At 43.6% G+C, this 112262-nt stretch overlaps 6 protein-coding genes and 1 pseudogene across 11 annotated transcripts; 3 read left to right on the top strand and 4 right to left on the bottom strand.

The window, feature by feature from the left end:
* Positions 1 to 9935: 9935 nt before the first annotated feature.
* On the top strand, positions 9936 to 11275 carry LOC150014729 (nucleolar and spindle-associated protein 1 pseudogene; annotated as a pseudogene).
* A 15123-nt stretch (positions 11276 to 26398) lies between these two features.
* On the bottom strand, positions 26399 to 33843 carry ZNF691 (zinc finger protein 691). The gene is made up of 2 exons (XM_090271586.1): positions 33787 to 33843; positions 26399 to 29355 (listed from the first exon to the last, which is right to left on the bottom strand). Exon 2 carries the CDS (start codon positions 29344 to 29346, stop codon positions 28492 to 28494), a length of 855 nt encoding a protein of 284 aa, XP_090127712.1. The 5' UTR covers positions 29347 to 29355; positions 33787 to 33843; the 3' UTR covers positions 26399 to 28491.
* Positions 33844 to 38474: 4631 nt separating this feature from the next.
* ERMAP (erythroblast membrane associated protein (Scianna blood group)) lies at positions 38475 to 52660 on the bottom strand. 2 transcript variants are annotated; one of them, XM_090269250.1, is made up of 12 exons: positions 52480 to 52660; positions 49520 to 49609; positions 48964 to 49302; positions 48421 to 48702; positions 46398 to 46514; positions 45814 to 45846; positions 44757 to 44789; positions 42445 to 42465; positions 41624 to 41644; positions 41499 to 41525; positions 41383 to 41409; positions 38475 to 39858 (listed from the first exon to the last, which is right to left on the bottom strand). In XM_090269250.1, the coding sequence occupies exons 2-12, from the start codon at positions 49602 to 49604 to the stop codon at positions 39134 to 39136; spliced, it is 1710 nt and encodes a 569-aa protein (XP_090125376.1). In that variant the 5' UTR covers positions 49605 to 49609; positions 52480 to 52660; the 3' UTR covers positions 38475 to 39133. The 2 variants fall into 2 exon arrangements, with proteins under 2 accessions (XP_090125376.1, XP_090125377.1); XM_090269251.1 differs by having other exon boundaries at positions 52483 to 52660.
* Positions 52661 to 61150: 8490 nt separating this feature from the next.
* On the top strand, positions 61151 to 67177 carry SVBP (small vasohibin binding protein). Of its 4 annotated transcripts, none has more exons than XM_090271583.1 (3): positions 61151 to 61225; positions 61993 to 62137; positions 66799 to 67177. In XM_090271583.1, exons 2-3 carry the CDS (start codon positions 62024 to 62026, stop codon positions 66883 to 66885), a joined length of 201 nt encoding a protein of 66 aa, XP_090127709.1. In that variant the 5' UTR covers positions 61151 to 61225; positions 61993 to 62023; the 3' UTR covers positions 66886 to 67177. The 4 variants fall into 4 exon arrangements, with proteins under 4 accessions (XP_090127709.1, XP_090127711.1, XP_090127710.1 ...); XM_090271585.1 differs by lacking the exon at positions 61151 to 61225 and adding an exon at positions 61233 to 61297; XM_090271584.1 differs by lacking the exon at positions 61151 to 61225 and adding an exon at positions 61430 to 61489.
* Positions 67178 to 68315: 1138 nt separating this feature from the next.
* TMEM269 (transmembrane protein 269) lies at positions 68316 to 76797 on the bottom strand. The gene is made up of 5 exons (XM_090271581.1): positions 76742 to 76797; positions 71210 to 71307; positions 70402 to 70545; positions 69566 to 69769; positions 68316 to 69481 (listed from the first exon to the last, which is right to left on the bottom strand). Exons 1-5 carry the CDS (start codon positions 76780 to 76782, stop codon positions 69345 to 69347), a joined length of 624 nt encoding a protein of 207 aa, XP_090127707.1. The 5' UTR covers positions 76783 to 76797; the 3' UTR covers positions 68316 to 69344.
* Positions 76798 to 85753: 8956 nt separating this feature from the next.
* CUNH1orf50 (chromosome unknown C1orf50 homolog) lies at positions 85754 to 91917 on the bottom strand. Its single transcript, XM_090269249.1, has 5 exons — positions 91786 to 91917; positions 91552 to 91667; positions 87388 to 87474; positions 86750 to 86881; positions 85754 to 86421 (listed from the first exon to the last, which is right to left on the bottom strand). The coding sequence occupies exons 1-5, from the start codon at positions 91859 to 91861 to the stop codon at positions 86236 to 86238; spliced, it is 597 nt and encodes a 198-aa protein (XP_090125375.1). The 5' UTR covers positions 91862 to 91917; the 3' UTR covers positions 85754 to 86235.
* A 188-nt stretch (positions 91918 to 92105) lies between these two features.
* Positions 92106 to 110847, top strand: P3H1 (prolyl 3-hydroxylase 1). 2 transcript variants are annotated; one of them, XM_090269247.1, is made up of 15 exons: positions 92106 to 92617; positions 95363 to 95515; positions 99091 to 99280; positions 99505 to 99636; positions 101138 to 101277; positions 104371 to 104460; positions 104794 to 104846; positions 105019 to 105140; positions 107271 to 107398; positions 107532 to 107627; positions 108092 to 108242; positions 108892 to 109009; positions 109439 to 109514; positions 109792 to 109932; positions 110355 to 110847. In XM_090269247.1, exons 1-15 carry the CDS (start codon positions 92153 to 92155, stop codon positions 110508 to 110510), a joined length of 2211 nt encoding a protein of 736 aa, XP_090125373.1. In that variant the 5' UTR covers positions 92106 to 92152; the 3' UTR covers positions 110511 to 110847. The 2 variants fall into 2 exon arrangements, with proteins under 2 accessions (XP_090125373.1, XP_090125374.1); XM_090269248.1 differs by having other exon boundaries at positions 109755 to 109932; positions 110355 to 110418.
* The last annotated feature ends 1415 nt before the right edge of the window (positions 110848 to 112262 follow it).

The raw sequence follows: 112262 nt of genomic DNA, 5'->3' as shown, positions 1-112262 counted from the left end.
CCCCTTCTATCCATGGCAATCGTTGGCCCTACTGCGTGCCACTCATCATCTCTTCCCGAGTCACTGAATCACCGCCTCGCTGTTCTCTCCGCTTCCTGTCTGTTCCCCCACATTCTCCATGCTTCAATTTTGATGATCTTTGTAAAATGCAAATGTAGTCAGGCATCTCTCCTTAAAACCTTCCATGGGTCCCCAGTTCCCTCAGAATAATATCCAGATTCCTTGACCTGGAACTTCAAGGCCATTCATGATCAATTTCTAGCTCTCAGATGCAGCCTCATCTCTAACCAGTGCCCCCCACTCCACCCCACCCATCCTCCAGGCATTGATCACTCTGTCCTCTGACCTGTACATACGCTTTCCCCTACTGGCCTTTGGGGTTCCTTCCACACAGATTGCCCTCCCACCTACTCATATTGTCCACCAGGTGATCATATCCTCTCAAAGCTCCATTTGTTGGGTGGGGAAGCTGCTACTTGGAGCTCCGGCTCAACGGTTTCTTGGGACATTGCTGCCTGCTAGTGGCTGGTGTGTGAACATTTAGGTCAGGGCTGGTTTTAACTTCAACCTCTCTTGGATTCAGAGAGAGATTGCTTTGGAGATAACCCTTCACTGCGGCTTTTACAATAAACCCATTTGGTAGCCCTGCACTCCAGAATGACTTTCCTAAATCAAAGTCTGACCATATTATTCTACCGCTTAATGCTCCCCATTGCCTTATGGTGAAGCCCAAATTCCTTCATCTAGCAGACAAGATCTTTTACATTCTGGTCCTCCGCAACCTTATCTCCTAATACATACACTCTTTCAACACCCTAAGATCCAGCCAAGCTGATGTACTCTGTGTTCCCTGGACAGCTCCTAACCAACTAACCCTAAAACTTTTTGTTCAAGCTCCTTCTTTCTCCTGCCTTTGGTCTCTCGAAAAACAAAAACAAAATAAATTAACTCTCGTTTTCTCTATAATAAATGTTTGTTTATTCCTTCTACTACTTCATCATAACCAAACATACATTCTTTGTCAAGCTTTCTCCTGAGCTACGTGGTGTTGGAAAAACGTGGTTTCTAGAGTCAGGTAGAGCTGATTTCAGATTCCTGCTCTGCTACTTGTGATATTAAGATGAAATATGATCATGTATTTGTAATGCATGTGTCAGCTGGAGTTATTCCATATTCTCCCTTCCCCCCCTTTCAGAAAGTCTGGTCTTTACCACCAAGATTTCTGTGAAGTCCCAGGGATCTCTTCCATTTTCTTTTCTTCTTCAACAATATATCTTCGACATCTTTCCAGGTGGACTTGTTTAGGTTAAATGAGTATAAAGCTCCAACTTGCTCAACTAGAAAATGAAAATCTTATCTATTGTATTTACTTATGTAATAAACTGGTTTATTGTGTAGGAAAATAATACAATCCAGATGGAATAGCTATTAGCTGTCTCAATATCTGCTATTCCTTATTTATGTGCTATATTTTGCATAAAATAAGTACGGGGTGTATTCCATGTAAGGGCTCTAATCAAATCTGTCTGAATCATTGTATCTTGTCTTCTCTTCGCCCTACTATATGTAAATAAAAGTACATAAAAGTTATTGTGTATTTGTTACAAACTTACACACCAGCTATCTTGTGCTGAGAGAGATGTCTAAAGGCTTTAATTCTACAGGAGGCAGATACAAGTCAAATACCTAAGGCCAAGGGCTAGAAAGTGGTTTTTTTAAAGTATATTTTATTGATTACACTGTTACAGTAGTTCCAATTTTTTTTCCCTTTGCTTCCCTCTGCCCAGTACCCCCCTTTCCTCCAGCAATCCCACCACTCTTAGTTCATGTCCATGGGTCTTGCATATAAGTTCTTTGGCTTCACCCTTTCCTATATTATTCTTAACATCCCCTTGTCTATATTGTACCAACTGATTATGCTTCTTAATCCCTGCACCATTTCCCCATTTCTCCCCCCTCCCAGCTGATAACCCTCCAAATGATCCGCATACCTCTGATTCTGTTCCTATTCTTGTTTGCTTAGTTGGATTTTGTTTCTATTTTTTAGATTCAGTTGTTGATAGTTGTGAGTTTGTTGTCATTTTAGTGTTCATTGTTTTGATCTTCTTATTCTTAAGTAAGTCCCTTTGATATTTCATATAATAATGACTTGGTGATGATGAACTCCTTTAGCTTTACCTTGTCTGGGAAGCACTTCATCTGCCCTTCCATTCCAAATGGTAGCTTTGCTGGATAGAGTAATCCTGGTTGTCGGTTGCCTTTCATCACATTGAATACTACTGCTTGCCTGTCCCTTCCTGCCTGCAAAGTGTCGTCTGAGAAATCAGCTGATAGTCCTATAGGCACCCCTCTGTAGGCAACTCTCCGCCTCTCTCTTTCTTTCCCCAGGACTCTGTCTTTATCTTTCACCTTTGGCATATCAATCATGATTTGTCCTGGTGTGGTCCCCTCTGGGTCCAGCTTGCCCGGGACCCTCCGTGCTTACCGAACCTGTATGTCCATCTCCTTTGTAAAATTTGGGAAGTTTTCCTCATTTTTTTCAATTCTTGCTTCTTCATTCTGCAATGGTTGACTGTTTTTTTCTTCCTTATGTTCCAAATCATTGATTTGAACCCTGGTTTTCTTCCCTTCACCATTGGTTTTGTGTGGATATTCCTTTGTTTCACTTCTTCTGTTATTCATTTGCTGTACTCAAGCATATCTCTCAAGCCTGTGAGCATCTTTATCACCAGTATTTTGAATTCTGTGTCTGTTAGGTTGTCTATCTCCTCATCGCTTAGTTTTCCCACTGGAACCTGGATCCATTTCCCCTTTTGGGCCACACTTCTCTGTCTCCTCATTCTAATAGACCCCTGTGTTTGTTTGCCTCTGCGTCCCAGGTGGAGCTGTCGCTCCTGTTACATTGTAAAGGGCAGAGCCTTAGGGATTCGTCAGTGCAGGGCAACCTGTTTCACCACACTGTGGTGCTGTATGTGGGGGAGGGGTCTAAGAGGGAACAATGGTGCCAACCCAGCACTTGCCCCTTTTCCAGGCACCTCTCCCACTTCCACACTGGACTGGTGCCCCTCTAGCTGCTGCCCTGGCCATCGTTCCCAGAGTAGGTGGGTATGCAGGCATTCTAGGACCGTGGGGGCTCTTTAAATAAGCAAACTGTGCTGAGAGACCAGCAGTTTTTGCCTCCGCCCCAACCCCCACTGCTCTGCAGAGTTAGAAGCAATGAAGCTTGATTTTCCTTGGTGCTGGGACCGTGTACTACGAAGTTCAGTGAGGAGCTGGGAATGCTCCCCAGGTGTGCCTCCTGGCTCTTTAAAACACGTGAATGTGCTTTCTGCCAGCCTGCTGCTTTTGCCATCGCTGCTGCCACCACCACATCGTGTCCTCTCCACCCCAGCTCCGCCCCTCTTACCCGTCTGGATGAGTATTTCTTCTTTATATCTTTGTTTACTGGACTTCCATGTAGTTTGATTTTCTGGAACTTCTGGCTGTTTCTAGTTTTGAGGTCGTTGTATTCCTTCTTAGTTGTGGAGGGAGATGCACTGTGTCTGTCTACACTTCCATCTTGGCCAGAAGTCTGGAAAGTTTTGAGATTTCCCAACTCATCCCTTGTTATCTTTCTTAGGGTCATATATTTTTTTAATCTCCTCAATTTTATTTATTCATTTTTCTCCCCTAAGGAGAGAGAGAGAGAGAGACATTGATTTGCTGTTTCACTTATTTATGCATTCATTGGTTGATTCTTGTATGTTCCCTGACCAGAGATCAAATCTGCAACCTTGGCATATTGGGACAACACTTTAACCAATTGAGCTACCTGGCCAGGGCTCCTAGAGCCATATTTTCAAAGTACTTTATAAGTTATTTTTTTGCCAAAATAACAAAGTAAAACTATACTAAGAATCATGTACACCCTTTTAAAACTTAGTTGGATTTCTAAAATAGAGAAGTAGATGGATTTCCAAAAAGAAATATAACTGCATTGCTACCTACCTAGGCTCTTATTTTTTCTTTAATTTAGGTCTTGTGTCTCTGTGTTTTGCTTTTCCTCCTCTCTTGCCTTGACTCTGGCTAATATAATAATTACATTTCTAATGTAATATACCAAACAGAAGACAAAGATGGATCTTCCATTTCAAAGCTCATCTCTGGCTCTGATATTTGGTATCTCCTGAACTACCTGGTGCAGGTTTCCCAGTGGTACTCTGATCTTTTCATTGCTGGGGATGCAGCAGTCAAAAAAGATTTTCCTTCATGGAGCTCACACTCTGGTGGGGAAAACCCAGTAAGCAATCAACAAATGTATGATAAAGCACCAGTGGTTTGTGTTATGGGAGAAAAGGGACAAAATAAAGGACAGAGGATGATGCTTTGTAAGGGCAGGGATGGGTCGGTTTTAGGTGAGATCATTTGAAGACCTTCCTAAAAGAGTGATATTTGAACACATACTTGAATGAAGTAAGGGAGCAAATCATACACATATCTGGGGGAAAGGCATTTCTAAGCCAACAGAACCAATAAGTTCCAATGTGCAAAGAAAAGACTATGTTTGTTGTGTTGGAGGACCAGCAAGGAGGCCAGGGCAGCTGAACCAGGTGACAGGTAGATGAGATCAGAGAGATGGCAGGATGCTAGACCATGTAGGGCCTTAGAGATCACATGAGGTCTTTGATTTTTATTTTTTAATGTTAAGAAGACACTTCACAGTTTTGAAATTTAATTTGTGCTCATTACAAGTATAAAAAATGGTTATGCTCAGCAGGTTAGTTATCAGAGGGTTAATGAGAAAATTCAATCTCCTATGGTATCTTTTACAACTTTGAGAGGACCAACATAATTCCCACATTGCAACACATACAGTTTTCTATAATAAAAATATAACTGTAAGGTTATAACAACCCATAGAAGAAAATTATAAAAATAAGCTTCTAGTACTTCCGGCCAAGATGGAAGTCTACACAGACATGCTGCATCTCCCTCCACAACTAAGAAGCAATACAACTACCTCAAAACTAGAGACAACCAGAAATTCCAGAAAAATCTAGCTGCATGGAAGTCCAACAAGCAAAAATATAAAGAAGAAATACTCATCCAGACAGGTAGGAGGGCCAGAAAGGATGCGGTGTAGTGGCAGTGGCAGCAGTGGCAGGTTGGCAGAAAGTGCAGTCAAACATTTAAAAAAGTTGAGAGGGACCCCGGGGAGCACTCCCAGCACCAGACCAGATTGCATAGCTCACAGTTCCAACACCAGGGACAATAAAGTCTCATTGCTTCTGACTGTGCAAACCAGTGGGGGTTGGGGCGGAGGCAGATACTGCTGGTCTCTCAGCAGAGTTCACTTGGTTAAAGGACCCCCATGGCCCTAGAATGTTCACAGACACACCCACTCTGGGAACAACAGCTAGAAGGGCACCAGTCCCATACGGAAATGGGAGAAGTGCCTGGAAAAGGGGCTAGTGCTGAGCAAGTGGCATTGTTCCCTCTCAGACCCCTCCCACACACACAGCACCACAATGTGGTGAAATGAGTTGTCCTGTACTGACGAATCCCTAAGGCTCTGCCCCTTACAACATTACAGGAGCGACAGCTCTACCTAAGACACAGGCAAACAAACACAGGAGCCTGTCAAGGTGAGAAGACAGAAAAGTATGGCCCAAAAGAGGGAATGGATCAAGGTTCCAGGGGGAGAACTAGTGATGAGGAGATAGCCAATCTAACAAACAAGGAGATAGCCAACCTAACAGATGCAGAGTTCAAAACACTGGTGATATAGATGCTCACAGACTTGACAGATATGCTTAAGTATGGAAAACAAATAAGGAAAGAAATTAAGTCTATGCTGAATGAAAGGAAGGAAAATCCACATAAAACCAATGGTGGAAGGAAGAAAACTGGGGTTCAAATCAATGATTTGGAATATAAGGAAGAAAAAAAACAGTCAACCAGTACAAAATGAAGAAACAAGAATTGAAGAAAATGAAGAGAGGCTCAAGAACTTCTGGGACAACTTTAAACGTGCCAACATCTGAGTCATAGGGGTGCCAGAAGGAGAAGAGGAAGAGCAAAACACTGAAAGCTTATGTGAAAAAATAATAAAGGAAAACTTCCCATATTTGGTGGAGGAAATAGACATACAAGTCCAGGAAGCACAGAGAGTCCCAAGGAAACTAGACCCAAAGAGTACCACACCAAGACACAGCATAATTAAATGCCAAAAGTTCAAGATAAAGAGAAAATCTTAAAAGCAGCAAGAGAAAAGCAGAGAGTTACTTACAAAGGGGTACCTATAAAACTATCAGCTGATTTCTCAAAAGAAACTTTACAGACAAGAAGAGACTGGCAAGAAATATTCAATGTGATGAAAAGCAAGGAACTACAACCAAGACTACTCTATCCAGCAAAGCTATCATTTAAAATGGAATGGCAGATGAAGTGCTTCCCAGACAAGGTAAAGCTAAAGGGGTTCATCATCACCAAGCCATTATTATATGAAATGTTAAAGGGACTTATTTAAGAAAAAGAAGATCAACACTATGAACATAAAAATGACAACAAACTCACAACTATCAACAACTGAATCTAAAGAATAAAAACTAAAACAAACTAATCAAACAACCAGAACAGGAACAGAATCACAGGTGTAGGGATCATTTGGAGGGTTATCAGCTGGGAGGCAGGAGGGGGAGAAATGAGGAAATGGTGCAGGGATTAAGAAGCATAATCAGTTGGTACTAAATAGACAGGGGGAAGTTAAGAATAATATAGGAAAGGGTGAAGCCAAAGAACTTATATGCAAGACCCATGGACTTGAACTAAGGGGGGTGGGATTGCTGGAGGGAAGAGGGTTACTGGGAAGAAGAGAGCAAAGGGAAAAAATTGGGACTACTGTAACAACATAATCAATAAAATACACTAAAAAATAAGCTCCTAACTCTTAGAGGAATTTTGTTGTCTTTCCTAAATGTAAAGGAGTCTTAGAAATTCAATTATTCTCTAAGCTAGAAATAAGTAGACTGTAAAGAATAAGCATAGATTTAACCTAAACTTTATACAAACTGGTAGGTAAATTTTCTCACCTTTTTTCTTTCTAATCAAAGGATACAAGATCTCCTGGTGTTTTATATTTTCAAAAGCACTTGTGCCAACAGGCTTTACTCAGAATTTCTCACAAAGTACCACTGATACTTGTGGCCTAGGAATTATTCATTTTAGCTCTTTCCTCTTTTCTAATATATGCATTTGATGATAAAAATTTCCCTCAAAACATCTCACAAATTTTGACTCATTGTGTTTTCATTTTAATTTACTTCAAAATATTTTAAAATTTCTCATGAGATTTCTTCTTTGACCCACGTGTTGTTTAGAAGTTTTGTAGTATTTAAAGTTCATTTACTACTTTAATCTGCATGTATTTTGGAATTATCCAGCTAACTTTCTGACATTGAGTTTCAGTTTAATTCCATGTGATCTGAGAGCATACGTTGTGTGATTTCTATTTCACCCCTGAGTGCACCGAGCGGTGTCAGCTTGGGAGAAGGGGTATTGTAGATGAAATGAAATGGCTCCTCTTACCTGTTTCAATGCAGTTGTTCTGGGCTTTTAGCTTGCCTGAGAACTAACTGTGACTTCTCAGCTCATTTCTGGAATTCTTTTAAAGGCTTTTTGGACTGTATATTGTTGTTAAGTTGGTGTCTCTGTGGGGGAAGAGAGTCTAGGCCTTCCAATTCCACTGTCTTGCTGACATCACACCTCTCAGGCAGATTAATTTTTTGTAAAGAGTACGTGCGGAAGCTGAGGATTTTTACATTGATTCCTTTTATGCTAACTTTGCCCACATACCCCTTGGAAAGTTTTTGTGAACCCCCAGGAGTATGCATACCCAGTGAGACCACTTTTCTGGAGGGTCCAGATTAGTATCCCCCTGGCTCCCCTTGACGTTTTGGTTTTCAACTCTGCCCCTGATATGCTGTCAAGGTGCCAGCTCCCTATACTGAGTCTCTTCCAGTCCCAGTCAATGGTTCTTTCTGCAGCTCTGCTCCTATTTTCCCACACTTCCTAAGGAAACCTTAGCTTCTGAATGACCACAGTCAGGTTCTCAGAATGGGTGCGGTTTTTTAGATGTTCTTCCTCTGAACTGCCACAGTGAAAAGTGTGAGCAATTCTGTTTCACAGAGGCTCAAGCCCAGGCTCCCCTCACACCTTCCCTATGGAACCGAGCAGTACCCCTTCATGTCTGTGGACACAATGTCTCTGGGACAGTGCTGCATTTCATTGGGTGTCTGGCAGCATGGGTGTCTGCTTTGTCCTGGTCTGCCCCGCTATGTCTGTGGTTTGGTAGGCATCTGGGTCTGTTTGTGGCTACGTTCTTCACACTGTTAAAAAGAGTATGAGTCTAACCATGAACCAGGACCTGGGCCCATTCTGGGAGCCTGCTGATCTGCCTATCCCCATACTCCAGGCCTTGGCTATCAGGAACTTGATGGGGGTATTCTATAAATGGAAACCAAAAGCCTTAAACACAACCACCATTACACATGACAACCCAAACCCTCTCCAGGACTCAATTCATTACCAAGAACTCTCGTGGCCCATTCCAACCTGGACCTGAGCCAAAACCAAATCACAGTAACCAATACCTTCTATCCGTCACTTCCTCTAGACTGGTTGCTCCTTGAAGGTCACTGAAACACTGTCCCCAATAGGTATCACCCTAGCAAAGAAGTTATCAGTATGTATTTGGTGCATTTGACTTTCCCTCCTTACACAACAAAGCTACCATGCACAAAACCATAAAAAATTTTCATCTTCATTTTCCTTTATTTCTCTTTTGAGGTAGCAACTCCAGGCTCCTGTAATCTGGGTTTCATTCATTCAAACAAGTCCCTGGACAGCTTCTATGCTGACCACTGAAGAAAGGCAAGACAGATATCTCTGCCCTCAAACTGAACTAATGGAAAGAATAAAAGCTACACAATTAAGTTATAGTGTATTGTGATTCTTGGCAAAAAGGAGGAATATATGTCAGCAACAAACATGAATGATACAGTGAGGTACACCCAAGAACTTCAGGGAGGAGAGAGGTAAGTTTGCTCACTATAGTGGACATCTGTTTTTGCTGCTTGTCACCCAAGCAATCTTCTCAAGGAGGACTTCTCCTTACCTACTCAGCCCACATGTTTGTGGTGGAGTTGATTTCACCTTGAACTCTGGGGGTCAATCCGTGGCCCTAGGCATGGCCAATTAAAACATCACATTCATCCAGTCACAGTGGTCGGTTCCAGAATAGACCCATGAGTTAATCAGATCGATGAGTTGCAGTGATTTTTGTGGGGACAATTGGGAGAGAGGCAGCCACATATTTTAGCTGCACTTGAGCCCAGAGAGAAAGTTGCAGTCATCTTGCACCACAAAGGAAAAGACAGTCTGTGTCAGTGGAGCCAACACGGACAGATGGACAGAGAGAAACAGGATTTGAGTCCAGCAACCCTGACTGCAGCCAGACTTTTTCATTACATGAGCCACTCAAGTCTCTCTCCCTGAGCCAAAATGGACTGCTTAGCTATAAAATCAATGTATACTACATATTGGCTTCCACTGAGTAAGTCACTTCAAAGCATTCCATTTGATTGTTCTGAAGTCACTTGACTTTTCAGGACGTTGGTCCCACGGGGAAGCCACATGCATCCTGGCTAAGAAGAACACAGGCTTTAGAGCCAGACACTTGGAATTAATTCCTGGTTTCCTAACCTTTCTGAGCTTCAGTTTATTCATCCATTAAATGTACATATTAATAATGTCCATGTGATTTTTTTCTTATCTGGGAGCAGATTTTGTGAGCACTAAAGACTATGCTATCTTACACTTATAGTGGCGCCAGAGTTCTGAACGGTGCAGCGGAGGTCTGAGGATACCCAGTGTGGTTACCTATGTTGCAGATCGCAATGACTGTCCCCTCACTGGAAGAGCTGGACTCCTTCAAGTACAGTGACCTGCAGAACTTGGCCAAGAGTCTAGGCCTCCGGGCTAACTTGAGGGCAGACAAGTTGCTAAAAGCTTTGAAAGCCCACCTGAAACAGCAAGTAAAAAAAGAAAATGAAAATCAGGATGAAAGGCCTCTGCATCCTCTTGTGATGAGACCGAGGTACAGATTACCAGCCAGGAACAAGCTGAGAGGGAAGCATCTGGCCATGTCACCAAAACAAGGAGAAGGTGCAGAACTGTCCACAACAGCCCTGACTCCCAACAGGATCATTCAGAGATAAAAACAAGTGATCCCACTGAGTTCCAGAATCAAGAAAAGCTGGAAAACCAGGTTCTCAGAACTGCTGCAGAAGTTCCTTCTCCCCCAGTTGAGAGCCATGGAGTTGAGAACACAGTGTCCTCAGGAAAAAGTGAAATAAATGGTAATGAAGATTCAATGGTACCTTCAGAAAGAAAGAAGTCTATCTACACAGATGGGTTTTCCAAATCTGGAAAAAATAAAAAAATTGCAAACACTACTCCAAACTTTAAGAAGCTTCATGAGGCTCATTTTAAGGAAACGGAGTCCATTGATCAATACATTAAGAGAAAAAAGAAACGTTTCAAACAACACAATTTACTCAATGAACTGAAGAAGCAGCCCGTCACTAAGGAGGTGGTGGCAACTCCGGTTGGTCTCCAAGGAAGACTCTCTATGGCTTGTACTCCTGCAAGCCAGAGGCATTCACAAGGCCAGGCCCAGGGCGCTGCAGATCAGAGAACCTTATGTGTGAAGGGGTCAGTCAGGCGGTCCACTCTCTTGGCAACTAAAATGAATGTCAGGTTTTCAGCTGCTACTAAAGATACTGAGTACAAGCGTTCACTGACCAAGACTCCAGCCAGAAAGTCTCCACATGTGACCATATCTGGGAATACCCCAAAAAGCCCGGCTGTGCTTGAGACAAACAAGTTAAAGACCATAAAAAGGGATTCTACTACAGTTGTCACCCCATTCAAGTTGTCAGCTGGCGCAGCACAGACTCCAGTCTCCAATAGGAAGCCAGTATTTGATCTCAAAGCAAGTTTGTCTCGTCCCCTCAACTATGAGCCACACAAAGGAAAACTTAAACCATGGGGACAATCTAAAGAAAATAGGTGTCTGAATGAGCGTGTAAACAGAGTTAGCTTCCACAAGAAAACTTACAAACAACCTCGTCTCCAGACCAGGGAGGAGAAACGGAAGAAACATGAGCAAGAACGAAAGGAGAAGAAAGCAAAAGTTTTGGGAACTCGAAGGGGTCTCATGTCTGCAGATAAATAGTTTAATATTCTATAAATATTCCTTTATTCTGAAACTTTTTTTATAAATATTTTTATACTGTTTTTCCCTCTTTACTCAAAAGATCTTTTTCTGCTCTTAACCTTGTTCATGATATATAGTGTCTGTGGGTTCTTCACGTGCTACAATCTCTGAAAAGATGTTACTACCTTAAAACTCAAAAATTCTTCAAAATGGTTTTAACCTGAGTCTCTGTACAACTCAGTTTTCTAATGAGACCCATCTGATAGATTTTTTTTAAATTCCATCCTATAGATTCTTATTCCCTCTGCTGGCTCTAGTATTAACAGAATTGCAATCCTCTTCTGGTCACAAGGACTTACCTGACAGGAGCTAGTTATACTGCAAGCTTTAGTAGAAAGTGAACAGTAGTACCTTATGAATAGGCCAAGCTGGGAAAAGTCACCCCTTTATCCTCTAGAGAATCTAATTGTCTTAATGGAACTGTGGGCCATACAGGTTGGTTATGGCATCAATATTTTACCCATGTGAAGTGGGTTTTTTCAAACTTATGCACCTTTGTTTAGATCACTTCGTGTAATTGCCATCTCACTTGATATATTCTTTAAAACAAAAAACTATAGCTCATTCTAGCCTTGCTTATTTAACAATATACAGAGCCATACTGAAATTTGAGGATTACTGCTTGAAGGATTACTGTGCTGTCAAACTTAAATCTTATTCAATTTATGGAAAGACTAGAGTTACTTAGCATCATATCCATGTCTGTTGTACCTAAGTGGAGTTTCTGAGTTTTGTACTGCCTCAGATTTTCATAAATAAAATTTTTTCTCATGGTGGTAGATTCAAAAAGAAAAAAAGAAAAAGACTGTGCTATCTTGGGTTTTAAATTAATATTAAATCTTTCATCTACACACTCAAAACCTTGGTTTTATTCAAGTACACTATTCTACTTCTGAATTGTTTATTTTACATAAAAATAATAATTAGGTTTAAGAGGATCTTTCATTATTGTTCAAGTAGTAATTCAGGTAGGACAATCTAAACTCTGTTAAACAATTAATCACATTTTGAAACATATAAAATGTAATTCTATTAAGTATTTTAAACCGAACTTATAAATTTCATAATTCTCTTTTTATTTTACACCCTTCGTATGCCTGATCAATAAACTTTTATCCCAAATGAACAAATCCTTTCCAAATACTTAACAAAAATTTGTCATATATATAAAACATATAAATCTAGCAGATCTAGTTGTCAAATATGCTAATACTGTTTACAAACTTAATTAAGTTTTCTTACACTTCATGGGTCTAGCCTATCAAATTAGGCTAATCTAGCAAATTCTTCAATAATTATGTTATTTCAAAAATTACACTTTAAGTACCACACACACACTTACTTTAAATCCAAAAGTATTAATATGATAGGTTTGATTTCTTTACCACCTCTATATTTAATTTTAAGCCTTTTTAGGTTCGAAAGGCCATTTACTCAATGAGAAAGAAGTTCTAGCATCTCCCAGGAGTTCAGATTACTGGGTCAGCAATTCACAACCATGATAAAGTTACCATCTAGGGTGGCCACGTTGAGGTGACTGGCTCAACAATTCATGGCTGTGATATATAGTTACCTGCTTAGGAAGCCTGAGGGTTGACATCTTCAAAAAGTGGAGGCTATTGGGTTGACAATTTATTAACCAATAAGGTCATTATCAATCAGAGATTTGACACTGCGGTACAGGAACTAAATTTGCGGACTTCCAGGATGATTCTACCTGATCCACATGAGGAGACAGTAAGCCCTTGTTATAGTCACCAGAACAGCAGGGGACTGCTAGTCTATCCTTCTCCTGGGTTCAAATTACACCCTTCTGTAATTCATCTGATCAAAGCCTGCAAGCTCACCCAGGGTGCAAGAAAGGAAATTTCTATCACACAATTTGAGTGGATTCTTAAGATCTTTTAAGATATTTTAATTATGCTTTTATTCTTTTTATTTTTAAAATTTTATTGTTCCATTACAGTTGTCCCAATTTTCCTCTGCTGCTCTCCCCTGCCCCGCCCAAGCCAACCCACCCCCCTGCTCCCAAAGTCAGTCCCCACCCTGATATCCATGTCCATGGCTCCTTTGTACTTGTTCCTTGACTAGACCCTTCCTCCTATTTCCCCTCTTATTCCCCTTCCCCCTCCCCTCTGGTTGCTGTCAGTTTGTTCCTTATTTCCGTGTCTCTTGTTCTATTTTGCTCATTTGTTTATTTTGTTCATTAGGTTCCACTTACAAGTGAGATCATATGGTATTTTTCTTTCACCACCTGGCTTATTTCACTTAGCGTAATACTCTCCAGTTCCAACCACTCTGTCACTAAAGATAGGGATTCCTTCTTTCTTTCTGCTGCGTAGTACTCCATTGTGTAAATGTACCATAGTTTTTTGATCCACTCATTTACTGGTGGTACTTAGGCTGTTGCCAGCACTTGGCTATTATAAATAACACTGCTATAAACATAGGGGTGCATAGGTTCTTCTGAATTGGTGTATCAGGATTCTTAGGAGTATGAAATTTCCTTAAAAAACTGAAAGTGGAACTGCCTTTTAATTGTCCTTTTAAAACTACTGAAAGCTATTCACCCTTCTCCTGAGATTCTGATGCAATTGGTATGGGTGCAACATGGGCATCAGGATTTTTCAAAGCTCCCCAAATAATTCTGATATGCAGCCAAGTTGAGAACAACTGTTATGCCTTCTTCTCTAGCTCTAAAGACATATTAATTTCCTTCCTTTTAGTTTGTTTGTTTTTGACCAAATTAAGAAATATTTTCCTATCTTGCAGTCACAAAGGTAATCTTCCATATTGTCTTTTCTATTACTTTCTATTCATATTAAGGTCTTTAATACTCTAGCAATAGACTGGTACATCGTAAGATTAGGATCCAATTTTGTTTTCTCCCTAATAGATAATCAATTGTCCAAATACCATTTATTTTAGAAAGTCTGTGTCTTTTTCTTTTTAATTTTGAAATAATTTTAGATTCATGGGCAGTTGCAAAGATGGTACGTAAGTCCTGTATACTCTTCACCCAGTTTCTCCCAGTGGTTATTGAGTTAGAAAGTCTCAGTTTTCCTCCTGTGTTTCTTCTTTACTCTCACACCACTACCACACTCAGCCTTCTGACACCAGATGTGTGTGGCTTTTCCCCTGCTGCAAGCAGTGCACTGCAACACCAGCTGGGTGTTCTACCATTTAATTCAATTCTGACACAATCTACCTGGAGATAGCACCAGATCCCACAGGTGAAGGGCTCAGTCCCACAAGACTATGCCCCACTGTCCCTTCAGATGTCAATCACAAGTGGCAGGTTCCCAGGCTAGGTATAACTTCTGTCTAACCTGGCTACAAATCAGCTTTTCCCATGACTTCCTCACCTTTGGATTCAATCATTTGCTAGAGTGGCTCACAGAACTCAGGAAAATGCTTCCTTACATTACCAGTTTACAAAAGGATACGATCAAGGATACAGATGTTCCGCCAGATAAATATGTGCATAGGACCAGGTTTGGGAGGGTCCTAAGCACAGGAGCTTCAGTCCCGTGGAGTTGGGGTGCATCACCCTCCTGGTAGGTAGATGTGTTCAACTATCTGGAAGCTCCATGAGCCCCAGACTACTGGGATTTTATGCAGGACTTCTTCATGTAGGGATGGTCAATCCTTAACTCCATTTCAAGCCTCTCTCTCCTCTCTAGAAAGTGGGGGAGGGGGATTGAAAATCCCAAACTTCTAATTATGGCTTGGTCATTCTGGTGACCAGACCCCATCCAGAGGTCTTTCAGGAGCCCATCCAGAGTCACCTCATTAGAGCAAAAGACACTTCTATCACCCAGGAAATTCCAAAGGATTTAGTATACTATGTCAGGAACGAAGGTCAAAGACAAAATATTAGAAGAAAAGATGCTCCCAGTGCTCTTATCACTTAGGAAATTATAAGAGTTTTAGGAGTTCTGAGTCAGAAACCAGGGGCAGAGACTAATATTTATTTTTCTATTATCTTACAGTTATAGCTTACATAATCATGATACACTATCAAAATCAGGAATATGACATTGGTATGCTGTATGTGTATAATTCTGTGTTATTTTATCACACGTGCATATTTGTGTAACCATCCACCAAAATCAAGACACAGAACTATTCTGTCACTACTTTTTTTTTCCCAGAGAGAGAGGAAGAGAGGGAGAAAGAGAGGGAGAGAAATGTCAATGTGCAAGAACAACATGGATCAGTTGCCTCTTGCACACCCTCAACTGGAGACCTGGCCCACAACACAGGCATATGCCCTGACAGGGAATTGAACCAGCGACCTTTCAGTTTGCTGGTGTTCTACCCACTGAGCCACACCAACCAGGGCCTTCATGCTACTCATCGTCACAGCCAACCCTCTCGTCTTTTCATTCTCTTAACAGTGTCTTTCAAGGGTCAGAAGTTTTGAGTTGAAAAAGAAAACAAACAACCCAACAAAAAGTGGGCAAATAATTGAACAGACACTTCACTGAAGATGATATAGGGATGCCAAAGAAGCTCATAAAAAGATTTTCAATATCATTAGTCGTTGTGAAAATGAAAATTAAAACTGCAATGGTACTCTTTTGTAAAATAGATGAGCAGTTTTTTTAAAGGGTAAACATATACCTATGGTGTGATCCAGCCATTCCTGGCTTTTTACCCAAGAGAAATAAAAGTATGTAACCATACAAAGACTTTTATAGGAATATTCATAACAGCTTTATTTGTAATAGCCACAAACTGGAAACAATCAAATTCTCCACCAACAGATAAATGGATAAACATATAAATGTATAACCATACAATGGAATAAACTCAACAATGAAAATGGATGAAATGTTTATGAATACTACAGCATGCATGAATCTCAAAATAATTATGCTGAGTGAAAAAACAAACAAGAGTACATACTGTATGATTCCATTTATATAAAACTCCAGAAAATGCAAGCGAATTTACAGTTTCCAAAGCAGATTCAGTGGTCACTAGGAACCAAGCAGAGGATGAAGAGAGGGAGGGATCCCAAAAGGCATGAGGAAATTTGGGGGATGATGGATGTGTTCATTATATTGATTGTGGTGATGGTCTTGTAGGTGTATACTTGTGATAAAACTTAGTAAATTAAGTTTAAATATGGGTAGTTTATTGTCTGCCAATTATACCTCCAATGAAACTGCCAAAAACAAACAACCCATTAAAGATTTATTTCTTGCTCATGCTCCGTGCACATCAAAAATTAGCTAGTAGTATTTTCATCCTCCTCACTCTGGGACCCAGGGTGATGGAGAAGGCACTGCCTAGACAGTCCTGACAGAGAGATACAAGAGCATGTGGCAAAACACACACTGGTTCTCGCCCAGAGGTAACAAGACCACACCTAACTTCTGAGGCTTTATTAGGTGCTCATAGCTTCAGGATTATTATATATTCCTGATTAGTTGTAACTCATCATTATATGGCCCTTTCTAATCCTAGTAACATTTTCCCCTTATTATCTGTGATTTCTCATATAAACATGGCTACACACAGCTTTCTTTGGCTAATTGCCTAGCTTTTTAAATCCTTTTGCTTTCAATCTTTCTGTGCCTGTACATTTCGTTCATTCATTATTTAATTATGTATCATGGTAACAATACTTAACATGAGATTACCCTCTTCAGAAATTTTAAGTGCATAAACAGTATTGTTACTACAGGCACTATATTCTCTCTAGAACTTATTCATCTTGCATGACTAAAACTTCAAACCCATTGAACAACACCTTCCTACTTCTCTGGAACCTGGTAACAAATGTTTTACTCTCTACTTCTGTGAGCTTGATCATTTTAGGTAAGTGGAAACATGTGGTATCTATCTTACTGGGACTGAATTATTTCACTTAGCATCCTGTCCTCAAGGTCCATCCATATTGCTGCACATGGCAGGATTGCCTTTTTTCTAAAGGCTGATTAATATTTCATTTTATGTATATGCCATATTTTCTTTATTGATTCTACATTAACGGACATTTAGATGGTTTCCACATCTTGGCTATTGTGGATAATGCTGCAATGAACATGGGAGTATAGATATCTCTTTGAGAACCTTTCAGTTCTTCCAAATACACACCCAGAAATGGAATTGCTGGGTCATATAATAGTTCAATTTCTAGCTTAATGCAAAATTTAATGCAGATTCATTGCTCTACTCAGTCATTTTGAATGAGACAGCCACACAGTACACATGCTCACTCAATGGCGTCTACCATTCCCCACTGACTAGTACTGTAAAGTCATAGCTGTTCACACACGCACATTCCAGTCAACTCTCCTTGGCTGCCAGGTTACACTGATGTTGCACAAACTGTTCTTGTTTTATTAACAATGGCTGGACTTTTTCCAGACCTCGTGTATTTATAATTGTTATATCTTCCTGGTGAATTGACCCTTTCATCATTATATAATGTGCTTCTTTGTATCTTATGAAAGTTTTTGACTTAAAGTCTATTTTGTCTGATATGAATATGGCCACTTCTACTCTCTTTTGGTTACTATTTGCGTGGAATCTTTTCCCTTCTTTTTACTTTTAGTCTATGTCTGTCTTTACATTTAAGGTGAAACTCTTGTAGACAGCATATACTTGGGTATAGTGTGTTTTTAATCTATTCAGCCACTCTATGTCTTTTGATTGAGGAGCTTATCCGTTTACATCTATAGTAATTATTGAAAGGGAAGGACTCACTATTGCCATTTTGTTCATTGTTTTCTGTCTGTCTTATAGCTACTTTGTCCTCTTTTCCTCTCTTTCTGCTTTTCTTTTTGTGTGTTGATTTGATTTTTTTTTTTTTTTGATTGACATGCTTTGATTCCTTTCTCATTTTCTTTTGTGTATCTTCTACACATATTTCACCCCCTGTGGTTACCATAAGGCTTACACAAAACATCTTATAGTTATAATCATGGACCTTAAGCCAATAACAGCCTAACTTCAATTGTATACAAAAACCTTATGGTTTTGCATCTCCCCACTTCACTTTATGTAATTGACATCACAAATTACATCTTTATATAATTGTATCCATTAAAATAGTTTTATAGTTATATTTATTTTTATGCTTTTGTCTTTTTAATTTTACACTAAAATTAAGAGTGCTTTTTGCAACACCATTACAGTATTACAGTACAGTCATGTGCCACGCTTCAATGTTTTGGTCAACAATGACCACATATATAGTGGTGGTCCCATAAGATTATAGTGGAGCTAGAAAATTCCTATCACTTAGTGACATCATAGCCATGATAACATCATAGTACGAATCATTACTAATGTGTTTGTGGTGATGCTGGTGCACTGCTAGTCATATGAAAATATAGCATGGACAATTATCAAGTACCCAATACTTGATAATATAATAAACAACTGTGTTACTAGTTTATGCATTTGCTATACTATACTTCTTAATCATTTTAGAATGTACCTTCTCTACTTATTAAAAAGTTTGCTGTAAAGCAGTGTGCCATGTTACATTGGCAGCAGCCTCATACATCTCGTGTTTACCAAGTCTCTTGATTACATCATTTCCTCTGTGCTTGATTTAATCTCATGTTGTTTTCTACATTAACATGCTGAGCAGGCTTGTAGCCTAGGAGAAATAGGCTACATCATATAGCCTAGCTGTGTAATTGCCTATACATTTAGGTTTGTGTATTTTATGATTGTACAATGACAAAGTCACGTAATTGTGCATTTCTCAAAACATAGCCCTGTCATTAGGCAGTGCGTGACTCTAGCCTCCATTTGTCTATATTTTTACCTTTATCAACAAGTTGTATATTTTCATATGCTTTCATGTTTTTGTCCAGCCTTCTTTTGTTTCAACTTGCGTACTCACTTTCGCATGTCTTGTAATGCGGGTCTAGTGGTAATGAATTGCCTTGGCTTTTGATTATCTGGGAAAGTATCTCTCCTTCATTTGGAAAGGCAGCTTTTCTAGTATTATTGGTTGGCAAGTTTCTTTTTCTCTTTCAGCATCTTGGATATATCACCTCACTTGCTTCTGGGCTGAGATTTCTTCTGAGAATACATTGCTAATATGAGTTCTCCCTTGTATATAGCAAGTTGTTTCCCTCTTGCTGCTTTCAAGATTCTCTTTGTCTTCCACTTTTGACAGGTCAATTGTAATATGCCTTGGTGTGGGCCCCTTGGGAGTCATTATACTTGGAGCCATTGAGTGTCTTGAATATGAATGTCCATTTCTTTCCTTGGTTTCGGGGGTGTTTTGGCCATTATTTCTGCAAATAATCCCTTTCCCTTTCTTGCTTTTGTTTTTCTTCTAGAGCTCTGATAATGCATATACAGGCATACCTTGTTTTATTGTACTTTACTTCATTGCATTTCACAGATGTTGCATTTTTTACAAATGGAAGGCCAGACACTCCACCAGAGAAAAAGATTGACTCACTTTATTGCTGTAGTCTGGAACCAAACCCACAATATCTCTGAGGTATGCCTATTTTGGTCTTTTTTATGGTATCCCATAAGTCCCTTAGGCTTTCTTCACTTTTTTTGTTGTTTGTTTGTTTTTGTTCCTCTGACTCAATGACATCAAATGATCTGTCTTTGAGTTCACTGACTCTGTTTGATAACATGTACTGTTGAACCCCTCGAATGAATTTTTCAGTTCAGTTATTGTATTCTTCAGCTCCAGGATTTCTCTTTGGTTCTTTTTTTATAGCTTCTATCTCTTTGTTGATGTCCTCGTTTTGTTCATGCATCATTTTTCTGATTTTTTAATACACTGGCTTCAGGCAGGGAAAGACCTTTAATAATCAGTCTGGCTAGAGATTCTGGGGACCTTGCAACGTGTTTTTGGTGCCTGTGACTTCTCCCAGCTTGTGAGGCTCCTTTCCCAAACAGAGATTGTAGCTTTCTTTTACAGATTTCTTTTTCATAGCTCTTGCTCCCTCTGGTGTCTGATTGTGGTACTGCAGACTTTCTGGTGTTAACAGCCCCAAGCAATTCCACTCAGCAGCGTCCAAAAGTAGTATGCTGTGCTCAGTCAGTGGTATCCTGAGTATTTTGGCTCCCTATCAGTACCCCGAATCAGGTAAAACAGAAACCAATCTCTCAAGCAACCTTCTGAAAAGCCAGAAGGTTAGACACATGTTCCACCCCTACCCCCACCCATGCCACCAGCTCAAGAACAACCTGAGTTGAGCTGTGCTGGCTTGTGGATCTGTGGAATTCTCACAAAGGTATTTTAGTCCACATATTGTTGTTGTCGGTGTCTCTGTTGCAGAGTGAAGGCTGGGATTTCCTATTCTGCCATTTTGTTGAGATCACTGCCTCATCTTGTAATGTGATATTTCATTATATCTAGAACAGCATCGATTGTCCTGACCTGTGTGGTTCAGTTGGTTGGGCATCGTTCTAGGAAGCAAAAGCTTGCCAGTTCAATTGCCAGTCAAGGCACATGCCTGGGTTGCAGGTTCTGCCCCCTGTAGGGTCACCTATGAGAGGCAACCAATCAATGTTTCTCGCTCACATTGATGTTTTTCTCCCTCAAATAAATAAATAAGCATCAATTATTGAATACATTCCAGTTTGGGGTATGTTAAAATGTGGGGGAATATGACGAATGCACTGGTGTGGCTCAGTGGATTGAGCACCTGCCTGTGAATCAAAGGGTTGCTGGTTTGATTCCCACTCAGGGCACATGCCTGGGTTGTGGGCCAGGTCCCCAGTTGGGGAAGCGTGAGAGGCAACCACACACTGATGTTTCCCTCTCTTTCTCCCTTCTTCCTCATTCCTTCCTCTCTCTCTCTAAAAATAAATTATTTAAAATATATATATGGCCTATGGCAAGAGTCGTCGGCAGCCGTCCGTCTCGAGAGACGATGGTGTAGCTTCTTAAGAGTCTATCTGCACCGCCGAGAATGGCTGTGCAGTCCAACTCGGGAGTGACACGGTATCTGTCTCCTCCCGTGTTGAATCGACATCTTGCGATGACGCTGGAGTGTCCTCTCCAGTGAAGCTGAAGCTACAGAGCCTGGGCAGGGTGATATGGAGGGTCTGCTGTTGCCCATGCAGCAGACCCCCCCTCTCTTCGCAGCTGAAGGGTCCAAGGGAAAGACGGAGTCAATACAGCTTGGTTTCAGGTGCGCCGCAGGAGTTGCCGGTGTTGACTACAACGTCAAACCGCCTTAGGGACTCCGGCTCCGGATTTTCTGTCGGGGTTTACTCCCTTAGCCTTTCCCCTGAAGAGGTATGCCGCAAGGCAGCGGAGGTTTTTTGGAATCAGAGTTTTCCTTCTCTGATACAAAACCATAACACAATGTTTATTGCTTAAGAAATTATTTTTTCATATCTATATTCAAATTTTGCTAATTGTCCCAAAATATTATTTATAGTTGGTTTGTTTAACTCAGGATTATGCATTGTAATTAAAATTTTTATTTATGGGTTGATTTTATAATTATTTATTTATTTTAGAGACAGGGGAAGGGAGGGAGAAAGAGAGGGAGAGAAACATTGATTAGTTATCTTTTGAACATGCCCTGACCAGGGACGGAACACACAACCCAGGCATGTGCCGTGACTGGGAATCGACCTGGCAACCATTTGCTTTGCAGAACGATGCCCAACCAACTGAACCACATCAGTCAGGGGTGTTTATTCATTTGAGGGAAAGAGAGAGAAACAGAGAGAATGTGCCCTGATTGGAGATCAAACTCGCAACTCACCCTGGGCAAGGCACAATTTTTAGTATGCCTCCTAAATATTTAAATCTAAAACAATCTCTAATCCATTCCCTGTGCCTCTTTTTATCATGCTTTGACTATCAAAGAGGTTAGGGCAGTGTCATATGGGATGTCAACATTCTGGTATTGTGACTTACCGGTTTAAAGCACCCCTCATGCTTGTATGTGGATAATAGACTGTAAAAGGCCAAGGATGGAAATCAAAAGACCAGTTAGAGGACATTATAATGTTGACATAAGAAACATCCAAACCTGAAGAGAACTTTTATAAGCGCTTATCTGGGCCAAACTAATGACATATGCCAGGGAGAAAGATCTCATACTCCAGATAATAACAATTTTGCAGCTTCTCCTCTGCATTTGAAACTAGGAGGGAATTCAAGGAAGATTGCATCAGGGTGGGAGAAAGCAAGGCAAAGATTGGATTAGAACATAGTTGAAATTATATGCTCTCTTGGAAAATCATTAAGGTTTATTTCTAAGGTGTGTTAACCTAGATACATAGAAACAATGGACAGTTTACTAAAAAGTTTACTGACCTGTCCAGTTAGAAATTTAAGGTCAGATCTTGCTATAAGGTTACTCTCCATAGAATCCCCCCCACCACCACCTTTTTTTGTTTATAGTAATAAGAACAAATTCTAAGTCCACAAAGACAAGAGTACAGGAATGGAAACAATAGGGAAAAAGACTTGTTGTCATGTGGAGAGAATGTAGAGCTGATAGAGGAATCTTGACTGTCTTATCAGAGTAGAAGAAGCCAGTTCACCCTGCAGAAACCCAAAAAGGCTGGGTAACTGGGGGCACCAGGTAACGCAGAGGGTGAATAGGAGGCCCAAAACAGGAGACTTAGTTGATAATCACACTTAGGGGTTTCTTCCCCCCAATACTCCCCCTGCCCTGTCTCCTTTGGTGACAGCCCTCTCTGAATACAGACTTCCATAAAGCTTTTCAGTGATTCATTCTTTAATAAGAATAGACAAAGTTACCAGTTAGTTGAGGAAAGCCTTCAACATTAAAGACAGAATAGAACAAACACAAAAATAGAAACTTGGTGAAAACAAGGACAATGGAGAGAACAATAAAATTTACAAATAAAAAAGGCCCACTCACACTTAATATCCTCAGAAGAGTAAGAGAAGGTAGTGTGAATGTGTAAAAGGAATCCAATGACATAAAAACAACAGAGAACAAGGCAGAGCTTTGAGAAATCAGAAATATGGGAGCTAGAATAAAAATAATTTGAATAGAAGGGTTGAAAGATATAGTGTAGGATATTAGTCCAAAAGTAAATTTAAAAAATTAAGGCAGAAAACAGAAGAAAATTTAATTAAGGGATCAATCCAAGAAAGTCTAAAAGACAGTGAATCTGAGTTTCAGAAAGAAAGAACAGAGAAATGGAGGGGAGAAAATTAAGAAAGAAATATTACATAGAAATTTCCCTTGCAGTTTGGACATTCATGGCCTTCAGTTCTGAGAAATTTCTATGTCAAGAGTAAGACACCATATATAGTAAGATGTGCCATGGTCTTATTGTGACAGAAACTCACTTCTAAGTATTAGTTAGGGTGAAAGGTCAGGGTACTGTAAAAAAAGAAACCCAACAAATCAGTGGCTGGAATACAAACAGAAGTATAATTCTCTGTCACTAACAGTTGTGAGGTGAGCATCCAAGTGAGTGGGGTAGAGTTGCTACATGCTAAATTCAAGAACACAGTTCCTTTTATCCTACTGCTCTGCTGTACACTAGAATGCAATATCTGTGACATACTTGTACTAAAAATGATTCACTGTTTACCTGAAATTCAAATTTAACTGGGTGTCTTGTATTTTATCTGGCAAGTGTACAGGATATTGTCTAGTCTGTGACAATCAAAGCTGGGTTCCTGCAGATTACAGCAGGTGAAAGGAGAAATAAAATGAGGTGAAGACATACTTGCTTTCCTGAGGTTGAGGTCCAGAAATATCACATACTGTTTCTGCTCATTTTCCATTGGCAAGAACTTAAATCATATGATTATATCTACCTGCAAAAGAGACTGGGAAATATTGGTTAGTTTAGTGCCCCCCTAAAAAAATGGGTGAACAGATTTTAGAGGACAATCAGCAGTCTTCATCATAAGAACCTCCTGGATTGATCTTCTATGTCCTTTATTTCTTCTTTTCACATCTTTGTGTTTTTGCTGTACATTTTAGGAACTTAAGACTACTGTCCTAAACCTTTAATATTATATGCTTTGCAAATCTCCAAGAATATTTGTTTATTTTTGCAACTGCTTAATGGGGTTGGGGCCTGCTGCTAAACAGTGAGGACTTTGTTCCACTGAGCTTCTTGATGTGTTTGCATATGCAAATTGGCACCAGGGGCTGAGGAAAGCTGAATAGCTTTTTATGATAGAGTAAAACAACCCGGAGTTTCCAGGACAATCTGGGAGAAAGCGGGTAAGGCAGTGGTGGGAGGAAAGAGCAGAGCACATTAGTGACATGCCATGATGCAAACCCTGCCCCAAGATTCCCAATCTCTCAAAGGGATTCTAAACTTACAGAACGTTTGGGATGACAGAATTTCTCAGGGACGTTGACAAAGGTTCTTAGTTCTGTGATAGGGCTAAGGGGAACAAAACAGAGAAGGCTGGTAGACCACAGGAACCTTTGGCAAGAGGAGACCATAAAAGCATAAACCCCAGGAACCTGCAGAAATTGCGTGGAGGGTCTGATCTTCCCCATTCTGTGGGACTGGCAGGGCTCTGAGACAGAAACACAGAGCACTCTGTGGGTGAGGGGAGCCCCAACTGGCGCCTGCTAACCTGACCTTCTTAAGTTTATCCTCCACACTAACCTGAGTGTTCTTCCTAAAGGGTGATGTGGTCATGACATTCCCCTGCTTTAAATTATTGTCCACAGTTCTAAATTTTTCATCCTGTCATCCAACACCATTATCTGGCCTCCATCTACCTTATCAGCTCTATCCGCTCCTCACAGGACACTCAACTACATCAAACATCTCACCATTCCCTAAAACACTACGCCTTCCCTTCCTCTTCTTTACCTAGTAAACACCTACTCCTTCTTCAAGACCAAATTCAATCATCATCTCAGCTTTCTGCCCTACAAAGAGTTAGCCACACCTTGTACAGACAGAAGTTTCTCTTCTCCTGAATTCTTGGAAGGAAGAACAATGGACTATGTATTAACTTCTGGGCCCAAATACCCAATACAGGCCAAGTTCAGGCCCTCCCCGGGCTCCTACAGAACCCTGGGAACAACTGTAATGACAGCTATTATCCTGCATTGGAACTCTGGGTTGATGTGCCAATCTCCTGCACTCAGGGAACACAGGAGCTATGTCTTCTTCGTTGTCAGTACTCTCAGTAGCTAGAAGAGGGAGGGAGAGCAGGAAGGGAGGGAGAGGAGGAAGGGAGGAAAGAAAAGAAGGAGGGAGAAGGGGAAGAAGAAAAGAGAATAAAGGAGAAAATAAAGGAAATTAACAAAAAAAGCAAGTCAGAGAGGGAATAAATTATTAAGACTCAAAAGTCTGGATAACACAGAAATCCTAGCCCGTGAACTTGGTCAAAAAAGCGAAAATAAACCCTGGCAGGTGTGGCTCAGTGAGTTGAGCACCAACCTGTGAACTGAAAGGTCCCAATTCCCAGTCAGGGCACATGCCCGGGTTGCGGCCACGTCCCTGGTTGGGGGAGTGTGAGAGACAACCAATCACTGTTTCTCTCGCACATTGATGTTTCTCTCCTCCTCTTTCTCCCTCCTTTCCCCTCTAAAAATAATAAATAAAATCTTTCAAGATTTTATTTATTTTCAGAGAAGGGGAGGGAGGGATCAAGAAACATCAATGATCAAGAGAAACATCAACTGGTTGCCTCTCACGATGGCCTGCAACCCAGGCATGTGCTATGACTGGGAATCAAACTGGTGACCTCCTGGTTCCCCAGCTGGCACTCAATCCACTGAGCCACACCAGCCAGGGCAATAAGTGAAATCTTTTTTTTTTTTTTTTTTTTTTTTAAAGGGGGGAAATGAGATTGGTCAACAAGTTATGTCCCATGATCAAAGTAGATGCCTTGTATGTTGGTCCTGGGTCTTACTAGCAGCAGACTCCCAAAAACTCAGAAGTTGTCACTAAAGCTCTAGGTTGGAAGGATAATGATGCCAAGCTTCCCAGATTGAGAGGAGACAAACAGGCCTAGCTTGGTCATGGGTCTAATGAAGAGCCTAGCCTCGGAATCAGACATACCTGATTTGAATCCCAGCTCAGTCATTAGGTCAGGTAATTTAACCTCTCAGAATTTTTTTTATCTTGAAAATGTGGATACTGCTACAGTCTGCACACTTTTTTAAAAAGATTATTTATTTATTTTTAGAGAAAAGAGGAGAAAGAGAGGGAGAGAAGCATCAATGTGTGGTTGCCTCATGTGCCCCCGACTGGGGACCTGGCATGCAACCCAGGCATGTGCCCTCACTGGGAATTGAACCAGCGACCCTTTGGTTCACAGGTTGGTGCTCAATCCACTGAGTCACACCAGCCAGGGTGGATACTGCTACCTTGCAGGATAGTTATGGAAATCAAAGTTTCAATAACTGGTGCTCAGCAGATGTTTGATAGATGGTGACGTATTATTCACGAGTGTGGGAATTCAATACATACAAGCTTGTGTGACTCTATGTTTAACATATTTGTATGGAGATTTTCAATAAGCAGGAAAATGTGTATAAAATAAAAGTGCTTTGCAAACTGTAAAGTGTCATACAAATGTCAGGGAATCATTGGGAAGTCTACTTTTACAGCTGGAAAAAACATACAGGTTTTAGATTTAGGCAGAAGTAGGTTCAGTTCCTGACCCTGCCATTTACTTGCCATATAATCTTAGATGAGTCATTTTCTGTCAGCTTGTTTCTGCAAATGTCAAATGTACATAATTCTAACTTCACAGGATTGTTGTGAGAAATCAATAGGATGAAGTATGTCAAGTCCTGGTGCCACAGTTACATTCTGTCAATTGGCTACAAATGAAGAGGGCCCTTCATGCCGGAGGAGCAGGACCCCAGATTGGCAAGAAGTAGTGAGGGGTCTTTTGCACTTATTGGAGGAAATCTTCTATGTAGAAAACACTGAAGTCTGCACTGTGAAACCAGGCCTAAACAGGGCAAGAGGCTGGGAATGATCCCTGCTAAGTTGTCCCAGACTTGGGCACTAAATTATGGCTACTAAAGGCAAAGACTCATTATGGGTTCAACTTATCCAACCCCTGACACCCTACTCCCTGCCACTGTCATTTTCCCTAGATACAAAATAAGTGCTCAATCAATAATCTAAAGTTTAAAAGTTGGCAAACAGTCCAGGGCCCCATTAAGAGGCCATACAGGCTCCCACCTCCAGGCAGTCACTTCATCCCAGGTAAGCCCCCTAAGTGGCTGCTTCTTCACAGCCAGCAAGGTGAATTAGTGAAGAATATCATCAGAATCAAGGGAGGTCCAAGTGCACACTCTGATTCTACCACACAAGTCATTTCACCTTTCCTCACTTCTGTTTCCTCACCTTATTCCCTGGAGGGTTGCTGTGACAACTAAGTGAAATAAAGACCATAAATGTGACCGGTACAATCTATGGCATATAGTAGATGCTCAATTAATGTTACTTCCTTCTCTTTCTCTTTCCTCCTCAAAGACCCTGGGACTCAGCCTGCCTTCCTTTGCTTTTCAGAGCACGACCCATTGTGTCTTTCCTGAAATTCAATTCTCTTCCAGAGTAGCTGCAGAGATCACATCCCCAGTGCCCCAAATAAGTTCACAGGTCCTTTGCATTGAAGGTTTTAGGCTCATCACTCGGGGAACAGATGCAGGTTGGGGTGGGGATAACAAGTCACACACAGGGGACAGTGTGAAGGTCCCTGGACCATGGCTCCCTGAGGGCTTCCCTTTCATTTCTAAGACAGGACCTCAGACCTCTTCTACAGGCCAAGGAGGCCCCTTCCACTGGGAAGACTGCTCATCCCAGCCCAGCTGGGACACAACAGACAGGAACTTGCGGGCCACTGCAATGTGCCCTAAGCAGTCTGTAGACTGCTTGGAGGATCTTTAGACAGTGATACCCATTGCATAAATACTTCCTCAAAGGCCAGGGATGGTTGCTCTAATGAAATGAGCATGTACTAAACCTATCCTATTGCTCTTTCACCCCCAAGGAGATGAAGCCAAGACCAGATACTCTGACTTTCCAAGGCAAGAAATTGGCTTGGAAAGGGGCAAGGGTTGTTACTCCGAGTCCCTTCTCAAGGTATTCTGGAGATCCTGGCTTCAGAGGCAACAGGAAACTGTTCTCCAAAGTGGGGTGAAGGGGCTGAGGTCCAGGAGGCAGCAGCAGATCCTAAAGATCTTTCAATACTAGGTGGGGGTCTCTTGCTCTCTCTCCTTCACTCTCTTTCAGCTGGAATCTTTCCCAGCCTGCTCTCCCATGTGTGTTTTCTGGTGGCGGATGAGATTTGAGCTCCGCGAGAAGTGTTTCCCACACAGAGTGCACCGGTAGGGCTTCTCCCCTCTGTGGGTCCTCTGGTGGGCTCCAAAGTTGGAGATATCGCTGAAGGTCCGCCCACACTCGGCGCACTCATAAGGCCTCTCGCCTGTGTGGGTGCGGTGGTGCACCCCAAAGCTGGAGCTGTTGCTGAAGCTCTTCCCACACTCACAGCAGATGTAGGGCGCAGGCTCGAGGTGGGTCCGGTGATGCACAGCCAGCGTGGCACTCTGGCTGAAGCTCTTGCCACAGATGTCACAGCGGTATGGCCGCTTGCCCAGGTGATCTTGCTGGTGCGTGGTGAGATCTGAGCGCCGCCGAAAGCTCTCCTGACACTTGGGACATTTGTAGTGCTTCTCTTCCAGGTGGATCCGCGCGTGCCGGATGCGGTTGGAGCTTCTCGAGAAGCTCTTGCCACATTCAGAACATTTGTAAGGTTTCTCACCTGTGTGGATCCGCTGGTGTGTTCTCAGGTTGGAGGTTTTATTGAAGGTTTTGCCACACTGGGCACATAAAAACGGCTTCTCGTCGGCCTCAGGCCTTGGATGAGCAATAGAGTCCCCTGGCTCTCCAGTGGGGACAGTGACTTTCTGCCATGGCTTTTTTGGATGGATCCCTTGTGGGCCTTCAGACTGGCTCTCTTGCCTATGCTCTTTCTTCCCAGCTGGGATCCAAAAGTCCTTTGAGTCATCCACTCTCCAAGGCTTACCATGCTCCCCTTCCTCAGGCAGGTGCTGTTCTGGATCCTGCTCCTTCTCACTGCCCATCTCCAGACCCTGAGAATGAACACAAACAGCCAGCACCTTTATTCCTTGGGTCAGGCCAGGTCACAGGGAATGGAATCATTTGTTCTGTTTGAAGAGATATACACCTTCCCCATGGAACCAGCCATCAGAGAATGCCTTTATTTACTAACTTCCAAGTGAACAAATTTCCAGGCATTTAAAGCTACCAAACCAGAACAGAAAGAAGGCACTGCTTTGTCCACCATCACCAAGAAATATTTGTGCAATTTGAATATCATTTTTCTTAATACCACTAAATGATATTGGTCTAGACTACAATTTATGTGTAAGGAAAGGCGCTTCCATTTTAGAATGAGTTCAGTTTTTCTGCCCAACAGTAAGTTAACTGAAACTCCTTTTAATCTTTTTTTAAAAGCCTTCCTTAACAGTAGTCATCTATTTGCCTGCTTTCAAAATGAACATAACAGCACCTCTGATTCTTGAGGCTCTCCTGTTTACAAGGCCCAGCTTTGAATCCTTGTAAATGTTCTACCACCCTTTCCTTTCATTCCCTCCCATCCCCTTCCCTCCCCTCCCCTCCTGTTCTCTTCCCCAGACCTAAATCCAGCAACTAAAGAGTTAACATCTGAGACCTCCAAGACCAACTGCAGGGCACTCAGGCTACTGAGTGATCAGTAAGAATTTCAGCTCTCAAACACCATATATAGCCACAGGCACACACACACATACTCCCAGCCCATGCACAGCCACCTTCAACAGCAGATGCACTCAGCCACATTCTCATACCACATGTACAGACCACACTCAGTCACACATACACAGCTACACACACACAGCCACACACTCCTACCACACTTTCCCACAGCACACATAGCCACATATATGCATATCAAATATACCATACAAAGCCCTCCCACACATACAGTCACATACATGGCTACACAATCACATACCATACACACACAGCTATACTCACGCCACACACAATCACACACACACACAGCCACACACTCACATGCCACACACACAGCCACACACTCACATGCCACACACACAGTGCCTAGCACAGGGCCTACTTAAGCAAACATAGGTAAAGGCTGGCTGAGCTGCACACATTCCTTTGAGGTCCTATAGCCAAGGATGGGGAATGAAGGGAAGACAAAAGTACTTCTGAGAGGAGGAGAGGGTGGTCTTTCCTCTGGGCCCTGAAGAAGTAACATTCCAAAAGGCAGAGTGGCCTGCAGAAGATACTGTACAGAGTGACATGAACAAAGGGAGGGAGGGAAGCACAGACTACGATAGGACACTGATGATAGAAAATGAAAGACTGATACTTCCCTCAAGTCAGCAAGTATTTTGGGAAAACAGCAACATAAAGTAATGGAAGGGGCACTGACTACATTTAGGGTTGGATCCCAGTGCTGACACGTACTATCTTGATAATGCTGTAAATTAGTCAGTCACTCTGGGCCTCAACTCCCACGTCACTGAAACTGTGATAACCTACCTAGACTGCAGGACTTTGTATTAGAGAAAATGCCTATAATATGCTCAGTGCAGTGTGAGGCACATGCTAGTCACTCAGCAAATGACAGCTGCTATTACAATTGATGAAGAGACTATATCCTAGACCTGTGGAGAATATAAGAATGAAAAAGATCCCTTAAGTGATCTTGTTATGAAAAAGTTTTTTTTAATTAAAAAATGGTATAAGACCATACGTAGTCGAAATTGTGAAATATGGACACAGCCTCAAGTCTTTAAGAAGTGCGGTCAAAAAACTTTCTGTAAAGGGCCAGAGTAAATATTTAGTAAATATTTGGGGCCACAGGATCTCTTTTGCAGTTATTCAACTCTGCTGTTGTACTATCATAGTCTGCTTCCCTCCCTCCCTTTGTAGTTACTCAACTCTGCTGTTGTGATATGGATTAATACATAAACGAATGAGGCTGTGTCCCAATAAAACTTTATTTAAAACAAAAAGAGGGAAGCTATAGTTTACCAATCTCTGTTAGAAAGTGTTTCTTGAGGAATCTAGCTAAGCAATGTTTAAAATAGGTTTGCTTCACTTTCAAATATGCAGCTAAACATCAGAAAGTTTATTCCTTGACATTTATCCACTGTTTCCTGACCATCCTTTTAAAAATTACAAGCCCCACCCCTAAAACTCTCAGTCCTCCTACCCCACAGCATTTCTCACCTTCTAACATTGTATTTATTTATTTATATGTCTCTCATTTATTCTGTCTCCCCCGACGAGGGCCAGGGTCTTTGCTTTTTATTCGCTAATGTATCTTCAACTCCTAGAGTAGTGGCAATCAGTTACAGCAGATCCTTAATAAATATTTGTTGAGTGAGCTGAATAAATGAAGGTCAGACCTGTTTCCAGAACCCATCTCATGCCTGTGTCTGTTCTCAGCCACCATTCCTCAGCGATCTCTTGATTCCTGCCCACTTCCTCCCTCATGCCCCCACAGAATCTTGTACTAGCTTTTACTGTGATTTGCAATGATCCATTTACATGTCTGTTTCCACTAGTAGTTTATAAGCAACCAGAAAGTAGGGATTGGGTCATTTTGGTAATCTCTCCCCAGCACAAGGCCCAGCGCTCAAATGTTTTTAAATGTATGAGTGAATATGATCTTAATTCATTCCCTGCCCTGTGTACCCCACCTAGAGCTCCATGCAATGAGCTACACAGCCTTCACTCATTTCCAATCCCACTACTCTGAGAACCTTACTTTACCAAGCTCTGACTCTACCTAGGTCTGAGTGCTGGGTTAAAGTTAAGAGCAAAAAGATTTAGGATTGTGGTTCTACCCTCAAACAGTTTATGGTACAGTACAGTGAAACAGGCTGTGAACTCCAGAAACTCTTGTACAATACAAGGTTAAGTTCCAGGGCACAGGCACTGGGCATTAGTCACTTTTGTACCTGCTCTTCAGTGCCTCATACAACAGCTGGCACACCATACAGGAACCAATAATAATAGTTAACATTTTAAAGCGCATACCAAGCACTAGATCCTGGAATAAGCACTATATATGAATCATCTCATTTCATTCTTACAACTTATGTTAGAAATGAGGAAACTGAGGCTCGGAGTAATTGTAACTTGCCCAAGGGGGCACAGCAAATGAACGGCAGAACTGGGACCTATGTCCATTACTCTAAAGCCAGTGCTTTTATGCACCACACTAGTGTTGGAGAGAGAGAGAGGGAGGGAGGGAAGGAGGAAAGGAAAGGAGGGAAGAAAGATAGAAGAGAGAGAGAGAGGGAAGGAAAGAAGGAAGGATGGGTAGATGGAAGGAAGAAAAAAGAGTGGGAAGAGAAAGAAAGAAAGAAAAAGAAGGAAGGAAGGAAAAGAAAGAAAGAATGAAAGAAAAAAGAAAGGAAGAAAGAAAGAGAAATAAAGAAAGAAAGAAAGAAAAAGACGGACAGAAAGAAAGGAAGACAGAAAGAAGAGAAAGAAAAAAAAGAAAGAGAAGTGCCACGGGATTTCAGACCACATGGGCAATCTCCCTGAAGAGCTCAGGGATGAGCAGCTTCATGAAAAAGGTGGTATTCCAGCGAGGACTTGCAGGATGGGTGAGTAAGATCAAGGCTCAGAGAGATGGGAAACCCACTATCTACTGAGAAGGCAGTAGCAGGTAAAGTACAGAGGCACTTTCACATCACATTTCAGAAATCTTCCCAAGAGGCTCGGAGGAACAACGACCAAAAGTGCAAGGGATTCTAGCAGTGGACGAGGAGCCAGGTCTACACAGTAAGGGCCAAGAAGACGGGCTGGTCAGATGCTTCAGGCCAAAGGCCTAGACTAGAGGGAAGGGACCACTCTGGAAGCTGGTCTGAAGGGCCAACGATTGGGTTCTTTAGGGTCAAGCCAAGAGCTTGGGTAAGGAAAGGGTAGGGGAGCTTGGAAAGACCAAAGAAGAAGAGGGAACTGTACAGGGTAGCTGGATAACAGGTAGGAGATAGAGTAGGATCAAGAGAGTCAGAGAAGATGGACAGGAGACAGGGCGCAAACGCTGCATTCAGAGGTGCCAGGGTATCGGGCCCAAGAGGCTGGCTGGGCTGTGTGTTGTGGGCTGGGAAGAAACCCAGGGCGGGGTCCGAGGGTACAGCGTTCTGGAGGACCGGAGCTGGGTTCAGAGCTGCTGGCGGGCTTGGGCCAGAGGTGTGGGAAAGGAAGGGCTGACCACAAGGTGTGGCCAGTGGCAGGGGGGCTGGAGTACTCAAAAGACCAACAGAGGGAACAGGGGTTAAGGACGGGCCAGCGCGCGGGCCAGGGAAGGTGGATAGGGATACGGATCGGGATCACAGGGCCCCATCTGCCCCCACTGGGTCCGGGGAGCAAAGCCACAACCTCTGGTTCCCCAGAGAGATGGAAGGAGCCATGCTCAGAGTCCCCGGGAAAACATGCCCACCTCCCCCGTGTCCCTGGTCCCAATCTGAACCCACCTCGCTCCCGCCGCTTGGCCAGGTACGGCGGTCCCTCGGTGGGCCGGGGGAGGAGCCGGAGCCGGAACCCAGAAAGGATTCACCCTTCCTTTCCAGGATTGGGTCCTGAGAACCATCTTTCTTTTCCATTGGCTGTACTAGCTGCCACAACTCAAAAAACCCGAGCGGGACCGCCAATAAGCTTTGGACTCGGGGGTGACCTGCTGGGAGTTGTAGTTCTGAGGAAAGCGTAGACTCGAGGAAGTAATGTGCCAAGTTTGCAACCCAGCAGTAGACACTGGGATTTCTCCTTAGGTCGTCAGATTTCCTTCTGCGCTTCGGCATTAAAAACCCAACGTGCAGGGCCACTGGTTTGGGAAGTTTTAGAATATGTAGAGCTAATCTACATGACCTCCATGAGTTGGTGACTCTTGCCGGTCCTTGTAGACATCCAACGAAGCCTGGAGTCCCAAGCCTCAATCGAGGTTCATAGAGGTTCATAACCTAAAGTCAAAGGGTTGTGGAACTGGAAGGGAGTGTAAATTTCAATTAACCCAATCCACTTGTTAGAGAAGCTAAATGTTCCCTGTCCTAAGAGCCACCATTTTTCCGAGTCTTATGTAGTAGTTAAACCTGACTGCTGTTCATCAAGCCTGATGAAACAAGACCACTAACATACTGTATAACCAGGATTAGAATTCTTTTTTGTTTTTCCAGAATTCACTTAAAAAAAAAAAAAAGCCTAATTGAATAGGTAGGCTAAAATTCTACAGGCTTCTCATATCTGCATGGTATTTCAGTGCAAAGAGCATTGTCTTCAGAGCTAGATAAACCAGATTTATAATCTCTGTTCTAGCACCTAGCTATTTTGGAGCACTATTTTCCTCCCCTATAAAGTCCCTGGCAGAATTGTTGTAAGAATAAATCAAGCTTCTGCCTCCAGAAGTGTCAGGTTTATTTCCTGCTGGTAAATTCTCTTGGGTGCAGCCAGTGTGAACAATGTTAGTTTTAAGAATGGATATTCAGGAAAGTAGGTTTGAAATTGAATAGGAATGAGTGAAATGTAGGTACCCCACATACACTGTTAGTTTATAAATTGATTTAAATAAAATGCTGAGAAGGCAGACCCAGAAATAAAACTGTGGCTTTATTTTTTACTGCAGTCAAAGCTTGCTTGGGTGGATCAAGGCCATTTGGAAACCAATACCATGATGTGTTTTTCTCTTATCAGCCCAATCCTTTTCCTACAACTTCTCATTCACAATGAAAATAACAACAATGAATACCAAACTTTTATTTAAGAACTGTACAAAAGTAAATAAAAAATTCTACTCAAGCACTGTGGGTTAATTTTATGTGTCAACTTGACTAGGTCACAGGGTTCCCAGATACTTGGTCAAATATTGTAGATGTAGGTGTAAGGATATTTTTTGAATGAGATTAACATTTATATCATTAGCTTGAGTAAAGTAGATTGCCCTCCTTAACATGGGCAGGCCTCATCCAATTAGTAAAGACCTGACTAGAACCAAAAAGCTGACCTTTCCCCTAGTGAAATTCTTCCTGCCTGACACCCTTCAGACCGGTACATCCACTTTTTCCAACCTTCAAACTCAAACTGAAGTATCAGTTCTCCCTGGGTCTCAAGCCTGTCAGCCTTCAAACTGGAATTATACCATAGCCTCTCCTGGGTATTGGGCCTCCAGACTCAGACGGGAACTAAACCATTGGCTCCCCTGGATCTCTCCAACCTGCTGAATAAGATCTTGGGACTTGCCAGCCTCCATAATCACATGAGCCATTTTCTTATAATACCTCTCTCTCTCTCTCTCTCTCTCTCTCTCTCTCTCTCTCTCTCTCTCTCTATATATATATATATATATATATATATATATATCTCCAATCTCTCCAAAAAGAGGCCAGATCACATATGTGGTATGACTTGAAAAAGACTAGACTTCTTTCTGCAATCCATACCAAAAAAAGAGACAGATTCATTATTTTATCCTCACACATCAATTTCCTATTTGAAATCAATATTCTCTGACCTAAGGTAAGAGTTTGCTACACAAATAGTCAAGTCTCCCAGTATAATGTCTTATGAAAAAAAATGACTACATTGGTAGTTAAAACTGCCACTTTTTCTAGCTGGGCTCCTCTAAATCTCAGGAGGGCATTCAAAAGGGCCAGTGCAACAGACTGACTCATCCATAGTTGTCTTTTCAAGGCTACACACAGGGGCGGCGCGCTCTGGGGCTGTCTCCCTTGCTGGCGGGTGTTCGCAGGGGTGCTCTGGAGAAGGAGAGGAGATCCACGCGGTTTACAGGAAGGAGGCTGAGAATCCCAGCAGTTTTGTATTGAGAGCCGAAGGGCACCACAGCACAGAAAGAACCTCCCCAATCAGATTGAATGATTGGCAGCCACTGGTAAAGCTGAACTGTGTTTGGGAAGTAGGGAAACGGTGCTTCTGACCTTCCTAAAACTGGCTAGGTTTGGTAGGGGGGAGGCAAGGATATGTGTAACTGTTAAATAAACAATTTTCTTTCCACTCAAAAAAAAAAAAAAAAAAAAAAAAAAGGCTACACACAGCTGGCTTGCTGTTTGAAGTTGTGCTTCCCAGCTTCCTGATTGTGCTCCCAAAGCTTTTTAGGATTCCAGCTACCATGTTTAAAATCCCTGTACCTTCTCTGGCCGGGTGGTTCAGTTGGTTGGAGTGTCATCCTGCACACCAAAAGGTTGCCAGTTGGGGGACTTTCAGCCAAGATGGAGGGGTAGGTAGACAAGCTTCACCTCCTTCCACAACCATAAAAAGGATTACATTTACCTCAAAACAAAAAACAACCAGAACTACCAGAAAATTGAACTGCATGGAAGTTCAGCAAACAAAGATATAAAGAAGTAATACTCATCCAGACAGCACCACAAGGCTGTGAAGCCAGTAGTCCAGCACTGACAAACGCCTAAGGTTCTGCCCCTTACAATGTAACAGGCACAACACCTCTATGTAAGACACAGAGGCAAACACAGGAGGCTGTCAAGTTGAGGACACAAAGTAGTATGGCCTGAAAGAGGAAGCAGATCAAGGCTCCAGAGGGAGAACTAAGTGACAACAAGATAGCCAACCTCACAGACACAGAGTTCAAAACACTCATAATAATGATGTTCCCAGATTGACAGACAGGATTGAATATGGCAAACACATAAGGGAAGAAGTGATGGCTATACTAAGTGAAGTGAAGAAAAATACATATGAAAACAATGGTGAAGGGAAGGAATCGGGGGTTCAAATCAACAATTTGGAACATAAAAAAGAAATAAACAGTCAACCAGTACAGAATGAAGAAACAAGAATTGGAAGAAATGAGGAGAAGCTTAGGAACCTCTGGGACAACTTTAAACATATCAACATCCAAATCATAGGGGTGTCAGAGGAGCAGAGGAAGAGCAAAAAATTGAAAACTTATTTGAAAAAATAATGAAGGAAAATTCCTTAATTTGGTGAAGGAAATAGACATACAAGTTCAGGAAGCACAGAGAATCTCAAACAAGCTATACCCAAGGAAGACCACACCAAGACACATTATAATTAAAATGCCAAAGATTAAAGATAAACAGAGAATCTTAAAGGTAGCAAGAGAAAAGAAGAGTTACCTACAAAGGAGTTCCTATAAGACTGTGAACTGACTTCTCAAAGGAAACTTTGCAGGCAAGAAGGGACTGGCAAGAAGTATTCAAAGTGATGAAAAGCAATGACCTATGACCAAGATGACTCTACCCAGCAAGGCTATCATTTAGAATGGAAGGGCAGATAAAGTGCTTCCAAGACAAGGTAAAGCTAAAGGAGTTCATCATCACCGAGCTCTTATTATATGAAATGTTAAAGGGATACATTTAAGAAAAAGTAGATCAAACTATGAACAATAAAATGGCAACAAACACACAACTTTCAACAAATGAATCTAAAAAAACAAACAACTAGACCAGGAACACAATCATAGGTATGGTGATTGTATGGAGGGTTATCAGCTATAGGGGAAAGGGGGAGAATCAGGGGGGAAATGCAGGGATCAAGAAACATAACTGGTAGGTACAAAATAGACAGGGGGATGTTAAAGATAGTAAAGTAAATGGAGAAGCCAAAGAACTTACATGCATGACCCATGGACATGAACTAAGGTAGAGGGGGACTGCTGGAGGGAAGAGGGGTACCAGGTAGAGGGGAGCAAAAGGAGAAAAAATTGGGACAACTGTAATAGCACAATCAATAAAATATACTTAAAAGAAAAAAAAAAAGGTTGCCAGTTTCATTCCCAGTCAGGGTATGTGCCTGAGTAGTGGGGTCAATCCCTGATCGGGGCACATACAGGAGGCAACTGATTGATATTTCTCTCTCACATTGATGTTTCTCTCTCTCTCTCTCCCTTTCTCTTGAAAATAGATACACATATCTTTGGATGAGAATTAAAAATAAAATAAAATAGTCCTCGCTGGTGTGCCTCAGTGGATTGAGCACCAGCCTGTAAAACCAAAAGGTTGCTAGTTCAATTCTCAGCCAGGGCACATGCCTGGGTTGCGGGCCACATTCCCCTTCGGGTATGTGTGAGAGGCAACCAATCAATGTATCTTCCCCACATCGATGTTTCTCTTCCTTCTTTCCCTCTCTTTAAAAATAAATAAATAAAATCTTTTAAAAAATAAAATAAAAATTAAATTAAAAAATTTTTACAGTCCCTGTACCTGATTATCACTAATAAGCAAGGTAGCTTTGGAAACATGTACATTAGCTCTGGATATTACCAAACTGTGTTGTAAACAGCATCAAGGAACTAGAAAAGGATAGTATCTTTTACCCCTTGTCCCCCCCATTACCCCACGCCATAGTCCATAAGGATGCAGGAAGAATGTGGGACCCAAAATATGTTTACTTTTAAAAAGCTGGCTTTGAGGGGTTAGAGCCTGAACTAAACAGAGAGAGAGAAAAAGAGAGAGAGAGAGAGAGAAGCAATTCTTGACAAAATAAGAAGTCAGGGACTGGGCCCGATAACTTCACAGCTAAAAGCCAGAGTGCAGGATGAGATAAGATGAAGTCCTAAATAGCCCCTTGAATGGAGAACCCTGGATCTCAATGACACACATTCAACATCACCACTTAAGCCTATTCTGATAGGTCCTCAGGTTTTCAGGTATTCTTCCAGGGCAACGGGAACTTCCCGTCGGCAGGAAACAGGGTTTAGAACTGGGAGACAGGTGCCACGACTAGAGACCACAAAAGGGTCTGAATTCGGGGAAAGGAGATCTGTTCCAGAATCCAGTGTTGGGCCAGAGCACTGGGCTGGCTGGTCAGGAGAGCAGGTAATGAGGACCCTCCCTAGAAAGAAGGAACCTTGAGCCCCTGGAGGGCGGAGCCAAGGTCAGGGGGCCAGGGCAGGGCCACGTCCTTGAGCGGGGTACGCTCAGGTGCCTGAGGGGGCAGTAATGAAGAGTTCACCTTGAGGGCCACATCTCCATTAGCATGGCCATTTTCATCTGGCTTGGGGACAATTGTTTCCTCTGATTTCTGGAGTTCTGAACAAATGATTAGAGGAGCCATGTTTTTCCCTTCATCATGAAGGCAAGGTTCAAAGAAAGGGCGAAGGGGGCCAGAGAAAGTGTGGGTGAAAGTGAAAATGTGGGATTTGTCGGTCACATTGTAGAAGGAGATAATTCCCGCTTCGTAGTCCAAGAAAATCCCCACGCAGCGTGGGGTCTCTTTCAGGCGGAAGGAGGTCTGTGGGGACGTGAGAGCTTCGTACTCATTCCTACGACTCTGTCGCACAAGCCAGTGTCCGTTGGCGGGCGAGGCCGTGACCTTCCCTTTCCTGCTCACTGACTCACTGCACACCCCCAGGATCCATTTGGTCTTGTCTCCCACGTACACCTCCCAGTAGTGACAACCAGCTATGAAGTACTCTGAGCCCAGGACACTGACGACGAAATCAAACCTCTGGGGGTTGTCAAGCACAGGCAGCTTTCTGTCTCCAAGCTTCACACACCTGCGGTCCTCAGACAGGATGAGTTTGGGGTGTGCAGTGTCGGGGTCCAGGGTCACCGCCACTGCAGAGAGGCACAGAGGTGAGATTTGGAAAGGCTAGGTCTTACGGTATCTTTGGATAGTTTTGGAGGAAAAAATAATCTCTGAGTCTGCACCCACTGTCATTGACCCACTTTAGTTCAAGATTCCCTCTACCCTACATGTCCTGGAACCAAAGAAAAGTGTCTTCCAGTTTCCTAGACCTCCTGGTTGTGTATTAGTAAAAGAAGAGAAAGTTTTTCCTGTGTCTGTGAAGCTGCCTTAATCCTTAGGAAATACTGCCTTTGTCTTCGATGGTCCAAAGGAATCTAACGTATGATAATAAACATCGGCTCTGATGTTAGACCCAGAAGCCACACTGGAAGTTTGATTCCCAGTTCTACCACATGCTAGTTATGTGACCTTGGGCATCTTATTCATCTCGAAACCTTAATTTCTTCACCTGTAAAATGGGGGAAATGGCAGCACCTATATTGTCGAGCTGTTGTGCACATTTGACGAGCTTTCGCATAGGATAGCACCTCCTTCACACAGTGAGTGCATGGTGCTCGTTATGTTAGCTAAAATTATTGTTTATAATTATTATCTTTAAATGTTAATACAGAGAGAAAGATTCTTTTTTAAAATTGTGGAAGGTCATGGTGGGTCTCCCTTCAACCCCCAGTACAGAAAACAAGTTCTTCCTGGAGAGTTAAATCTGTGAAATGGGTACTCTGCCGAGGTGGCGGGCGTAAGCCAGACTGTGAGTGTGAGAAGGGTTTGTGAGTTCCCAGAATGTCAACCAAGGTGACCTGGTGTGCTCTCAAGTCCTGTACCTGCCTGAAGGAAAATGGTGTGAACAAAAGGGGGATGAACAGCCTGGAAAATTGATAAGGACTCAAGCAGTGAAATTAACATCTCATTGAAACAGCAGCAAAAAATGCAAATACTTAGGAATAAATTAAAAGAGAGGTCTGCAAATCTTTTAGAAGGAAGCTACAAAACCTTTTGAAGTCTACATTATTGGGGCATCTGCCCAAGCCATTCCCTTCTTCTCTGAAAGAAAACTGATCTGCAGAGCGAGAAGAATGTGGCAGATGTGTAGACAGAGAGAGAGAGAGCACTGGCTATTTACCCAGTTGTGGGGTAAGAAGGGCTTCCAAAACCTGAAAGCATAGAAGAAACTACACAGGAAAAAATTTTAAGTTTTGACTACATAAAAATAAGACATTCATGCAAAGTAATATAAGGAAATTAAAATGTAAATTAAAACTCAGAAAAATAATTTGTGACAAATAGGGCAGTTTCTACACTTCATATGAAAAGAATCCTCACAAACCAAAAAGTAGGCAGAATAGAGATTAGAGCAGACCCGTCACCAAAGAAGACATACAAATAACCAATCAATTTTGTAAGTCTAACTGTGATCTTCCCCAAAAGTCACAAAGATTTAAAACATTTTGATAAGTATATAAACAGTTTTGGTTAAATTAAAAAAAAAGTCTGCATTCCAAAGGAACAGAGCACTGGGCTCCGAAACGCGGATGGATTTCACTGGTGTAACTTACCAAAGTGCAGCCGGGCCCTTCTCCAGCCTGAAAGACATAAAAGGGATTGTAAAAGCGATGGAGAAACGGAGAACCCCCAGAGGGCGGGAGTCCAGCACGGGGACAGCACATCTCACCTGAGTTGGCTGCAGCTCTTTTCAACTCTATGAAAAAAGAAACAAGAGGGATGAGCTATCACTGGAAATAAAGAATCAACAGGAAAGAAGTTGGTATGGAAGTTATAAGAACGTGGGAAACTTACTCAGTTCATTCCGGAGTTTCTCTAAGGAATAAAAACAGTTTGACACGTCAGAACAAGGGCTTCCATATTCCCACAATGCTGCAGTGCCATCCCAACCACATTCCCACATCAGATCCTCACTAGCCGTACCCTGAATGTCTGTGCCCATGACAGTGCTTGCAACAGGATTGGCTCCCAGCCATGCACAAGGAGTTTCCAGGGATACTGCACAGGGTCAGCAAATTACTAAGTTGAGCCAAACCTGACCATGACTCATTAAATAATACATCTCACACATCTAGGTAATGACAACATAAATGTATGCAGATGTTGTGAGAGAAGAATAAAATATAAGTTCATTTAAAACTATCACTGAGTTTCTATTAGATTTTCTTATTTATATTTTATCAAGGTAAAATAAAATAGACATACCATGTCTGACTTTTTTTGTTTGTCTTTTTTTGCAATAAAGAGGTTCTCTTACAGTAGATGGTGGAGAAACACTGCTCCACATATTTGATTTAATGAGGATCCATCCACCTTGGATCCCAACTAAGGGAATGTCATGCTTGATGATTAAAGGATCTTCCAGATGGCTTCACCTACGGAGCTACATCTCTTCTTGGTTAACCGATTCCCATTTAGAGACTAGGTAACTGTTGTACGGGAAAGGTGAGCAGGGAGTATTTGAGAAAAGAGGCTGTTGAGAGCCAAGAAATTGCCAGCCTTATGACTTGAACCACCCTGGCCCTCTCTCTTCTGCCCCAGGAAGTGAAACTGAGACACCCATCCTAAAGCAAAGACGTCGGCAGTAGGAGGTCTGTGCCATGGATGGAACTTACTGAGGCCTTTATGGAGCCTTCCTGAAAAACAGAGAAAAAGGCATGAGTGAGCAGATGCTCTGTTTTAGCCCTGAGCTCCGGAAGGCTCATCCCTCCATCCCCCACACTGGAAAAGGATGATGTTTCTATCAGCTGCCAGTGCAGTCACATCTCCCAAAGGGCAGACTGGGGAAGCCCATGTCTTGCTCTTTTCTTCCTTTTTGACTGGTTTGACTTCTACTATCTACGTGAGTGTTTCTGTATGTTTGTAAACATGTGTACGTGAGTGTATGCCTTGCTGCCCTTTTATAACCTCGTCGTCGTCGGCAGCCGTCCGTCTCGAGAGACGATGGTGTAGCTTCTTAAGAGTCTATCTGCACCGCCGAGAATGGCTGTGCAGTCCGACTCGGGAGTGACATGGTAGTATCTGTCTCCTCCCGTGTTGAATCGACATCTTGCGATGACGCTGAAGCTACAGAGCCTGGGCAGGGTAATATGGAGGGTCTGCTGTTGCCCATGCAGCAGACCCCCCCTCTCTTCGCAGCTGAAGGATCCAAGGGAAAGACGGAGTCAATACAGCTTGGGTTCAGGTGCGCCGCAGGAGTTGCCGGTGTTGACTATAACGTCAAACCGCCTTAGGGACTCCGGCTCCGGATTTTCTGTCGGGGTTTACTCCCTTAGCCTTTCCCCTGAAGAGGTATGCCGCAAGGCAGCGGAGGTTTTTTGGAGTCAGAGTTTTCCTTCTCTGATGTACCCTGACTGGAAGATCGAACCAGCGACACTTAGCTCGCAGGCCGACGCTCAATCCACTGAGCTAAACCAGCCATATAGACCTACTGTCTATAATATCTACAGTGAAGGCCTCGCATTGACTTGTGGGTATAGCTTTATTATTCTCTATAGTAACTCCCCTGAAGTCCTGTGGAGAGTTTCACAGATTTGTAGATTCCAGATGGCTTGGGGACATGTGTGTATACTTCACATGCTTCAGGGGAGTACTCGTGGCTTCTCCACATTTTCCCTAGCATTGACTCTGCCAGAGAATTGAAGTTATACGTTTGAGTCCACCGCTGGGCTGTGCTCAGGGGTAGGCATGTGTTAGGCATTAGGCATAGGGCAATGAAGCTAAATATGACATGGCCCCTAAGGAGCTCATGGCTTATGTTTATATTAATGTTATTAATATAACTAATATTACAATTATATAATGTTAAGTATAATAATGTTGATTATATTATTTATAGATAATATGGATAGATTTCCACCACTAATAGCCTCCACTTATTGTGTCCTGTTCTTATAATGAGGTAGGCACTGAATCCTCTTGACAATGTGAGGGTGCATATAATTATTATTCCCGTTCTCCAAAGTGGTGGTGTGAGGCTCAGAGGGACATGGAAATCTGCCCAGGTCATCAGTTAGTAAGTGGCCAAGGAGGCAAGATTCAAGCCTAAGTGTGCCTGACTCCCAATTGGAGGACTTCGCCACTCCACCGTGAATGCTCTGCCTCTGCTCTAGGACAGAAGGGCCACAGTGTCCCTGTAGTGTGCCCACCCCCTCTCACCCGCTGGGAGGAGATGTAAGGCAAGAGGAGAGAGATGCCAAAATCCTCGCCTGTGGAACCATTTCTGAGCCAGTGACCTGTCTTCTTAGCTAGATTTTCAAAGGGCAGTGGATCTGCCTATTTTTTGTACCCTAGGTGTCTAACTTCTACCCTCAGTGGCCCAGAGCAAATACTCAATTAATGATGATGAAATGGCAATAAGGGAAAGGAGTTCCAGGCACTGTAATAGGAGAGTTTTTTTAAGTTGTTACTTTTAAGCCTGAAAACAATCAGGTGAGGAAATTTATTATCCTGATTTTACAGATGGGGAAACCATAGCTCACAGAATTGAAGTGGCACATCCAGGGCAGACCAGTGATCTGACCAGGTGTCACTGACTCCAGAGCCTATGATGCTCCCACTGTATCATACCACCTTTCTGAATGTGAAGGTTGTCCAGATCCTTGAGATTCTCAAACATCCCAGATGAGCATATTCGTATATTTTTAAATAGACTATAGACCTTCCTTTTAGATTATTGGTGGAAGGGCTGATAAAGGGGGCTCTTAATAATTCAGACTTATGAATTTTTATTATGAGCCTCCCCTCAACCACTTCCACCAATCCTATAACCCCTTCAGATTGGAAGGTAAATTCCAATGATATTAATGGAGGATGTATATATATATACCTATATAATGTATGCATAATAGTAGACTGTCAGCATTTATGTAAAAGTAGAATGAATATGTTATTTGTTCCCTACTCCTTATTCTATACATATAGTTACCTTTTTCTTTTGCATGGTCTGTGAGAAGATTTTCTAGAGGGAGAAAAGTTTAAAAAAAAAAAAATGAGAGTCTGTGCTATTACCTTGAAGGTCCCTGATTCCTATTGATTTTACCTGCTCTTGAAACTTGTCCACCTCTAATCTCCCCTTCACCTCCCTGACCCAGGCCCTCAGCACCTCTCATCTGGATACAGAACTAATAGACCAAATTGCCCCCAATCCTATTTTGCTACGTCTGGTCTCTTCCACAGCCAGAGAGAGCTTCTCAAAGCACAATTCTAATTGAGATATCCCACTCAGTTCTCTACCACTGTCCCAGGGAGAAAGAATAAAGTCCCTCACCTGGTGTGCAAGGCCTCACACGACCTGGCCCCTACCTAACTCTGCAGTCTTGTCCCTGTCACCTTGCCCCTAACTTCTGCACTGTGTTTCTTTTTCAAGCTGTTCTTTCTGCTGTGGATAGTTTTCTGTTCCCTCTTCCCCCATGCCTGTCCACCCTCCAGATCAAACATCAATTCCTCTGGGACTCCTCTTCTGTCCCTGAAGCTTGGTTGGTTCCTCCTGGTCATAATCTTCACAACTCCCAGAACTTCCATTCGTGACATCTGTACAGTTGTACTTTTACATTTATTTGTGCAATTATTTAATTCATGTATACCTCCCTAGCTGGGTTGAAAGCTCCAGGAGGATAAAGACTGTCTGCTTTTACTCACTATTGTATCCCCAGCATTCACTATAGTCCAGGGCACTTTAGTAGGCAATTATCGATTATTTGTTGAATGAATAAAAGCTTTGCCCATGTTAAACCCAAATGACTTCCACAGAATAAGATCAAGCAATGAGTCCACAGACAAAAATCATCGAACACACTGAAAGGCAAGCTATTACAAGTCTGAATTAGTAAAGAGTGCAAACAACAGGTATAGACCCCACATCACTGCTGCCACAAGAACAGCAGATGTTGGGGTTTTCAGGTACAGGATTTAGATTGGTGGGCACTGGAGACACAAAAAGGAGTAAAACACAGAAACATTCCCACCTATTTCAGGACACTTACCTACCTCCATCACCTGTTCATAGAGAAGCTTCTCTGGAAGGGGGAGGGAGAGAGAGAGAGATGTCAGCTCAGCTTAAGGAAGGGCTTTTTCTAACAGGCAGAGTTGTCCAAGGACAGCAAACTGCCTGAGTAGGACTTTGCTCCTCGTTATTGTTGCTGTGTGACCATTTAAAAGGATTAGAGGGTCTTTAAACCATTAGATAGGGATTGGGGTGTTGGATTATGTGTCTTTCAAGGTGCTGTACAACCCTGAGATCTTGTTAAGTGCAATCATATTTATGAGGGTTTTAGCCAATGGATAGAATTGGATTTTTTAATTAATTAGAAGACAGGCACAATCAGTTATTTTTAATTTCTGAAAAGGTGAGAATTCACAGCTCTTCCCAGGAGCTTTCTGCAGTTTCTTTGATCTTCTCTGCAATATGAGTTCCAGAGCATTGTTCTACCGGTTTTCTACCGGTCAACTTGCAGGGTCTCCAACCTATGGATAACCATCGCATCTATGTCTCCTTCCTCCCAGCCTTTTCCTAGAGAAGTCACAGTCCCCCTTCCAGCCACCCCAGGCTCCATTACCATTTAGTTACCTCTTGATCTTCTTTGCTTCCAGATGAGGCAAATGCCCACCACAATGAGAAGCCCCAGGACAGGCAGGATCACAGCAAGAGCCACATCTGAGGAGGAGATCCTCCCTGAAGATGGAGCTGAAACAGAGCCACCAATGACCACCCTCACCAGGTATGGGATGGCTCAGGCACATCCCAACTGTCTCTGTCACCTCTAGAGAGAGACCTCCAGCCAAGACTGGTGAGGCTCTTTGCTTCTCTCAGTAACTCAAACTCTGGATAACTCAGGGATGACTTTAAAGTGAGATGTTCATCTCTCAGGAGTGGTTTTGAGGTCCTGCTTGAAGGGAGTGTGTTAAACTCAGATTCTCAATCACAACCTCATCCTGCTGTGTAATTCAACGGAAAAATTATCCAGGTTCTTTGAAGAACTGGAGGTGCTTCCTCAATAATCCCCTGTAGTCTTCTCATGAGGACCACCTGCCTCCTGCTTTGAATCCTCACTCTGCTGTGGAACTGCACTCAGTGACACCTTTGCCCTGAGCTGTATCAGCAGGGGCAAGACTATTCCTGTGGGGCTGCAGCTACAGGTCTAAAGCCTAGGCAGGAGAAAGGAAAGAAGAAATAGAGAAGAAAAAAAGAGCAGAGGAGGCTCTGTGAAGAGCCTAAGGTGGATGTGAGCCCTTCTTCATCCACCATGGGACCCCGGGCAGGAGTTCAAGCCTCTCCAAGCCTGGCTTGTCATCTGTAAAATGGGGATGATGATAATCTCAGTCCCACTGGGTTGTTGGGGGATTTAAGGAGAGGAAAATATAAAATGCTTAGCCCGAGTGAAAGGCATTGACAGTAGGAAGACAGGGGAGGTGACAGAAAGGGAAAACAAGAAAGGGATTAACAGAGGTCCACGATCACTCCTCACCTGGGACCCCGGGCCACACTGTCTTTCTTGGCTCTAAAACCACCTTTGTCACCCTGGCTGGTGTGGCTCAGTGGATTGAGTGCTAGCCTGTGAACCAAAGGGCCCCTAGTTTGATTCCCAGTCAGGGCACATATCTGGATTGCAAGCTGGGTCGCTGGTTGGGGGTGCACGAGAGGCAACCACAAATTGATGTTTCTCTCCCTCTTTCTCTCTCCCTTCCCTTCTCTCTAAAAATGAAAAAATAAAATAAAAAATATTTTTAAAAAATAATAATAAAAATAAAACCACCCTTCTCTGCCACATGACTCTGTTTCAAGGGTCTTTAAAAGGTTTATAACCCTTTGACCCATTAATTCTACTTCCGAAAACACATTCTAAGAAAATAATCCAAATAATTTCCCAAATTATATGCAGTGATGTTCAATGTTCACTGCATTGTTAGAGGAAAAATTGAAACTATCCAGATGTCAAGAAACAGGGCTTTGAGCACTGGCTGGTGTGGCTCAGTTGGGCATCACCTGGCAAAATGAAAGGTTGTTGGTTTGTGTCTAGGTGGTAGGTCTTGTCCCAGTTGGGGCATGTATGAAAAGCAACTGATTGATGTTTCTCTCTCACATCAATGTTTTTCTCCCTCTCTTTGTCCCTCCTTTCCCTCTCAAAAATAAATAAATAAAATCCTTTAAAAAAAAAAAGAAAGAAAGAAACAGGGCTTTGATTCATTTTATTATGCTATACCTACACAATGAAATACTATGCAGCCTGTAACAACCATGTTGCATAGAACTACTTATGGACATAGGCAAAAATGCTCATGGCCTTGTAAGTAGAGAGGAAAAAATCACCCTGAGCAGAATACATATAATAAGAATGCACACTCAGAGATACATGCACGAAAGAAATTCTTAAAAGAAATGCCCCAAATGTTAGGAGTAGGTCTCTTCAATTTATGAGGACTTTTTTGTTGTTGTTCTTTAAAATATTCTGTATTTTTAAAGTTTTCTACAGTAAACGTGTTATTCTTAGTATTTAAAAAATTCAAAAATTCTTTATAAAGTTTCCACTACAGTAAAAGTTTTCTCTGGATCCCCCAGGGCCTTTGAACCTGTTTACTGCCCCAGCTTTTACCTGATATGACCATGGCTATGGTCTTCTCTTGGCCAAGGGCCATGTTGCGGATGATGCAGGACACGCTGCCCACAGTGCTGTCCCTGACTTTGCTGGATATTGCTATTTCGAAGAGCCCAGCTTTGTCCAGGGAAGGGGTCTCAGTCTCGGATGGAAGCACCTTGCCTTGAGGGTCTCTCCACTCGGCCCAAGGCTTTGGGAACCATCCCACCGACCTGCACACCAGTTGGATCCATCCAGCGTCGTAGCCCTTCACGTGGATGTAAGGGTCAGAGCCTAGAACTGGAAAGAAAAGCTGCTGGGCAGCGCCCAGGCAAGAGCCTGGTCCCCGCCAGAGCCCTCTTCTTGCTCACATGGCCGTCGGGATGAGCAGGGGGCGGGGCTGTTAATTGCCCTTGAATACATACCTGCCCTCTCCCCGCCCTGCCCCGCGACTCGCAAAGGGATGAGGCTGCCTGACTGCAACCTAGCACCGTTCCAAAGCCACCCCTGCCAGTAACCGCTTCCCATAATCAACTCCCCTTTAAAAAATGAATGGCAAACCTGCAACCTGCAGGATCACGGGGCCCTCTCGACTTATGTTTCCAATCTGGACCTGACAGCAGTACGGCCCTCGGTCCTCCAGCCGGACGTCGCGGATCTCCAGCGTTACACTCCCCTGTCGGTCGTCTCTCACCAGCGCCGTCCTCCCCTTATATTCCGGCACCACATCTTCCTCACGGTCTTCCCCATCGCGGAACACGTGAACAACCTGGGAGCGCCCGGGAGTCGGGGACCGCAGCCAACGCACCTCAGTGACCTCCTTGACCAGCCAGAGGGTGAGAGGGCAGAGCAGCTCGGCTGTGCCCCCTAGCGGGGCCAGGTGGAACTTGCCGGAGTCCCCTGTGCCGGGAAGACAAAAAAAGAACAACGCAGCCTGAGAGGGACAGGAGAGCGAGAGCTAGGCAGAGGATGACGGGGGTAGCCTGAGAAGGTCATTGGAAAAAATTGGGGTTAGAACAGAACCCCAGAAGAAAGAAAGCCTGTCGCCAGGCCTCCTTACTCTTGGGACTCCTTGGTCAGATGTCCCAGGCAGGAAAAGAGGTTCAGGACCTCCTACCTGACAGGTGAATGGGCAGCTGGAGGAAGACGAGTGTGATGAGGCAGCTGGAGAGCCAGGAGCCCGAGGAACTTGCCATCTCCATTCGAACTAGGAGGACAGACAGGGAGACGCCAGAGAGGGTTGGTGAGCTTGATGTGAGACACTGTACAAGCTAGGAGGTGGAGCGGAGATGGAGGCTGAGTAGCAGGCACTCCTGGAATCCCACGGACTAGGATTCAAATCCCAGCTCTGCTACTTATCTCCGTGTACCATTGTGACTTAACTTTTCTGAGACTCTGTTTTTCCATCTTTAAAATGTTTATCAATGCACCTCTTTGCGGGATTATTGTGAGCAACGAAGGAGGAAAGTGCTGAACACAGAGGCAGGCATCATGGGTGAGTCTGTAAGTGCTGTGAGTGAGGATGTGGGGCAGATGAGATGGGTGAGACACTGAGTGTGCCCCAGAAGGCACAGATAAGAGTCTGGAAGGTTGAGAACTTACACCCAGAACCAACCTGGTAAACACCAGAGTATTGGCCTCTTTTTGCATGTAATGTCCCAGTTCAGGCTTGGGAAATGCTACAGGCCAATATTCCACCCACAGTGGAGCCTGAAGCTCTTCCCTGACTGCCTTTTCAGTTTGACTCTCAAGAAGCAACAAACCAAGGCAGTGAGCTCCCCTCCCTTTCATCACGAAGGCACTGATCCTACAAACTCAGGGTCTGGAGTTGGAAAGACCTGGGTTCAAGTCTCAGCTCACCCAGGTACTACAATAGCTCTGTATTCTTGGGAAGTTGTATAAATCTTTGGGTCTCCAGTTCTTAATCTATAAAGTGGAAAGTGTCTTTACAGGGACAGCGAGGGTTCAGAGAGAACTTGCCACAAATGCCTGGCAGAACAAGTGCTCACTAAATGAGCTGTTATCCCTGAGAGGTGTGGGGCACTGAGTGCATTCACTACAGAGAGACCCTAAGGGTTCCCCATCTACTTGACTGCCTGAAATTTCTATAGGAGGAAACTAATTTTTCATGCCAACATTGGGAAGAACAGTTTAAATGTAAAAACACCCAAAGGAGAGATCACCTCCTAAATTCTCTCCAAGACTGCAAATCTTTTCCAAAGAAGGGGGTCTTTGTAAAAGTTATCAGGCCCGTCCCCTAAAGGTCTTGGGACAGGTCACACATGAGACTCAGAGGAGGTGGGGCTGTCAAAGAGAAGTTGGGGAATTGAAGGTGGACTTAAGCTTTGGACATATTTCCAATTCTGATTTTCTTGTGACCAACAGCGCACTGGATTAGGGTTGTCTTTGTTTTTAAATCGTGATGCATATAGGGCACTCCTCTAATCCCCCAGTGTTGCAAAGGGCAACATAGCACTAGGACACAGTAGGGTTAGGATTACAGTTAGAATATATATATTTTTTGCCTTGATCCCATCCATTTTTCTACAGGTTGCCAGCTACTTGGAAACTGAACAGGAGAAGCTAGGTAAATGAGAAAAGCTCTCTTTTCATTGAAGGTGGAAGTAGACAGGGCCCAGGATTCCTCGGAGTTACCTCAGTCCTCCAAAGCTTCAATTAAAAGGCGCTTTTGAAACACACCCTGGGTAGACTGGCCAGAATGACTCAGAACTCCACAGTGAACAAGGGCTGCCTGCAATCAAATAAGAGGAGCCCTCCCCAGACCATGGACCCATCTTCCTAAATTCAGCTTGTTAATTAAATAATTAAGAGGATGAGCTCTAGAGTCAGCCTGGGACCAAGCCCTGGCTCTGCCATTACCTAGCTGGGTGACCTTAAACAGTCTAGATTACTTCTTCAAGCCTCCTCTCATTCACACATGAAATAAAGTTAATAATAGTACCTACTTTGTAGATAGGGCTACAGTAAGGATTGATAGAAAACACATGTGAAATGATTTGTGCCAGATCTGAAGAATAAAAAAGTAAATTAAGTCCTTCCATCAGATTGTCACTCTGTGTAATGAGCACAGTTGAGGTGGCTTTAGCAAAGGAGTCTCCCTGAAGCATGTTATCAAGTTACTGATTAATGGTAAGCAGCCATAGGAGCAAACTAACCCAGGAGAGGTGACATCAGAAGTAGGACTTTTACTCACTAGTCATTAGAGAAATGCAAATTAAGACCACAGTTAGATAAGATTTTGTCTCCCTTCAAATGATCAAATATTAGAAAAAAGTAGTACCCAGAGTTATCATACATGTGGGCAAAGTGACTCTTGCCCAGTGCTAAACAACTTTCACAAGGATAAATTAGCACTAAGTATCAAATGATTTACAAATATGTAAAAGTTTTAATTCAGTAATTTTACTTCCAGAAAAGAATCTTATGGAAATAAATAAGGATACGCACAAGAATTTGATAATGAGGATGCTCATCACAAAATTATTTACGAAAAGGAAAAATTGAAAACAACTGATGAGACACTACGTAGCATTTCATATTCCCATGATAGAACAATCTTTAAGAGCACTGGGAAATTTTCACTGTAATCCAAACAATAACTTTAAAAAGCTGTGGATAGTATGATACAATTTAGGGAGAAGATGCCTAGAAAAAAGGCAAGAATGTAGATCTTAAACAGTGGTTATTTCTAGAGGTGGGGAAAATATTGCAACAGAAGTTCACTTGATAACTCCATGCAACTTAAGAAAATCCTGCAAACCTACGAATGATCAGTCTGAAAGCACAAAGCACAGGATCTGGATAATAGTAAGGGCTAAATAAATGATAGCTATAATCATAATGATGATAATACTGAAATGAGTCTGTAGACAAAACCCATCCAATTCTCTTGTCACTTGTCCCTTTTGTGCTCATCTCCTATTGCTTCGTGCTTTCCTTTAAAATGTTCTCATGAGAAAGGAGAAAGGCAGTAGTTTCTCCAATGAAACTGAGCACCCTGAGAAAGGTAAAGGACTAAAAAGAATGAAGAAAGGAGAGGAAAGGGGACTCACCCACCACCTTAAGAATCAGGGTCCCTATGTTCATCAGAGCTGGAGTCTCCAAACTGCAGACACTCTGTCCATTCAGGGATATTGGGCATTATCTAGAAGGATCAGGAAGGGCTCTGGAGGTGAGTCTGCAAAACATTCATCTTTTATTCTAATACCTGCAGCCCTCAGCCAGGGGCCCCCTCTGCCTGTCCCACAGACTCCCTTCTAGCTGGCCCTATACACCAACAAGCCACACCCTGCCTGTCTGCCCCTGATAAAGGAACAGAGCAAAGAGGAGACTCCCTACAAAAAATGAGGGAAATGCCAAGTGCCACTGGGTGTGGAGGAACCCTGGCCCTCAGCACCATTTTCCTCCCAGGCTAACTGCATAGCAATTCCCTTTCATGTGTTTTGACCCTGAAGTGCTATTTCTGAAAAGTTTGCTCCCATTTACTCTCCAAATCTGAGTAAAATTGTAAATTGGTTTCAAAGCCATCCACCAGTTAGCCACCTTCCTTAACTCACTGCTTCTATCTCCAGCTGCACCCTGATGTGTGCTTTCTGACAAGCAAACTTGCTCACTGTCTACCAACCTGTGATAAACCCTTTCCTGCCTATCTTGACAGCTTTCATAATATCCATAACTGTATGTTCATGACATCCATAATTGTATCCTTATCAAGGCACTATAAAAACAAGACAAACAAAACAAAAACAGATTCATAAAAACAGAGACCAAAAGGATGGTTACCAAAAGGGGTGTGTGTGTGAAAGGATGGATGAAAAGATGAAGGGGCATATAGTCAATAACACTGTGATTAGTCTACATGTGATAGATGATCACTAGAATTAGGGGGAGTGATACCATTGTAAGGTATAAAATGTCAAATCATTGTATTGTTTACCTGAAACCAATATAACCAATATAAGATTGTATACCAGCTATTCTTAAATAAGAAATAAATTTAAAAAGTAGTCATTTCTGGAAAAGGCAATGAAATTGATGAGAGGAGAGAGAGAAGAGAAACTTACTTTTATCCTTCATGGTTTTTACAAGAAGTACACATTACTTATATGATATTTAATAGTAAAATATACGTGGGGGAAAACCCAATGCATATATATTTTTGCATATTTGAACCTCCTAAAAATGGAGCACATTGTACATAATTCTCCATAATTTCCTTTTTTTTCTCAATGTTATTTTCTGAATCTAGCTGACACCTGTGGTGGCCCAAACCATGTCCCCTAAACCCACTTGATTTCGGGGTAGCTGAGACTTGCAGACAAGCTGCCAGCATGCCACCCTGAAGGCCATGGTAGCTCTCTGCTCATCTGACTTGCGCTCTCTACAAAGCTTGGGAAAGCTGTTTGGCCCTAGCGCAGCCCAGGAGTTTGGGAAAGTTAATGCCTCAGGGGATCAGCCTACAGTGGCCAGAGTCAGGGGACAATGTTCCGACCTTGCACCCTCAGAGGGACAGTTCTGAACTGTATTCTTCGAGATTCTCAGAGGGTTCCCAGTGGGAATGAGCACAGTAGCCCACTGTCATCAGTAGCTCAATAATGGGCACTTTGCTGGTTTTTCTTCCTTTTCTTCTCACTCACCATTTCTGACTCCTGGAATCCCCTCCTAAATTGGAAAGACTTGTCTCACACTGTGCTTTGGGTGGAGTACAAACTAAGACACTGAAATTCATTCAGACGGATCCACAGAGCCCCAGGATGTTCATTCACTGCTCTGTAGTAGACCACTGCATGAAAATACCAACACACTGTCCATTCCCTTGACGATAAAAGTGTGGGTTGTTTCTGGGCTTTTGCTTTTACAGACAGTGCTGCCATGAACATTCTTGATATATGTTTCTTGGTTCACATGTGCAAGAACTTCCCTAGGACAGCTGTTCTCAATGTGTGGTCCGTGAACTCTGGGAGACCCTGACATCCTTTCAGGAGGTCCCCCAGCATCATTACGTTCATAATAATACTAAACCATTATTTGTACTTTTTGTTGTGTGACATTTTCAATGATACTGTCAAAGTAATAATTTTTAAGGTCCATGCACACACACACACACACACACACACACACACACTCCTATATACCTCATACCATTACTACACCCATCAAACTTAACAATAATTCCTTGATATTGTGTGATACCCAGTCTATGTTTATCTGTTTTCAATGGTGTCAAACATCTTTTTACATGTGGTTTGTTTAAATCCGGATCCAAAGTGTACACATTGCATTTTGTAGTTAAGTTTTCTAAGTGTTTTTATTTCATACAAATCCCTCTGTCTTTAAATTTTTTTTTTTCTTATACCCTTGATTGTTGGTAAAACTGGATAATTTGTGCACTATCCCACATTCCAGATTTGGCTGATGGCTTTATTGTGGTATCATTTAATTTATTTCTCTCTCCCTCATATTTCCTATAAACTGGAAAGCTAGAGGTTTAATTAGATTCAGGATCACTTCCAAGCTGTATGACCTCGACAAGAGCCTTAACCTTTCTGTGTCTCATTTTTCTTATTGGTATTTTGAGGATAAAGAATGGTAGCTACCTCATTGGGTTGGTGTAAGGATTAAGTAGTTAAAACACGTAAAATACTTAGAACAGTGCTCAATATCCAACAAATGGTAGCTATTATTATTATCTAAGAAAGCCTCCAACTTGTAAGTCAGAGACCAAAATAAACAATGAAGACAATATGGAATATGAAAGAAAATGGCAGAAAATTACAATTGATATCTTTAAAAATATGAAATAAGAGAAGGATCTGAATTCACAACAAAAAGCAAGACACTACCAAAAGGAAAGTTAGGAGACCCGGAAAAACTGTTGGAAATTAAATTTCTATAGCAGAAATGAAAAAATCCAATAAAAGAACTAGAAAGTAAAGTTCAGGAAAATCCTTTAGAAAGTAGAACAAATAAACCCAAGAGATGAAAATGAGAATTTTTTAAGTCTATTTTATTGATTATGTTATTACAGTTGTCCCAATTTCCCCCCTTTGTCCCCCTCTGCCTGGTACCCCACTTCCTTCCAGCAATCCAACCCCACCCTCTTAGTTCATGTCCATGGGTTGTGCATGTTAAGTTCTTTGGCTTCTCCATTTCCTATGCTATTTTTAACTTCTGCCTGTCTATTTTGTTCCTACCAATTATACTTCTTAATCCCTGCATCATTTCCACATTTCTCCTCTTCCCCCTTCCAGCTGATAAGCATGCAAGTGATCTCCATATCTATGATTCTGTACCTGTTCTGGTTGTTTGCTCAGTTTGTTTTCTTTTTTAGACTCAGTTATTGATACTTGTGAATTTGTTCCTTTTTTAACGTTCATGGTTCTGATCTTCTCTTTCTTATGTAAGTCCCTTTAACATTTCCTATAATGAACTCCTTTAGCTTTACCTTGTCTGGGAAGCACTTTATCTGCCCTTCCATTCTAAATGATAGCTATGCTGGATAGAGTAATGAGAGAGAAAAGATTTAAGATTAAAAAAAAAAGGAATCTATCAGAGAAACTTTCCCCAAATTGAAGAGTATATGTTTCCTGATTAAAAGAGACCACTGAGTGCCTAGCACAATGAATAAAAAAGGCTTATCAGAACACATTATTATGAAGATTCAGAACACCAAGGATGAAGGAAAAATATATATCTTAAAAGCTTCCAGAATCAAATAAACAAACAAAAATCACACAGGAAGTAACAGAAAGTAGAATATATTGAACTTTTCAAGAGTCTAGCCACGTGAAAAACTACATAACAATGAACCAATGCCTTCAAAATTCTGATGGAAAATGAGTTCCAGTCTAGAAATCTGTACCCCACCAAACTGTCAATCAAGTGTGAAGGTAAATCAAAGCCAATTTTTAGACAAGCAAGGTTTCTAAATCTTACCTTCAATGACCGCCTTCTGGAGAGGTTGCTATTGAATGTGCTTCTCCAAAATGAGAGAATAAACCACAATAGGAAGATTCAGGATGTTACAGAAACAGGGGTGTCCAAAAACAAACTCCAGAGTTTGTGGCTGGGGGATGGGGAAAAGGAAGCAGCTTTTAAGACACCTTTGCATGCCTGGGGCTAGTTGCTAGTGTCTTTGTTTATGTAAAATGGCTTTGATACTTCCAAGGCCCAAGAAGACAGGAGGAGTCTTGAACTGTGGGATGGTACAGAAGGAGCCTACAGAGCCTGCGTAGGGTTCTGTGAATGGTCAGAACTGGTTGCAACACTAACGCAGTCAGGGATATATAAGCAGCTGCGACATTTTAGCACTCCCCCCCCCCCCCACTTCTCTCTTTCTCGCTCCATGCGGCTTGGTGAAGGGGCATTCTCCATGAGGATTAAAGAAGCTGAGTTCTCCATGCGGTTTTGAGAGGACTCTCCAGGCCGCTTTAAGAGGCTCTCGCCATGCGGTCTTGAGAAGGAGAGGAGATCCACACGGTTTGCAGGAAGAAGGCAGTTTACAAGGAGGCTGAGAATCCAGGCGGTTCTGCACTGAGAGCTGGAGGGCACCACAGCGCAGAAAGGCCCTCCCCAGTCAGATTTGAGTGATTGGAAGCTACTGGTAAAGCTGAACTGTGCCTAGGAAGTAGGGAAACGGTGTTTCCAACTTTTCTAAGGCTGGTCTGGTTTGGTAGGGGGAGGCAGAACTATGTGTGGGTATTTTAAAGAACATAGGACTCAGCATAAATCCACAAATAATCTAAATTTATTTAACTTTTAAATAAACAGTTCTTTTTCTTTTCACTAAACTCTGGTATTGAGAGTTATAATTCTGGCAGCGGGCAATCGGGCCCCTAACTAAACAGCCCGTGGGTTCTGTTTCAATCAGAGCAACCTAGAGGCTCTGTTACAAGGAGACAGGGGATTTGGCACAGGAGAGAAGAGATAGGAATCCCCAGAATGCAGTTAGGGGGAGTCCTAGGAACAACAATTGGACAGTGAGACCAAGACTACAGTTTAGAGGGAGAGGAGGATGGGCCTAAGAAAGGTGTCTCTGAGAAATACAAAAAGACATTGAATGATCACTGGCCCTGATGGGGTAGCTCAGTTGCTTAGAGTGTCATTGTGCTACACAAAGGTTTTGGGTTCAAACTCCAATCCGCAGTCGGGGCACATACAGGAAGAAACTGATGAATGCATAAATAAGTGGAACAACAAATGGATGTTTCTCTTTCTCTCTCTCTCCAAAATTAATTTTTAAGAAAAGAAAAAAAGAAAGATCACTGGATTCATGTGACCATATCAAGAGTCCTAATGGAGAATTTCTGGAAGAAGTAACAATAAATGCATAAGTAATTAAGCAAATTTTTTGAAATAGGCAATTTTTGACTCCAGAAAAAAAAGCGAATGTAATCTTAGTATGATGTACACCTGAACTACAAAAATATTCTATACTTATATTCATGTAAACTCTGACTCAGCCAACCAGGAAATTTTGCAGATTGGCCAAGCATATACTGGTGGTCACAAAAGAGAGAGAAAAAGACCATAAACTCATGGAGGAAAAACAGGAAGGGGGCTTTCATCCCTTCCTGCCTCCAGCCTTCACCTTCCTAATGAAGAGTCCCAAACCAAAGGAACTAGTATTAAAAACCCATGGACATGGACAATGGAGTGGGGATTGACTGTGGGAGAAGGGGTGGGCTGGGGGTGGGGAGCAATGAGGGGAAAAGTGAGACAACTATAATAGTAAAACAATAAAAATGAAATTAAAAAAAAAAAAACATTAAAAAAAAAGTCACAAACCAGCATCTCCACACCTGTGACTTTCTGGAGCCCCACACCACTGGACAACTCTTGCTAATTGCCATCTGTAAGTGTAAAGTACAGTAAGTCTCTCTCTCTCTCATACACACACCTTTAATTTATCCTTTTCCTCATCCTTTTCCAAGCGAACTCATCAACCTCCACTATTTTTCCAACCTTCCAGTTTGGCTTTTTCACTTTTACTTCCCTATATCCAGTGTGTTTAGTTGGCTTTTTAAAGCCTTCCAAAGATACCTGCTCTGTCTTGAGTTGTAAACTCCAGAGTTTACGTGAACTGTTTAAACTGTACAACGTGACACAAATGTAAAATACCCCTACTATGCCAAGATTTCTTAAAGACTCTGGCTTGACTACTTTTTTTTAATTATAGTAATCCAATCAGCATTTGTATAATTTTTAAAAATAACATTTTACTTTCTTCTGATTAAAAGAAGAAAGTAGAAGTATTGTTAAAGTGTTGTAACTGAATGCAGGTCTGGCTACCTGCTGCTAGGAAAGCCAGTACTGGAGAGGTAGGTGCTGATGTTAAGGAAAGTGGTTTATTCTGATGCCAGCCATCTGGAAGATAGGGAACTCATGTCTCAAAGCCCATCTCCACCTCTCAGTGGAGGCAGAGGTTTTTTATATAAGGAGGGAGAGGGGAACAGAACACAGAGATCAAGGGAGGGGGTTGCGAAGTTCTCTACAGGCAGATAAGCACAGTCCATTCTGGTTTAGTCATTGTGGATTCACATCATCCCAGCTTTACGTCATCTTGGCTCCATGGTTGAAGGTCAGAAAATCTCCCAGAGCTGAAATGCCTAAAGGTCGGGGTCTATATCTTCTGAAATTAGTTCCTAGGATTCTTATACAAACATGGTGTTCATCTCCAAGCCACATATTAGTCAGAGTCCGCCCTTACTGAAACAATGTCAAAAGAATGGTTGAGTGGGCTACAATTCCCCATTACAATTTTTCACTGTTACAGTATAAATGTTTATTTTGGAAAACCCAGAAAATGCAAAGAAGATAAAAAATGTCCTTTACTCTTCTAATAATCTGGATTTACATTTTGCTGTTTTCATTCAGCCTGTTCCATATGTATATAATATTTTTTGAAACAATAAAACAAATATTGTGATTGTTATATATGCTTCTTTGTAATGTTTTCACTTAATATACTAAAAGCATTATGTCAATAAATACTATTGTCATTTTAATAGCCACAAAGAATCCCATGACATTCTATAATTTATTTAATCAATCCCTATTATAAATATTTTGGTGGTTTCCAATTTTTACTATTAGGAATAGTACTATCTGATTATTTAGTTAGGTTAACTTGGAGGTGCAGTTGCTGATTAAAGATTATGTTCTTTTCCTTTTTCTTTTCTCTTTTAAATCTTCTCCCAAGGATACATTTACTGATTTGAGACAGAGAGGAATGGAGGGAGGAAGGGAGGAAGAGAGGGAGGTAGGGGGAGAGAGAGAGAGAGAGAGAGAGAGAGAGAGAGAGAGAGAGAGAGAGAGAGAGAGAGAGAGAAAGATAGAGAGAGAACTATCAATGTGAAAGAGAGGAGAGGAGAATTATCGATCGGTTGCCTCTTGCACGTGCCACGACCTGGGATGGAAATGCACCCTAGATATGTGCCCTGACCAGGGATGGAAGTTGCAACCCTATGGTACGCAGGACAATGCTCCAACCAACTGAGCAACCCAGCAGGGCTAAGCTCTTTTTTTAATCTGGTAAAAAAAAGGGCACTTAAGATTTCCTGTCTTAATCATTTTTATAGTCACACTGCTGTGCAACAGATCTCTAGGCCTTTTTCATCTTGCAAAACTAAAACTCTGTCCATTGAACATTTCTCTTTTCCCCCTCCCCCCAGCTCCTGGCAATCACCATGCTACTTTCTAAGAGTTTGACTGCTTTGGATAACTCATATAAATAGAGTCATGCAGGATTTGTCTACTTGTGGAGTTGTGCTCTTTTTTAGGCTTTTGACATGTAGTACTAAACTGATTTCCAAAAAGTTGTGACAATTTACACTTTGAAAGTGTGTGTGTCCATCTGGGCTACACCCTGTCTGCTTAGCATCCATCATTTGTTTCAAAAAGAACAAAAGTAGTGGGCCAAAACATGTTTTCCTTTGGATTGGCCATTGTCCTATCTAGAATTCTGGCTGAATTACTTGCTGGGGCTCTTACTAGCTGTGTGACCTTGGACAAGCCACTTAACTTCTCAGTGTCTCTGTTTTTCTATCTGTAAAATGGGGATAATAATAGTGTATTATTATACATGTGCATTACTATGCATACTTATGAGAAATACATGAGTTAAGAAACGGGAAGCTCTTCTAAGAACAGTGCCTGGACCATAAAAGCCCAGATGAGAGGCGGCCATTATTCTTGTTATTATTGGTTAGACTGAACAGGATTTCAGTTGTCAAAGTATTCATCTACCATTTTCTTCAATCCTTGATAACCTAATGAATGAAAAATAACAGCCAGGTTTTGGGGGTGGGGGGAGCGGCGGGAGGATTGTGGCCTGAAGGCCATCTATTTTAATTTGTAAAATTATTGTAAATAACTGTAAAAATAATTATAAACTATTATCAGTAAACTTGAACGTTTCTCTATGTCTATATTGGCTATTTATACTCCTGTCACCATTTCCTTTTTTAAAGTACTGTGGGAAACAGAATCTCACTTGATCTTTCTAATAAGCTCAGAAATCAAGAAGACAGGAACCACCAACCCCGCTTTTCGAATTAAGAAACTGAGTCCCAGTTTCACATCTCACCCTTCAAAGCCAAGCAGCTGTCCCAGGAAATACTCTAGGTTAAAACCTTTGTTAAACACTTAAACCGCCCGGCCGCGTCCCTAGAGCCAACCCGAGGCTCTCAGACAAGCTCTCTGCGCACGCGCGGCCCTGCCTGGGGGCGGGGACTCGGAGCTCCTGGCCCCGCCCAATCCGAGGCGCGGTGGCTCGGAACTCCAGGCCGTGAAGTAGGAAAAGGTGAGGAGCCCCTTCGTGGGACGGTGTCCGCGACGCGGCGGGGCCCCAGAGTCCTGAGGCCAGGGAGGAGAGGTGCTGGTTCCCGAACGCCGCCCGCTTCCGCCGCCATTTTGCACCCGGAGAGCGCGGCGATGGGAGGGAGGCTCTCCGGGATCCTGGCGGCGAGGGGCGGGCCCGGGCGGGGTCCGGAGGAGGGCGGGCCGGGCTGCGGAAGGCGAGGTCCCTGCGGGCTGGACTGGGACGTTACAGTCCCTCAGGACAGAGGTGGGAAAGCCCTGGCGCGGAGGCTGGAGGCGGCGCGGGGCTTGGGCCTCCCTGCGGTGAGACTTGAGCTGGCTTGTCCCTCTGAGCCTCGGCGTGTACTTGGTTATAGTAGCCCCACGTTATACAGCGCGCTCCAGGGTGTGAAACGCTTCCACTTGGGTCTTCTCCCTGTGTCCTCTCGCAGCAGCTCTTGGAAGGAGGCCAGGGAACGGAACTGTTGTCCTATGTTGCAGACAGAGAACTGAGGCTCAGAATGGGGAGGTGTGCCTGGGGACGGCCGGCGAGGTCGGGAATGGGAATCAGGTCCTAGTACTCCAAGTGCAGCGCCCTTTGCAGCAGCCGCGCTGCCTCGGCTGTCCGAGGATGGGGCAGAGCTGGGGGATTAGTTAGGCCAATGACTGGCAATTCTTTTCTTTTTCACTCCTTTCTTTCTCTTCCCCTTCTTCCCCCTCCCCTCCCCTTTCCTTCCTTTTCCTTTCTTTTCCCTCTTTCTGTACCATCAGGTCAGAGCTAAGAAGCATTCAGAAGCAAGCCATGGATCCACCTGCACGTAAGGAAAAGTCCAAAGTTAAAGAACCTGTCAGCAGAGTTGAGAAGGCCAAGCAGAAATCAGCCCAGCAGGAGCTGAAGCAAAGACAAAGAGCGGAGGTGAGATGGAGGAGGGGCCTGTGCCTGTGGTCCGCCGGAGACCGGGCTAGAATGGAGAACTGGTGGAAGAACTGTGACGGAGCGAGTGCCCCACGTGCCTCCCGACAGCACAGGGGTCCTGCCGGATTTAGAGAGATGATCGCTGAGGGCGGGAGTGTGAAGGGATGCCCCGAGTCCCAGGCCAAGGTAGTGCCGGAACCCTGACCCGTCGCGGGTCTGCGGATGACTCCTGGCGCGGAGCGTTGTAGTGGGGACCCAGGGGAGGGGGGAAAGGAGGAAGAGAGGGACACGGGGGTGGGGGTGGGGCTCCGAGAGAAGGAGAGCAGGTGTCCGACGCCCAGCACAGATGCTCTGACTTTGGCCTGGGGAGTAAGTAGCCGCCCATAACCTGGAGGGAGAGGCCCAAGCTCTACAGCCACCAACGTGTCCTTTGTTCATTAATTTCTGAGTAAAAAGCTTAAACTATTTACACTACCTAAGCTGAACCACACCCTGGCATTCGTAATTTTATTTTAGTATTTAATAGCAGGCAAAAGCTTGCTGCATTCTTTTCCCTCTTTCTATTTGGTTTGTTATAACATTTTTTTTGAGTAATTAAAATATACAGAAAAATGAAATATAACAAACCCCTGGGCACGCAGCACCTTAGATTGGGAGTGGTTAACATTTTGCCATATTTGCCTGGAGCCTTTTTAAAGTAATATAAATAAAAATTATCTATAAATTTGAAGTCCCCTTTGTCCATTCCCTGCCTTGTACTCTTTTCTCCTACCCTTGAGCAACCACTTTTTCTTAATATACCATTATATTCAAATATATTAATAGATATTCTTGCATAATAATCTTTGATATTTAAATTTTTACATTAATAAAATTTTATTTTATTTTGCATTTTGCTTACATCATGTTTTTTTAGAACTATTTTATGTTTATATAACAATCTAGTTAATTCCTCATCACTGCTTACAGTACTCTATTTTTTTAATCAACTTTAGTACATTTACCCATTCCTCCAGTGATAGACATTTAAATTATTGTTTTGTTTTTGCTATTGCAAATATTGCTGTAGTGAAAAACTTTTAAATGTCTCTTTTGGCACCTGCACTAGAATTTCTGTAGGGCATATTTAACTAGAAATAAAACTACTGGATATATTTTAATTTTACTAGACATTGCCAAATTGCTTCCAAATAGATTGTACAAGTTTGCACCTGCATGAGCAGTTAAAGAGTTCTCATTGCTTCTTTCCCAACAATTTACAGGGGCAGACTTTAAAGTTTTATTAATCTGACCCATTCATTAAGCAGATATTGAGCTGCTGCTATGTGCCAGGCACTATTATGGGGACAAGGCAGAGGAGAATCCCCACCTGTGCATACAGTGAACATAATAAGTAAATTTAATAGTGTATTTGAAGGTAATCCATCAACTGAAATCTACCCTTGGATTAAGGCAGACCATCTGAGAGCTGTGGACCTGGACTCCAAAAGATCGTCCCCGCTTTCCTTCACCTCTTCATCCCCACCTGCATCTAGGCCCCCTGATGATTTTACTGCATTGCACTTTGGTGAACAGTTTGAGGCCTGCAATAAGAAACAGCCCTTAGAAACTGTCCTTTGTGTATACTGTAGGGATAGATGTTGTTGAGGACATTGTTCATGTCCTTATTGACACCCTTCTGGTGAGGTTCCACACGTTTTATTTATTTGTCTGACTTCAAATCCCAGCTCCTCCATAAATCCCAGTTCTTCCCATGTGACCTTCCACCTGCAGTCCTCTCTGAACCTCAGTTCCTCAGCCCCCTTGGTAAAATGAAGATGATAATATCTGTCTCACAAGATTGTTATAAGGAACAGAAATGTTCTATGGAAAGCACTTAGCACAGAGCCTGGCACAGAGAAAACACTCAGTGAATGGCAGCAGTTGTTATCAGGAATCGGCACGCTTCCAAGCATTCAGCTCATGTTCAGTGTGCCGACTCTGTACTCTGTGTCGAGCAGCTGATCGCGTTTATGTTGACTTGCTGAAATGTGATGTTGGATTTGCACTCTAGCAGCAGCTGGCACTTGCTGAGCTCTTCAGATGTGCCAGGCCTGGGGCCAACCTGAATATCCATGGCCACGTGTAGTCCTCACGCCAGGGCTTATTACTGTTAGTCACTCAGGTATTATTGTCACTCCTGTTTTAATCTTGGTAAAATCCTTCCTGCAATGAGGTAGGGAAATACCACAAATACATGACTTTGGGAGGTAAAAGACATTATCCTCATTTTAAAGTGAAGTGATGTGAGCAGAATCCCTAGTTAATGAGGGATTGAGGGACAGGACTGCCATCAAACAGATCTGACCTTCGGCTCCTGCAAAAAACACTTTACCCTACAGCTGCCTTGCTGTTTTCTTGGTGTTGCCTAGAATACAATCTCCTAAAAGAGGAATGTGACAAGACCCCTTGGGGAGGAAGGAACACAGTTTCCATTCAGTTCTGCAGGGATACCACATTCCAGAAAATTAGATGTGAAATGTGAGGGTGAATGGGGACAGAAGGCACACTTGGCAGTTGAAGCAGCATTTGACACTGTTGGTGACCCTTTCCATCTTGAGTCTTTCATTCCTTGATTCGGATCTCCTGACCCTTTTTGGGTCTCTTCTTTCTTTGCTTATTTATTCATTTTCCCCTTTTTCCTACCAGCCTGTCTCCTTGATCTGGAGGCCTCCAAGAAGCCATTTAATAAACTCAGTCCGTAGCATAGCAAAGCACAGATTACAGATTCTCATTAAAGTGTGAATAAATGAAGCAGAGGTTTAAATAATGTGTGTGTGCATCTTAAACAAGATGAGTGAAACACCTTTGTACCTACCACCCAACTACAGAAGAAGCACATGACCAATCACATAGAAGCTCCCTGGGCCCCTCTGGTCACGTCCTGGCTCTTTCTGTTAGCAGTGCCCACATTCCTTAATTTCATGCTATTCACTCCCTTGCTGTTCTGTATTAATTTATAATCTCTGTGTGTACTCCTCAATATTTTGTAGTGTAAAAATATATTGCTTAGTTTCACATGTTTCTGAACTTGACATATGTTGCTATTGTCTGACTTGCTTCTTTCAGCATCTTTTTTAAACCGTTCAAATTTATTTGTTTTTTTGTGGTAAAATATATAAATATATATAAACATAAAACTTAACTGTTTTAAGCATCAGTATTCTGGTTTTTTTAGAATCATTTGTGTTATTGCTTGTATTTTCATCACTGTGGAATTCCATTTTCCTTAAAGATTATAGGATCTTACTACAAATATATATATATTTTTTGTGAAAAAAAAAAACCATAGGATCATTCAAGCTTACTATTTTTTCTAGTCAGTTTTGATCATTTTACTTATTTTTTTTAAGTTTTATTTATTTATTTTTAGAGATATGGGGTGGGACGGAGAAAGAGAGGGAGAGAAACACCAATGTGTGGTTGCCTCTCACGCACCCCCAACTGGGAACCTGGCCTGCAACCCAGACATGTGCCCTGACTGGGAATCATACTGACGACCCTTTGGTTCACAGGCCAGCACTCAATCCACTGAGCCACACCAGCCAGGGCTGATCATTTTACTTTCTAGGAATTTATTTCATTTATCTTTTCAAACTTATTGACACAAAGTTCATAATGTTCTGTTGTAATCTTTATTACACCAGTGATTATGGTTTGTTTTTTAATTCTAATATTATTTGTTTATGCCTATCACCTTTTTATCTTGATCAATCATGTTGGAGGTTTGCTTTAGCATTTTCAAAGAACCATCTTGCAGTTTTAGTGGTCCTCTCTGTTGGACATTTGGTTGTTTTTTCATTAGTTCTACTTTATTTTATATTTTCTATGTGTCTCACTTCTCAGTTTTTTGCCCCTTTCTTGTCCTTTTAATTAATCAAATTATTTTCCATATTTACAAACATGTCCCTTCATTTTTTTTCTTCTACAAATTGGGAAGTTGTATGATGTTTCTGTTCTTTAGTGGACGATTGAGACTACCAGGATCAAGAAAGGTGAGGGATAAGGCAGAGCCCCTGCCTTTAACCTTAGAATGTCTCTTATAGTTTTCATTCCACCCCACTGCCTGCCCTGCGTCCTGTTCTCACTGTTGTAATAGATACTGCCTAGGTGGCCTGTGATCTCTCCTCCTCCCACTCCGTCCCTCACATAGTCCCCAGTTATCTTTCCCAAAGCCCAGATATACTGTAATCGAGTTGCTCCCCTGCACACCTATCTTTGCTGGCTCTCTATAGAGTTGGTCGGATGAAGTCCAGATTCCTTCACATGGCATTTAAGGCCCTGACATACTCTTCTTGCTTTCTCCAGTTTCCCAAACTGTCTCTATAATATTCTTCATATTAACATACTTAAAGTTTCCAGAACTAATCCTGTACTTTTCCGTTATTTATTTAATCATAATATTCCTTTTTTTCCCTTATTACCTATCAAGTCCTTTCTTCAATCTCTATCTGTTCAAATCCTACTGATCCTTTAAGGGCCAGATTAAGTGACCTGCTTCACTGCTTCTTTAATGATTCCCCAAATGGAATTAATATCTACTTCTGTTCCCTTACTGGTTTGGTCTGAAGATACATTGAGCGGCTGCCTCCATTGCTAACACATCTTTTTCTCCCATTCAGATTTATGCCCTCAACAGAGTCATGACTGAACTGGAGCAGCAACAGTTTGATGAGTTCTGTAAACAGATGCAGCCTCCTGGAGAGTGAGTCACCTGTGTTCAAAGGAGATGGGACCCCAGAGGTGTTGTCTGTGAGCTCATTAACAGTTTTAAGCTGAGATGGCCCATTTGGAGCCTTACAGAACTAGGCACTTCTTCTTCCCTGGTTCCTCCAATTTGAATTGGCCTTATGCTTGCTGAAGAGACTTGTTTTATTCTTCTAAGACAATAGTCTTTTTTTAAAACCTTTTTCTATTGTTTGAGAACAATCAGTGTTTCTTGTGAAACTAAATCTCCAAAAAATACAAATAAAATACTAATAAAATGTGCATTTGTTCATACTTTAGTGTGGGAGTGCCTAGCTATAAAAAGCAGAGGCAAAAAAGAATGTTAGAGGAAAGAAAAGGTGAGGTGAACAGAGGAAACCCCTGCTCCTTAAGGGGGGGTGTGGAGGGGAGAGGGGAGAAAGAACATGACTGCTTCCAGCTCTCTTTCTTCCTGGGGCTGGAGCTCTGCAGCCCCCAATCCTCCGTTTTCAGCCGTGCAGTATAAATCTGTGCCCTTTTCTCCCAGATGAGCCGCTGCGGGTCAGAGCTAATAGCAGGCCTGCACCAGCTGGGAGGGGGGTGCAGGCACTTTCACTTTTTCACTTGGGGCGACTTTATCAGGCCTAGAAATTGGTTTATGATGGGGATATTCAGACTGGAATGTCTGAGTTCATGGATATTTGTAAGATTTTTACTACATTATAGTACCCTTCTATATAGCTCACTAGAATGCACAACTAAATTCATTTCCAAAGTAAACATTTTTGAGTGTCAGGTGCTGGCAGGCAAGGAGAATCCAAAAGCATGAACTGAAGGAAGTTCAAATATAGTGGGACACAGTCATCTAACTGAAAAAAACCACATGATAGAGAGAGGAATAGAGAGCTGTGGGGAGGAGGGGTGTCTCTGTTCCTGTACAGCCAAATCAGAGCAATGTGGGCTTCTCTGGGTTTTTATTTTTAAATCCTATTTTTAGATTTAATGCATATTTGCCACATACATTGTTCTACAAACTTCAAGAAGTTAGACCTGAGGTAAAAGGGGCTCTGGTACCCTAGCTGAGGAGGAGGTGAGCCAGCCAGCAATCCTTGTATACCATCTGGAGGTAGAAAGTCAAGAAAATGCTGGGGGTTTGTTGCTTTCAGGGGACCTGTTTTTTTGTTTGTTTGTTTGTTTGTTTCTGAGGTGCAACTTTAGGGTTCCATACAATACTGTTTATTTCTATTCACTTTGGATTTTAGAATACGAAGTGGCATTTGGATATCTAGAGTTTAGTATTTTAGAGCTCAGGAAAAAAAAAAAACATATAACAAGGTACTGGAAACCAAATGATGCCCTCAAGCTTCCAATATGTCTGATCATTAAATGAAGCAAAAGACAGAAGCTTTGACTGTTAAAATAATTACAGAATTTTAAGTTACAATAACCTATACACATTTAAGTTGGGCAACATGATTGTCCTGTGACTAGCTCTGCTCTGTGGAGCCAGAGTCTGTAAGTGCATTGCAGTATGATTTTCAGTAGCCAAGATATGGAAGCAACCTAGGTGTCCACTGATAAGACAATTGGATAAGGAAGAGGTGATACATAATGCAGTGGAATGCTACTCAGCCATAAAAAGTGAAATGTTACCGTTGCAACAACATGGACAGACCTAGATGGTATTGTGCTACGTGGATTTAATCGGACAGAGAAAGACAAATACTGTATGATTTCACTTATACGTGGACTCTAAAAAACAAAATAAATGAACAAACAAAACAGAAACAAACTCAAATACAGAGATAATTGCCAGATGGGATGGGGGTTAGGAGCTGGGTAAAAAAAGTGAAGAGATTAAGAGTACAAATGGGCAGTTACAAAACAGTCACGAGGATGTGAAGTACAACATAGGGAACATAGTCAATAATACTGTAATAACTATATGGTTCCAGGTGGGTAGTAGACTTATCAGGGGAGCACTTTGTAATTTATATAGATGTCTAATCACTGTGCTATACTCAAAACTAATATAATATTGAATGTCAATTCTAATTGAAAAAAAGAAATGCTTTAGTGAGCAGAGCCCCTCTCCACCACTGCAGTAATTAACAATCAGCAGGGCCAAGGTGGCAGCTATATCAATTCTGAATGGTTTCACTACTTTCCAAGGGGTTAACCTTCATCCACAAGGTCACCTAACTGGTACTAGAGCTGGAACTCAAACACAGCCCAAACTGAGCTTGACAATGATTCTGTTCCATCTGACATGATCAATTGTTGTCCTCAAGGGATTCAGATCCCTGAATAAAGGGGAAGAAGGGAAGGTCGCTGGGCCTACTGTGGGTTGTTCTGGTTCGAGGCAACATGTATTCTACCATGAGCACAACTCAGGAACAAGGAAAGATTAGTGAGGATAAGGCAAGGGTGGCCCACAGGCTGGCACAAACCCCACAGAGGCAGCGGGGATGGGTAGAGCTATTTAGTTTCTTAAGTGCTGTGGCCTAAGACACACTGTCTTGCCCCACAGAGCATCTGGAAAGAAAATGTAGGAGAGTGACCACATCAGGCAGTAAAAAGCAGTTAGCGAGAATGGAGACAAGAGCAGCATGATGACACCTGGAAGAAGAGAAAAATACACTCAGTCGTGATGAAGCTGTCTGACGGGTATTTTCCGCCCCCTGCTCTCCCATCCCCACTCACCTCCCAGATAAACCACTTTTTTCCAGTTCTCAGAGTCCAGGATTTCGTCATGAGGGTAGTAGCTCTGGTCCATCATGAACAGAATCATAAGTGAGGTCATGCAAGAGAGAATGAACGTGTTGCCTTTGGTCAGAAGGGAGGTGGAGGCCAAAACACAGGAAGCATAGGGGCAGGGTAGACCCTTGTATGTGAAGCGAGTGCCTGCTAAGGAAAGAAAAGATGGGGATTAGCTGCTTCTTGCTGATCTCAAGGTATCTGCGTGAGGCAAGCCCCTTTTCCTTTGGGTTTTCCCCACCCAACGCTCTAAACCTCCTTAATCCCAGTACAGTGGCAGGCCATAAAGTACTTATTCACAGAGATGATGTGTGGGCTTTGCACTGGATGCCCAAGGTAAAGCAGGCAGCTAGGCCCAGGTGTGTGCCCTGACCCCTAAGAAGCCTCTGCAGAAGGCGCCTCTGAGAGCTAGTCTGCATCTGTGCTCCCTGGCGTTAGGATCTGAGGCAGTTGCCCCGCCAGAGCTCAGGATCTCCATCTGTTTGGGGAAACTGGGAGTATGACCTCTAGTTATAGAGACTGTATACATGTGCTTCATCCAAAGGCCACATAGCAAGAAAAAGGCACAAGTGGCCCAAGAACAAAGGGTCCTCAGGCCCCAGACCAGGGCTCTGCCAATGCTGCCTGCAGCCTCCCATGGGTCTGGGGCACAGGAGAAGGAAGGAAGAGGGACTTTATAAAAGAAAGGGGTGGTGTCAGTTACTGCATCCCAGGCTTCTGGCATCCAACAGCTCCTCCCACTCCGTGTTCCCTAGTTCAGCCATAGGCTGTGTTGCACTCACCAGGTGAATAAAAACACAGGCGGAAAGAAGTAGCCGACACATAGATGATGACCAGAAACCCATTCAGGGGCCCATCCACACCGAGGAGCAGGGCTGAGGCCAGGCCAAAGGTGGTAAAGACAGCAAAGTCATTCAGCTCAGCTCCTGCTCCAGAAGGCCAAGGTTAGAAGAACTTACACTTATACTCACCTTGTACATTAGTCCTCTCTGGCGGGGGTGCTGGAATGGTGACAAGCAGGGTCTGAGGTCCCCAAGGCCAACATCTACTCCCCTGGGGTGGTCTATAGATGGAAGACCGGTCTCCTTCTGGCTCTTTCTTGACTGACCATGTGGCCTTAGGCAAGTCTTTCCCTGTCCAGGTTTTAGTTCCATCCATTAACATGCAAGGGTTGGACTACAACTGGATACAAATTTGTAAACTCTGAAACCCTTTTTTCAAACAAAACCTGACACAGAAATATTTTATTGTATTTTTAATCAGCTGCTCTGCTTAGAATAATTTCTCATTTCCCCTTTCCCACACCATCACCACCACTACTCCTGGATCATCCCTGAACAGGGATGCAGGGCAGGCAAGGAAACTGGAAGCCAGGACACGTATGGCCACAGATCAGTAAGTGAGCCAGCAGAGGGGCTAGATCTAGGCTGGAGGGCTCCAGCTCCAACTCTAGGGCTTCTTCTGCTGTACTCAAGGGATGTGAACAGGACTGGTGTCTGATGAAGGCCTGTCAATGTTAGAAGATGAAGGAGCTGATCTGACATGGGTGTTCCTGGGGTCAGTGATTAGGGGTCTGAGGCCTGGACTCACCTGATTTGGAGCAGATGTTGAGGTGTCTGGTCATTGTCCTGATTACCATGTCTACTAGGAAGCTGATCAAAAGCATCCAGGAGGCACAGTAGGATTTCCTAAAGTGTAGGCCAACAGCTCTTCCATAGTCTCCAATGGACAACCACTCCACCTCCAGTACACCAATACACTTGCTACACTTGCACACATACACACCCCTGCAAGTTCCCCACACTCACATCCTTTCTAATGTACCCTGCTTTACACATACACCATGTACATGCATGCACACACACACACCTACATTCCTTCCATACTTTCAACCCACAGTCTTGAAGGGGTGCCCCAAACCCCCTAGACAATCACTAAGCCCTCTTCCAACTCTAAATTTCAGGCATATTCAATGGCCTATTGGTCCTAGGTTTTAGCCCAGCCTCTGAAAACCATATTACTATGAATTCTCAGGTAAACCATTCTCCCCGCCCTTCTCTAGGCCTCTGTTCCTCCATCTGCAAAATAAGGGGTTAGTGCCAAATGATTTCTTTTTCTTTTTTATTTTTATTTTTTAGCAAGGTTAGTTTATTTTATTTTTATTTTATTTTATTTATCTTTTTAGAGAGTGGGGGAAGGAGAAAGAGAGGGAGAGAAACATCAATGTGCGGTTGGCTCTCACACGCCCCCAACTGGGGATCTGGTATGCAACCTCGTCATGTGCCCTGACTGGGAATCAAACCAGCGACACTTGATTCACAGGCCAATACTCAATCCACTGAGCCACAGCAGCCAGGCTAAAATGATTTCTTTAATGCATATAAGCCTGTTCAGATTATCTATTCTCCTGCTATGAGTTTTTAAAGTATATTCTATTGATTATTTTATTTTATTGTTGTCCCAATATTTTTTCCTTTGCTTCCCTCCACCCATTATCCCCTTTCCCTCCAGCAATTCCCACTACCTTAGTTTATGTCCATGGCTTCTCCATTTCCTTTACTATTTTTAACATCCCCGTCTATTTTATACCATTTCCCACATTCTTCTCCTTTCCCCTCCCCACTGATAACCCTCCATATGATCTCCATATCTATGATTCTGTTCCTGTTCTAGTTCTTTGCTTAGTTCATTTCTGTTTTTTAGATTCAGTTGTTGATAGTTGTCATTTTACTGTTTATAGTATTGATCTTCTTTTTTTTCTTAAATAAGTTCCTTTAACATTTCATAAATAAGGGCTTGGTGAAGGTGAACTCCTTTAGCTTTACCTTGTCTGGGAAGCACTTTATCTGACCTTCCATTCTAAATGATAGCTTTGCTGGATAGAGGAATCTTGGTTGTAGGTCCTTGCTTTTCATCACATTGAACACTTCTTGCCAGCCCCTTCTTGCCTGCAAAGTTTCTTTTGAGAAATCAGCTGATAGTCTTATAGGCACTCCTTTGTAAGTAACTCTCTTCTCTTGCTGCCTTTAAGATTCTCTCTTTATCTTTAACCTTTGGCATTTTAATTATGATGTGTCTTGGTGCGGTCCTTTTTGGATCTACCTTGTTTGGGACCCTCTGTGCTTCCTGAACTTGTTGTCTATTTCTTTCACCAAATTGGGGACGTTTTCTTTCGTTATGTTTTCAAATAACTTTTTCATGTTTTGTTCTTCCTCTTCTGATTATCCTATGATTCAGATGTTGGTATGTTTAGAGATGCCCCAGGGTCTCTTATTCTCTCTTCATTTTTCTGAATTCTTTTTTCTTCTTGTTGTTCTGATTGACAGTTCATTTTTCCCTTATGTTCCAATTCATTGATCTGAACCCTGGCTTCCTTCCCTTCACTATTGGTTCCCTGTGGATTTTTCTTTATTTCACTTAGTGTAGTCTTTATTTCTTCCCTTATGCATTAGCCATACTCAATGAGTTCTCTGAGATCCTTATCACCAGTGCTTTGAACTCTGCATCTGATAGGTTGGCTATCTTCGTTTTGCTTAGTTCTTTTTCTGGAGTTTTGCATTGTTCTTTCATTTGGGCTCATTTCTTTGTCTCCTTAATTTGGCAGCCTCCCTGTGTTTTCTTCTCTGTATTACGTAGAGCTGCTTTGACTCCCTGTCTGGGGATACCTGTTATATTGTAAGGGGCAGAGCCTTAGGTATTGTTAGTGTGGGGTAACTGATTTCACCCTTTGTTGCACTGTATGTGGGGGAGAGGTCAGAGAGGGAACAATGCCACTTGCTTGGCATTCACCCCTTTTCCAGTCACTGGTGCCCCTCTTGTTGTTCCCCTGGTGGTGGTCCCCAAAGTAGGTGTGTTTATGTATGTTCTAAATCTATGGGGGCCCTCTAAACAGACACTCCTGAGAGACAGGTAGTTTATTCCAGGGCCCCAATCCCTACTGGTTTTCACAGCCAGAAGCTATGAGGCTTTACTTTCCTGGCACTGGAACCCTGGGCTTCGTGGTCTGGCCTTGGTCTGGGATCACTCCCCAGGTGTCCCTCCTGGCTTTTATCCACCACACACAAATGTGGGGCCTCCTGTTCCGCTGACTGCCACTGCTGCCTTGCTGCCGCTGCCTTGCCACCACCACACCGCATCCTCTTCCCCTGGCTCCCCATCTCTGCCCCTCCTACTCATCTGGATGGATATTTCTTCTTTAAATCCTTGGTTGGACTTCCATACAGTTCAAATTTCTGGCAGTTCTGGTTGCTTTTTGTTTTGAGGTTAGTTGTGTTCCTTTGTATGGTTGTGTGAGGAGATGAAGCATGTCTACCTACACCTCCATCTTGGCAGGAAGTCAGATCCCATTCTCCTATTGTGAGTTTTCATAGCTTAAGTCCTTTTAAGGAATCTGTCCATTTCATCTAGACTATCAAATTTGTGGGCATAATTGTTCATAATATTTTTTTATTATGCTTTTAATGTCCATGGGATCAGTAGAGATGGCTCCTCTTTCATTTCTAATTCTGGTAATTTATGTCTTTTCTTTTTTTTCTCTTGGTTAGCCTGGCTGGAGGTTTATCAATTTTATTGATCTTTTCAAAGACTCAGTTTTTGGTTCATTGATTTTCTCTATTAATTTCTTATTTTCAATTTCATTGAGTTCTGCTCTAATTTTTATTGTTTATTTTCTTCTCTTACTTTGGATTTAATTTGATCCTCTTTTTCTAGTTTCCTAAGGTAGAAGCTCAGGTTATTGATTTTAGATCTTTCTTTTTTTCAATTTTTCTAAGATTGTTTTTTAGAGAAGTTTTAGGTTTATAACAAAATTAAGAGGAAAGCACAGAGATTTCCCATATCCCTCCTCCTCCCACATATGCATAACCTCCCTATGTCTTCTCATGGCTTAATAGTTCATTTCCTTTTAGCACTAATATTCCATAGTCTGGATGTACTACAGTTCTTTATCCATTCACCTAGTGAAGGACATCTTGGTTGCTTCCATGTTTTGGCAATTATGAATGAAACATCATAAACATCCAAGTACAGGTTTTTGTGTGGACATATTTTTCAATTAATTTGAGTAAGTACCAAGGAATGTAATTACTAGATCATATGATAACAGTATGTTAATTTGTAAGAAATTGCCAAACTATCTTCCAAAGTGTTTGCACCATTTTTGTATTCCCAGAAGCAATGGATGAGACTTCCTATTGCTCCATATCCTCACTAGCATTTGGCGTTGTCAGTGTTCTGGATTCTGGCTATTCTAATAGATGTGTAGTGGTATTTCACTCTTGTTTTAATTAACATTACCCTGATGAGATATGAGGTTGAGCATCTTTGCATATGCTTATATGCCATCTGTATATCTTCTTTGGTGAGGTGTCTGTTAGGGTTGTTGGCTCTCTTTAAATTAAGCTGTTTATTTTCTTAAGCTTTACATATTTTGGATTATAGTCCTTTATCCAAAGCATCTTTTGCAAATATTTTCTCCCAGTCTGTGGCTTGTCTTCTAATTCTCTTGATGCAGTGTGTTGCAGAGCAGATTTCTCTCCTAGTACATGCACTTAATAATATAGACTTCCCTCTAAGTACTGCTTTCACTGCACCTCACAAACTTTGGTGAGTTGTATTTTCATTTTGCTTTACTTAAAAATATATTTTAACTTCTCTTGAGACTTCATTTTTTAGTCATGTATTATTTAGAACTGTGTTGTTTAACCATCACATAATTTGGAATTTTCTAGTTGTTTTTCTGTTTTTGACTTCCAGTTTAATTCCATGTGATCTGAGAGCATACTTTGTATAAATTCTATTCTTTTAAATTTGTTAAGGTATGTCTTTAGCCTGCAATGTGGTCTCTCTTGTAGAGCTTGAGAAGAACGTGTATTCTGTTGTTATTGGATGAAGAAGTCTATAAATATCAGTTAGATCCAGTTGATTGATGGTGATGCTTAGTTCAACTATATCCTTATTAATTTTCTGCCTGCTGGCTCTGTTAATTACTCATAGAGGAGTGTTAAAATATTCAACTATGGTAATAGATTTATCAGTTTCTCCTTGCAGTTCTATCAGTTTTTGCCTAATGTATTTTGATGCTGTAAATGACTTCCAAAAGTTCTTTCAGACCCTACATTTGAGAATTCTATGTTCTGTCCAGCACATTATTTCAGACCCCTCTGAAAGCAGCCACCACAAATGCTGGCAAACCTGCCCAAGGTGGCCATTCCCAAGTCTACACTCTGAGTGCAGTGCTTGGGTGGCCCAGCAGAAGCAAACAAGAGAGCCTGACCGCAGACCTCAGCTGTCCCCAAACAACCTCAGTGTTTTCTTTGTTTAGATGTAACCCTACATATTTAAAGGGAACTGGGCCCACCTTCATAGCATAAAAACCACACTCTCAGAAGCTTCAGCTGAACTAAGAAGATAGGGATTTTCTGCTGCAGGTATGCCTCATTATTATGACTCCAAAAACCCAGTCTTAGAGAATCATAAAAATTTCAAGGTAAAATCACCTTATTTTATGGATGAGATACAAATCCAGAATAGTCACCTGCTGTGATTACAGTGATTCAAACAGATTAGGAGGATGTTATTTGCATTATAAAGGATTTATCTATATAAGAGTCAATTTGCCAAGGCATTGAAACATGATTCAATATCATTTGCTTACAACTTTTGGGGGGCCCATATGCATGTCTCAGATTTTCCAGAGCAGGCCTAACTTTCAATATCCCACCAGATCATGTATTCTTATTTACAATTTTAAAAAATTTTTGAATGGCAGCCTGCTTATCCAAAGATCGTACAAAGACTACCAAAGCAGAACCTCTTGATTTTCTCATGAAAATCATACTAGACTGCCATACCTGGAGGGAACTATGGAGATCATAGTGCAAGGTCCTTGTTTTAAAGATGGAGAAACTGAGACTCAGGGATGTAACCTAGCCGAGATCACATATCAGGTTGGTGGTAGAACTGAAGCTAGAATCTTAGCCTTTTGACTCCCAACCCACTATGCTTTCTCCTGCTCCCATTTGATCTCCATGCTTCAATGCCTGACTCTCTAGACTCCCCCCTTCTTTCCTCATGCCCTTGGTTCCAGCCCTTGGCTGAGACCTTGCTGGGCCCCAGACCTACTTGCAGAAGCTGCAGAAGATGGAGAAGAGCCCCAGGATCATGTTGGCCAGGGACAAGGCATTGGTAACATCCTTCCAGGAAAATTCATTCATCTGGGGGCAACTCTGGTCATTTGCCAAGAAGAAACTGGTCCACTGACCTGGGGCCTAGGGGAGACGGGCAAAGGATTCCCAAAATCAAAGAGTCCCTAAGAACCAGGTAGCTCTTGTTCCCCTAAATTTCACCCCATAACTGTACCCTCCCAACACTATTCTACTGGCGGGGATGAGGCAGATGTAGAAAACCCAGGAGGTAAAGACAAAAGTGTGGAAGCTGTGTGTCTTGGGAAAGCCCAGGAGCGAAATAAGTGAACCCACACAACCATAGTTCTCATGCCTCTCTGACTACACCCCTTTCCCTATAGCACAAACCTCCCTCCAGCCCATATGCTAACCCTTCTGGCACCCCCATGACCTGGGGTACAAAAAGTATAGGCCCTTCCCCACTCCTGAAAGACAAGTCTTTTGTCATCAAGCTCTTTGTCCTAGAGGAAACTTTTTTTAAAATTACAAAGCTACTTTCAGTACTTTGTGGTGAGCCCCACAGGGATAAAAAACACTGGAAAGAGGTAACACACCCATCTCAGGAGTGGCCCAGGGGCAGAAAGTCTACCTGAGGGGAAGGAAGAACAAAAGGGACCCACTGCAGACTCAGGCTCCTCTTTCCCGCAGGCCACGCTCACACCCTCAGAAGTACAGGGCTGCTGCTGAGGTCCCCCGAGGTCCTGGCTCTGACAGGCCCCAACCAGAACAGCAGGCCCAGCTCCCACAAGGGAAGGAAGAGATGAGAAACAAAACAAACAAAAAATGAATGCGTACAGTAAAAAACAGTTCACAGGCACTTTTCACTGTGTGCTCTCTTCTGGTCCTGAAGACTTCGGGAGATGGTACTCCCATTCTCCCCATTTAATCATCACTTATTTTAAAGAGTTTATTTATTTATTTTTAGAGAGGGCAAAGGAGGGAGAAAGAGAGGGAGAGAAATATCAATGGGAGAGAGACACATCAATTGGTCACCTCTCGTACACACCTGACTGTGGACCTGGACTGCAACCCAGGCATGTGCCCTGACCAGGAATCCAATGGGTGGCCTTTTGCTTTGCAGAACCACAGCCAACCCACTGAGCAACACTGGACAGGGCTAATCCTCACTCATTGTAGAGGTGAGGAAGCTGAGACTCAATTCTTCTGTACAGTTCCAGGTCCTTCTGCTCTGGGCAAGAGCTAGGACAATCATTGTCCTTTCCCATAAACCCTGACACCAACATGTCAGAGGCTGGGAGGGGCTGGACTTGAAGTTTATCAGGGCAGCGCTGTGGGCTCACTGTTCCCATTGGCCAGCCTTTCACCAAGGCGTGACAGTGCCACATCACCAAAGCCATTGGGACTCTTCAGACCTTCTCAAACCAGGGCCCCTCAAAACCTAAGACAGGAAGCAATGTGAGCCAGAGAAATACGGGAGGAGATGGGGGCAAAGGACTCCCTCCCCATGAACCCCTCCAACCCAGTCTCTCCTGGGCCTCAAGGCTGACCCCAGCAGAACCAGACACCTCTATGCCAGCCTCACCTACTGTGGCCTGGAAGAGCAGCATCCCAGCATCTCTGCCTTTCAGAGGCAGTCAGCAGGTGCCTGAGGTATGCCTACTAATGACCAAACATGCCTCATTGATACTAGTTTGCTGTTTTTTTAAATTAATGAGCAGTTATCTGCTATGTTATCTCTTTCATTCACAAAGCACTTTCACCTCTGTGGTTTTCACTGGCCCCGCGAGGACTACCAGGTAAGGATCACTATCCCACTTGCCAGGTAAGGCAAAGAAGACTCAGAGAGGGAAGAACCTTGCTCAAGGCCGCTGACAGCCCTTGGAAGAGGCAGACTAAGAATTAAAACTTCTGTGAGTTTCCTCTGTATTCTGCTTTCTACTGACCATCAGGACCAAGCATTGTATTCATTGTAAACTCAGACTGAGCTGGGTGCTGGGGGAAACCATTCGTTTATGGAACTTCCAGGCTATCCGGGAAAACAAGACTCTTGCATACATGTGGACACTTACTCTGTTCCTGGTGGCACTTCACCTTATAGATGGGGAAACTGAGATTTCAGGATAGTTAAGCATCTTATCCCAGTAAATGGTGGAGCCAGGATTTGAACCAGGTCTCCTCCTTCTCAATTAAATGCTATTTTTAGCACAATGCCCTGGTCCTAGGTGTAAAAGGATGTGGACCTGAGAGCAAGGGCTGTAGAAATGCAGAGAAAAAAGGAACAATCCATTCATTCAGCAAATATTATCTCATGAGCAAGATTTGGTGCCTGGTGCCTGGGACCCAGAGAAGATTAAGACCTGGTCTCATCTCTCAAGGAACTCAGTCTAGCAGGAGAATTCAACCCTGAACCGAAGTGACCAGGGTGCTAAGGCAGCGTAGGAGAGGGGACCAGCATGTCCAGGGGCTTAGAGGTTCCTCACAGGAGGGGGTCATAAATGAGGCACTGCACAGCAGTGGCCGGTAGAACCAGATCATGTCACTCCCTATCTTCTTGGAAGCCACCAGTGCCCGCTCAATGCCCTCAGGATAAAACCCAACTCCTGTATTTGGGATTTAAGCCTTCCATAGTGACGCCCTGCTCAACTCTGCCTCCTCTCTCTACTGCCCCTTGATCCCTTCTCTGGCCCTCCCTCTGGCCTTGGGTTGGATGGTGGTCCTCTTTGGGAAGCCTGACAACCCCCTCGAACCTGTGAGGTGCTCCTTCGTCTACTGCCACATCTCTTTTTGTGTGCACCATGTGACACTTGGCACTCCATATTGGCAATGCCTATCGTCTTCCTCCTCTACTGCAGGGGAGGCCACTTGAGTGAGAAACAAGATCCCCTGTGCCCACCCTGAGGCGTGACATAGAAACTGTTCAATGATTGTTAAATTAACAGAATACGTCACTCTGGTGCTTCCCTGAGATCCTCTCACTGCACCAAATCGCGTCTCTCCCCTGCATCAAAGCCTGGGCAGTTTGTCCTCCAAGAAGCCTTCTCAAATGAACTCTCAACAACCCAGCCCCTTCACCATATGCAACATCGACCCAATGCTTACGACCTTCCATGTACTCATTAAAAAAAAATATATATATATATATATATATATATTTTTTTTTTTTTTTTTTGCAGATGTCTGCTCTGTGTCAGGCCTGTGTGTTCTGGGGACAGAGAGAACAAAATCCAGATTGCACTCTCAGGAGCTCAGAGTCTGGTAGGGGAGTCAGGCATGTGTAGGAACAGTGAAGGCAGTGTGGCAAGAATTAGGTTTGGACAAGGGGATATCAGCTGCTGCAGGTGCAAAGAGGAAGAGACTAAGTTTGGGGGGAGGTTTCACTGATGTGATATTTGTGGAGGGCCTCTAAGGATGAACAAAGGAGGGACCTCGTTGGCAAAGGGAACTGCAAGTGTGAAAGCACAAGAGGAGGTTGGATCCCAGGGAGAGGGAGGGGAGACTGGACGCAAGTCGGCAGGGAGGCCACAGTCGTGATGCGCCCTGTGTGCTCTTGAATTGCATCCTTCAGGTAGGCAGTGATGTTTATGTTAGTAAAGGCAGTGTCTTGGTCAGATAGGGGTTGCGAATGGAGGGTGGTCTGAAAGGGAGGAACTGCAGAAAAGAAAACCAACCATGAGCCGGGTGAGGAGATGTCAGCGAGCAGAACTGGCAGGACGCTGGGACTGTCTGAGGAAGGCAAGGGGCAACTTGAGTCCTACCCGGACCTTGCTCAGGAAAGGACATGAACGGCCCGGCGGGAGAGCCCGTTCCTCGCCCGGAAACAACACCCACCCACCCCCGCCCGGCCCCCAGCAGCACTGGAGTGAGTGGCTCCAGGTGGAGAGGTCCAGCAGGCTTGGGACACAGGGCAGTCACTATAGTTAGAGGCCCTCCCTCCTCCCCACCCTCCTCTCCCGCCCCCAGCCCACTCCTCTGCCCTTGAGGCCAACAGCCCCGGACAACAGAGAACAGAGAGCCGGCCTCTCGAGCTGGTCCCTCGAACTGGAGACACCGCTGTTCCGAGATCAGTCCAGGCTTCCCCTGAGCACAACCCACCATATTCGAAAAGATGCAGGAGATGGAGTGGGGTCTGGGGAGCGGGGCTGGGTGCCCGCACTTAGGAACAACTCCTTCCCCGGGGGTTCCTGGCCCCTGACAGCACTCGTGGGAGAGACATGCGTTGACACACTAGCTCACCTGGGAACAGGACATTCCTAGCTGGAGTGGGGACCGGCACTCCTTCCCTCCCTCCTGTGCGGGGGAGGGGGGCCAGCCCAAGCGAGGGGCAGTGGCACCGGTCCCAAGCCTCCTACCCCAGCTCTTAGCTCACAATCCCCGAAAGGCAGGGGAGGGGCAGCCGCCGGCCTTAAACTGGCGAAAGAGGGGCCACAATTTGCAGGGAAGCCCTAAGTCTTGAGGTGGCCGTGGTGGGATTGGAAAGATCTGACAGGCGGGGACTAGCCTCTCTCACTTCAGTGTGGAAAGGCTTGGCAGGTGGAGATACCGGGGTGCATGGTGAATGGGAGGGGGCTGGACGGGAGGTGGGAAGATAAGGCTGTAAAGGGATGGAGGCTGGGGTCCAGACTGTGAAGGGCCCCTAGAATTAAGCTCCGGGTGGGCTCTGTGCTGCTCACTATATGCCCACAAGAAGGTTTAGGCATATAATAAGTCCTCCTCACCCCAAAATTTGTCAGATGAATAACAAGCTGAGTAATTTACACTCTTCCTGAAAAACAGTAAGTTTTAAATAGGAAAGTGACATGGTCAAGTTTGTTTTAGAAAGAATATTCTGGCAGCCAGTGTGGAGGAAGGCTCAGTAATACTGCCTGAGAGGAGGCCATGGACTGGAGCAATGCCGTATTGTTGGTCAGCAACTGAAGGGAATGGGAAGTAGCCAGACTAGGAGAATATGAAATAATTTTTTTAGTGTTATTTGTTGAAATATTAACATTTTGCATATACTGTTAGATAAAGTGTATTATTAAAGTTAATTTCACCTGTTTCTTTTTATTTTTTAATGTAGCTAGTAAAAAAACTTAAAACCACACATGTAACTCACAGTGTATTTCTACTAACTACATGGACTGAGATCCTTTGCAGGATATAAGTGAAGAGCTCCAAATGCTCACCCACTCCTCCAGTTATTATCAGAGTATTTATTATGTGTTAGGCACTATTTTAGCTGCCAGAGACAGAGCAGTAAACAAGACAGATACCATTTCTGTCCTATTGGGAAAGGTAACCAATAATGTCTGGTTGTGATAAGGGCTATGGAAAACAAAGCAGAGTCAGAGTGGTTTTGACATGAGAATTTTGTTTTTCATTTTTTAAACTGCTGTTCTATTAGTTGTCGTCCCCCCCCCACTGTTCTCCCTTGCCCCATCCACCTCCCCCCTCTCCCAGTCAATCCCCACCCTGTTGTCCATGTCCATGGGTCATTTATAGTAGTTCCTTGACTAGACCCGTCCCCTTTTACCCCCCTTCTCTCCCTGCCCCTTTCCATCTGGTCACTGTCGGTCTGTCCCTTGTTTCCATGCCTCTGGTTCTATTTTGCTCCTTTGTTTGTTTTGGTCATTAGGTTCCTCTTATCGGTGAGATCATATGGCATTTCTCTTTTGCTGCCTGGCTTATTTCATAAGCATAATACTCTCCAGTTCCATCCATGTTGTCACAAAAAGTAGGAGTTCCTTCTTTCTGCTGCATAGTACTCCATTGTGTAAATGTACCAGTTTTTTGACCCACTCATCCACTGATGGGCACTTAGGCTGTTTTTAGCTTTTGGCTATTGTAAATAGCGCTGCTATGAACATAGGAGTGTATAGATTCTTCTGAACTGGTGTTTCAGGATTCTTCGGATATAATCCTAGCAGAGGAGTCACTGGCTCAAAATGCAGTTCCATTTTTAGATTTTTGAGGAAATTCCACAGTTTTCCATAGTGGCTGCACCAGTCTGCATTCCCACCAACAGTGCACCAGAGTTCCCTTTTTTCCACATCCTTGCCAACACTTGTTTGTTGATTTGTTAATGATGGCCATTCTGACTGGTGTAAAGTGGTATCTCATTGTGGTTTTAATTTGCATCTCTCTGATGGCTAGTGATGTTGAGCATTCTTTCATATGCCTATGGGCTCTCTGTATGTCCTCCTTGGAGAAGTGTCTGTTCAGGTCCTTTGCCCATTTTTTAATTGGATTGTTTGTCTTCTTGGTGTTGAGTCATATAAGTTCTTTATATATTTTGGAGATCTAACCCTTGTCCAAGGTATCATTGGCAAATATGTTTTCCCATACAGTTGGTTCCCTTTTCATTTTGCTTGTTTTCTTCTGCTGAGCAGAAACTTTTTAGTTTGATATAGTCCCATTTGTTTACTCTTTCATTTCCCTTGCCCTAGGTGGTATACTGGCAAAAAAATTGCTGTATGGGATATCTGAGATTTTACTCCCTATGTTTTCCACTATGACTTTCATGGTGGCACAGCTTATGTTTAAGTCTTTATCCATCTTGAGCTTATTCTGGTGTGTGGTGTAAGTTGGTGATCTAGTTTCATTTTTTTTGCATGTCCCCATCCAGTTCTCCCAACACCATTTGTTGAAGAGGCTATTTTTACTCCATTTTATGTCCTTCCCCTGAGAATTTGTATTTCTGATAGGGTCATCAGGGAAGTAGTATTTCAGTAAGACCTAAATGATGAGAAGACGCAAACCATGCAAAGATCTTGGGGGTATCCCAGTGTCAGAACAGGAAGGTCAGTGGGAACATGGTAAGTAGTGAGAGTAGTAAGTCACATATTACCTTGGCAAGAAGTTTGGATTTTATTCTAAGTGTAATGAGAAATTATTGGGTTGTTTTTATATAGAAGTGCTGTGACCTCCTTTATAATTTTAAAAGATGCTGCTGATAATCTCTGTGGAGACAGAATAAAGGAGGGTGAGAATAGAGGCAGGGAGCCAAGTTAGGAGGCCACTGCATTAGCCCAGGCCAGAAATGTTGGCGTCATGGACTAAGGGAGCAGTGGTAGAGGTAGTATGAAGCAGTCAGGTTTGGGATGTATTTTAAAGACAGAGCTAAGATGACATGCTGATTGGTGTGGGAAAAACAAAAGAAATCAGGGATGACTTGGGTTTTTGGCCTTGACAATAGTGAGAGATAGATGCTGATGGAAATATATAGAGAAAACTGGTGATGAGACAGGTTTTTGGGTAAAACTCAAGACTTGTTTTGGGTATAAGTTTGTACTGATGTCAAGTAATGCTTTTGCATAAATGTCTGCATGAAACTTGAGGAAAGATCAGGGCTGGACGTGCATGTGAGTCAGCAGCATGTGGTGGTATTTAAAGCCAAGGGAATGGATTAGATCACCTAGTAGAGAGAAAGTAAAGAAGGCCAAGGGTTTGGCCGAAAGTAGTTCAAAATGTGTCGAGACTGAAAAGGTGCAATTGGTGAAGTAGGAGAAATGTAGATAGTGCTTCCAAATCAAAATGAAGAAAAAAACCCTTTTAGTATGGAGTGAACTGAATCAAATGCTGCTGGACACTCCAAAAGTATAATTGCTCCAGGCACTTAGGAGCTCCTTTCTTCCAAGCTCTGATTCCTTAATAAAGGCTATCTTGGGAAGGAGAGGGGTGCTCAATGCTTATGAGTTGTGTGGCCGTAGGTAAGATCAACCTGACCTTTGCAGAACAAATTGGAGAAGGGAGAAAAGAAAGTTGCCATGCTGGGGAGACCCACATGGCAAGGAACTAAGGGCATCCTCTGGCTAATAGTGTATTAGTAAATAAAGTCAACAACCTCAGTCCAACCCTTGAGGAACTGAAATCCTACCAACAACTTATGTGAGCTTGGAAGCAGATCCTTCCCCAGTTGAGCCTCCAGATGAGAACTGAGCCCTGACCCAGCCAATAATTTGATTTCATCCTTGTGAGAAACCTTGAAGCAGAGAACCTGTTAAGTGTGCCTGAATCTCTGACCCATGGAAAGTATGAATAAATGTGTGTTGTCTTAAGCCACTAAGTTTGCAGTAATTTATATAGCAATATATAATTAATAAAAAACCCATTAAAAATCTATCACTACCAGGTCAGAATCTTCCAAAAACCTAGGAATCTTTCTGCAGTCAGAATCAACTACTATACTCTGTGTGTGTGTGTGTGTGTTGTCTCCCACAGCATCCCAGTCAGAGGCTTTTGCACCTGACTCCATAGAGATGCCCTTGTGAACTGAAGTGGCCAAGTTATCACCAGGGTGACCCTGTCAGGTTCTAGATTCTATCCCCATATGCTCACAAGGAGTGCATCGTATAAGGAAAGGCCATAAATGACAGGGTGGGGTTAGGGTTTTACCAAGCAGATCAGCACAAGGAACATCCATCCCCAGAAGGGAACATGGGCAACTGTGGTTTCAAGTACACATCTCCCCTTTTACAGCATGTTGTAATAGATTATATGGCACTGAAGGAAGTAGTACCATGCTGGATATGCTATGTATTTAATTCCACTGAGCAAACAGGAAGTGAGGTAGAGTCCCACAAGTGTCAAGTTCAGAACTAGAGTAACTCAGCCAAAAAGCCTGTTAAGTTCTGGAATAATTCAGGTCAAAATGAGTTTTCATCTGAGTTAACTCTTAATCAGCAGGTTGGTATTTTTCTTGTTTCTCATCCACTGCCCTATTCTCTTTCCACAATATTTTAAAGTTGTCATTCAAATGGATTTGTCCTGCTGCAGGGGGCTGAACTCTGAATCTCCACCTCAGTGAAGCTATAGAGTGGATTCATATAATGGTTAGTGGCAGCATCCAAGATCTCTTTTAAGTGTAAAACTCTGTGAGTTTAGATGTTAACCCTCCACAACCTGGCCATTGCTGCTTGTTCAGATTCTTCAGTCACTCTAGCTAGGCAGAAAGAGCAGAGGGGGAAGCCAAACCTCACCAATGGCACAGAAATACCAGAATCACACAGTCTCTAGTACAGCCAAGCCAAGTTATTTATCATCCTCCACTACCCAACATTCTTGTTCCCAGATATATTTGAAACTGAAGTTGTACCAAATGTTATGTAGCCTAAACCCAATCTTAAAGGCTAATTACAAAAAAATTAAAAACAGTCGCCTCTGGAAATCCTTGCCACCCTTTTCACAGGAAGAAGAAACTCTTCTCTCTCCAGTGCTCTGACTTATGAGGAGAACAGAGGGAGACAGAAGAGAACAAGAGTACACTGGTTGGACATCTGTGACCCAGAGAAGATCCCAGAAAAGACTGATGTGATTCACTACCATCCCAACTGAAACTCATAATGACAACATTACAATCACACAGGGTCTCCCTACAAGAAGTTCATGATTCACCTACACACTCTCAATTCTCATGCCACCTCCTGTCAAAGCACAGGAGCAATAAGAAGGTGACAGGTCCTTGCCATGAAAGCTGTATATCAGAGTCCATTCTCAATGAGTCAGTCCCTGGAAGTTGGGGTCAGGACTTGGAGGCAGGGCCACTGGCTGGCTTAGCAACTTGTCCACTATGCTGATTTTAGCATCTTGCTTCTCAATGTCCTCATATGGAGTCCAGGACAAGTCATGCTGTAGCTTGTAGGCACCAAGGAAGTCATGTGGACAACTTGTTCCCCATTCCTAGAGAAGGCAAAGGAGTCAGTCCTGATTAGAATAAGATGTAAAGACATTTCCTAATTATGCCACAAATTTCTTTTTTGGCTTTTCACTTCAGACCAATCAGAATCATGCTGGAAAGCATTACATTACACATAAGATTCCTTCCATAACAGAGATAATGGCTGTTAAATAAATAAGCACATGTATATTTTTCAGAGTCATATGTAGGCTCACATCACCTCCCATTTTCTAGGAAACGATTTACCAACCCTATGCCTACATTTTCACACACACGCCAAGAATTTCTCAAGACTAGAGCTGATTTTTGTGCAAAAATAAGTGTTTTTACCTTTGGAGAAATAATAGAAAAATACTGCTGACCACTCTCCCGTTTATAAAGGTAGTAAATGTTGCCAGGTTTTTTCACTATATTACAAGCTACATGGTGCAAGTCAGCATCTCTGCGAGCATCTTCCAATACCTAAGAACCACAGAGAGGCAACAAATTAGGTATTAAAGGTAACAGGCACTCATATACATTGATCACCTCAATTAAAATCTAGAAACTGTCCAATGTTTATAATCTTGCTTCCTCCAACATAGCAATAAATCACTGCTGGCATCCAAATGATTCTGAAGAGACAAAAATTAGACTATAACTTCACTATGTTGTAAAAAATTCCTTTAGAACAATTATATTTTAAAATGTTAAGCATTACTGGCTTTGAGTGGTTTTTAAGTTTCCTACTTTGCTGTAGTAAGTATATTACTTTTATAACTGAAAATATATTTTCCCCTCAAAATGCTTTACCTCACTGAACTTTCTCCTAGTGAAAAAAACTTGCTTATACTTAACATTCTATTTTACACAATACCTCTACATTTCCAGGAGATACTGAAGACAAGCTACAATGATTATAAGCAAGTTCAGTCAATCCTATGAACTAAATGAAGAAAATGAAGGCCTCCCTAAAAGCCATGACTTACCTTCCTGGCTTGTTCTTGCAAATGTTGGATTTGCTCGGCTATCACTGTCAGCTTATTGGTGGCATTTGCCCGGACAAATTCATCAGCCTAAAGGTGAGAGAAAACTGGACTGTGGGTAGAAAAAGGATCAAACTTCTTGATGTTTTTACTTAGATCCCAATGTGAAGAGTTATGTCAACATCTTTGCTTGTGCCTAAAGTATTCTTCCCATCCTCACCATTCCCCCATGAACCCCTGTTCATCTCAAAGTCTAGCTCAAATAGCACTGCTCATGAGAAGCGAACCCTGACGTGACCGCACACCACAGGATTAAGTGCTCCTTCTTTTCTACTTTCCGTCGCTTTCTACCCTTTTCACTCCATGTTCTAGTCACACTGAAATTCTTCAGTTCAACAACATACCCTCTTCTGTCTTGCTACCAAATATACTGAATATGCCCTCTCCACCACCTAATACATTTTCCCTCTTGCTCGGGCCTCCCATTTATTTTCTCAGGTTTAAACACTTCTGAAATCAAGGATGTTTTACAGGGAAAATCCAGACACTTGTGATATAGCTCTTATCACCTGCTATATAGGAATCTAGCTTCACTTCAGTCGAACTTATATTTACATTCCTGATTGTTACTTAAAATGTACTTTAAAAGATTTCACTATGGTGTAGATCTGAAACAAAGTTATAATGTACATAAGACTGCCTGTCATGTGCTACGCAACCGAAGGCAAAGGAAATTGTCTAAAATAAATAAAGTTGAAAGTTAGGAAAGATGGTGTGACCAACTGAGGTATTGGGAAGGTTATCATTCAGGCATGAGAAATCTGTCAAAAACTTTTGGCTTACTTTTAAGAAGAGTTAATTAACTTCCAGTGGTATACAGTTAAGTTAAGGGGAAAAAAATTAGGTTAAACTTGAATTAAAAAATATTAAGAGAATTTGCTGGTTAGTTGAGGGAGATTAAGGTAAAAGTCAGTTATAAGTCAGTGTTATGAGTGAACAGAAGCAATTAAGTTGAGTCAATCATTGATCTGTTCCACAAATATATATTTAGCAATTACTGTGTGTCAGACACCATGCTCGGCACTGGATGCATTGGCAAACATGAGGGAGAGGTCCTGACCTTTGTCAAGATTACAATCTAATGCAACTGTCCTTTAGAATATAAAGCAAGTTGCATGTGTAATTCTTAATTCTCTTGTAGCTATATTAAAAGTAAAAATAACTAAACTTAATTCTAATAATATATTTTATGTAACCCAATATATCAAAAGCATTATCATTTCAACATATAATTAAATTTTTAAAAAATTGTTAATGAGATATATTACATTCCATATTAAGTGTATATTTTATATTCACAGCATCTATCAATTTGGATGCTAAATTTTCATTGGAAATATTTGATTTATATTTAAACTTCATAAAATTTACAGCTGAGTCCATTCACATACTCAAATTGTTTCAAATATACTTAAAAGTTTCCAATAATTATCAGGTTTTAAATTTTAGGTTAATTAAAATTACATCAAATTAAAAATTCAGTTTCTCAGTTGCACTGACCATACATTCCAAAAGTTCAATAGCCATTATGTAGCTAGTGGCTACCATATTGTATTATATATTATACTCCCTAGGGAGTAATACAGACACCAAAAAGAAAGATAATGAAAAACAGTATTATATGTACTTGGAACAATGATGCACTATTAAGAAGGAAACAGCCATAATTATGTGGTAGAAGCAGATTAAAGAAAACAAATTAATGAAGTAAACTGGTTTAATAACAGGAAGTGGAGAGGCCTGAAGAAATTGGAATGCATGTGTAGAGGCATTAAAATTAATAATACTGTCATTTAGATGTGGTAGGATATAACCTTCTACAGACAAAAGACCCCACACTGAGGATGTGACATTGATTTGGGTCTGAATGAAAGAGACCCATGCCAAAAACTGGAGAAGGTTCCAGGCATTTATTTTTTAAGTTTTTATTTATTTATTTTTAGAGAGAGGGTGAGGGAGGGAGAAAGAGAAGGAGAGAAATGCCCTGGTCTGCAACCCAGGCATGTGCCCTGACCAGGAATCAAACGAGCGACTTTCCGGTTTGCAGGACAATGCCCAACCCACTGAGCCACACCAGTCAGGGCAGCTGCCAGGCATTTTTGAAGCTAGTGCAGCTGTAGGGTAGTTAGTGGTGGTGGTGGTGGTGGTGGGGGGCTATAAAAAAGAGGGCAGGGACCAGATCATGGCCACAGCAAAAAATCTGCATTTTGTTCTAAGGACAATGAGGCACCTTATGGCCAATGGCAGAGTAAGTGGTTTCTAGAACTAAAGTAGTTCCTTTTTCTTAAGGTGGTGGCAGCAAATCTGTTCCTTGTACATGTAAGAGCCTAATTAAAACAGAAACAAGAATACCTATAATTACTAAGCACAAATTCTGGCCCCAATCATTCTGAGGCCCTTTACATATATTATGATTTAATTCTCATAATACCTTATGAAGTTGGAGATGGTAACTTCACTTTCTTACTTTCACCTCAGAACAGTGAGGCAGCCCTGGCTGGTGTGGCTCAGTGGACCAAGCACCAGCCTGAAAACCAAAGGGTCACTGTTTTAGGTCCCAGTAAGGGCAGTGCCTAGGTTTTGAGCCAGGTCTCCCGTTGGGAGGTGTGCGAGAGGGAACCACACATTGATGTTTCTCTTCCTCCCTTCCTTCCTCTCTTTCTAAAAGTAAATAAATAAAATGTCTAAAAAAAAAAAAGGTGAAGCAACCTGTCCAAGGTTTCACAGCTAATAAGATTTGAACCCACGTCAATCTGATTACAAACTTTAGACCTTTCTGAACACACATTATTCCCTAAAAACATGTCAGAGGTCAGTCCTGCTGGACGGTGCATTTGAGGACACAGGCAGTAAATACAGTTGCTTCAACTTGTCCCTAAAGCGTTTTTTCTCCAGCTTCTCAAAGGCTGATGATATGGGGGAAATGAAGGCAGCATAATAATGTATCCTCTATATTTCACTACAAAAGCTGTTTCTTCTTTCTTTGTTGGAGGCCATTATAATAAACATGATGGTTACTCAGTAACTCACGAAAATATTTGCCTAAAATTTGGCCCTGGAAGCCTCCCTCCCAAAAAGAGTGATCAGATAAAACACATACACGACCTTCTTCTAATCTCTAAAAGCGTTCCTTTGCTCCCCACCTCTCTAGAAAATAGAAAGCCCAAGATGTGAATTAAAAGAGCTTTCCTAAACATTTGAATATTTTTTAATTAAAAAAAAACTGAAGTAAAGAGACATATATGTGACGGAATTTAAGCACACTAATTACTAAATATTTTCGAGCAAAAAAAAAAAAAGAAAAGACCTTTGAATATGACCAAAGGCAAATGTGATAGTGTATACAAGGATGAGTGGATATCATAAGCTTTGAAGCAGCAGGGCCTGGTGCGGAATGAAGAGGGATCTACAGCTGAAGGTCTTAGGACGAGATTAGATGGAATTTATTTGAGTTTTAGATCTAGGAGCTCTCCTAGTTCAACCTCTACATTTTATAAATAAGTTGAGGTCCAGAGAAAAGTAATTTGCCTCAAGTCACAGTGCAAGTTAATATCAAAAGTAGGATTAAAGCTCATGTGTCCAAATTCCAGTGCTTTTTCTGTTAGTTCACATTTCCTTCTTACTTCACTTCTTTTAGCAATCAGTGTCTAAGCACTAGGCTTATCCAAAAGCTGTCAGGTCACAGATAAAGATCTTATGGGAAGCAGTTTTAAGTGGACTAGGCAACCCTGCAGAATCTGCGAAAGTGATCTTGAAACTCCCCCGTTAACTTATCTTCACGTATCAGGTAAGAATACGTAACTTTTGTACTGCCTACCTCCTAGGGCTGTCCTAAGGCCCAAACGAAAAAACGAATATTAACATTGCTGTGCAAACCTTCCCACAAAAGGAGATTATGGACACTCAAGTTGCAGCTGAAGGAGCCTTTGGTCTCAGATCAGAGTTCGCGTCAGGCCATTGACTCGCAATGACAGTTTTTCCCGTGTGTAAAATGGAGACAAGAACAAATGCTACCTCACGCTAAGTCGCTGTGAGATCCGAGTCATAAGATGCAGAGCCAAACGTGAAGGAACATGGTTATTTACTTCCCGAGTCGCGCCTCCTCACCTTCTGCACTTGCTCTGCGAGCGCCACGAGGTCTAAGGGGTCCCCGGCCCGGTGAGTATGGTAGGGGCTCACTAGGGCCAGGCCGCCGGGGGTCGGGGTGAGCTCCACCAGGGCTCCTGCGACACACACCCAGGAACATAGGCCGTGAGGGCCCTCCCTCAGCCTCCCGCGGAGCCCGGCAGACTAGCTGCCCCGTGAGGGCCTCTTCCGCCCCCTTGCTCCCGCCCCGCGTACCTCCCCGATCTGCCACTGACTGAACTTGGTTTTCAGGGACTCCCTCAGTCTGCCGAGGTGTTGCAGCGGCCTCCATGACAGCACCTTAACTCCCCACCACTCTCGGCGGAAGAGCAAGCGCACAAAGGTTCATGGGCGGAGCTTCCGTGTTCCCTGGCTATTGGGCGTCAGAGCTGAGTAGCTCGGAGGCGGGGCTCCGGCTGACGCACAGGGTTCCGCTGAGGGGCGGAGTCCATGCAAACCTCCAGTACAGGCAGTGTCCAACTTGGGAGGCGGGGCTTCACTCAAGGAGGGGCGGGGCTCACTGGGGGTGGGGCTCCGGTCTCCGTGGCGGTTGGGGATCAATCCCGTTAGTTCTGAGGAGGTGATGGCGGCACGCAAGCTGAAGCTGCTAACCACACTGCTGGCAGTCGCTGCCGCTGCCTCCCGGGCCCATGTCGAGTCGGAGGCAGGATGGGACTTATCGGCGCCGGATCTGCTCTTCGCTGAGGGGACCGCGGCCTACGCGCGAGGGGATTGGCCGGGGGTGGTACTGAGCATGGAGCGGGCACTGCGCTCGCGGGCCGCCCTGCGCGCCCTCCGCCTGCGCTGCCGCACCCGGTGTGCCGCCGACTTCCCATGGGAGCTGGACCCAGACTCGCCCCCTAGCCTGACGCAGGCCGCAGGCGCCGCCGCCCTGCACGATCTGCGCTTCTTCGGGGGCCTGCTGCGCCGCACCGCCTGTCTGCGCCGCTGCCTGGGGCCGCCGGCCGCCCACTCGCTCAGCGAGGAGCTGGAGTTGGAGTTCCACAAGCGGAGCCCCTACAACTACCTACAGGTCGCCTACTTCAAGGTGCAGACCTGTCCGGGCCGGGTCCTTCTGGGCAGGGTCGAAGGCGACCCAAGGGAACGTGGGGAGCCCGAGAGTGTCCGCGGAGAGGGAAGGTGGTCTCTTGGCCCGGGAGCTCTCCTCGGACCCGGGAGAGCAAGGACCCTGCCAAGAGACCTGCCTCACCTGCTTCGCCTAATCAGATGGTAGCCCCAGAGGTCCAGCCTAGGCACCCAGCAGGCAAAACTTGGCCTGTGTTTCCCTGTGGGACCTCCCAAAGGGAACTAAAGCGGCAGCCTGGGTCTCTCATCCTGATTTCATTGTGAGCGTCCGGGTGACAAGCTGGGACCTTTCTACAATATCTTCCTTACGGTTCGTTTTTTGGTGATGCTTTTCCTGCTGCCCGAGTGCCTCCGCTTTCTTTCAGGACTTGAGGTTGCCACGTCGCCAGTCAGGGCCGTTTGGCCCCTCCCTGTGGGGGACCCTCTGGCTCCTCTGTCAGGTTTCCAAAGAAAATCGGTAATTTTAGCAATTCCAGAGTGCCTTAAGTCCAAGTGTATACATGGATTTGGAGTGCTCCTGGCTAGCTTGATGATGGTGATGATAGCCAACACTACTGTTTATTAATACATTTGCCCCGATCCTGGCAATATCCTGTAAGGTAGGTACTATCACCCCATTTTATTGGGTGAAAAAATAAGGAGCTGTGCTGCATATCTATTATATTCGTAGTTTAACAGGCCTTCAATTCAACATAAAGGGAGACTTAGAAAATCTTGGGGACCTCAGATTTCTACCTCTCCACAAGTATTTTGTGTACACAGTTCTGCTCCCTTCCTCCCTGTTACTCAGAAGAGTACTGGGCTTGAAACCAAAAAATTGGGCTGTCTTTGGTCATGTCACTTAACAGCACTTCTAAAAATTCTTTGACAAATGTTTATTGAATACCTACTACATTCCAATTCTTGTGCAGGTAACTAAAGTGCTTGACTTCATGGTTTTTTGCCTGTCTTGTTTTGCTGTTAAGAATCACTACAATGAGGGCTACCGAAAGGATGTGTACATAGGGCTGTGGGTTGCACAAAGGAGGGAGAATCTAGCTTTGTCTCAGAGAAATCAGAGACTTGGAAGAAGAAGTGGCATTTGAGGCTGATTCTAGATATTGCTAGAGAACAAGGATGGCCATTCCAGGTAGAGGGAGGCCAGACTGGAAGAAGAATTCTGTAGGCTTCAGGGAGCCATTGTCAAACTGGGTTTTAGAATGTTAATTAATGGTGGAAGCTGTGTGGAACAAGCCTTGGAGGAAGGAGAAAGTGATAGCAGGATGAACCATTAGGAAATGAGTGCAGTTGTTCCCACGAGAGAAGACTAGGTTTTTTGGTGCTTAAGGAGGAAAGAAGGGCTGGGGGGGGGAGTGAGGAGATGGGGGAGACAGAGAAAGCAAGAGCAATGCTGAAAGATGAGAGAGAATAAATCCATAAAAGGAACAGACTTAAGAGCATTTATAATTAAGGAAACTGAGATTCAGAGATGGGGATTATTGACCTTGGGTCACAGTCAGGGCTGACTCCTTGTTTAGTGTGCAGTTTCTAGTACCAATGATCAGAAAAGAAAAATGTCTAGCATATTAATAATATGCTAAGATTTACACTTATTGAGCACTTACTATGTGCCCAGCACCATGTGTTAGAAGCTGCATGCATATTATCTGGTTTAACCTTCCCAACAATGCTATGAGGTAGTGAGTGCTGTCTCCAGATGACAGATTAAGGAACTGATCTGTAAACTTTAATTTGTCTAAAGCCCCAGCAAGTGAGTAATTAAACCTAGATTTAGCCCTGGCCAGGTAGCTCAGTTGGGCAGAGGGTCATCCCAATATGCCAAGTTTGTGGGTTCAATTCCCAGTCAGGGTACATACAAGAATCAATTGGTGGATGCATAAAGAGGTGGAACAGCAAATCCATGTTTCTCTCTCCCTTCCTCTCTCTCTCTAAAATCAATAAATTAAAAAAGAAGAAAAAACCCTAGATTTATCACCAGTCTGTCTGACACCAAATTCTATTAGTTAATCAGTAGATCATCAGTGATCTATTTTGGATTTTACATATGAACTTGTATAACTTTCATGTGCTAGAGTCTATTGCTATGGGCATTATTGTGGCCTGTAGCACATTTTCCCCCTTCAGATGTCTGGTTTAACCTCATGAGTCAGAAGATGCCATGTCTGGATTGTATAGGAGCTCAGGATTTTCCAGCGACCCATCTTTTCTATGAATGTGTCAAAACACTTATTTTATGGCAAAAAGAAAATTTTTTTTCTAGGCAAATTCTTAGGCATGGTCTAATTGTTAACTGCTTTCTTCCCTAACCCTAAACCCTTAAAGCCGTAGATTTTCTTCAGCTCAGTCATTACATCTGAATCTTGAGAATATATTATTTGGACAGTCAGTCTTCTATAGTGTTCACCCTACAATACAACCTTTATTTTAAAACAGAATGTTTACATTGTTGGAGAATTACCTTCTGTAATTTGAGGAGCCCCTAAGCCTGATTGGGAAATAGCTGAGAATCTGCTCGGGGCCTTCCTGTGCTCTTGATCTCTGGTATCTAGTTCCTGCCATAGGTGTGTTTTCTGGGGCAGGCAGGGGCTGGGGCACACTGAATGGAAGGCTCAGGAAGGCTGAGATTTCCTGTTGACTGTGGACTACACATTCAGACACAAACTTTCAGGATTTGTATGTGAGAATCACGTTTTGTGCTTATTCTTAGATAAACAAGTTGGAGAAAGCCGTTGCAGCAGCGCACACCTTCTTTGTGGGCAACCCTGAGCACATGGAGATGCGTCAGAACCTAGACTATTACCAGACCATGTCTGGGGTGAAGGAGGCTGACTTCAAGGATCTTGAGGGCAAACCTCATATGGTGAAAAACTTTATCAAACCCTTCTCTCTTTTTATTAAAGCGACACTTTACTAAGGTTGTTTTCTGATTACAGAAGTAATGTATGTTCATTGTATACCATTAGAAAAATGCAACTAAGTATAAAACAGAAAGTAATCATTTGTAATACTGCCACCAGTAGTTGATATTTTGGCCTATATTTTAAGTTTTCTGTATGTAATTTTTAAACATAATTTGATGTCATATTCTGTGTGTATTTTTCATCATCTTTTTTGAACTAACATATCATGAGCCCTTTCTTATGTCTTCAAATTTTCTTTCAAAACACAATTTTTAATGACTGCATGATGTCCATCTTACACATAGTTTGTATTAATTCATGAGTCACAGTTTTTTGGTTGTGTAGGTTTTGCTTTTCGCTGAAATAAGTGTTATAGTATTCTGGAATGTTCTTGTTCTGTTTGTTTAGCAGGAAAAGTATGTATTGCACAGTATTCTCTCACTTATCATGGGTATTAGGTTCTAGACCCCCTGACGATAGGTGAAAATCCGCAAAATAGGAACCTTACATTTACAGTAGGTCCACTCTATATCGCAGTTCACTTATGGTGGCCTCACTGTATTGCGGGATTTTAAAAAATATTATATTTAGACTTCTGGCCAAGATGGAGGCATAGAGAGACACGCTGCGTCTCCCTCCACAACTAAGAAGGAATACAACTACCTCAAAACTAGAAACAATTAGAAGTTCCAGAAAATCAAACTACATGGAAGTCAAGCAAACAAAGATATAAAGAAGAAATACTCATCCAGACAGATAGGAGGGGCGGATCCGTGGTGCAGAGGACATGGTGTGGTGGCAGCAGTGGCAGCAGCAGAGGTGGGCTGGTGGAAAGCACAGTCACACGTTTTAAAAAGTCAGAAGGGACACCTGGGGAGTGTTCCCAGCTCCTCACCAGACCTCGCAGCTCACGGTCCCAGCACCAGGGAAAATCAAGCCTCATTGCTTCTGACTGTGCAGACCAGTGGGGGTTGGGGTGGAGGCAGAAACTGCCAGTCTCAGCAGAGTCCGCTTGTTTAAAGGGCTCCCACGGTCCTAGAACGTCCGCAGACTCACCCACTCTGGGAACAACAGTCAGAGCAGCAGCTAGAGGGGCGCCAGTCCAGTGTGGAAGTGGGAGAGGTGTCTGGAAAAGGGGCGAGTGCTGGGCTGGTGGCATTGTTCCCTCTCGGACCCCTCCCCCCACATCAGTGCCACAACGTGGTGAAACAGGTCGCCCTGTACTGATGAATCCCTAAGGCTCCACCCTTACAACGTAACAGGAGCGACAGCTCTTCCTGGGATGCAGAGGCAAACAAACACAGGAGCCTGTCAGAATAAGGAGACAGAGAAGTATGGCCCAAAAGGGGAAATGGATCAAGGTTCCAGTGGGAGAACTAAGCGACAAGAAGATAGCCAACCTAACAGATGCAGAATTCAAAACACTGGTGATAAAGCTCACAGGCTTGACAGATATGCTTGAGTATGGCAAACGCATAAGGAAAGAAGTGAAGGCTATGCTAAGTGAAACGAAGGAAAATCTACACAAAACCAATGGTGAAGGGAAGGAAACCGGGGTTCAAACCAATAATTTGGAACATAAGGAAGAAAAAACAGTCAACCAGTGCAGAATGCGGAAGCAAGAATTGAAAAAAATGAGGAAAACTTCCCAAATTTTGTGAAGGAGATGAACATACAGGTCCAGGAAGCACGGAGGGTCTCAGGCGAGCTGGACCCAGAGGGGACCACACCAGGACACATATGGACTGAGATGCCAAAGGTGAAAGATAGAGAGTCCTGGGGGCAGCAAGAGACAGGCGGAGAGTTGCCTACAGGGGGGTGCCTATAGGACTATCAGCTGATTTCTCAGAGGACACTTTGCAGGCAGGAAGGGACAGGCAAGCAGTATTCAATGTGATGAAAGGCAACCTACAACCAGGATTACACTATCCAGCAAAGCTATCATTTAGAATGGAAGGGCAGATGAAGTGCTTCCCAGACAAGGTAAAGCTAAAGGGGTTCATCATCACCAAGCCATTATTATATGAAATGTCAAAGGGACTTACTTAAGAAAAAGAAGATCAAAACTATGAACACTAAAATGATAACAAACTCACAACTATCAACAACTGAATCTAAAAAATAAAAACAAAATCCAACTAAGCAAACCAGAATAGGAACAGAATCATAGGTATGCGGATCATTTGGAGGGTTATCAGCTGGGAGGGGTATGGGGGAGAAATGGGGAAATGGTGCAGGGATTAAGAAGCATAATCAGTTGGTACAAAATAGACAGGCGTATGTTAAGAATAATATAGGAAAAGGTGAAGCCAAAGAACTTTTATGCACGACCCATGGACATGAACTAAGGTAGGTGGGATTGCTGGAGGGAATGGGATACTGGGCAGAGGGGAGCAAAGGGGAAAAAATTGGGACTACTGTAACAACATAATCAAAATATACTAAAAATTATATTTAATTATTTATTGCGGATTTTTCACTATATCACAGGATTTTGTGGTACTGTATACGTATGTTAAAGTTACATAGGTTTAAGAGTGTAGAATAAATATAAAGTTCCTACTTTGTGGGGGGTGTCTAGAACATAATACCAGCAATAAGTGAGGGAATACTGTATTTTAGTATTTATGTATATTTTAAGGCTTTATAAACCCTTCCCACACACTTATAAACCATTTCCAGTCCCTTAATAACCTTTTCTACACTTTTATAAACACTACTTATGTTCTTAAACATATTCTACACTCTTAAACCTACGTAACTTTAACAACATACATATACAGTACCGCATAATCCTGCAATATAGTGAAAAATCTGCGATAAATAAATATAATATTTTTAAAAATCCCACGATTCAGTAAGGTCGTGATAAGTGAACTGCGATATGGAGAGGGACTACTGTAAATCATAAGAGGTATCTGTAATGGCATAACATTTTTATAAAGAGGCGATGTTCTCTTAAGGTTTAATAGTTTAAAAATAGAGGTACTTGTATTAGAAACAGTATCAGAATGACTTTTAAATGTAAATTGTGTACACATAATACATTATACAGCTACATTCAGTTTGGGTTTTTTTGTCTGTTTGTTTTTTTAGTGATTCTGTGACAAATGAAAATGTTTTCTCTGCACAAGAATAGGAGCTGTGTCCCACAGGCAGCAAAAAGCAAAGTCTGTAATCAGTTGTTTGCAGCCACCCAAATCATTCCTTACTGCTGGAAAGATTGCTCTCATCACCACAGGCCATATTCTAACATTTAAGAGTTAAATTTTTTTCTTTAAACTTAACTTTGAAAACTTGAGCCCAACAGAAAAATGAATTAAATTACAATGAACTCCCACATATTTCATCTAGATTTAGTTAAATGTTTTTAAATTTCAAAAGAAGTGAGTCAAGGCCATTCACCAAGTGCTTTCATAGTGTAGCAACCACCCTCAGAGGAGCAGGCAATGAGGACCCCCGTGAAGGTGGTGGCAGGGGAGAAGGAGAGAGGGCTGTCTGTGGCCTGCGTTTGAGTGCTCCTTCCTCCCAGTAGGACGAGTTCCGACTGGGAGTACGACTCTACTCAGAGGAGCAGCCACAGGAAGCTGTGCCCCACCTGGAGGCAGCCCTGCGGGAGTACTTTGTGGCAGATGAGGAGTGTCGGGCCCTCTGCGAAGGACCCTATGACTATGACGGCTACAACTACCTCGAGTACAACGCTGACCTCTTCCAGGCCATCACAGGTGCGCGCCTCAGAGCCCGGCACTGGGCCAGGCCTGCCTGAGCTCTAATGACAATGTCGTGATAATATATACACAGCGTCTTCAACCTCATTTCTAAATTACTTAAATTACTTAAATCTGGGAATCTGACTGACATTGGTTCCAGTAGAATTTGTTCATCTTAACCAGAATTTGAATCCTTAAGATTGACCTTATGGTTATTCCCACTTTTTGATTCTTTTCAGATCATTATATCCAGGTCCTCAGCTGTAAGCAGAACTGTGTCACTGAGCTGGCCTCCCACCCAAGTCGAGAGAAACCCTTTGAAGACTTCCTCCCATCACACTATAATTATCTGCAGTTTGCCTACTATAACAGTAAGGCCGACTTTCCTCTTTGCTGCTTTTAAATAAGAAGACAAAAGCAAGGTAGGCAGGGATCATGGCCACTGTGCTTCAACTCATGGCTTCTCTCTGTGGCTCTGGAAGGCACCATGCCAGGTGACCCCTGGGTGCTTTGTCACAAGCCACTGGCCAAGGAAGCTGATAACAGCAGCCTGAAATGCTGGGAGAACGCTAAGACCTCTTTCTCATCCCTTGTATGACATACATAACCTAAATTTGTATCTGAATTAAGTTACATCAAAGGCTAGGGTGTACTACCATTTAAACCAGCACACATGACATTTCTCAGCCCTTCTTCCTTCCTTATATAGTACTGATGCTCTGGGGAGTGGGGAGGGTGTCAACATCCAGCAAAACAAGTTAGAGGGACTTCACTGAATTTCTACTGCGTGCTAAGCATTACAGTATATTCATGATGAGCACAAGGTATGTTCAGAAAGTATCCAGCCATGTAATATGAAAAAAAGACATTTATTGAAGTAGGTACAAGAAACATTGTACATAGGACAATGACACCTCAGTCCCCTTCAAAGTAGGCACCTTGAGACCTCACACAGTTCTCCCAGTCACCTGTCATCAGCTACCCTGTCACTTTTTCCTGAATCTCATTGATGCTCTGAAATCTTTTCCCTTTCAAAGGTGATTTTAGCTCTGGGAAAAGCCAGAAGTTGTAAGGGCCAAATCTGGGCTATAGGGGGGTGCTGAGTTACCTGGGTGATTTGATGTTTTGCCAAAATACTGCATGAGACGTGATGCATGAGCGGGCACGTTATCACGTTGAAGCTGCCAATCACCAGTTGCCCAGAGCTGCAGCCTCTGAATCATCGGAATAGTTTCTGCAGAGGAATGTTCAAGCTTAATGCAAAATTTAATGCAGATTCATTGCTCTACTTGCTCAATCATTTTGAATGTGATGGCTACACAGGACACATGCTCACTCAACAGTATCTACTGCTCCCACTGACTAGTACAGTGAAGTCATCGTTGTTCACACATGTGCATTCCAGTGCACTCTCCTGGCTGCCAGGTTACAGTGGTGTCGTGCAAACTGATCTCATTATATTAACGATGGCTGGATTTTTTCCTGACAGACAAGGTATACAATATTTATAGTTGAGTTGAGAAGACTAACACATACCAACAAAGAGGCAATCTGCTATTGTAAAATCCATAGGGAAAAGAAGGTAGGAGGATGGGAATGTTTTTTAAATTGGTCTAATTTTGAGGACAGTGTTTTAATTACTTGTGATTTTTTAAAAATATGGGCACACAGAAGATTCAAATTCTTTTTTGTTTCAATATTAGACAGCCCTGAGGATACTGAGCACCCTAACATCAATTCTGTATTCTACACTTATATAACTTCTTATTTTCCTACAATGTCTCCCCAAAAATCAATGCTGGGATTGAACACTAGTGGCTACTTGTACCCAGGATGAGACCCTTCTCAGCCATTTTTTCTTTCACTTTGCAGTTGGGAATTATACACAGGCTATTGAATGTGCCAAGACCTATCTTCTCTTCTTCCCCAACGATGAGGTGATGAATCAGAATCTAGCCTACTATACCGCCATGCTTGGAGAAGAACAAGCCAGCTCTATTGGCCCCCGTGAGGTAAGAGATTTGTATTAGTTAGGGAAGCTGCCAGCTGAACCCAGACCAGAGGGCAGAGAGTGAAGTAGAGGAGGGGAGCTGGCACTGTTTGCATGCAGTGAGGACAGGGTGTCTGGGTAGGTGAGAGTGCACTGAGCACTTGTCACTGGGAGAATAAGGGAGCACAGGAATGATATGGGCCCAGAAGTGTGTTCTCTGAGTTGTCAAAGAAAAGCAGAACTGCAGAGCAGAGTGTCTTTCCCTCTTGGCAAACCCCCCTACTTTGAGACTTGATACCATTTAGCCAAGATTTATTATTTTTAACATCATGCTCATTTTTTTTTTCACTCACAAACTTTCCCCATTCTCCTCTTCCATCCCCTCTTCTTCCTGCCATTGTCTGATCTCTCCCTCTTTCAGCAGTATTCCTGTCTCCCTCCAACACAAGGGGAAAAATCTATATAATACAGTGACAAAATGAAATGCACTGAAGTGTTAGCAATGGTTATTTCTGGGTAGGAGAATTATGGGTGATTTTTTTTTTTTTTTGAGTTCTTTTATATTTTCTAAACTCCCTGTAATGATTGGGTATTTTTTTTTTTTTTTGTAATTAAAAATACGAAAAGTTCTCTGTTTCTAACTTAATGAAGTTTGATACTATAAGCCTTGATATTTGTACATCTACCTTGCACAGACTCTAGACCTTTTCCTTCTTGAGCCCAGAGCAATGAGGTGGGTTTGAAGTCACTAGTCTGTGCTCAAATCCCCATTCTTCCACTTATTAGTCACAGGATCTTTGGCATGTCTTGGAGATCGTAGGCATGCTGCATTGCCCCTCTGTGTCTGCTCTTCCCTCCATAAAGTAGGATTACAGTTCTTGCTCTGTCTTTCACACAGAATGACTATGAGGGTCAAACGAGATGATGAGCTGACAGGCAAGGTAGAAGTGTGACAAAGTGTTGTGTGGACAGATGGGTAGTATCACGGGGGTCTTGCTGATGGAACACATGTAGCAGGTGGCCAGTTCCCTCATCTCTAAACTCAGCCGCCTCCTGAAACGGGTGGCTTACCACTGTGACCCTCAATCACCTGGTCCTGCTGGCCTCTCCCAAACCCCATCTACAGTGTATGTAAAAATGGCTGTAACTTTGGATCAGTTTTTCATTTTGTCAAAAAAAAATAGCCAATAGCTACAATTTCTCTAGAGGCCACTCAGTTGTTTATACAACAAATATATTGGAGAAATGAAGGGGGTGAGAAAGTAGGCACACTCCTGCACTGTTGTGGAACTAGAATTTGGCCTGTTCATTTAAGCAGCAATGGGACTGCTGGGGCTTTACCTTGCAGCTGTCCAGGGCAGGGATGCAAAGGTAAATGTGTACAGATGTGCATCGGAGCATTGCTACTGAAAGCAAAACACCGGAAACGGGCTTAACTGCTGTCAGTTTGGGAACTGATTAAATAAATTATGGTACATTCATTCAGTGACCTACAAGACAATTATTATATTGCATGAGTAGAGTATTGTGCACTAATATGAAACTGTCTCCATGATTTTAGGTAAAGAAAAAAAAAGATATATTAAATATAATAAGTCCTATTTATGGTATTTTTTAAATACACGTATATGCTTTAAATTTCAAATTGTAAACTTTCTGTACAGACAGGTGAAAAACTGTTGATTGGCATTACCCCTTCTCTGACCATCCTGACCATCCTCTCCCACCAGGGGACAGGTTTTCTTGCATTTGTCCTCTTTGGCCCCTAGATGGTGATCATTTGGATTTGAGATGGCACTTCTCCCAGTCTCTGTCTTACTGAGTTAAGACCTTTCTTTTTCTTCTTCTTTTTTTCCTTTATGGTCATATTAGTGAGCCTGGGGTAGGGAGGAAAATAAGCCCATATGGTCAATGTGCCATTTTTAACTAGCACTCTCCTCTGGAAAGAAGGTAATTAGCATTTGTTGAGACAAGCACTGTGCTGGGTAGTTTCCACCCATCATCTCATTTAGTCATCATAGCCACCCTGTGAGATGGGTGCTGTTCTTCCCATTTTAGAGATGAGGACATGTAGGCGACAGAAGATGAGTTAACTTACACAGTGGCCCATGGCTGGCAGTGGTGACCAGAATCTCTGTTTCCCTGCTTGATCCCAGTGCAGGCACAGTTTCTGACACAGAGCTGATGCTCTACAAATCGGTGTTGAGTGAATAAACAGTAGGAGGGGGATGTGCTCCCTCACAGCCTCATAGAACCGTTGGAAGGGTTAGATGAGATAACCTACCTAGCTTGGTGTCTGGCACCTAGTAAAGGAAGCAATTGCTTCAATTCTGTAGGAGAAAATGTCCATCTTCCTGTTGGGTAAATACAATTGACTATATAGGAGTCATTGACATCATTAACATTTTCTTTACTGCCCTCATCTTGTATTTCAACTGATGATGTCTTCTTTTTCTTTTCCTTCCTCTGCTGCTCGAAGGGCACCTAGGGAAAGATGTGCCCCCGGAAGGTACTTAGTTTCCCTGCCCTGAGGTGGCCCTCCCTGTGAACACTTGTGGGAAGAGCCAGCTGCCCCAGCTGCTCTTGCTGCAGCCACCCATTTATTCTGGGTGACAGTAGGCAGTGTCCCATAAAATGAGTCATATATCTCCTCTACACCTCAGTGTCTTCTCCTTACATTGAGAATAGTATCAGTCTCAAAGATGGGTGTAAAGAGTCAGTGAATAACAGTCAAGTTGCCTAACTCAAGTTTCCTTTCTGAAGATTAAACTGCAGAAGTTAAGATGGAACTCTCCTTTGAGAAATATTTTCACACCTGAGGAGCATCAGATTTTCTGTCTTGGAAATTAATGGGGATCTCACGGGGAGGAAGGGGACTTTTTCCCTTCAAGGGAAGCTTGGTTGTGCCACCCTTAGAGGTACTGCTAGAGCCAGGAAGAGGAACCCTTAAGCATAGAAGTGAGACTTGTCCGAGACTGGGGAACAGACACACAAGTGTCAGGGGAGAGGAGCCTCGGTTCCCACTGGGAGTGACATACAGAATGCTGGGTGGCACCCCCGAGAGCTCACAGGCAGGGGCACGTTCCAGGACATCCCTTCTGCTTTGTTTCTTCAGAGTGCCCAGGAGTACCGACAGCGGAGCCTGCTGGAGAAAGAACTGCTGTTCTTTGCTTATGATGTCTTTGGAATTCCCTTTGTTGATCCGGTGAGCAAGGGTGCAGGAGCTTGGGGGATGGGGGAGTGGGAGAGGGCAAGGGATGGGAGGTGAGTGGTGTGCCATGTGACTGGGGAGGAGACTGTTAGGGAGCAAGCTAAGCATGGGAGCTGTGAAACCCATGAGTCAGACACAGAAAATGACAAAGGGGAATTCTGGGCAGGTAGCTAGAGCCAACTAAGGTTCAGAGACCTCTCACTTCATCTCCTAAGACAAGGCAGGTGATGAGGTGGATTCTCCTGTAGGCCCTGTTCTTCTGTGCATCGAGACCTGAAAGATTAAGTCGGTCAACCTATACTTAATTTTTTCCTGACCTGTGTTTAGGATTCATGGACTCCAGAAGAGGTGATTCCCAAGAGATTACAAGAGAAGCAGAAGTGAGGACCTTGAAGAAACTGCATGCTTGGATCGGGCTGCTGAAGCGCTGAGGCTTCCTGAGCCCAGGCAGATGTGCACCCCTGACGGGGGGAGGGCAGGGCCAGCCTGGGAAGCTGAGGTGGGTGCAGGGCCGGCCCCAGAATACAGTGCTCAGAGTGGCTGTGCTCACAGGTCAGAGCGGGAAACAGCCGTCCGCATCTCCCAGGAGATCGGCGACCTGATGAAGGAGATTGAGACCCTTGTAGAAGAGAAGACCAAGGAGGCGCTGGATGTGAGCCGGCTGACCCGGGAAGGTGAGAGCACAGCACCAAGGGCGGCTGCGGCTGTCGTGGGGATGGCCAGGGAGGTCAGCCCCACACTAGTGGGGAAGCGCCCCGGCAGCACCGAGCTCGCCGCCGTGGGCCAGCCTCAGGGCTGAGTCGGCACAGGTCCGGGCTTAATCTCCCCTCAGTGTCCCTCCTAAGTCTCCAACTGACTTCCACCTGGAAAGAGCACTGAGAATTGGCCTTTGTTCAAGAAAATAGACTCGTGTCACAGTAATGCTAGTTTAGTAAGTATTTATAGGACGAAACTCATCCTGCCTCCTGCTTCCAAGCTGTTTTCTCCCAGTTTCCATCACTTGTCCTGTTATCAAGCCCCCAAATCTTCAGGTCTCTTGGTTCCTGCCCCCTCCGCCCCATGGCTATCCCCTCCAGTCCTCAAGGGAGGCCTACGGATTACTACCACTCTGCTCTGTTTCTCCTCCCACCCCAGCCTTTTTTCCTTTGCCGCACGCCTGCTTGGGGCCTCAGCACCTCCTGTCAGCACTCGTCTTTCCTGTCCCGGCCTGTCCTTGCCCCGTCCCACATGGTCCAACTCAGTCCTCCAGACACAAGGACTCTTGACTTTGTCTTCCCTGCTGGCCCCTTTAACCATACTTTCTGCTCTCCGCTCCCCACCCCCACCCCCGCTGCCCCCATTACACCTTCTCTTCATCCTCACCAGGCTGCTCCTACTCCTCTCTCTGCGCACACGTCTTGTTCATGCCTACCCCTCCTCCTAATTCACTTTACAAAACCTGCCCGTGAGTGTCAGCCTGCGAACCAAGTGTCGCTGGTTCGATTCCCAGTCAGGCCACATGACTAGGTTACACATCAGGTCCCCAGTTGGGGGCACGAGTGAGAGGCAACCACACAGTGATGTTATTCTCCCTCTCTGTCTCCTTTCCCCTCTCTCTAAAAACAAACAAACAAAAACAAGCAAAAAACCAAAAACAAAAAACAAAAAAAAACCCTGCCTTAATCTCCTGGCCAGTTGGGACCCCCTCCCTTTTTCTATTGAACTTCCAGGGCACTTTTTTTTTTGGTATTTTACAAGGTCTGCCTTATACTGCTTATTTGTGTAAATGTTGGAACGGGTGCTGTCTTTGGGTGTTAATGCCTTGCCTTGTCTAGCACAGTGCCTGGCACATGCTGCAGCCTCAGTAAGTAGATAGAGTTGGATTGAGTCTCTAATATTCCCCCAGCACAGAGAGACACCATGGGAAATGGAAGAGACAAGTGTTGGCCTTTGCTCTGCAGTTGCTAAAATTAACAGTGATTAATTTAACAAGATTAGCATGTGTAAAGAGTTTGTCTGGACTTCTTGTTTTCAGAGTGTCCTTCATCCTGGTTCTCTAAACTGCCTGGGAAGTGGGTTGGGCAGATTGTAAGATCCTTACATTAAATTAGTGATGATGATGATGATGATGACAGCTAAACTTTTGAGCACTTACTATGTGCCAAATATTGTGCTAAGCATTTAACTTATTCTTTTTTAAAAAATATTTTATTTATTTTAAGAGAGAGGGAAAGGGAGGGAGAAAGAGAAAGAGAGAAACATCGATGTGTAAGAGAAACATCAATCGGTTGCCTCTCATACACCCCCAACTGGGGACCTGGTCCACAACCCAGGCATGTGTCTTGAATGGGAATTGAACCGATAACCTTTTAGTTCACAGGCTGGCACTCAATCCACTGAGCCACACCAGCCAGGCCTAACTTATTGTTCTTTATATCAAACAGGCATCACATGAGGTAGATGCCATTGTACAGATGAGAAAATTAAGGCTCAGGGAGGTTAAGTAACTTGCCAGTGTCACACAGCTCATAATGCAGAAGTCAAACCAAGTTCCTTCAGATTCTGGAGCTCATGTTTTAGGCATGTGAAGGGCTAGGGAACCGGCAGCTGTTTGGAAGTAGAGCTAGGACCAGTACTTAGATCTCTTATCTTCCAGCTTCAAGTTCTGTCCTCTGGACCACCCTACCTTTGGAAGTGACCAAACAGGAGATTTCTCTGGTGAACAGGAAACAATTGGAATTTCTATTCCTTACAGGGAAAGAGTATCTGATAGTGTCTGGACAGAATGGCACTGGATTGAGCCGGGTCTTGTCATTGTTTTGCAGGTGGCCCACTGCTCTATGAAGGCATCGGGCTCACCATGAACTCCAAAGTATTGAATGGATCCCAGCGGGTGGTGATGGATGGCGTCATCTCTGATGATGAGTGCCGGGAGCTGCTGCGACTGAGCAACGTAAGGGAAACCCGGCGACCGCACCTTCTCCCACAGGCCCCGACCTCCCCGCACTCAGTGCCTCCTGGGCTGAGGGACGGAGAAGAGGTGGTCAACTGCCCAGACTAACTCCACCGGTTTTGTGGGTTCGTAGGCAGCAGCAACCTCAGGAGATGGCTACCGGGGCCAAACCTCCCCACACACCCCCAACGAAAAGTTCTATGGCGTCACTGTCTTCAAAGCCCTCAAGGTAGAGTCAGTACTCAGCATCCTAGAGTGTGGAGAGGGGTGGGGGAGGCCAGGCTGTGGGGAGGAGCTGGGGATGGTGGTAGGAAAGGTCGTCCGCCTGTCGGCTTTCCAGCTGCCATGGAGGGAGGGTTAGTGACGCTGAGCGAGGTAAACTTTGGAATTTTGGCTATTAGGCCAAGAGTTATAAATGGAGACAAGCCAGATCAGACCACTGTCCAAAGCCTTGAGAGTGCTTTCTGAAGCATGGCTGACTCCAGGGGTCTGCACTTCTGCATGGCATGCATAAATTGTTCTTAAAGAGAAATGTGAGGGAGAGGGAGAGCGTAATACGTTAGGGTGCTGTGTGTGGGGAGCAGAGAGGCTGCACCTTTGGTATTGGGATGAGGAGTGGGGTCTGGGGCCACACGGTCCCCGTCGGCCCTTAGTGGGGCGTTCAGGGCAGCTGACCACTGGTCTCCTTGGCAGCTGGGACAGGAAGGGAAGGTTCCTCTGCAAAGCGCCCACCTGTACTACAACGTGACAGAGAAAGTGAGGCGCGTCATGGAGTCCTACTTCCGCCTGGACACCCCCCTCTACTTCTCCTACTCCCACCTGGTGTGCCGCACTGCAATTGAAGGTGGGCCTCCTTCCCCACTGCAGTCTTCACAGCACTTGCGCTTGGACCTGAGCCCTGGCTGGACTCTGAGGACATGAAGAAGAACAGGATATGACTCCTTTCATCCTCATTGGGGAACCAGCATAAACAAGTGGCAGCCCAGAGTGATAGTATAGCGGAGGAAGTTACAGTCATTCGACCCAGGCAGTCGGGGGCAGGGGGGCTCCTGGAGGAGCTGATGACTTTTATGCAGGATGAATAGGAGTTGTGGAGCCCAGGAGGTTATATTCAAGCCAGAGAGAACAGCATGTGGAAAGGAGTTGAGGCACTGAGCAACCCAGTAGCTGGTGGAACTAAGAACGCTGCCATTCTGAAGAGTAAGGTCAAAGCGGGGAGCAATCCGATATGGGTGGTGAGGCCCTCAGAAGCCAAATTGTGGAGAGCTACATCCAAGAGTTTGTTTAGGCCAGTGATTGTCAATGATGTTATTGGGCATACAGGTAACTCTGTCCTGACGCCTAGCTGATATAGCTTAGCTGGAGACCCCCTTGTTCATTGGGCATTCCCAAAGACCCAGACTCATTTTGGGAAGCATTGCCCCCGTGGCAACAGGAGAGCTGCAATATCTCCTGAGGCACCTCAGTGCTAACATTTGTTACCTTGGTCCCAGAGGCACAGGCTGAGAGGAAGGACAGTAGCCACCCAGTACACGTGGACAATTGCATCCTGAATGCCGAGGCCCTCATGTGCATCAAGGAGCCCCCCGCCTACACCTTCCGGGACTACAGGTACCAGCTCGCCCTCTGAGCCCCACAGTGCCCTGCACTTCCCCCCTCCCCCAGCACACGGACACACACAGGTTTGGGAGCAGCTGTTCCCAGGATCCAGTCCCTGGCCCCAGACCCTCTGGATGGGAAGTCAGACGATAAGGAAACTGTTACAGTGTAGTGTGATGAGTAGGACAGTGGAAGGTGGACTTGGTATAGAAGTGCTCCAGAGAAGGGTGTGGCGGATGCTCTGCTGCGATGAGGTGGGGGTGGGAAAGTTGGGAGTCATTTGCGAGGCTTCAAAGAAGCTTCTAGAAGGCTTTCTCCCTATGAAAGACCCCCTCCCGCTGCTCGTTGAGAGCACTTGGAGATGAAGGTGCTGGAGCTATGGGTTGTCTGGGAGTGGGAGGAGGAGAAGGTCTGTGTCAATGCTCTCTGTACCTTTCCCAGCGCCATTCTTTACCTAAATGGAGACTTTGATGGAGGAAACTTCTATTTCACTGAACTGGATGCCAAGACCGTAACAGTAAGTGTGTCCTCGTCCCGCTCCTGAGTGAGAGGCAGAAGCCCTCCCAGTCCAGGGCAGATGGGCAGTTGATCTTTCTAGTGGCCAGCGCTCTGCTCCCCAAACCAGCGGGGCTTTGAGGTGTGTTGGTCACGTCTCTGTCTGGTCACCTTTACTCTTCAGCTCTGGTCTTTGGGGAGCCAGGCTAAGGAGCCACCCTCGACCGTGGACCCTAATGACCCATGTGTCTTCTGAAGGCAGGTCACAGTCTGTCCTGTGTCCCCCTTCGTGCCCTCAGGCAGAGGTGCAGCCCCAGTGTGGAAGGGCCGTGGGATTCTCCTCTGGCACCGAAAACCCGCACGGAGTGAAGGCCGTCACCAGGGGGCAGCGATGTGCCATTGCCCTATGGTTCACTTTGGATGCTAGACACAGCGAGAGGGTGAGAGCAGCTGGTGCTGCTGGGACCTGGAAGGGCCCCTGTTCTGCTCCCGCCTCCCCCAGCCCCCTTGCCAATGGCTGAGACTTGAAAGGTGCTCTGGGCTTGGGGTCTTGGGAGTCCAGAGCAACTCCTTGCATTAGCACTGTGTCACCGTGGTCACTTTGCCTCATCCTCCCTGGCCCTTCCTTCCTACTTATAATGGGGCTCCAGGGGCGGGGGCAGGGTGGGGGAGGACCCTGGTTCTCGGTTCCTCGTTGCGCACCACCTCAGCTGGCTTTGCCCAGAGAGCAGGACCTGTTGGGAAGGAGATAAACTCAGAGGCTGGTGAGGAGGAGTCTTCTTGTTTTTAGGAAGTAGCTCCTGAGAGGTGCTGAATAGCTGGTCTAAGGGCCTTTCTGAATAGCAGCGGTTTGTCCTTGCAGGACAGGGTACAGGCAGATGACCTAGTGAAGATGCTCTTCAGCCCAGAAGAGATGGACCTCCCCCAGGAGCAGCCCCAGGAACCTCAGCAGGGCCCCCTGCAGCCTGCAGAGGAGTCTGTCTCCAGCAGTGACTCAGGGCCCAAGGATGAGCTCTGACAGCATCCAGGTCGCCATGGACTGGTGATCAGACCCACTGTGGGGAACTCTGTCCTGCAGCCTGGACTGGCCAGCTGCAGGGGCCATGGAGCAGTGGGGCACTGACATCTGCTGTCCAGCGAGGGGACCTGCTCATAGCCGTCTGCATGGTGCTGCTGCTCTTGGAGTGGACATGGCGGAACGGCCTGCTGCCCTGTGGACCTGGCAGAGGGCTCAGGACTTGGGCTCAGTGCCACTACCAGTGCCTGCATAGGCAGCCACGTGGCAGCAATACAGTATTTAAGTGTCTGTGTTGACAACCAAAGAATAAATGATTTGTGGTTTTTTTACTCGGTAATTTGTTCAGAGAACAGAAACATGCCCACCTGTCCCAGAGGTCTCTCACTTGATGAAAGTTGCTGTGGGCAGGACACAGACATAGATGAAGTGCGAGGAGGCCTGGCTCAGTACCCTGCTCAGCCACTTCCTGTGCAGTCTCGGATCAGAACTTAACCTCGAGGAACTTGGCGCTGTCATCTGTATAATGGGGATCACAGTACTCGCTCTGTCCAGCGTGTGGGCAGTTGTATGGCCCAGACGCACTATCAGATATGACAGCCCTTTGTGAACTGGAATGCTCTGGACAAATGGCAGGGATTATTATTAATCCTCCTCTGGCAAGGAGCAGCCGGTCAGCAGTGCTGCAGCACGTTGGCCCCGTGTCAGCCACATGCATCCTGCTCTGCTGCCTGGCCACGGTTCCCGGTCCTCAGTGCCTCCATGTACAGGACGACACACGCCTCTAGGAGACAGAGAAAGACCGCAACTGGAGATTCAGCTCTTCTGGCCACAGGCACCTCTCCTCGCCTGGGCCTGAGATGCTGAGATGCTGAGATGCTGTGGGGCAGTGATGTTAAGAGCCTGCCCTCAGTGCGCATTTATTCAGTCAGCCAGTGTTTATTGAGCACCAGCTCAGTGCCAGTGCTAGGAATATGGAAGCAAACAAAACAAGTCCCCACCCTCCAGAGCTTATATTTTAGTAGAGGAGACAAGTAAGAGATGTGTGTGTGTGTGTGTGTGTGTGTGTGTGTGTGTGTAATCCTTTGAGATAGAAGAGAAAGCACGTGAGGCCCTGAGGAAGAAGGAACCGCTAGGATGCATTGTGTCAGCACAGAGTGGGTAAGAAGGGGTCAGCCATGAAGCCAGAATCTCGGGACCACTTCAGCCACCATGAGCACTTGGGCTTTGACTCAGTGAGACATGAGCCCTTGGAGGGTTTTGAGCACAGAGGTGACGGCATCTGACTTACATTTGAAAGGCCTCAGTGAAGAAGGTACGTGGAGAAAGGTGAGGATGGAGAAAAGGCACTGCTGCAGTAACCCAGGGACAGATGATGGTGGCGTGGGTCAGGGGTCAGTACTGAAGGCAGTGAGAAGGCCCGGGTGCTGGCTCCATTCCTATAGAGCCAACAGGAGTGGCTGATGGGTTGGAAGGCATGAGGAAAAGGAGCCTCAAGAAGGGTTCCAGCCTAAGGATGCATGGGGAATAGTAATATGGAAACCAGCGGTTTGGTTTTACACATTATGCTGAAGTTTGAGGAGCCCATGATGTATCCAAGTGGAAGTACCAAATAGATAAATGAGTTGAGGGAGAGGTGGAGGTAGTGTGACTTTGGGAGTAATCATCGCCATCTGGATGGTGTTCAAAGCCAGGAGACTGAGGTCAGTGTAGACAGAGGAAGAGTCAGAAGAGAGCCTGGCTGGAGGTGTCAGG

This window comes from Furipterus horrens, unplaced genomic scaffold (assembly GCF_987537825.1).
Source record: "Furipterus horrens unplaced genomic scaffold, mFurHor1.1.pri manual_scaffold_3, whole genome shotgun sequence".
In the NCBI taxonomy this organism is placed as follows: domain Eukaryota; kingdom Metazoa; phylum Chordata; class Mammalia; order Chiroptera; family Furipteridae; genus Furipterus; species Furipterus horrens.
Note: the sequence above shows the minus strand (reverse complement) of the source record. Positions and strands in the feature narration are given on the sequence as shown.

Coding starts and splice junctions, on each gene's coding strand:
- ZNF691 (XM_090271586.1), bottom strand. CDS start 29,346: ATGGGCAGTGAGAAGGAGCAGGATCCAGAACAGCACCTGCCTGAGGAA.
- SVBP (XM_090271582.1), top strand. Junction 62,138..66,798: donor AGCAAAGACAAAGAGCGGAG/GTGAGATGGAGG, acceptor TCTCCCATTCAG/ATTTATGCCCTCAACAGAGT.
- TMEM269 (XM_090271581.1), bottom strand. CDS start 76,782: ATGATCCTGGGGCTCTTCTCCATCTTCTGCAGCTTCTGCAA. Junction 71,308..76,741: donor ATCTTCTGCAGCTTCTGCAA/GTAGGTCTGGGG, acceptor CCTACACTTTAG/GAAATCCTACTGTGCCTCCT. Junction 69,482..69,565: donor AAAAGTGGTTTATCTGGGAG/GTGAGTGGGGAT, acceptor CTCTTCTTCCAG/GTGTCATCATGCTGCTCTTG.
- ERMAP (XM_090269250.1), bottom strand. CDS start 49,604: ATGGAGATGGCAAGTTCCTCGGGCTCCTGGCTCTCCAGCTGCCTCATC. Junction 41,410..41,498: donor AAGAGCTGCAGCCAACTCAG/GTGAGATGTGCT, acceptor TATGTCTTTCAG/GCTGGAGAAGGGCCCGGCTG. Junction 39,859..41,382: donor AAGGGCCCGGCTGCACTTTG/GTAAGTTACACC, acceptor GCCTCTCTGCAG/TGGCGGTGACCCTGGACCCC.
- CUNH1orf50 (XM_090269249.1), bottom strand. CDS start 91,861: ATGGAGGCCGCTGCAACACCTCGGCAGACTGAGGGAGTCCCTGAAAAC. Junction 91,668..91,785: donor GTCAGTGGCAGATCGGGGAG/GTACGCGGGGCG, acceptor TGTGTGTCGCAG/GAGCCCTGGTGGAGCTCACC. Junction 86,882..87,387: donor TGCAAGAACAAGCCAGGAAG/GTAAGTCATGGC, acceptor TGTGGTTCTTAG/GTATTGGAAGATGCTCGCAG.
- P3H1 (XM_090269247.1), top strand. CDS start 92,153: ATGGCGGCACGCAAGCTGAAGCTGCTAACCACACTGCTGGCAGTCGCT. Junction 101,278..104,370: donor GCTCTATTGGCCCCCGTGAG/GTAAGAGATTTG, acceptor TTGTTTCTTCAG/AGTGCCCAGGAGTACCGACA. Junction 107,399..107,531: donor AGCTGCTGCGACTGAGCAAC/GTAAGGGAAACC, acceptor GTGGGTTCGTAG/GCAGCAGCAACCTCAGGAGA.